The following is a 144,179-nucleotide window of genomic DNA, read 5'->3' as shown; positions in this document are numbered from 1 at the left end:
TGTTGCAGGTCCTGTACGGGCCTTTCTGTATACAGAAAATGTTCGACTGCTGCCCTGGCCAGCACATTCTCCAGATCCCTCACCAATTGAAAACGTCTGGTCAATGGTGGCCGAGCAACTGGCTCGTCACAATACGCCAGTCAGTACTCTTGATGAACTGTGGTATCGTGTTGAAGCTGCATGGGCAGCTGTACCTGTACACGCCATCCAAGCTTTGTTTGACTCGATGCCTAGGCATATCAAGTCCGTTATTATTTCCAGAGTTGGTTGTTCTGGGTACTGATTTCTCAGGATCTATGCACCCAAATTGCGTGATAATGTAATCACATGTCAGTTCTAGTATAATATATTTATCCAATGAATAGCCGTTTATCATCTGCATTTCTTCTTGATGTAGCAATTTTAATGGCCAGTAGTGTATAACACACGACAAAGAATTTTATTGTCATTTATTGTCTGACTATCTGTCTATCCGTCTGTGACTATCGATACCGGTAAGAGGCAAACATTTTCAAGATTCTCGATTTCCCGGATGGATGAACTATCTGTCCACACAACTAAAGTTGTACGGAACTTTTGGGCGTCAGTCCTCGCCGCACTTGGCCAATATCTTTTACGTATAACATCTTTGCCACATATTTTTTCCCATTTAATAAGCCATATGTGTACCAAGCTTGGTTGCAATTTCACGAAGTCCCCAGAGTTATGCTGTAACATACACACAACCAAACACACACACACACACACACACACACACACACACACACATCCTTAGTTTTATCTGCAGAAAATTTACGGGTCTCCTAACGACCCCTTGATTCATACGGGAAGCAAGCCCTGCCACAAAATTGAAATCGCTACTAATACGTCGATTTTGTGCGCATGATTTTAAGCGACATGGTTGGGGCTCTCATCGATGTTCCTTGTGATTATTACTTGTGAAGAGACAGTCATGATCGCAGAATATCGTTTATTTTAAATAAAATTACATTATATATTATATATTTTTGTGTGTAACTGAACTGTCTTCCTGAAGACGAACCCTTATGGGAAGAGTGCGCTTAGGGCGGTTGCAGGGGGAAGAGGAGTACATTCACTCGAGTCTCTGCAGTATCAATCAATTATCGAAGCACATCATCTGCTTTCGTTTATTATGGTAGAGTGCCCGTTCGACCGACTCGCCTGCATCTTACCAGCACAGCTTTTGTGCTAGCCTTTCTTAGCTGTCAGAACACTGACCTTGAGAAGGCCGTGATGAAAGCCTCTCCACCGATAATCCATCCTGAAGATAAAGGGACAGTTAACTGATAGTGGGAGCTCAAACTCAACGGCACACTGCATGTTACGACTGGCCTGGACACGCTTAAAAACTTGTTGTGGACTGTCCACCAGTTATCGCACAGTGCTGATCTTTCCCCGTACCCTCCGACTGCAATCTATAGGGTATGTGATTAAGTTCGTAGCGTTTTGCCTAAGTTTAATAGACACAACATGTACATATAAACGAGACTGTAGTCATAAATAAGATATATTCTCCATCACTTTTTACAACAGTCTGCCAACGCTGGGGTAACTTTTCGATTCCACAACTGCAGAAATCACGTAGTTTTGAGGCGAAGAACTCGTCGAGCCGTGTTGGGAGCGCATTTTTATCCGCAAAGGAAGTTCCTTGAAGTTTGTCCGATAGACAGCAGAAAATGTGAAAATCGGCGGGCGCGATGTCAGGCGAACAATGTGTGTGCGAAATAACTCCCCAACCCAACTCCTGCACAGTGCACTTTTGTCAGTGTAGCAGAATGCGGTGGGCGTTATCGTGAAGTAGCATCACTTCGCGCAATCTTTCTGGTCGTTGACACCCAAAGTCGCTGTTCCGCCAGATGCAGAACATTATCTTTCGTGAATGCGCGCAGGTCTTTTTACAGGGAGTTGCTGTTTTGTTTGGGATCAGCAATTCATTTCTTGTTGGATGTGAGGTTCGCCAGTTATACAGAACACCGTTTTTTCTCAGCACCCAAACATGTTTCGGCACCACTGTGCCATCATCGGTGGGTTTTCGTTCTTATTTGTTCTGCAATGTGAACATTTTTGTTAAATGATTATAAAATTATGTGCATCTTTATTTCAAACAACGGACTTGCAGCAGTGGATATACCGATTCCCGTGAGATCACCGAAGTTAAGCGCTGTCGGGCGTAGTCGGCACTTGGATGGGTGACCATCCAGGCCGGCATGCGCTGTTGCCACTTTTCGGGGTGCTCCAATTGAGGAGCTACTCGACCGAATAGCAGCGACTTCGTTCAAGAATACCATCATAACAACCAGGAGAGCGGTGTGCTGAGCACACGCCCCCCCCCCCCCCCCCCATATCCGCACCCTCCACTGAGGATGACACGGCGGTCGGATGGTCCCGGTAGGCCACTCGTGGCCTGAAGACGGAGTGCTTTATTTCAAACAACAGATCGTTTCTTTTTGTAAATACCTTTACATTTGGCGTGCATGAATTGTCTGGATCACTTGTGTGTTACTTAATACAGCTAGCTTGTCATCTGCAACCAAGCGATGTTGACGAGAAAGTTTTTTGCTGGGAGTTAACCTATCTTCCAGAATGTAATTTAGTTTGTCGCGATACATTCTAAAAGATAGGTTAACTCCCAGCAAAAGACTTTCTCATCAACATAGTTTGGTTGCAGATGACAAGCTAGCTGTATTAATTAACACACAAGTGATTCAGAAAATTCCTGCACGCCAAATGTATTTACAAAATGAAACGATCTGTTGTTTGAACTAAAGATGGACATAATTTTATAATCATTTAACAAAAATGTTCACATTGCTGAATAAATAAAAACGAAACCCCACTGATGACGGCACAGTGGTGCCGAAACATGTTTGGGTACTGAGAAAAAACGTTGTTTTGCATAACTGGCGGACCTTACATCCAACAATTTTAACTGCAAACACGACCAATACAAGGAGCCGCAAAACAAAATTAATTTCCTTTCCGTGCGTTAGCATAGTGGAATGGTTCAAATGGCTCTGAGCACTATGGGACTGAACTTCTGAGGTCATCAGTCCCCGCCGGTCGGGTTGGCCGAGCGGTTCTAGGCGCTACAGTCTGAAACCGTGAGACAGCTACGGTCGCAGGTTCGAATCCTGCCTCGGGCATGGTTAGTTAGGTTTAAGTAGTTCTAAGTTCTACGGGACTGATGACCTTAGAAATTAAGTCCCATAGTGCTCAGAGCCATTTTTTCATCAGTCCCCTAGGACTTAGAACTACTTAAACCTAACTAACCTAAGGACATCACACACACCCATGCCCGAGGCAGGATTCGACTCTGCGACCGTAGCGGTCTCGCAGTTCCAGACAGTAGCGCCTAGAACCGCTCGGCCACCCTGGCCGGCTAGCATAGTGGAATGATCACAGTTCATCACATTTGTCAATTCTCGAGTACATGGACATGGATCATTGTGAATAAATGCGGTCAAACGATTTTTATCAAACCCGGAAAGTCTTCTTCAACGTGGAGAGTCACAATTGTCAAAGCGATCCTCCTTAAAACGAAAAAAATCATTTTCTTGCTGTTCTCTGTCCAGTGGCATTATCCCCTTACACGGCGTAAATGTTTCTGGCTGCCTTCGCTGCCGTCACCCCTCTAACTCAAACTCAAGAATACGCAGGAAATGTTCCGATATCTCCACTTGGCACTCCATTTTTAGCGCACACAACTCTACCTGCTATCTCCAGATGACAAGATTACAATATGTAAACTGAAATAGCAACAGCGAATTACAAATAAAAAATAACAATCGATAAAAAAAACCATAGCAACCGGCATACCAACACGCAAAAGAAAAACGCTACGAACTTATGCACAAACCCGATACAAAAATTTCCGAATGCGTGGTGTTACACGAAGTACGTAGCTGCGCGTCATTCTCGTTAATTCCCATGCCCCTGCGCAACAGCACGCTCTCTGCATAGTGTGATATAAATGGCATGCCAGGTAGAAGAACTCGTGGTTAAGCATTCTGCTTTATCAGCCGCTTCCTGTGTCATGCGACGCACCGTCTCGCCGGCGGCAACAGGCGTACCGGCGCTGGACTTTGAGACCGGCCGGGGGTTGCCAGGATGGCTTCGTCGCACTACCAGGCTGTCACTCGTGCGTGAGTCACAAGAGAGGTGACGCATTCAAGCCACCACACTGCTGACACACGTACTCGCAGTCAACTAGCGTTTGACACTCGCTATCTGTCCATAAACTCATCACGCAACACTTAGGCACATAAACTTTTGCTAGGGTGTGGGACGGGCAACGGCCATGCCGCAGTGGATACACCGGTTCCCGTGAGCTCACCAATGTTAAGCGCTGTCGGGCGTGGTCAGCACTTGGATGGGTGACCATCCAGGCCGCCATGCGCTGTTGCCATTTTTCGGTGTGCACTCAGCCTCGTGATGCCAATTGAGGAGCTACTCGACCGAATAGTAGCGGCTTCGGTCAAGAATACCTTCATAACGACCGGGAGAGCAGTGTGCTGACGCCACGCCCCTCTTATCCGCATCCTCCTCTGAGGATGACACGGCGGTCGGATGGTCCCGGTAGGCCACTCGTGGGCTGAAGACGGAGTGCTTTTTTTAGGATGTGGGACGAATATTGTTGCTTCAGAAATAAATTAAAAATTGTGCCAGTATCCCGGTACTAAGGTTTTCGGTGGGTTTCTCTTGGTGGTATAGCAAATGACAGAACTGGAAATTCATCTCTCATTTCTTCTCACACGAGAACCACTTTGCCTCACTAGGAAGTCGCCTGTTACACTGCGCTGCCAGAGAACCAGATAGATAAAGTATTAACAACTCGCCGCCGGCCAGAGTGGCCGTGCGGTTCTAGGCGCTACTGTCTGGAACCGCGAGACCGCTACGGTCACAGGTTCGAATCCTTCGTCGCGCATGGATGTGTGTGTTGTCCTTAGGTTAATTAGGTTTAAATAGTTCTATGTTCTAGGGGACTGATGAGCTCAGAAGTTGAGTCCCATAGTGCTCAGAGCCATTTGAACAATTTTTATTAACAGCTCGGTTGAAATGAATGAAAGTGCGTGAGAACTTGCCAGAGATTTCCCAATCGTGCACAGGAAGGTGGACGTAATACGGAATGAGGACTGCTTGGCTGTAGCATCAAATGGGGCTGACCCTGCAACGTGAGTCAGTTGAAGGAATGGGACAAGGCAGTGTGCGTCAGTCAGCGAGGAGTTACAGTTCACTGAGGTAGTATAAGACAGGGTCGCAGTCTTTCGCCTCTACTGTTCAATCTATACATGGAAGAAACAAGGACGGAAATAAAAGAGAGGTTCAAGAGTGGGTTTAATATTCAGGGTGAAAAGGTGTCAATGATAAGATGCGCTAACGACATTCCTACCCTCAGTGAAAGTGAAGAAGAATTACAGGATCTGTTGAATGGAAAGAACTGTCAAATGAGTACAGAACATGGACTGAGAGTGAAAAAAAAGAAGAATGTAATGATAAGTAGCAGAAATGAGAACAGAGGCAAATTTAACATCATAATTGGTGATCAAAAAGTAGATGAAGTTAAGCAATTCTGCTATCTAGGCAGCAAAATAACCAACGATGGAAGGAATAAGGAGGGCAAAATGGTTCAAATGTCTCTAAGCATCTAAGCACCATGGAGCTTAACATCTGAGGTCGTCAGTCCCCTAGACTTAGGACTACTTAAACCTAACTAACCTAAGGACATCACACACATCCATGCCCGAGGCAGGATTCGAACCTGCGACCGTAGCAGCAGCACGGTTCGGGCTGAAAGGCCTAGAACCGCTCGGCCACAGCAATAAGGAGGACATAAAAAGCAAACTAGCACTGGGAAAAAGGACATTCTTGACCAAGAGAAGTTTGCTAGCATCATACATAGCCCTTAATTTGAGGAAGAAGCTTCTGAAATTGTACGTTTGGAGCACAGCATTCTATGGCAGTGAAACACGACTGTGGGAAAAACTGAACAGAAGAGAATCGAAGCATTTGAGATGTGGTGCTACAGACGAATGTTGAAAATAGGATGGACTGATAAGACAAGGAATGAGGAAGGCCTGTAGAGGAAACAGCTATAGAGGAAGGCAGAGATTGGAATACATGCAGCAGATCATTGAGGACGTAGGTGCTACTCTGAGTTGAAAAAGTAGGCACAGAAGAGGAATTAGTGGCTGGCCGCAACAAACCAGTCCCGAGACTTGTAAAAACAAAAGTGAGTGGCGTCCCGGAGACAAGATATGGAAGGCTTCACACGGGGAAGAAGGGTGTGACGAGTGTAGCATAGCAGTTTGATTCTGCTCATAGCATAATTTCACGTAGAACTTGGAGCGTTCCGAATCACAGGCACTGCTGCCCGAAGGACAGGATGAGGTCGATCACGGTCAGCTATAGTAGCAGACGGCCGCTACATTCTGCAACAGGCAAGAAGGGGCCCGCGTCATACAGCTTTTGGAGATCCAACCAGTTTAACAGGGCTGCAAGGCAAGCACTCTCACGCACTCCGCACTGTGACGGCAGATGCATGGGGGTGGTCTCTTCGCCCGACGACCAATATGTATACTTTGTGTTCCGTTGACAACCGCACATCCGTAGCACCGTTTGCGATAATGTCAAGAGCATACGAACTGGACTAATCAGGAGTGGGATCGCACGCATTTCTCACATGAGAGCAGATTCTGTCTGAGTAGCGATTCAGGAGGTACTCTCATGTGACAAGAGGTGCGAACACGTAATGCACGCAGGAACACTGTCGTTTTGGTGGGGCAACTGTCATGATGTGAGGAGGCATAACGTTGCATGATTGTTCAGACCTCCATATATCCGAAAACGGTACACTCACCAGTCAACGTTATTGTGGCACTGTACTCTTTTTCCACGTACGATTTTTCAGTCGTGCATTCGGCCGTGATTTCGTTATTATGGACGACAATGCGTCAACGCATCGAACAGCGCAAATCGAGGAGCTCTTGGAACGAAAGGATTCTTAGCAAATAGACTGGCCACCCGATGCCCCCTCCCCTGCCCCACTTAAGCCCCATCGAGCACGTGTGGGATGCGTTTGGGAGACGTACTGTGTAAGGTGGCTGTGATTTCGCACCTTACAAGCACTCATCCACATACTTTGCTCTGATCTACAACCACATTAGGTATTATTTGATAGGTAGTACATCGTAGATATGAATATTTAAAGCAGACTGACATTGCCACGTACACCTTGTAAATAATTGTTAATGCTTATTGCACGAAAGGTGACGGAGTGTCTTTATCATACTAGCAGAGGTAGGAATGACAGTGGAAATGAAACGGCAGGCGGAACTGAAGCCCTGGGTGGAAGGCCCACACAGGTGTGTTGGTCCTGCTTAAACACAGGAAGTAGCAAGACGGAAATCGTAGCACCTAAGTGCTGGAGCACAATAGAGTTGCGACCGGCCGGTTTGTAGCTGAACCAAAAGGATTATACTTCGAAAACTACGAAAATCTTGGACGCAGGTGAGAGAAACGAAGAAGCGGCACCTCGGAAACCACGCAGGCCGGGTTATTTCCAAAGATTTTTACTCAGAAGCGTACCATTGTACGAGTATATGTTTTTCCTCGCAAAATTTCCGCGCTGGACGACAAAAGACTAACATATGGTTGGTCGGCGTTCGGAAGTATTTGTAGAGAGGGAGAATATTCCGTGGTTTCTGGAATATGATTCGTTTTCGGAATTATGATGGTGGGGAGCCGAGACTTGCTGGGAAGCCAGCGCTGGAGAGATGTGGTCTTCCGTTGTGAGCGCTCGTGTGTGATGGTCGCTCGACATCGGCTTTTCTCAGTAGAGTTTATAGTTAGAACAGTTAGGCACTGTACTGTTGCGAACCTATACGATTCTGGACTTCACCTCTGGGTTGGTAGTCGTCGTTGAGTACGCAGTGTTCAGTAATTGAGATCACTTCCTCTGCCTATACTTACGTTGAGACGTTATCTGAACTCCGTCCTTGTGGTTGGGAGTTCGCATTTCTCGTCTGTAGAACACAGAGAGGAGAAGACAGTATTAGAGTATATTAGTCAGAAGACCGCCTTCTGCCGTCCTAGTGTTTGAAAGAGTTTAATTGTGGCTGGAGTCCTTCCATCGTCGCAGACGAGTACGAGAACCATCACTTCGATGCACCGTATGCAGTACATACGGTGATGTCGACAATTGCTTCGGCTCATTAGGGCTATAAAAGCCAAACAGCCGTGACCACGTTAGTTCATTTCCACTGGAGTTCCACATCACCATAGATCATCTCTGTAAGTAGTGTCTTCTAGGATTTGATATGTAGATGATGTCGCCGGCCGCTGTGGAAGAGCGGTTCTAGGCGCTTCAGTCTGGAACCGCGTGACCGCTACGGTCGCAGGTTCGAATCCTGCCTCGGGCATGGATGTGTGTAATGTCCTGAGGTTAGTTAGGTTTAAATAGTTCTAAGTTCTAGGGGACTGATGACCTCAGATGTTAAGTCCCATAGTGCTCAGAGCCATTTGAACCATTTTTGTAGATGATGTCAGTCATTGCGCGTTGTTGATATTAGACCGCGCCATCGGCAAATCTTGCCCATACTCATAATGTTTTCCGTGTGGCTACCTTACCGCGAAACAAGATCTGCCGTTGACCTTCCCAGCCTGAAGCTGTTCCACCATTCTCTTCTCAGGTCTGCCCTTTATTGTCTTCTCTATAATTTTCTGAAGTGAAGCTTCCTGGCAGATTAAAACTGTGCCTGGACCGAGACTGGAACTCCAGACCTTCGCGTTTCACGGGCAAGGACTCTACAGAGTGAGCTAACCAAGCACAACTCACGACCCGCCCACACAGCTTCAATTCTGCCAGTACCTCGTCTCCTACCTTCCTACCTGTACCTTGTTATGTTCGAGTTTAAGGGGTAGAGTTGGGCAATTGATTAGTAGTTTTACTTAGGAAATGTAAACTTTGTAATCTAATTTGTTTTAAAAATCTACAATAAATATATAAGCAGGAACAACGTTTATCATTTAGTAGGATTAGTTGCCTTCATTATTCATTTATGTTTAGATTGTATTTTACAAAATTAAGAGATCCTAAGATCTGCTTCAGGGGATAGTCAGACAGGGCCAGATCTTCATTTTAGCGTTTAATATTTTCCGTTGCGCACATTCATTTTACACCCGCCTGGAAAGGCATCTTGGAACAGCAGCACGTCCACATGCGCCAACGACGATCCAGCAGTTGTCGACCGTACTGTTGGAAGAATGGAACGCCCTACCGCGAGAACTCCTTACCGGCCTTGTGGTGATCACACACCCTATTAAGAACCGTGTCCCGCCTTTTGTAATGTTCAGGGGCTCCTCATAAATCGCGGCGACTTCAGTGTAACTAGTATTTTTGAAGGGAAGTGTCATTTCTGTTCGTCTCACTGCGTTTTTCTTTTAGTTACCTTCTCTACTACACTGCAGCACTTGTTTCTATGCGTGGTCCAAGTTTCATCGATCTGTGTTGCTTAGCAGTGATACATATCAGAAAATTACTATCTTCCTTAACTTTTGGACACCAGTGTATTTGGTTGAAAAGATTTTTAATGTGTGGCCTGTTTTTTATTTTGTTTTTGTACAATATATTGTTGTAATTATTGTAGAAATATTATTTCTCAGTTCTCTTTATCTGACAGGTTCTGATGATGGACAGATTCTGACGATGACTGTGGCCGAAACAAGTAAAAATGTGCAAAAAAAAAAAATTGAAGATATACTAGCGATCTAGACGTACAATTACATCGTCCTTATAACAGTCCGGGTCTCCAGCAATCCACGCTGATCCTTGGCTATTACTGTGATGCTTGAAACTGGTCCCGAGTTCGAGTCTCGATCCGGCACACAGTTTTAATTTGCCAGGAAGTTTCATATCAGCGCACACTCCGCTGCAGAGTGAAAATCTCATTCTGGAAACATCCCCTAGGCTGTGGCTAAGCCCTGTCTCCGCAATATCCTTCCTTTCACGAGTGCTAGTTCTGCAAGGTTTGCAGGAGAGCTTCTGGAAGGTAGGAGACGAGGTACTGGCAGAAGTAAAGCTGTCAGGACGGGCCATGAGTCGTGCTTGGGTAGCTCAGTTGGTAGAGTAGTTGCCCGCGAAAGGCAAAGGTCCCGAGTTCAAGTCTCGGTCTGGCACACACTTTAAATCTGCCAAGAAATTTCTTGACATTGATCACCTGTAAAATCGGAACACCAGGAATTACAACGAATGTCGAAACTCGATACTAAAATACTATAGCCGACCGCTGTGGCCGAGCGGTTCTAGGCGCTTCAGTCCGGAACCACGCGGCTGCTACGAACGCAGGTTCGAATCCTGTCTCGTGCATGGACGTGTGTGATGTCCTTAGGTTAGTTAGGTCAGTTCTAAGTCTACGGAACTGATGACCTCAGATGTTAAGTCCCGTAGTGCTTAGAGCCATTTGAAATACTATATTTGCGGGCCTGTATTGTTGTAACTACCTAGCAGCATCCTTCAGACATGACTAGCCACTGGGTTTCGTCGTTAATCATACGTCGCTTGACGTACGTGACTCACAACATACGTACGACAGTAGGACGTAGACGAAAGCGGTGGCATATTAGAGTTTAGGTCGGTCTGGTGAGCATGCTCGAGTGGCCGAGACGATCAAGGCGACCTCTCACGTCAAGTGAAAGATCCGAGCCGACCGGAGTGGCAGCGCGGTTCTAGGCGCTACAGTCAGGAACCGCGCGACCGCTACGGTCGCAGGTTCGAATCCTACCTCGGGCATGGATGCGTGTGATGTCCTTAGGTTAGTTAGGCTTACGTAGTTCTAAGTTCTAGGGGACTTATGACCTCAGCAGTTGAGTCCCATAGTGCTCAGAGCCATTTGAACCATTTTTTGAAAGATCCGTGTTCGAGTCTCGACCCGGCACAAATTACCATTGACACCAACGCCTGGTACCGCCGAAGTTTAGGCATATTCACAAATGCGAATATGATTCTCATATTTCATAAGGTTGTCGATCGCTGTTGTGCCTATTCCTTCAGGTATGCATGCATGTCTGAAGGACATTGTAAACTACACTGAGGTAACAGAAGGCGTGCGATACCTCCTAATACCGTATCGGACCTCCTTTTGTCTGACGTAGTGCAGCAGCTCGACGTGGCATGGACTAAACAAGTCGTTGGACGTACCCTGCAAAAATGCTCAGCGTTTCTGCCTATGTAGCCGTCCATAAATGTGTCCATAAGTATCGCCGGTACAGGCTGACCTCTCGATTATGCCCCATAAACGATCGATGCGATTCATGTCGGGCGATCTAGATGGCCAAATCATTCGCTCCCATTGTCCAGAATGTTTTCAAACCAATAGCAAACAGTTGTGGCCCGGAGGCATGGCGCATTGGCAACCATAAAAATTCCTTCGTCGTTTGTGAACATGAGGCCACGAAAGGTTGCAAATGGTCTGTGCCTTGTTGGCGATTTTGGTCCATGGGTTCTTGGGATCTTTGCCAATCTCGAACCCTACCATCAGCTCTTACGAACTGAAATCGGGACTCGTCAGATCAGGCCACAGTTTTCCAGTCGTCTAGGGTCTGGTAAGGTCACGAAGCAGGAGAGGCGCAGTAGGCGAGGTCTTGCTTATAACAAAAGCACTCACATTGGTCGTCTGGTGCCATCCCACTAACGCCAAATTTCGCTGCACTTTCCTGAAGTTACGTTCGTCGTACGTGCCACATTGGTTTCTGCAATTGTTTCATGCCGTTTTGCTTGTCTGGTACACTCACAATTCTACGCTATCCCCGCTGCTTCCTCTCTTTAAGCGAAGGCCGTAGGCCACTGCGTTGTCCGTTTTGAAATGTAATGTCTGAAATTTGGTATTCTCGGTATATTTTTGGCACTGTGAATCTCGGAATATTGATTTCCCTAACGATTTACCGAATGGAATATCCCAACCTGTAGGGCGGCGGGTAAAAGTTAATACTTAATTTGTTCGCCGTTTTTCTCAAGAGAGCCTGGCAACTAATTTTGTGGTCAGCCAGAAAGCGAAGGGAAACATACTGACCTTAGTTTCCAGTCTACACGGCCACATTCTGGTCCAGCCCACTGAAAGAAAAGTTGCTGTCCTCCTATTTCTTTGCGGGATCAGAACTATGATTTTAAATAAAAGTACACTACAGGCCATTGAAATTGATACACCACGAAGATGACGTGCTACAGACGCGAAATTTAACTGACAGGAAGAAGATACTGTGATATGCAAATGATTAGCTTTTCAGAGCATTCACACAAGGTTGACGCCGGTGGCGACACCTACAACGTGCTGACATGAGGAAAGTTTCCAACCGATTTCTCATACACAAACAGCAGTTGACCGGCGTTGGCTGGTGAAACGTTGTTGTGACGCCTCGTGTAAGGAGGAGAAATACGTACCATCACGTTTCCGACTTTGATAAAGGTCGGATTGTAGCCCATCTCGATTGCGGTTTATCGTATCGCGACATTGCTGCTCGCGCTGGTCGAGATCCAATGACTGTTAGCACAATATGGAATCGGTGGGTTCAGGAGGGTAATACGGAACGCCGTGCTGGATCCCAACGGCCTCGTATCACTAGTAGTCGAGATGACAGGCATCTTATCCGAATGGCTGTAACGGATCGTGCAGCCACGTCTCGATCCCTGAGTCAACAGATGTGGACGTTTCTGAGACAACAACCATCTGCACGAACAGTTCGACGACGTTTGCAGCAGCATGGACTATTACCCTTGACGATGCATCACAGACAGGAGCGCCTGCGATGGTGTACTCAACAACGAACCTGGGTGCACGAATGGCAAAACGTCATTTTTTCGGATGAATCCGGGTTCTGTTTACAGCATCATGATGGTCGCATCCGTGTTTGGCGACATCGCTGTGAACGCACATTGGAAGCGTGTATTCGTCATCGCCATACTGGCGTATCACCCGGCGTGATGGTATGGGGTGGCATTGGTTACACGCCTCGGTCACCTCTTGTTGCGCATTGACGGCACTTTGAACAGTGGACGTTACATTTCAGATGTGTTACGACCCGTGGCTCCACCCTTCATTCGATCCCTGTGAGACCCTACATTTCAGCAGGATAATGCACGACCGCATGTTGCAGGTCCTGTACGGGTCTTTCTGGATACAGAAAATGTTCGGCTGCTGCCCTGGCCAGCACATTCTCCATATCTCTCACCAATTGAAAACGTCTGGTCAATGGTGGCCAAGCAACTGGCTCGTCACAATACGCCAGTCACTATTCTTGATGAACTATGGTATCGTGTTGAAGCTACATGGGCAGTTGCACCTGTACACGCCATCCAAGCTCTGTTTGACTCAATGCCCAGGTGTATCAAGGCCGTTATTAAGGCCAGAGGTGGTACTAATTTCTCAGGATCTATGTACCCAAATTGCGTGAAAATGTAATCACATGTCAGTGCTAGTATATTTGTCCAATGATTACCCGTTTATCATCTGCATTTCTTCTTGGTGTAGCAGTTTTAATGGCCAGTATAAAGTTCCAATCAAAATTATATTGTATAAAGTTTCTCCCAATCTTCGAAATTCACTATTTTCAATTGAAGGCAAGTCTTTCTACTCTAACAGCACATTTAGCAGTTCAGAGGCGACCTCTACGGTACGTTCCTACCAGATTGTCTTTCGCCGTGACTAAAATTACTTAATGAAAGTTTGAAATAAATGTTCAAAATTAATGCTCGCCTTAAAAGTGGATAATAAGTTACCACTTGCCACGCGGAATTGGTAATTCACGCAGACGGCACAATAGCAGTTACTCTGGCGAATTTTAAGCGATCCAGGACGGTGTACAGTCGTCGCAAGTTCACTACCTGTTTTTATCGCAAAATATACGATTTGTCACAGTTCGGCTCTGACGTCATCCGAGGCACAGCGCTATCCGACGTTTGACAGACGTGGATCTTACAGTAGCTGAATGCGAAGTGAACCTCCCTACTGCCTCTCGGATTGCATTTATATAGGTGCCAGAGCGGACGGCCGAGGGAACTTCTGTTGTCTACGGCTATCTGCATACTGCAGCAGCCTCCGAACGACCGCTTTCTTGAGCACATAAACTTTAATAATATAGTTACAAATTACTTCAGAAACCTTTTAATTTTTACTTGTATACAGTTAAGCTGTTTGAAATCACAGAAAAAGTTTCAGCTCGCTAGACTGAAAACTTTGCCTTCTAGAATTTTTACGGTGCAACTAACGGTAGACCTATGAACCATACCTTTACTAACACTTATATCGACTGTTATTGATACTACAACTCTCAAATTTAGTATAGCCGTATCACTTGGTATGCTTTATCATCCACTTTAACCAAAATTCTCTATCATTAAAATCACAGATATTTAATCTACAACAATTGGGTACATTTTAGTTACAGAATTGGTTTTTATTTAATTACTGTAAGAGGTAGCTTAACGTGGTCTTTCAGTTATTATTTCTGGGGTGAACTGAAGCATAAAACAAATTTTCATGTTTCTAAGTCCATTATTTATGCCGCTGATTTTTCCTAAAACGTGGATTCCGGCGTTAATTTTTGTTATATGGTTTTGGAAACCTACACCACTTATTTATGACCTCTAACTGCGCCTTATGACCAAATTCTGGCTTTCTAGCTTCGTTATTTAGCGCCACTTATTTTTCTTTTAAAACGGCTTTTTACGTAAACTGTTGTCTAGAACATAGAGACTTGGTATTTGGAACATTATAACGTAAACTATATTTTAACAAAGTTTTAAACGTAGATTTTTATTTTTAATTTCATACTTAATTGTGGTGAAATACTTGCGCGCTACTCGCAGATGCGTGAAGGTGACGTGGCGCTTCTAGCAGTGAACTGGGGTAAGTCCCGGCACACTCGCTCGCCTCTGTATCTCAGCGCTTGGCTTGCTTCAACCCGTCTAGTTCCAACTACCATTTCGCATTCAAAGTCTTTAATTCCCGTCGTGCGGCCATAATCACGCCGGAGACCTTTTCACATGAATCACCTTAGTATAAATGACAGAAGTGGACATTAGAACAACACAGACATTGCAGTTTAGTATTGGTAATCCCGAAACTCATTGTGTGTATACAGTACAGTAGTAATAATAAACAACTAAATTTGTAGGTTATTTGGAGGCGTACAGGGTGCGATATTTAGTACAAAGAGCTGCCATCCTTGGCAGCAACAACGACTCTGAACCGGCTGGAAGTGGACTCGAACTTAGCGGGTTTGGCGAGCCATTCTACGCTGCTTCAACACCAAGCCAGGGCTCGCCAGCAGTAGTGACTAGCGAATGATGGCGTGCCAGTCTCGTGGCAATACACGGCCAGGTGTTTTCAGTGGCTGAGGCACATGGAAAACGTGCTGGCCAGGGCAAGAGTTGAACATTGTCTTACAGGCAACATAACATCTTGGTACACCAGATGTCGACGCAATGTGTCCGTGTCCCATAATGTATGTATCGTCGGAGCGATTGCTCACTTCACTTTTTCATTGCGTGAGGCACTTGGACTCCCAACTAGCATCATGTTATTAAAAATTATTGCCAAATACAGAAGCAACTCTGTCGTGCCCAGGAGAGACATTTATAAAACAAATTTAAAAAGACTGCCGATAGGGATCCATGAGTGACACTGTCTTTTGGGATATAGTGCTCGACAAGGTATTACGAAAACTATAAGAACAACCACTAGAAGCGGTGGCATATGTCGACGACATGATGGAAATGGAAATGAGCGTTTGGCGTCATTGGCCGGGAGGCCCCTCGCGGGGCAGGTCCGGCCGCCTTGGCGCAGGTCTTATTACATTCGGCGCCACATTGGGCGACCTGCACGCCGGATGGGGATGAAATGATGATGAACACAACACAACACCCAGTCCCTGAGCGGAGAAAATCTCCGACCCAGCCGGGAATCGAACCCGGGCCCGGAGGACGGCAATCCGTCACGCTGACCACTCAGCTACTGGGGCGGACGACGACATGATGATCGTTGTGAAGAGAAGCTCCGGAAGAAATCTGGGAAAATGATTTAACATGGTCTTTCAAGGAGTGCATTGATGGTCCTAGGAGATAAATTGCCTGTTGCATCTGAAAAGACCAAGTACATACGACTGAAAGGAAACCTTTTAAGGGACGAGGTCATGAAATTAGGTAACAGATCGATCAATAGGAAATCCTCCACCATGAAAGTTAACCTGTTTGGCGGCTATATAAAAAAAAATGAGAATGTATGCAAAATCTAGTTTACTGACAACATTTATTTTCCAAAAACAAAGACAGACATGATCTATGCTACACACATAACGATAGAATATCGTAAACAACTAACAGGTGGTTTAAGACCACAACGGGCAAGGATCCTGGGTGGCAGAAGTGAGTCAAGTACTCTGGACCTATAAATGTACATAACGCATGAATCAAACTGACGCTGAGCAGAGTTTGATCGATAATCTACAGAAGTTTATATTGTTGCAGTTGAGAGCAAGCGACGATTGGGATTTGTATGCCATGACAATATCGGAGCAGCAGTACGTTACCCTGTTTACTTCGTGCAGCGATGTATCTTGCAGCTGGCGAGATGTGTTGCGGCGGAGGCGAGGTGTGAGGCGGCACCTGTGAATCGAAAGAAATGCAAAATCTCACGATCTAGCGATCAGGCATACAGACTGCAATATACTCTCTACCAGACCCCTGAAATCATGGAAGATTTCAGTGTGTGACACACCTGTTCGCTGGTCGTACCAAGGACTAATCTGGCTCACTTATACGACAGAGGCACAAGGATACCAAACGGCAAGACTGGCAAACCAAAAACGAATAAGTGTGCCCTCAGCAAACGAGTAGTCCGAGACGTTTGAAGTCACACTGTCGGTACAGTAAGAACACCACAGGCTCCCCATCTAACTACTCACAAGTGAAGTCAGTCTTAGGACAGGTTCCAAGTACTAACCACACATACCAGAGCTTCGACCAGAAGTTGCTTCCAGACCGAAGTCCGGAGCCCGAGTGCCTCGCACCTCTCCCGGAGAAAATTCCGTTTTTCTGCACAGTGCACGAACAACACCGCCTTCACCCATCTTGAGCCAATCACAGGGCCTTAGAGGCGCTAAATCTCCCCTCCTACACGACAGCAAAAAACTCATGTCGAACCAGAGTTAAGAAACCTGCGGCACTGAAAAAAAAAAAGAAAAAGAAACCGCCAATTACTGGCCTCTTTAAGTTTTCGCGGAGGGAGAAGATGTTTTTCTCCGAAGTCGCATCGCTTCCCTTGGTACCAAATGAATAGATAAAATATTAAAGATCATTATCTAAATCGTCTGTGCCTTCGAGCATGTTAGTCCTAGCTATGAGGTGTAATAAAGGTACTATCACTAAATGTTTCTTACATGCCAGACTTTCTTATACAACCGAGGCAGCTGATGGAAGTGGGTGACAGGCCTATGGCTGACGCCAATGTAGATATAGCAGCAAGGTCCTGCTGGAGACCTGTCTCAACTATGGGGTGCTCTGTCTGCCCTGTACAGCCGTGAGTAATGGGGCTACCTTCGTTCTGCGCCACTCTGCATTTTTGTCAAATTTATTCAAGATGGCTGCGGTGACGTCATCCAAGATGGCGGTGTGTAGACTTGGCAGCAGGGCATGACGTCATTCAAGATGGCGGATTTTGGCAGGAAAATAGGTCAATTGGGGTATGTCCACTAACCTAACCCTCCAGAAAAAATTGGCGCCAAATTCAAATTCCAACAGGATAATGGCTGCAAAACCGTACTTGTCTTTATTATTATTCATTATCATTTATTATCAATTATTATCATTGTTATCATTCATTATCCTTTATTATCATTTATTATTATTTATATCATGCACATTTGTACGCAGTCCAACTGGCTTAGTTCATATCTCAGTCACCAGGGAGCGCCACCGTGATGTCATTCAAGATGGCGGATTTTGGTGGGAAGAAAGCCAATTGGGCCATATCCACTCAACTACCGTTACGATCTTAAATGCTCCTGCACATTTAGTCTTTGCTGAGCTGTCGTTGTCAAACCATCGCCATGTGTTCGATTATCAAGATGAATGTGGGTGATAGAGCAGCTTTCAATAGCTGCACTACATGTAGACATTCGAGGGAGGACTGTAGCCACAGTTCACTACACGAGGTATGGAAGCGTATGGTAATGGAGGAGTGTTGGAGGAATAAGTACAAGAATTCCGTTCTGCAGATTTCGGCAATGCAGAGGGATGGAGCCAGGATGCATCCCATAACCAGCATATGCTCAAGCGCATGCACAGACTGCAGAGATATTAAACATCAAGCAGTCACTCTCCCAAAGCACAAGAGATGTCCAGTTGATGTCAATTCGCTTCGGTCTAAACATATCCGTATACTCCGTATATACCATTGAAGACCATACTTTAGAATGTGTTCTATCGATGAGTTATTGGTGTTTGACCGCAATGAGTAAATAACAGCTGTGTAGTTTGCAAGCATACAGCCGAGGACTGCCCCCATAGCCTCCTACTTGTGGAATCCTACCTGCCCTGGTCCACACACGTGAAGACCTCGGACTTGTCCATGCAGGATCCTGTAGCACAGCTTCTCAGCATGCTGGAGTAGGACAGCGAGGTGTTAATGTCGGTGCCGGAGGCTATGCTTGACGGAGCTTCACAGTACTGGGCTCCTTCGTACACACCATGCATTGATCATCGCCCAAGAGACTTGCCGCTATCAGTGGTAAGAACAGCAGGCTAACTGCCCTGGTGGGGATGTTGTCGATTTGTTGATGAGAAGATACCGACCGCCAGTGCACCTCAGCCTTTACTATTCGCCTCGAGCTATGTGTTAACAGTTAGTGCTTCGTAACGTCTTCATGTAGGACTTGAAGTTTCACAATACAGTAGCCTGTCAACTGTTTTAGTGCTGGAAAATGTGCTCAAAAATATTAAAGAGAATTTTTCTGACTACGAGTGGCATGAACCGTGTCATGTAAAGACACAGATCAAGAAACATATGACTACCGAATATTATCCATAACAATCCTACCAGGACATGTACTGTGGCACTCTAACTGTGAGTATTCTACCAATGTATGATTATGCTACACTAAGAATTAAAAGTGCAGACGGTTATAGAATATTCATGCAGCACTCGACTGTTGATCACTTTTCCCACCAAAATTCGAACATCCCCATTTTTTGGGGGATTATCTTAGTGGACATACCCCAGTTGACCTATTTTCCCGCCAAAATCCACCATCTTGAATGACGTCATGCACTGTTGCCAAGTCTACACGTCGCCATCTTGGATGACGTGATCGCCGCCATCTTGAATAAATTTTGTAACAATGCAGAGTGGCGCAGAACGAAGGTAGTCCCACTACTGCCATGGGCCTGTCCGGCAGGATTTACTGAGGGATAAACTCGCTGCCACTTTCTTTCAACTTCCAACATGCCATTTCTATGAACTAAGAACCATAAAAATACCTCATGCTTTTACCGCCCTACCAGGCTTCATCAACGTCAGCTCTTTCCATTAACTTTCTATAGTCTCGCTCAAGTTGCGCAGCTTGTAAGAAAATCTTTATGAAAAATAGGTGAGAGAGTAACTCGTCCTCTCTCAACCAGATACCTTGGCGTCTTTTTCGATTACACTGTAAAGACAATACAGCAACTCGATGTGGAATGGACTCAACATGTCATTGTATGTGACCTGAGCCATGCTGTCTCCATATCCACCATAACTGCAAGGGTGTTGCTAGTGCAGGATTATATGCATGAACTGACCTATCAATTATGTCCCACAAATCTTCGATGGTTTGCATGTTTGGCGATCTCGGTAACCAATTCATTCGCTCGAATTGTGGTGCAGTAACATGGGGCATTGCCATCCATAAAAATACATCATTGTTTGGGAACATGAAGTCCACGAATGACTGCAAATGGCCTACAAGTAGCCGAACATAGCCATTTCTAGTCAATGATCGATTCAACTGAAGCAGAGGAACCAGTCTATTCTATACAAACACAGCCCACACCATTATGGAGCCAGCACCAGCTAGCACAGTGCCTTGTTGACAACATGGGATCATGGCTTCATGGGATCTGTGACAAACTCGAACCCTACCATCAGCTCTTATCAAATGAAATTGGGAATCGTGTGACCAGGTCATGGTTTTCCAGTCGTCTAGATTCCAACAGATATGGCCACGATGTCAGGAGTGTCACTGTAGGTGATGCCATGCTATTACCAAAGGCATTCGCGTCGGTCGTCTGCTGCCATATCCCATTAACGCCAAATTTCGCTGCATTGTCCTAATGGATGTGTTAGTCGTACGTTCCACATTGCGGTTATTTCACGCAGTGTTGCTTGTCTGTTTTCACTGACAGCTCTACAGAAACACTGCTGCGCTCGGTCATTAAGTGAAGGCTGCCAGCCACAGTGTTGTCTGTCATGAAAGATAATGCCTGAAATAAGGCATTCTTGGAAAATTCTTGACACTGAATTGTGATATTACAGCCATCTGTGTGTGTTCATAATGTTATCCCATGACTTTCACCACCTCAGTCTATATCTACCACTATTATTGTTATAGAATTTATTTGCCTCCTATTCGTCATTAGTAAGTGCTATAACTAATTCAGATAGACCATGACACAAGTTTTTCATCTACCACATTCCACATGGCACTCCACTGCTCCCCATTCGGTAGGCACACCCTTCCTCATCGTTGGGTACCGTGGAGGGTATTGTGATGTAATTCTCTTCTTCTGTTGTTTCGGCTTCCTTGTTGCAAGGGACGACTCCACTGCTCCGAGGGAGCATCGTTGTTGTGTTACCTCTCGGTCTTCTATCGCAACAACCCGGTAGCGCAACGGACGGTGGTTGATAGATACGGTGGCGCTCTACCTAGACATTCCCTGTAATCGCGCTGGGGATACTGTCTAGAACCTCACATTATCTCTCAACGCAGTATTCCTTGGCATCGAGTCTACCGTGCTGATACAGTTGCTGCCGATCAGTATCAGGATCATGGGCATATTGCGAACATCAGCAGACATGTTCCAGAGTTCCTCTTTCACCACAGGCAGATTCAGAGGTTTGTCTTCGCCCATTTAGATGTCAGAAGGTGGCGTAAGGTCCCTGCCCGTTCAAAAACTGTTTGAGGCCCCCTTGGGAGCTCCAGGTGCTTCATTCTCAGTCTCTGTTCTACGTCTGGGAGTAGGGGTGCGTCTCTCGGTTTAGGCATCGTCCCATTTTTCTGTCACAGGAGGAGGACCTGACTATGGATTTACTGCTAGGTTGTGATCCGTATTCCTATTAAAGTGTGCTCTTTTATCTGTAGTTAATACATCCCACCTTTTTTCCCGCATCCGGAAATTGAGTGGACAGCAGCGACCTGCAGCGTCTCAACTGACACAGTATCAAAAACTCCCGCCAATGGAAGAAGTGTTCCGCGTTGTACCCTGTTAGCTATCGAGCTGCTTTTATGGACAGAAGTCTGGCACCCAAGCACTCGCACAATACCCCATGATCACAGTTAGGATAGAGTTACGACACCACGTTATTGTTTGCATTGGTAGTTTATAACCGTAACTGCCTAGACTAATAGTTCTGTTCGTCATGTTCCTCGTCATCTTGCTCATTTCTTCAACATGTGAGCTATACACTGAAGTGACAAATCATGGGTTAGCGGCATGCACATACACAGATGGCTGCAGTATCGCGTACACAAAGCATAAAAGGGCAGTATATTGGCAGAGCTGCCATTTGTATTCAGGTGATTCACGTGAAAAGGTTTCCGACGTGGTTATGGCCGCACTAAGGAACTTTGAAAGCTAGAAGCATAGGACATTCTGTTTCGAAAATTGTTAGGGAACTCAATACCTCGAGAGCCATTTTTCTGTCACAGGAGGAGGACCTGACTATGGATTTACCGCTAGGTTGTGATCCGTATTCCTATTAAAGTGTGCTCTTTTATCTGTAGTTAATACATCCCACCTTTTTTCCCGTATCCAGAAATTGAGTGGACAGCAGCGACCTGCAGCGTCTCAACTGACACAGTATCAAAAACTGCCGAGAATACCAAATTTCAGGCATTCCTCTCACCAGGGGCACCGCAGTAGCCAAAGGCCTTCACTAAACGACCTAGAGCAGTGGCGTTACTGTAGGATTGTCAGTCGCATGGTAACACGAGTCCTAATTTCATTTGGTAAGAGCTGATGGTAGGGTTCGAGTGTGACGAAGGTTCCACGAAGCCTCGGTCCCTAGTTGTCAACAAGGCACTGTGCTAGCTGGTGCTGGCTCCATAATGGTCTGGGGTGTGTTTGCATTGAGTACACTGGGGTCCTCTACTCCAACTGAACCGATCATTGACTGGAAATGGCTATGTTCGGCTACTTGGAGACCATTTTCACCCATTCATAGACTTCATGTTCCAAACAATGATGGATTTTTATGGATGACAATGCGCCATGTCACTCGGTTGCAATTCGAGCGAATGATTTGGTCACCCAGATCGCCAGACATGAGTCCCATAGAACATTTGTGGGAAGTCAGTTCGTGCATAGAATCCTGCACTGCCAACACCTTTGCAATTATGGACTGATACGAAGACAGCCTGACTCACTATTTCTGTGGGTGACATTGAACGAATTGTTGAGTCTATGCCACGTCGAGTAGCTGTACTATGCTTGGCAAAAGTAGGTCCGACAGGATATTAGGAGGTAACCGGCAATTTTTTCACCTCAGTGTACAATGGTGTGCAAAGGATGAAAGTAACTTTTGCATGATGTGTCCTGACAAGTAATATAGCTCGATGGAACGTGAATTGTCATAGAAGGAACTGCCAAAGTATAGCACGGAAGGTACCTGAAAGAAATACGCGGTGAGACGAACATGACACATTTATCCAATAATCCTTATTATGACAAATGGCGTGACATGGCTCTTAGTATGGTGTGTAATGACCACAGACAACAATGCATGATCTGTCGCGTGCTCCCACGCTGGCCATTAAGTTAGTAAGGAGTCCGTGTGGCCTTTCATTGCTCCACCAGCGCCATTGACGATAGTTGGATGGTCGTGCTACAACAGCTACGTCTCCCCAACGCATCCCACATGTGCTCGGTGGGATTTAAGTCAGAAAACGGGCAAGCCAGTTCATTCGTCGTATGTCCTCTCGTTCCAAGGCTTCCTCCACATGCGCTGTTCGACGTGGTCGCGCATTGTCATCCAAAAAAGTGAAGTCGGGACCGAACGCACCCCTGGAAGGACAATATTAAACGGAGATGGGAACACGTAATGCACGCGGAAACGTTGTGCTCTTTTATCTGTAGTTAATACATCCCACCTTTTTTCCCTCCAAATCTTAGCACGTGGTACTCTCATCGGTCGTCGTTATTCTGACACTATACTCCTTTCCAGTTTGCTCTTTCAAGGGTGCATTCGGTCCTGACTTCATTTTAATGCATGACAGTGTGCGACAACATGGAAAAGCAGAGGTGGAGGAGCTCTTGGAAGGGGAGGATACTGGGCGAATGGAATGGCTGCTCGTTCCCTGACTTAAATTCTATCGAGCACCTGGGGGATGCCTTGGGGAGATGTCCCCATGCACCAACGACCACCCAGAAGGTGTGGTTAAATGGAACCCCACACCACAAGAACTTCTTACCAACTCTCTGATTAGCGTTTTTTTTTTTTTTGATAGGAGCAAGTAGCACAGCATGTGTTGCCGCCCATGGTGGTCACACGTCCTGTTAAGAAACATAGTCCGCCTCGTCCGTGGCCATCACGCATCATGGTGACTGCAGTGCAAGTATTGTCTTTGAAGCGAAGTGTCATTTCTGTTCTTCGGTCCAAGTTTCATCGAGATACGCTACTCGAGAGTGATTCATCATGCGAAAATTACTTATTTGCTTAAGTTTTGCGTACCACTGTAGTTAGGTATGGTAGTAGGTAGTAGGTACAGTCTCCATTAATAATAGAAAAAGTTCTGGTGACAGGGAGAAATATTGGGTTAGCTTTAACCAATAAAATTCCCAATCCTGGTTCTTTAAAGAATCGAAGATCCTTGTGTAAAAGGTCATATCTCCAGAACTAAGAGTCGTACAGAGATGAATTTGCAGATAAAGGTTGGAAGAAATATAAGTGCAGATATTTCTATCGGTAGCATCAGTATTTACGTCATTTGCAGACTAATTATTGTGGGTATTACAAGTCGTATGTTTTTAGGTGTGTTAATACCTCCAATACTTGTGGAAACAGCGAGCCATTAATGCTTATTTTCCCCTGGGCAATAGGTCAGGTATTGAAGTGTGGATGCATTGGAACAAAACGGCTAGTCTATATCTGACAGGCGTAGTCCACTTAGAGATGTAGTTACAGCCATGCAGAAAACATCAGGTGGGGAAGTTTGTGACGTGTTTGTGGGAAGACTGTTCGATACAGAGAGAAAACAGACAACATACAGATGTATCCACATGCTAAAGTACCATACATAAAAATATCTGCACTAATACCCGTTACACCCTGTATATTCAGTTTGCAAAATGTCTCGCAAACAGAGTTAGTAGCCAAAACGTAAAAAATAAATAAATAAATAAAACGTCATTGCTGATGCTGAAGTTTTAGTGCATGAACAGTGAAGACCGAAAATGTAGTAAGGGATATTCTTTCACTATTTTGTGGGGTTGTCTCAGTGAGAAAAGTTTCTAAAAGCTTTGAAATCACGTCAGGCTTGTTGGAAATCGTGAAGTTCTCTCATTGTCAACTACTAAATGAATATATTGTGGCTAATCTGCATGCCATGAATTATGCTGCCTCATGACTCCTGCGCAGTTGTAAGTTTAATACTCGTCTTATTAAACTACTGGCCATTAAAATTGCTACGCCATGAAAATGACGTGCTAGAGACGCGACATTTAACCGAAAGGAAGAAGATGCTGTGATATGCAAATGATTAGCTTTTCAGAGCATTCACACAAGGTTGGCGCAAAATATGGAATCGGTGGGCTCACGAGGGTAATACGGAACTCCATGCTCGACCCCAACGGCCTCGTATCACTAGCAGTCGAGATTACAGGCATCTTATCCGCATGGCTGTAACGGATCGTGCAGCCACGTCTCGATCCCTGAGTCAACAGATGGGGACGTTTGCAAGACAACAACCATCTGCACGAACAGGTAGACGACGTTTGCAGCAGCATGGACTAGCAGCTCGGAGACCATGGCTGCGGTTACCCTTGACGCTCCATCACAGACAGGAGCGCTTGCGATGGTGTACTCAACGACGAACCTGGGTGCACGAATGGCAAAACGTCATTTTCTCGGATGAATCCAGGTTCTGTTTACATCATCATGATGGTCGCATCCGTTTTTGGCGACATCGCGGTGAACGCACATTGGAAGCGTGTATTCGTCATCGCCATACTGGCATATCACCCGGCGTAATGGTATGGGGTGCTATTGGTTACACGTCTCGGTCACCTCTTGTTCGCATTGACGGCACTTTGAACAGTGAACGTTACATTTCAGATGTGTTAGACCCGTGGCTCTACCCATACATTTCAGCATGATAATGCACGACCGCCTGTTGCAGGTCCTGTACGGGCCTTGGGATACAGAAAATGTTCGATTGCTGCCCTGACCAACAGATTCTTCAGCTCTCTCACCAACTGAAAACGTCTGGTCAATGGTGGCCGAGCAACTGGCTCATCAAAATACGCCACGCCAGTCACTACTCTTGATGAACTGTGGTATCATGTTGAAGCTGCATGGGCAACTGTACCTGTAAATGCCATCCAAGCACTATTTGACTCAATGCCCAGGCATATCAGGGCCGTTATTACGGCCAGAGGTGGTTATTCTGGGTACTGATTTCTCAGGATTTATGAACCCAAATTGCGTGAAAATGTAATCACATATCAGTATAATATATTTGTCCAGTGAATACCCGTTTATCATCTGCATTTCTTCTTGGTGTAGCAATTTTAATGGCCAGCAGTGTATGTTAAGCCGTTAATGCGAGATGTATGTAAAATTTTTGAATTCCGTCAGTAATTATATGAAATACTGAAAATTTAATTTTTGTTGTCCTTGGAATCAGTTAAATAGGCAACGTGCAGCCGAGACTTGGTGACAGTTTTAGCAATTCAGTCACTTAGATATTGCAGTTTGCATCATTGGGCACTGTCGTATAGTGAGAAAATTGACTGTTGATAGTAAATATTTGAGCATGAATAAATACGGCCTGTGTTTAAATTATAGGCGACAGGTTGCAAAGCAACAAATAAATTAATAATGTGTGTGTGTGGCTACTCGCCTTGTTACAAACACGCATATTTCCTGACACAATGTTTGTGACGCGACTGTACAACCCTGCATGACAGAGCAGACAATATATCTGTCCTCTCTGAAGCTAGTCGCATGGGACCATTGAGGGTCTGCACCACGTTGAGTATGGCCCTCTTAAACCCATCGACTCCATATCCTAAAAATGGTTCAAATGGCTCTGAGTACTATGGGACTTAACATCTATAGTCATCAGTCCCCTAGAACTTAGAACTACTTAAACCTAACTTTCCTAAGGACATCACACAACACCCACTCATCACGAGGCAGAGAAAGACTCCATATCCTCATGACTGTTGTGAGTTGCCCTCCAATGCGAGCATCTTCTCACAAACAAACTTCATTAAAATGTGGTGTATGAAGAAATCCAGTGCGTAATGTTTCCATACACATGGTGAATCTTCTAAAACTTGCACCGCAAATATTGCGGAAATGGAAAGTGCTATTGATGTGTGGTTTTCACAGAATGGATTGGTAGTCAGGGGCTCATATTGTTAGCCAAGCACCAGATTGTAACAATAATTAGAAAGTGTATTTTTATGCAAACATACACTTTTTTAAATCACAATAAAGGATGACAGCCAAAAACAGTTGCAGGATAAAATTTATTAAAATTCTTGACCAAGGTTTCGGTACATATAAATATACCTTCATCAGAAGTAAAACTACCTGAACAGAGAGACACATTCATTAGAAAAGCCATATCAACGAAAGTGAGAAACAGAAGCTTAAGTAACAGTGAAATTACTACAGTAATGTAGGCACAAAATCATTAGTACTTACTAAAATTACATCATGTAATGGAGAATAATAAAAACAATTATGCCAAAGGCGTCGTCAATAATTAAAACATCATCTCCATTTGTACAACATGTGTAATGAGCACAGGGTCAAAGCGAACAGTATTAGCAGCTGTCATCCTTTATTGTGAAGAATTTTAACAGTTGCTGCCACAGCCATGTTTAAAATCATGAGACTTTTTTAAATGCCACAATGCCTATTGACATTAAAAAACTAAAAGTAGGGTAAGTTAGAATATCAGTGGTGTTTTTTGTAGGGTTCTAGAGCGAGTCTTTTTTGAGATATCATATTTTGAAAAGTTATCAGACCGACACTTGTTTGTGCCATTCAACGTGCGTAGTTGCTACGTACGATGTTATGTTCGCTTACGGTGCGCTTGTGTGTTCCTTGAGTGAACTGCGTCTTGCTTGTCAGTTAGTGTGTGACAGTCCGAGCAGTAAGTCGTGTAATTTACCAATGCAGAAAAAGCCGAAATGCTCATGATGTATGGCGAGTATAGGAAGAATGCTTTTCGTTCTTGTATCATGTATGCGGCAGGATATCCCAATGGATGTCAACCATCTCGGTAAGTATTTATCAACATCTTCAACCAGTTATGTGAAAATGGTAGTGTAACCCCTAGACAACGTAACAGACTTAAACAAGTGACGACAGAAGAGGGGGAAATTAATGTTCTTGCTGCTGTTGCAGTTCATCCGCACGTTAGCTCCCGCGCAACCGCACGAGGAAGCGGCACGAGTCGGGCAAGTGTTCTACGAATTCACCGTCGACATAGGTTTCATAGCTATCTCGTCTCTCTCCATCAGAAGCTGCAAGGAAACGATTATGAGAATCGTGTTAACTTCTGTACATGGGGATTACGACAGGTTACTCCAGATGTACCATATATCTTGTTCAGTGATGAAGTCACATTTATCAATCAAGTCCAGGTAAACTGCCGAAACATGTCGACAATCCCCGTTGGCTTCATCTGGTTGTCGGAACACAACGCGCGTAGATACAGGAGCATCCTAGCAGACCACCTTCACGGATGCTGGAAGACGTTCCTCTGCACACTAGGAGGAACCTGTGGTACCAACATGATAGCTGTCCAGCCCACATTGTACGAAATATTTGAGCATGTCTTCACGAATTGTTTCCAGATCGTTGGACTGGACGCGGAGGACCGCACCTTGTTAGGGCCGTTCCCCGGATTTGACGCCTGCAGACTTTTTTTCTGTGGGAAAAGCTTAAAGATGCTGTCTACATGAACATGCCAACTACATCCAATTATACGCAACGACCTGTACTGTACTGTAGACTGCTCGGACTTCTCTGCTGAAATGCTAGCACGTGTGCAGCAGTCGTTCCACACCAGAATGGAAGCATGTATCGTTTCTGCGGGTGGTCATTTTGAACACAACCTGTGATGGTCAATTGTCTCGTTACTGGTCAGAATACACATAACCAGTGAATGCACTTGTATTGTTCTTTAGAGTGTGCTACCACAGGTATTGTACAAGTGTCGGTGAGGAAACTTTTCAAAATACAATACCTCGTAAACGACTCGAACTACGAGATGCATTCAAGTTCTAAGGCCTCCGATTTTTTTTCTCCGGACTGGAAAGAGATAGAAACATGCGCATTGTTTTAAAATGGGCCGCGTTCATTGTCAATACGTCCCAGAGATGGCAGCACCATACGGCAGATGGAATTCTACCGCCAGCGGCGAGAATGAGAACTGTTTTAAATACTTAAAATGGCGACGTTTTCCTTACTTGAACAGCGCGCAATCATTCGTTTTCTGAATTTGCATGGTGTGAAACCAATTGAAATTCATCGACAGTTGAAGGAGACATGTGGTGATGGAGTTATGGATGTGTTGAAAGTGCGTTCGTGGGTGCGACAGTTTAATGAAGGCAGAGCATCGTGTGACAACAAACCGAAACAACCTCGGGCTCGCACAAGCCGGTCTGACGACATGATCGAGAAAGTGGAGAGAATTGTTTTGGGGGATCGCCGAATGACTGTTGAACAGATCGCCTCCAGAGTTGGCATTTCTGTGGGTTCTGTGCACACAATCCTGCATGACGATCTGAAAATGCGAAAAGTGTCATCCAGGTGGGTACCACGAATGCTGACGGACGACCACATGGCTGCCCGTGTGGCATGTTGCCGAGCAATGTTGCTGCGCAACGACAGCATGAATGGGACTTTCTTTTCGTCGGTTGTGACAATGGACGAGATGTGGGTGCCATTTTTCAAGCCAGAAACAAACCGCCAGTCAGCTCAATGGAAGCACACAGATTCACCGCCACCAAAAAAATTTCGGGTAACCGCCAGTGCTGAAAAAATGATGGTGTCCATGTTCTGGAACAGCGAGGGCGTAATCCTTACCCATTGCGTTCCAAAGGGCACTACGGTAACAGGTGCATCCTACGAAAATGTTTTGAAGAACAAATTCCTTCCTGCACTGCAACAAAAACGTCCGGGAAGGGCTGGGCGTGTGCTGTTTCACCAAGACAAGGCACCCGCACATCGCGCTAACGTTACACAACAGTTTCTTCGTGACAACAACTTTGAAGTGATTCCTCATGCTCCCTACTCACCTGACCTGGCTCCTAGTGACTTTTGGCTTTTTCCAACAATGAAACACACTCTCCGTGGCCGCACATTCACCAGCCGTGCTGCTATTGCCTCAGCGATTTTCCAGTGGTCGAAACAGACTCCTAAAGAAGCCTTCGCCGCTGCCATGGAATCATGGCGTCAGCGTTGTGAAAAATGTGTACGTCTGCAGGGTGATTACGTCGAGAAGTAACGCCAGTTTCATCGATTTCGGGTGAGTAGTTAATTAGAAAAAAAATCGGAGGCCTTAGAACTTGAATGCACCTCGTAGAACCCTGGAACAAAGACCATTGACTTTCTAATTTACCCTACTTTTAATTTGTTAATGTCAACAGGCATTGTTACATTTAAAAAGTGTTTGCCTGCACAAAAAACACACTTTCTAAGTATTGTTACAATCTGTTGATTGGCTAACAGTACGAGCCCCTGACTACCAATCCATTGCGTGAAAACCGCACATCAATAGCACTTTCCATTTCCGAAATCTTTGTGGTGCAAATTTTAGGTGATTCATCCAGTATACAGAATGTGGATCGTGTTAGACTTACAAACTATGCGGCGGTCCACTTAAATGCATGTCCATGCATGTAGTACACATCGTACCAGGTTGACAGTTGCTGCATGCCGCCTTCATAGTGTTGCAGCGTTAACCACGTATACAAAAAACAGGGCAAAACAACTCTATCCATGGCACGGCCTCCTAAAAATTGTTGTACGAGACGTCATTGAAAATTTCAGCGCATCATCGGAACGTCCTGTGGTGCGTATTGACAGAACATTAGTCAAATATTTCAAAATAAAGAAATATTACGGTTTACCATCACGTCGACTAGGACATCATTAGAGACGGAGGACATTTTGGGACAGTGTAGGGCAGGGAAGGAATTTGGCGTACGTTTTCAAAGGAACCAGCTCAGCAATCGCCTTAAGTGATGTAGTGAAACCAGGGTAAACGTCAAACAGGATTTGGACCCTCAGATCCCGTCATATTACTCATGATGAGACCTACAGTGTGGCCGTTTACTAATGTCTTTTCCTCAAATCTGAAATTTTGTTCTACAAGATGCTCATTCATCTCAACTAAACTATGGATCTTTTTTTAATATTCAGAAGTAGGAGCTGTGTACATGTTACGAATGACAGAAGGCTTATGCAGTAGATCTGTTATCAGCATTCAGACCTGAATTTTCGAGCGTTTCAGAGAAATATCGGTGTAATGGTTTGCAGTTACTGACACGCGGCGTCTGCCATCTGCTCTTTAACACCGCTGGAACGATTCCAACACGTGTCTGTAATCAAAGCAAAGCTCACTGTTTTCTGCTTCGGTGTAGACTAAATAGTTGTCGCGGCCAGTCGACTACATTATCGAGCATTTCCTGTGCAAATTATGAAAGCTGCTTCCGAATTACACAGAAGTACGATACCAATTTCTTGACGGACAATGCCTTACTGACATCGTAAATAGCTCATTAGCCACTCCACTCTGAGGAAGGGTGGTGAATCAACAGTTTTCTTAGCCAGTCATAGATGGCTGCCATTTTGTCACTGCGTTCTGGTACAGTGATGCTAGCCTAGACCTTGTAGTAGATCGACATTCATTCAACATAGCATGGTGATGGAGAATGATTGTTACCAGAACAAAACAGCAGTCGTAAACATCATTTTGCTCCTATATGCTGACTAAAGGAAAAAGCAGTGTGCTACAAACAACAATACTTAGTACAATCGTTACTGATTTGTCTCCTCAAAAGATACGGAGATACGAGGCGAATAAAGGACCCGCTTTCAGGAGGATGTTGGTTACGTTCACGCTCAGCCACCCAGAATCTGGTTTTCCGCCGTTTTTCTAAGTCATTTGTTGACTTTCTTACCCATCTTTCTTCCATCCGGGTTGGTGCAAGTCTACTTTTCTCCATCAAAAGACTGCTTGTTCCAAGTAGACGAATGATACATGTTATGGTAATATGCACGGACGGATGAAAAACAGAAAATGCCTAATCTGTACATATTACAAAAAATGATGTACGTATACATGTATGAATGTTATGTATGTTTCACGTCTCCTCTAAACCACTGGACCGACTTCAGTCAGACTCGGTGCACATACCATTTACTGTCTGAAGATCATTGCTGTTGGGGTAATCACAATTTACGTATTAAAAGGGGTGGAGGTGAGTGTGAAAAAGCAGTGTAGCCCACGAATATCCACACTTTTTCATCCAATTTGTGAGAATGAGAGCACGTAGTCACTTAAAACAAACTTTAGACATAATTTCAAACCTTTCCGAAACTTTTCTCCCTGACATGAAAGGGAAAAAGTATATAGCTTACTACATTTTAGCTGTTCATGCAGTAAAACTGCGCATGACAGATGACATTTTAATTTTTTTACGAATGCAACATACATTTTTCAGACACTATTCATATTTAGTACTGAATGCACCAGGGTAATTATATCATTGTACTGCACATAGTTCGGGAGATATCGAGTCGTAAAAACTAATATGGCTGAGAATCTGCCGCGTCATGCAAGACGTTTAAATTTATTAGTGGTTTCCTTCTTCTTCTGCGTCTTCTTTTGTTTTTCCTTTTAATCTTGCCAGGGTAAATAAATAAATATCGTCTTTAGCTTCATGTCCTAGCTGTACAAAATGCGGTTAAAATGGCGTGCAAAGGTTTTTTGGGTCATCGGTGTACTGACTGGTTTGATGTGGCCCACTACTAAGTCCTCTCCTGTGCCAAACTTCTTGCAACATTCGTCCTCAGTTATTTGCTGGATATACTCCAATTTCTGTCTTCCTCTACAGTTTTTACCCTCTACATCTCCCTACAGTACCATGCAATTTATTCCCGCATGTCTTAAGAGAAGTTATGTCATCCTGCTCAGTCTTCTTGTCAGCGTTTTCCATACATTCTTTTCCTTACCTTATCAGTCCACATAATTTTCAACATTCTTCTATAGCACTACATCTCAAATACTTCGATTCTCTTCCGTTTTTTTTTCACGTAGTCCATGTTTCACTACCATACAATGCTGTGCTCCAAACGTACATTCTCAGAAATTTCTTCCTCAAATTAAGGCCTATGTTTGATATTAGTAGACCGCTCCTGGCCAGGAATGCCTTGTCTGCCAGTGCTATTCTGCTTTTTATGTCCTCTTTGTTCCGTCCCTTATTTTGCTGTCTCGGTAGCAGAGCTGCTTAACTTCGTCTACTTTGTGATTCTCAATCGCCATGTTTTTCGCTGTTCTCATTTCTGCTACTCCTCATTACCTTCACCTTCCTTCGATTTACTCCTAATCCATATTCTGCACTCAGTACACTGTCCATCCCAATCAACAGGTCCTGTATGTCTTCTTCACTTTCACTGAGGATACAAATGTCAGCAGCAAACGTAATATTGATATTCTTTCACTTTGTGTTTTAGCCCCGCTCTTGAATCTTTCTTTTTTTTCCGCCGTTGTCTCTTTGATGTGGAGGCTGAGCAGTAGGAGCGAAAGATTACGTCCCTTTTTAAGTCGAGCACTTCGTTCTTGGTCTTCCAATCTTATTGTTCCATCTTGATATTGTGCATGTACTTTACCTTTTCTCAGAATTTTGAATTTCTCGCACCATTTGACATTGTCGAACACGCTTCTTGGCCTCAAATCCTACAAACGTGTCTTGATTTTTCTTCAGTCCTGCTTCCACTATCAGTCACGATGTCAGAATTGCCTTTACTTTTCCTGTAGCCAAACTGATCGTCATCTAACAGATCTTCAATTGTCTTTTCCACTCTTTTGCATATTATTGTTGTCAGCAGCTTGGGTGTATGAGCTGTGAAGCTGACTGTGCTACAATTCTCGCACTTGTCGGCTCTTGCTAGTAGCTCAATTCGCAACATTTTTCGCAGTCCATATCCACATATGCTGCTGAATGTATCTACAAAAATGTATAATTGTACGCCACGTCGTTCAAGAGGTATGACGTCTAGTACTGAGATGAGTGAAGAACAGCCGCATCATATATGTCGTTTTAACTTACTACTTCTGTGCTGCTAACTATACTCAAGGCACACTTGTAGGCAGTATTCACATATACCACTGGATGTACCTGCAAAATTACGTCATTGTACGCCACATAGTTCCGGAGATAAGATGTCATAAACATTAAGCTGTGAAAATGAAACTGCAAGGAGAAATTCGCTAGAGACACGGTGAAATATATGTACAAATATGTCTGAAATATGTTAAATATAGGTGAAGTACACTTGGCAAGTGCATAAGCGGCCATAGCCACGGGAAAAAAGCTCATCCTAAACCCCTGGAACAATTTCAACCTGTCGAACGTATTGCTTTGTCAAAAAAGTTCCAGGAGAGGTCTTTTTAAAAAATAGGAAATCGCACTTACGAAGTAATGATCCTAGCTCCTGTCAAAGTAGTCCCCTTGGCTATCTGTACACCGTTGCTAACGTTTCTGTAGGTCTTGGAAGCAAGCAGCGAAAATTTCAACTGCGGTACTTTCAAGCTCCTATGTCGGAGCATGTTGGACGTCTGCGATATCTTGATGAAACTTCCCTTTCAGTCACCTTTTCACTCGCGGGTACAAGAAAAAATCGGAAGGTGAGAGCCCGGACGAATATGGCTGATGTGGGATGGCAATAATAGAATGTCTGGCCAAATAATCAGAGCAGGTAAATCAGTATGGCGTCTTGCATTTCCATGCAGTAAGAACCAGTCCTGAGAATGGCACGTATCAGGACGGCGACGTCGAGTTGCTTGTCGCAGACGTTTCAAGACTTCGATGTAAAGAGCAAGGTTCACTGTTTAATCTGAAGGAACATGCTCATGGTGAACTAAACCTTTAATATCAAAGAATGCGATGAGCATTGCCTTTGTTCTCGAAGACTGTCGTTTGACTTTTTTCGAGGCTGATGATCCACGAATCCGCCGTTCAACAAAATGAAATGAAATGAGGGTCATATTGGTAGTGTTGTGGGTTGGCAGGAGACCAACACCGTAATATTAGAGGAAGCCGAAAGGCACGAGTTTTAGCTCACGTAGGCTGGCGTGAGGTCTGGAACAGGACAAGGAAATTAGACTTTAGCAAAAAAAGGACGTAGCTGTTGGAACACTTAACTTTAATCCGTAAATGGTGAACGTCGCTCTTGACGGTACATGTTTTACAGCATCAATAGTAACTGGTAATGGCGCCTTGCTAGGTCGTAGCAAATGACGTAGCTGAAGGCTATGCTAACTATCGTCTCGGCAAATAAGAGCGTATTTTGTCAGTGAACCATCGCTGGCAAAGTCGGTTACACAACTGGGGCGAGTGCTAGGAAGTCTCTCTAGACCTGCCGTGTGGCGGCGCTCGGTCTGCAATCACTGATAGTGGCGACACGCGGGTCCGACGTATACTACGGACCGCGGCCGATTTAAAGGCTACCACCTAGGAAGTGTGGTGTCTGGCAGTGACACCACAGGTAGCACCAACTTTCATGCCCAGCAAAAATCTTTGACAGAAATGTGGAATCACGTCTGGCTTTGTCAAGTACTTTAGCAGAAATTCTTCACCTTTCCTCTTTCTGTCCGTGTGTTAGTGTGTGAGAGACGATTTTTGCATGAAGTGTCGGTTTCCCTAAATGTTATGACACACATCACGTTTCGAATTAAGTTCTTCTGATATCACACGCAGTGTTACATCGTGGTCTTCTAGCAGTAACTCCCTAAACGCTTCACGTTTGCATCTCTTTGTGCTGTAGATGGGCAACGAGTTCTGGGTTCGTCTTGCACTGACTCTCTGCCTTCACAAAATATTTTGTGCCACCCGAAAACACAACTTCTTGAAAGTTCCTCGCCTGCATAGGCTTACTTAATCATCGTACACGTTTCAGTAGAAGTTTTCCCTTAGCTTAATGCAGATCTTAATGTTCACTCTTTGCTCATAGTCAGCATCCATTGTGTCACCGTGACTAATGCGCCAAGAACCCAAACAGTGTGTTGCTAAGCACAGCCCTGCCACCCAGTAGGTCTGTGCGGAAAGATGACCAAGGTCATTTCAAGGACGCACACATACCAGGTAATAGAAAAACAAAATTTTCTCCTTTTTGGTACTGCGAACTCAGAAATAAAAGGAACTGTCTGGATCTTTTCCAACAAAAGGAGTATATTAGCTGCAGTCTAGAAAGAAATACAGTGGAGGTAAGAACCACCAGCCCCTGTTTTGGTAAGCATGATAACGTGGAGCCAGAATGGGGGAGAAGGAGATGGACACAGGTAGGGAGGAGGAGGAGGAGGAGAGAGCGGGAAATGGACAGAGAAAGGAAAGAGGAAGAGATGGAGACGAAGAGATAGGCTGAGAGAAGTGGTATAAGGAGATGAACAAGGAGAGGGGGAAGAAGATGGACTGTAAGAAGAATGGAATAAATACATACCAGGGTAACAACAGGTACTCAGCAAGTAATATATGTAATCTATAGAATTCACGGTCTTTAGGTTATTTGAATGTACAACCAGTTTCAGCTTTATAGCCAGCATGAGATATATAAACAAAGGTATTCCAGGTCTACTGTCCGAAGGTCAGCGCGACTTCATTGCATAACAATAATTCAATGAAATCAATTTATAATGACATATATCGATTTCGAACTTAAGTGAGATAGGAAACTTCCTTGTGCAGAGCGTCTAGTTCTGTTAGTCATGAGAACACTCGTTGTGTATTACAGGATCAGGCGAAGTGTCACGCGTTAACTAATGATAACGTGTAATTTCACTAGGATGTTAAACACAGGGTGTACCCTGTGGTGTAGTAAAATATTCTGGATTATGCTGCTGTCTTAGGTCTATAGGCATCCATACATGTTATAAAAATGTATTATAAAAATGTATGTTTGTTCCACATCTCCTCCTAAACCACTGGATGGATTTCAACCAAACTCGGTACGCACATCACATACTGTTTGGAAAGAATCTCTGTGGGGTTAAGGACCATATACCTATAAAAGGTGTTGGGACTGAGAAAAAAATAAATGTAACTTGTGATGCGCGAATTCCTAGACTCCAAAAGTTTATTGCTTACTTCATTTTCGCTGTTCATGCAGTAAAACTGCCGCATCAACTATGACGTTTTAATTTATCACTTCTGTACTACTAACTCTACTCGCGACACATTTTTCAGGCGGTATTCAAGTGCACCACTGAATGTACCTGTCAAATTATATCATTGTATGACACATAGTACAGCAGATGCGAGGTTATAAACATTGAGCTGCGTTTAAAAGAAACTGCAAGGTGAAATTCGCTAGACATACCGACGTAATATGGATACAAAGATGTGTGAAATATGTTAAATACATGTGAAACATACGTGACAGGCGTGTACTCTGGCAAAGCCGTGGGTAAAAAGCTCCTCCTAAATCCTTGGATCGATTTCGCCAAACTTCGTGTACATATTACTTACTACCTGGAAAGAAATACTGTGTGGGCAAGACCCAACAACCTCCTGTTGAGTTGGGGGTGATAACGTGCAGAGAGAACGGGGGGAATAATCGATGGACTGACAGAGAAGGAAGGAGGAGATATACACAGATATGTGGGAGGAAAGGATGGTCAGAGAGAAGGGGAGGGTGAAATGGAAAAAAGGGAAGAGGAGAAGGGGGACAGGGAGAGGGGATAGGAGGAGTCTGACTAAGGCACGAGGAAGAAGGAGACAGACAGAGAGAAGGGGAAGGAGGAGATGGATTAACAGATGTTGGATTAAATACGCACCTGGACATCTCAGGGTACTCAGTTGTTTATGTACGAGGGGCGTATGAAAATCCTGTGAAAAAAAAAGAAAAAAAAACACTTAAGTGTCTGGGGTAAACCTCCTTTATTTTTCGACATAGTGTCCTTTTAGACTTATACACTTCATCCAACACTGTTCTACACTACTGGCCATTAAAATTGCTACACCACGAAGATGACGTGCTACAGACGTGAAATTTAGCCAACAGGAAGAAGATGCTGTGATATGCAAATGATTAGCTTTTCAGAGCATTCGCACAAGGTTGGCGCCGGTGGCAGCACCTACAACGTGCTGACATGAGGAAAGTTTCCAACCGATTTCTCATACACAAACAGCAGTTGACCAGCGTTGCCTGGTGAAACGTTGTTGTGATGCCTCGACTAAGGAGGAGAAATGCGTACCATCACTTTTCCGACTTTGATACAGTTCGGATTGTAGCCTATAGTAATTGCGGTTTATCGTATCGCGACATTGCTGCTCGCGTTGGTCGAGATCCAATAACTGTTAGCAGAATATGGAATCGGTGGGTTCAGGAGGGTAACACGGAACGCCGTGCTGGATCCCAACGGGCTCGTATCACTAGCAGTCAAGATGGCAGGCATCTTATCCGCATGGCTGTAACGGATCGTGCAGCCACGTCTCGATCCCTGAGTCAACAGATGGGGACGTTTGCAAGACAACAACCATCTGCACGAACAGTTAGACGACGTTTGCAGCAGCATGGACTATCAGCTCGGAGACCGTAGCTGTGGTTACCCTTGACGCTGCATCACAGACAGGAGCGCCTGCGATGGTGTACTCAACGACGAACTTGGGTGCACGAATGGCAAAACGTCATTTTTTCGGATGAATCCAGGTTCTGTTTTCAGCATTATGATGGTCGCATCCGTGTTTGCCGACATCGCGGTGAACGCACATTGGGAGCGTGTATTCGTCATCGCCATACTGGCGCATCACCCGGCGTGATGTTATGGGGTGCCATTGGCTACACGTCTCGGTCGCCTCTTGTTCGCACTGACGGCACTTTGAACAGTGGACGTTACATTTCAGATGTGTTACGACCCGTGGCTCTACCCATCATCGATCCCTGCGAAACGCTACATTTCAGCAGGATAATGCACGACCGCCTGTTGCAGGTCCTGTACGGGCCTTTCTGGATACAGAAAATGTTCGACTGCTGCCATTGCCAGCACATTCTCCACATCTCTCACCAATTGAAAACGTCTGGTCAATGGAGGCCGAGCAACTGACTCGTCACAATACGCTAGTCACTACTCTTTATGAACTGGGGTAACGTGTTAAAGCTGCATGGGCAGCTGTACCTGTACGCGCCATCCACGCTCTGTTTGACTCAATGCCCAGGCGTATCAAGGCCGTTATCACGACCAGAGGTGGTTGTTCTGGATACTGATTTCTCAGGATCTATGCACCCAAATTGGGTGAAAATGTAATCACATGTCAGTTCTAGTATAATATATTTGTCCAATGAATACCCGTTTATCATCTGCATTTCTTCTTGGTGTAGCAATTTTAATGGCCTGTGGTGTAATTTGTTAAGCCTCTCCGAAAATTGGATTTGTCCAAGTCTGCAAAATAGCTATTAGTTGCTGCAGTCAGCTTCTCGTTTGAATAAAGTATTCGTCCCACCAGCCATTTCTTCAAATTGGGGAACAAACAGTAGTCCGAGGGAGCCAAGTCTGGGGAATGGGGGGGGGGATGTGAAACGAGTTGGAATCTTATTTGCATTAATTTTGCGACCACAGCTGCTGAGGTGTGTGCTGGTGAATTGTCGTGATGGAAAAGGACTTCTTTGTGGTCCAACTGCGAGCGTTTTTCTTGCAGCTCAGTTTTAAGACGGTCCAATAACGATGAATAATATGCATCTGTAATAGGTTTCCCCTTTTCCCGATCGTCGATGAAGATTATCCCTTTCGAATCCCAAAAGACAGTTGCCGTAACCTTTCCGGCTGAAGAAATAGTCTTTACCTTTTTTGGTGCAGATTCTCCCTTGGTAACCCATTGTTTAGATTGTTGTTTGGTCTCAGAAGTATAGTAATGTATCCATGTTTCATCCACAGCGACGAAACGACGCTTAAAGTCCTGCGGATTCTTCCCGAGCAGCTGCCAACCATCCTTGCAACACTTCACACGATTCCGTTTTTTTGTCACAGGATGTACCCTGTGGTGTAGTAAAATATTCTGGATTATGCTGCTGTCTTAGGTCTATAGGCATCCATACATGTTATAAAAATGTATTATAAAAATGTATGTTTGTTCCACATCTCCTCCTAAACCACTGGATGGATTTCAACCAAACTCGGTACGCACATCACATACTGTTTGGAAAGAATCTCTGTGGGGTTAAGGACCATATACCTATAAAAGGTGTTGGGACTGAGAAAAAAATAAATGTAACTTGTGATGCGCGAATTCCTAGACTCCAAAAGTTTATTGCTTACTTCATTTTCGCTGTTCATGCAGTAAAACTGCCGCATCAACTATGACGTTTTAATTTATCACTTCTGTACTACTAACTCTACTCGCGACACATTTTTCAGGCGGTATTCAAGTGCACCACTGAATGTACCTGTCAAATTATATCATTGTATGACACATAGTACAGCAGATGCGAGGTTATAAACATTGAGCTGCGTTTAAAAGAAACTGCAAGGTGAAATTCGCTAGACATACCGACGTAATATGGATACAAAGATGTGTGAAATATGTTAAATACATGTGAAACATACGTGACAGGCGTGTACTCTGGCAAAGCCGTGGGTAAAAAGCTCCTCCTAAATCCTTGGATCGATTTCGCCAAACTTCGTGTACATATTACTTACTACCTGGAAAGAAATACTGTGTGGGCAAGACCCAACAACCTCCTGTTGAGTTGGGGGTGATAACGTGCAGAGAGAACGGGGGGAATAATCGATGGACTGACAGAGAAGGAAGGAGGAGATATACACAGATATGTGGGAGGAAAGGATGGTCAGAGAGAAGGGGAGGGTGAAATGGAAAAAAGGGAAGAGGAGAAGGGGGACAGGGAGAGGGGATAGGAGGAGTCTGACTAAGGCACGAGGAAGAAGGAGACAGACAGAGAGAAGGGGAAGGAGGAGATGGATTAACAGATGTTGGATTAAATACGCACCTGGACATCTCAGGGTACTCAGTTGTTTATGTACGAGGGGCGTATGAAAATCCTGTGAAAAAAAAAGAAAAAAAAACACTTAAGTGTCTGGGGTAAACCTCCTTTATTTTTCGACATAGTGTCCTTTTAGACTTATACACTTCATCCAACACTGTTCTACACTCCTGGCCATTAAAATTGCTACACCACGAAGATGACGTGCTACAGACGTGAAATTTAGCCAACAGGAAGAAGATGCTGTGATATGCAAATGATTAGCTTTTCAGAGCATTCGCACAAGGTTGGCGCCGGTGGCAGCACCTACAACGTGCTGACATGAGGAAAGTTTCCAACCGATTTCTCATACACAAACAGCAGTTGACCAGCGTTGCCTGGTGAAACGTTGTTGTGATGCCTCGACTAAGGAGGAGAAATGCGTACCATCACTTTTCCGACTTTGATACAGTTCGGATTGTAGCCTATAGTAATTGCGGTTTATCGTATTGCGACATTGCTGCTCGCGTTGGTCGAGATCCAATAACTGTTAGCAGAATATGGAATCGGTGGGTTCAGGAGGGTAACACGGAACGCCGTGCTGGATCCCAACGGGCTCGTATCACTAGCAGTCAAGATGGCAGGCATCTTATCCGCATGGCCGTAACGGATCGTGCAGCCACGTCTCGATCCCTGAGTCAACAGATTGGGACGTTTGCAAGACAACAACCATCTGCACGAACAGTTAGACGACGTTTGCAGCAGCATGGACTATCAGCTCGGAGACCGTAGCTGTGGTTACCCTTGACGCTGCATCACAGACAGGAGCGCCTGCGATGGTGTACTCAACGACGAACTTGGGTGCACGAATGGCAAAACGTCATTTTTTCGGATGAATCCAGGTTCTGTTTTCAGCATTATGATGGTCGCATCCGTGTTTGCCGACATCGCGGTGAACGCACATTGGGAGCGTGTATTCGTCATCGCCATACTGGCGCATCACCCGGCGTGATGTTATGGGGTGCCATTGGCTACACGTCTCGGTCGCCTCTTGTTCGCACTGACGGCACTTTGAACAGTGGACGTTACATTTCAGATGTGTTACGACCCGTGGCTCTACCCATCATCGATCCCTGCGAAACGCTACATTTCAGCAGGATAATGCACGACCGCCTGTTGCAGGTCCTGTACGGGCCTTTCTGGATACAGAAAATGTTCGACTGCTGCCATTGCCAGCACATTCTCCACATCTCTCACCAATTGAAAACGTCTGGTCAATGGAGGCCGAGCAACTGACTCGTCACAATACGCTAGTCACTACTCTTTATGAACTGGGGTAACGTGTTAAAGCTGCATGGGCAGCTGTACCTGTACGCGCCATCCACGCTCTGTTTGACTCAATGCCCAGGCGTATCAAGGCCGTTATCACGACCAGAGGTGGTTGTTCTGGATACTGATTTCTCAGGATCTATGCACCCAAATTGGGTGAAAATGTAATCACATGTCAGTTCTAGTATAATATATTTGTCCAATGAATACCCGTTTATCATCTGCATTTCTTCTTGGTGTAGCAATTTTAATGGCCTGTGGTGTAATTTGTTAAGCCTCTCCGAAAATTGGATTTGTCCAAGTCTGCAAAATAGCTATTAGTTGCTGCAGTCAGCTTCTCGTTTGAATAAAGTATTCGTCCCACCAGCCATTTCTTCAAATTGGGGAACAAACAGTAGTCCGAGGGAGCCAAGTCTGGGGAATGGGGGGGGGGGGATGTGAAACGAGTTGGAATCTTATTTGCATTAATTTTGCGACCACAGCTGCTGAGGTGTGTGCTGGTGAATTGTCGTGATGGAAAAGGACTTCTTTGTGGTCCAACTGCGAGCGTTTTTCTTGCAGCTCAGTTTTAAGACGGTCCAATAACGATGAATAATATGCATCTGTAATAGGTTTCCCCTTTTCCCGATCGTCGATGAAGATTATCCCTTTCGAATCCCAAAAGACAGTTGCCGTAACCTTTCCGGCTGAAGAAATAGTCTTTACCTTTTTTGGTGCAGATTCTCCCTTGGTAACCCATTGTTTAGATTGTTGTTTGGTCTCAGAAGTATAGTAATGTATCCATGTTTCATCCACAGCGACGAAACGACGCTTAAAGTCCTGCGGATTCTTCCCGAGCAGCTGCCAACCATCCTTGCAACACTTCACACGATTCCGTTTTTTTGTCCCCGTCATGTTTATCTAGCTTCTCTTTAGTCTCTTGACGCGTTTTGCCTTTCATAAAGTATTGTTTAATCACCACACGAAATTCTTTTTCGTTCATTTTTTGACAATGACTCGACATCCTTGATTCACACGAATGCCAAACGCAAAGAAATAGACCAATATGGCTGAAACGTGGTGTCCGTTCTTTCCAAAGAACTTACTAACGAAACATGACCTCAATACGCGCCAGTGGTGCCATCTCTTGGACTTTGTACGGACTCTTGAAACGCCCCTCGTATGTCCACACATGAAAAACTATAATCATAAACGTTCACACTTATTCTCCTTCAGTCACTTTTTGTGTCTAATAAGAGTTCGGTACGACACAGCGGCAGCACACTATCTTTGTAAGTTCATAAACACCGATGAGCCCAAAAATACGGGGAGCGTAGTGCAACATATTTTTTTTGGTCAATTTCGGTTGAAAAAAATGCTGAATTTGCTATGGGACATCGTGGAACATTCCCGATTCAGCTCCTGTAGTTTCATGAAGTTCCGATAGGTGACGGCACTATACGTAGCCTTCAAAGCGTCTTCTGTAATGGAGGTGCGTTCCAAGAAGAGACCTGTCATTGAGTTTCTTCTGAAGTAAAACCAGGGCATCACAGATATTCATAAACGCTTGCAGAATGTCTTTGGAGACGAGGCAGCGAGAAAAAGCATGGTCAGACGTTGGGCGAGGCGTATATCTCCGCACAAGGTCGTGCAAACCAGTCCGATCTGCCGCGTGCCGGCCGCATACAGCAGTGACTCCTGCAATGTTAGAATGTCACAACGTGCGGACACTCTCTTTCGAGATGATCAAAGGATCACAATCAACGAACTTCTCTTTCTCTATGCCAGTTCAAGGCGTCAAACAAGTCTACGCACACGAGAGGATCTCACTGAACTGTTCTTCTTCATCCTCCCTACAGCGAGAATTCGCACCTCCCGGCTTCCATCAGTTTGTCCCAATGAAGGATGCACTCCGCGTTAAGCGGTACGTGGATGATGCAGAGGTTATTGATGCAGCAAAACATGGCTCCGAGGTCGATCAGTAGAGTGGTACCATGCGGGCATACAGGACATCCCAGCAATGCGGCGTAAGGCCGTCGCATTGAACGGAGATTATGTTGAAAAACAGGGTTTTGTACCCAGAAGAGTGGGGAATAACATGGCGTATTGGAATCCTCAATAAAACCAACCTGTTTTCAGAAAAAAATATGTTGAACGTTCCTAGTATTTTGACCACTGCCGTCCGCGACATGGAATGCCGCCTAGAGGCGATGCGAAAACGCGACGCTGCAAGAAAAGTGCATAAGCGGAACAGAAAGGAGTGGGGAATCATTCAAAGGACGATACGGGCCGCAGATTCTAAAAGTGGTGAAAGTACGGTGAAACCGTAGCTTTCGAAGGTTCAAAGTACTATGGGACTTAACATTTGAGGTCATTAGTCTCCTAGACTTAAAACTACGTAAACCTAACTAACCTAAGGACATCACACACAGCCATGCCCGAGGCAGGATTCGAACCTACGACCGTAGCAGCAGATCAGTTCCGGACTAAAGCGCCTAGAACCGCTCGGCCACAACGGCCGGCTACCTTTCGAAGGCTCCTCCACTCTACAGAGCACAGTAGTCGGCGATCTGTCACAAATATGACGACAGAGTACAATGCTTATGAAAGTACAAGTGTTTCGGAACACACCATTTAACGCACAGTCTTGAACGTGGAGTTCTGCAGCAGACGACTACTACGTGTTCCAATATTGACTCAATGACAGCGCAGGTTAGATCTGTAGTGGGCACAGGATCACAGAGATTCGACCGTGGAACAACGAAAACGTGTCGCCTGGTCGGAAGAAATTCGTTACTTGTTACACCAGATCGATGGTTTTTCTGGATACGTCCTCAAGCAGGCGAACGCGTGCTCGAAATATACAGTACCACGGATGCAGGACGGTAGGGGCGCTATCATCCTACGAGGGATCATTCACTTGGGTTTCCGCGGGACCTATAGTTCTAGCTGAAGGCAGTATGACAGCTGTGGACTACTTGAACATAACTGTTGACCATCTGCATCCATTACAGTTTGATGTCTTCCAGGACATCAGTGGCTTCTTCCAGCAGGATAATTGTCCATGTCGCAAGGTCAGATTCACGCTACATTCATCTGGGGAGGGGGATATAAACTCAGGTTGATGTTTTGGCCACCAGATTCAGGTGATTTTAACGCGATGGGACGCTATCGGAAGCCATTTCTGCTACGGTCGCAGGTTCGAATCCTGCCTCGGGCATGGATGTGTGTGATGTCCTTAGGTTAGTTAGGTTTAAGTGCTTCTAAGTCTAGGGGACTGATGACCTCAGATGTTAAGTCCCATAGCGCTTAGAGCCATTTGAATCATTTTTTGAAGCCATTTCTGCGCCTACAAACCGCACATCACTAATTTATAAGAATTGCCTGACCTATGCTTAAACAAGTGGTGTCACATCTCTTCAAAAACTTACCAAACTGTCACGCAGAACCGCTGCTGTATTGGATTGCAGAGGCGTACCATGATTAAGTAGGTGTTTACTCCGTGTAATATACATTCCTTTCAGATGCAGTTTTTTTTTTTTGCTGGGTGCGACAGTTGTGTTAGGTGGCGGAATATAGCCTCTGATCAGAAAAAAATAATACTAACTTATTTGTATCATGTTATAGTTTGTATGATTTATACGCTAAAAGAGAAGAACTAAAACCTGTGGATTGCAGGAGTTTGTAATCCATTTCGCGAACTAACACAAAACAACAAACAAGAACGACGCTTTACGCTTAGTCTTTACACAAGGGTTTACAATGAAGTGCCTGAAACTGGTTAGAGATTGGACTTTTAATACACTATATTATGAGCATAGACATTACATTAAGTAAACATTCATGTTATATGCAAAATAACGTGATATATGCGGCCGAAACGCGTCGAATCAACATGCTATTTGAAATAAAAAGTCGTGCACGACGCTGAATTGCCTGCAATGCGCATTCCGATCATATCATAGACACATAAAATAGTATCGTCTGCATCTACATTCATACTCTGCTATCCACTGTGAAGTACATTGCAGAGGGTACTTCCTGATGTTCCAGTTATTTGGCTGTAGCATGCTGACAATGTATTCGAGTGATAGGCTCATTTCGTATCACGCAGATCACTTCGACTCCGCTATCGGGTGCAGCATGATAGACCACAAAAAGTGAAACTCAGCAGTTGCACCAGTATAAGGTAGACAAAAATGTCCGAGGACGTCTCCAGATATGAAAACCTCTGCCGTGTTCGGCACTAGAGCACATGTGAGAGAACAAAATATAATTTCAGTCACAGTTTGCGTGTTCATGATGTTTACCCACCCAATGTCTTTATGCACAACGGTATTGTGTAGTTACAAACACAAGATGGTAACCACAAATAAAACAACGAAATGCAGCTGAATCAAATTAAAAAACCTTCGCAAAGTCGCCAATTTACAAAGTCCGTCACTAGTAAAAAACGATGAACATAATTAACTTTGAGGGTTGATATAGAAGTAACAAATAAGTGCTAGAATTAAGATAAATAACATTAACTGTGTGGAAAGTAACCCATACACCAGTAATTTGAAGCCATATTGACTATTAATCGACCGTGAGTGTTTCAAAAATATGAAAAGATTTTCAAATGCCGCTACCAGTCACAAAACTTGTTGACAACTAAATTATTTATTTAGCGACATGTTTCAAGATGACCATCGGAAGTTCACTGAGGCTTTTTGCGGATAATGCTGTGGAATATCGAGAGGTTGTAACAATGGAAAATTGTACTGAAATGCAGGAGGATCTGCAACGAATTGACGCATGGTGCAGGGAATGGCAATTCAATCTCAATGTAGACAAGTGTAATGTGCTGCGAATACATAGAAAGAAAGATCATTTATCATTTAGCTACAATATAGCAGGTCAGCAACTGGAAGCAGTTAATTCCATAAATTATCTTGGAGTAGGCATTAGGAGTGATTTAAAATGGAATGATCATATAAAGTTGATCGTCGGTAAAGCAGATGCCATACTGAGATTCATTGGAAGAATCCTAAGGAAATGCAATCCGAAAACAAAGGAAGTAGGTTACAGTACACTTGTTCGGCCACTGCTTGAATATTGCTCACCAGTATGGGATCCGTACCAGATAGGGTTGATAGAAGAGATAGAGAAGATCCAACGGAGAGCAGCGCGCTTCGTTACAGGATCATTTAGTAATCGCGAAAGCGTTACGGAGATGATAGATAAACTCCAGTGGAAGACTCTGCAGGTGAGACGCTCAATAGCTAGGTACGGGCTTTTGTTGAAGTTTCGAGAACATACCTTCACCGAGGAATCAAGCAGTATATTGCTCCCTCCTACGTATATCTCGCGAAGAGACCATGAGGATAAAATCAGAGAAATTAGAGCCCACACAGAGGCATACCGACAATCTTTCTTTCCACAATCTATACGAGACTGGAATAGAAGGGAGAACCGATAGAGATACTCAAAGTACCCTCCGCAACACACTGTCAGGTGGCTTGCGGTGTTTGGATGTAGATGTAGATACCTCGTCATCAGGCTGTATTGGCATTACGAAAACGTTTCACACAGGTTTATACAGATATTAAAGCTTCTTTATATGGCTGCGTGATCATCATTCTGTGGGGAGAGAGAAGAATAACCTAGTAAGAGGCGATATCACTTTGTGTATTGGTCTCCTATTCACAGGATGATCACAGCAGTCCCATAAAGAAGCTTAAATATCAGTATAAACATGTGTTAAATGTTTTTGTAATGGCAATACAGCCTGATGATGAGGTATCGCCGGCCGGAGTGGCCGAGCGGTTCTAGGCGCTACAGTCTGGAACCGCACGACCGCTACGGACGCAGGTTCGAATCCTGCTTCGGGCATGGATGTGTGTGATGTCTTTAGGTTAGTTAGGTTTAAGTAGTTCTAAGTTCTAGGGGACTGATGACCTCAGAAATTAAGTCCCATAGTGCCCATGAACCATGGACCATGCCGTTGGTGGGGAGGCTTGCGTGCCTCAGCGATACAGATGGCCGTACCGTAGGTACAACAACAACGGAGGGGTATCTGTTGAGAGGCCAGACAAACATGTGGTTCCTGAAGAGGGGCAGCAGCCTTTTCAGTAGTTGCAAGGGCAACAGTCTGGATGATTGACTGATCTGGCCTTGTAACAATAACCAAAACGGCCTTGCTGTGCTGGTACTGCGAACGGCTGAAAGCAAGGGGAAACTACGGCCGTAATTTTTCCCGAGGGCATGCAGCTTTACTGTATGATTAAATGATGATGGCGTCCTCTTGGGTAAAATATTCCGGAGGTAAAACAGTCCCCCATTCGGATCTCCGGGCGGGGACTACTCAAGAGGATGTCGTTATCAGGAGAAAGAAAACTGGCGTCCTACGGATCGGAGCGTGGAATGTCAGATCCCTTAATCGGGCAGGTAGGTTAGAAAATTTAAAAAGGGAAATGGATAGGTTAAAGTTAGATATAGTGGGAATTAGTGAAGTTCGGTGGCAGGAGGAACAAGACTTCTGGTCAGGTGACTACAGGGTTATAAACACAAAGTCAAATAGGGGTAATACAGGAGTAGGTTTAATAATGAATAGGAAAATAGGAATGCGGGTAAGCTACTACAAGCAGCATAGTGAACGCATTATTGTGGCCAAGATAGATACGAAGCCCACACCTACTACAGTAGTACAAGTTTATATGCCAACTAGCTCTGCAGATGACGAAGAAATTGAAGAAATGTATGATGAAATAAAAGAAATTATTCAGATAGTGAAGGGAGACGAAAATTTAATAGTCATGGGTGACTGGAATTCGAGTGTAGGAAAAGGGAGAGAAGGAGACGTAGTAGGTGAATATGGATTGGGGCTAAGAAATGAAAGAGGAAGCCGCCTGGTAGAATTTTGCACAGAGCACAACTTAATTATAGCTAACACTTGGTTTAAGAATCGTGATAGAAGGTTGTATACATGGAAGAACCCTGGAGATACTAAAAGGTATCAGATAGATTATATAATGGTAAGACAGAGATTTAGGAACCAGGTTTTAAATTGTAAGACATTTCCAGGGGCAGATGTGGACTCTGATCACAATCTATTGGTTATGACCTGTAGATTAAAACTGAAGAAACTGCAAAAAGGTGGGAATTTAAGGAGATGGGACCTGGATAAACTGAAAGAACCAGAGGTTGTGCAGAGTTTTAGGGAGAGCATAAGGGAACAATTGACAGGAATGGGGGAAAGAAATACAGTAGAAGAAGAATGGGTAGCTTTGAGGGATGAAGTAGTGAAGGCAGCAGAGGATCAAGTAGGTAAAAAGACGAGGGCTAGTAGAAATCCCTGGGTAACAGAAGAAATATTGAATTTAATTGATGAAAGGAGAAAATATAAAAATGCAGTAAATGAAGCAGGCAAAAAGGAATACAAACGTCTCAAAAATGAGATCGACAGGAAGTGCAAAATGGCTAAGCAGGGATGGTTAGAGGACAAATGTAAGGATATAGAGGCTTATCTCACAATGGGTAAGATAGATACTGCCTACAGGAAAATTAAAGAGACCTTTGGATATAAGAGAACCACTTCTATGAACATCAAGAGCTCAGATGGAAACCCAGTTCTAAGCAAGGAAGGGAAAGCAGAAAGGTGGAAGGAGTATATAGAGGGTCTATACAAGGGCGATGTACTTGAGGACAATATTATGGAAATGGAAGAGGATGTAGATGAAGATGAAATGGGAGATACGATACTGCGTGAAGAGTTTGACAGAGCACTGAAAAACCTGAGTCGAAACAAGGCCCCCGGAGTAGACAACATTCCATTGGAACTACTGACGGCCTTGGAAGAGCCAGTCCTGACAAAACTCTACCATCTGGTGAGCAAGATGTATGAAACAGGCGAAATACCCTCAGACTTCAAGAAGAATATAATAATTCCAATCCCAAAGAAAGCAGGTGTTGCCAGATGTGAAAATTACCGAACTATCAGTTTAATAAGCCACAGCTGCAAAATACTATAACGAATTCTTTACAGACGAATGGAAAAACTAGTAGAAGCCGACCTCGGGGAAGATCAGTTTGGATTCCGTAGAAATACTGGAACACGTGAGGCAATACTGACCTTACGACTTATCTTAGAAGAAAGATTAAGGAAAGGCAAACCTACGTTTCTAGCATTTGTAGACTTACAGAAAGCTTTTGACAATGTTGACTGGAATACTCTCTTTCAAATTCTGAAGGTGGCAGGGGTAAAATACAGGGAGCGAAAGAATATTTACAATTTGTACAGAAACCAAATGGCAGTTATAAGAGTCGAGGGACATGAAAGGGAAGCAGTGGTTGGGAAGGGAGTAAGACAGGGTTGTAGCCTCTCCCCGATGTTATTCAATCTGTATATTGAGCAAGCAGTAAAGGAAACAAAAGAAAAATTCGGAGTAGGTATTAAAATCCATGGAGAAGAAATAAAAACCTTGAGGTTTGCCGATGACATTGTAATTCTGTCAGAGACAGCAAAGGACCTGGAAGAGCAGTTGAACGGAATGGACAGTGTCTTGAAAGGAGGATATAAGATGAACACCAACAAAAGCAAAACGAGGATAATGGAATGTAGTCGAATTAAGTCGGGTGATGCCGAGGGAATTAGATTAGGAAATGAGACATTTAAAGTAGTAAAGGAGTTTTGCTATTTGGGGAGCAAAATAACTGATGACGGTCGAAGTAGAGAGGATATAAAATGTAGACTGGCAATGGCAAGGAAAGCGTTTCTGAAGAAGAGAAATTTGTTAACATCGAGTATAGATTTAAGTGTCAGGAAGTCATTTCTGAAAGTATTTGTATGGAGTGTAGCCATGTATGGAAGTGAAACATGGACGGTAAATAGTTTGGACAAGAAGAGAATAGAAGCTTTCGAAATGTGGTGCTACAGAAGAATGCTGAAGATTAGATGGGTAGATCACATAACTAATGAGGAAGTATTGAATAGGATTGGGGAGAAGAGAAGTTTGTGGCACAACTTGACCAGAAGAAGGGATCGGTTGGTAGGACATGTTCTGAGGCATCAAGGGATCACCAATTTAGTATTGGAGGGCAGCGTGGAGGGTAAAAATCGTAGAGGGAGACCAAGAGATGAATACACTAAGCAGATTCAGAAGGATGTAGGTTGCAGTAGGTACTGGGAGATGAAGAAGCTTGCATTGGATAGAGTAGCATGGAGAGCTGCATCAAACCAGTCTCAGGACTGAAGACCAGAACAACAACAACAGTGCTCAGAGCCATTTGAAACATTTTTTGATGAGGTATCACCTCGAGACAGGTCGCTAAATAAATGATTTAGTTGTCAGCAAATTTTGTCACTGTTGTTGTTGTTGTGGTCTTCAGTCCAGAGACGTTTGATGCAGCTCTTTATGCTACTCTATCCTGTGCAAGCTTCTTCATCTCCCAGTACCTACTGCAACCTACATCCTTCTGAATCTGTTTAGTGTATTCATCTCTTGGTCTCTCTCTACGATTTTTACCCTCCGCGTTGCCCTCCAATACTAAATCGGTGATCCCTTGATGCCTCAGAATATGTCCTACCAATCGATCCCTTCTTCTAGTCAAGTTGTGCCACAAATTTCTCTTCTCCCCAATTCTACTCAGTACATCCTCATTAGTTATGTGATCTACCCATCTAATCTTCACCATCCTTCTGTAGCACCACATTTCGAAAGCTTCTATTCTCTTTTTGCCTAAATTATTTATCGTCCACGTTTCACTTCCATACATGGCTACGCTCAATACAAATACTTTCAGAAAAGACTTTCTGACTCTCAAATCTATACTGGATGTTAATAAATTTCTCTTCTTCAGAAACGCTTTCCTTGCCATTGCTAGTCTACATTTTATATCCTCTCTACTTCGACCATCATCAGTTATTTTGCTCCCCAAATAGCAAAACTCATTTACTACTTTCAGCGTCTCATTTCCTAATCTAATACCCTCAGCATCACCCGACTTAATTCGACTACATTCCATTATCCTCGTTTTGCTTTTGTTGATGTTCATCTTATATCCTCCTTTCAAGACACTGTCCGTTCCGTTCAGATGCTCTTTCAGCTCCTTTGCTGTCTCTGACAGAATTACAATGTCATCGACGAACCTCAAGGTTTTAATTTCTTCTCCATGGATTTTAATTCCTACTGCGAATTTTTCTTTTGTTTCCTTTACTGCTTGCTCAATATACAGATTGAATGACATCGGTGATTGGCTACAACCCTGTCTCACTCCCTTCCCAACCACTGCTTCCCTTTCATGCCCCTCAACTCTTATAACTGCCATCTGGTTTCTGTACATATTGTAAATGGCCTTTCGCTCCCTGTATTTTACCCCTGCCACCTTCAGAATTTGAAAGAGAGTATTCCAGTCAACAATTTCAAAAGCTTCCTCTAAGTCTACAAATGCTAGAAACGTAGGTCTGCCTCTCTTTAATCTATTTTCTAAGATAAGTCGTAGTGTCAGTATGTTCCAATATTTCTAGGGAATCCAAACTGATCTTCCCCGAGGTAGGCTTCTACCAGTTTTTCCATTCGTCTGTAAATAATTCGCGTTAGTATTTTGCAGCTGTGGCTTATTAAACTGATAGTTCGGTAATTTTCACATCTGTCAACCCCTGCTTTCTTTGGGATTGGAATTATTATATTTTTCTTGAAGTCTGAGGGTATTTTGCTTGTCTCATACATCTTGCTCACCAGATAGTAGAGTTTTGTCAGGACTGGCTCCCCCAAGGCTATCAGTAGCTCTAATGATATGTAGACTACTCGCGGGGCCTTGTTTCGACTTAGGTCTTGCAGTGCTGTGTTAAACTCTTCACGCAGTATCATATCTCCCTTTTCATCTTTATCTACATCCTCTTCCATTTCCATAATATTGTCCTCAAGAACATCGCCCTTGTATAGCCCCTCTATACAGGGTGTTACAAAAAGGTACGGCCCAACTTTCAGGAAACATTCCTCACACACAAATAAAAAAAAGATGTTATGTGGACACGTGTACGGAAATGCTTAATTTCCATGTTAGAGCTCATTTTAGTTTCGTCAGTATGTACTGTACTTCCTTGATTCACCGCCAGTTGTCCCAATTGAAGGAAAGTAATGTTGACTTCGGTGCTTGTGTTGACATGCGACTCATTGCTCTACAGTACTAGCATCAAGCACATCAGTACGTAGCATCAACAGGTTAGTGTTCATCACGAACGTGGTTTTTCAGTCAGTGCAATGTTCACAAATGCGGAGTTGGCAGATGCCCATTTGATGTATGAATTAGCGCGGGGCAATAGCCGTGGCGCGGTACGTTTGTATGGAGACAGATTTCCAGAACGAAGGTGTCCCGACAGGAAGACGTTCGAAGCAATTGATCGGCGTCTTAGGGAGCACGGAACATTCCAGCCTATGACTCGCGACTGGGGAAGATCTAGAACGACGAGGACACCTGCAATGGACGAGGCAATTCTTCGTGCAGTTGACGATAACCCTAATGTCAGCGTCAGAGAAGTTGCTGCTGTACAAGGTAACGTTGACCAAGTCACTGTATGGAGAGTGCTACTTGAGAACCAGTTGTTTCCGTACCATATACAGCGTGTGCAGGCACTATCAGCAGCTGATTGGCCTCCACTGGTACACTTATGCGAATGGTTCATCCAACAATGTGTCAATCCTCATTTCAGTGCAAATGTTCTCTTTACGGATGAGGCTTCATTCCAACGTGATCAAATTGTAAATTTTCACAATGAGCATGTGTGGGCTGACGAGAATCCGCACGCAATTGTGCAATCACGTCGTCAACACAGATTTTCTGTGGACGTTTGGGCAGGCATTGTTAGTGATGTCTTGATTGGGCCCCATGTTCTTCCACCTACGCTCAATGGAGCACGTTATCATGATTTCAAACGGGATACTCTACCTGTGCTGCTAGAACATGTGCCTTTACAAGTACGACACAACATGTGGTTCATGCACGATGGAGCTCCTGCACATTTCAGTCGAAGTGTTCGTACGCTTCTCAACAACAGATTCGGTGACCGATGGATTAGTAGAGGCGGACCAATTCCATGGCCTCCACGCTCTCCTGACCTCAACCCTCTTGATTTTCGTTTATGGGGGCATTTGAAAGCTCTTGTCTACGCAACCCCCGTACCAAATGTAGAGACTGTTCGTGTTCGTATTGTGGACGGCTGTGATAGAAAACGCCATTCTCCAGGGCTGCATCAGCGCATCAGGGATTCCATGCGACGGAGGGTGGATGCATGTATCCTCGCTAACGGAGGAGATTTTGAACATTTCCTGTAACAAAGTGTTTGAAGTCACGCTGGTACGTTCTGTTGCTGTGTGTTTCCTTTCCATGATTAATGTGATTTGAAGAGAAGTAATAAAATGAGCTCTAACATGGAAAGTAAGCGTTTCCGGACATATGTCCACATAACATATTTTCTTTATTTGTGTGTGAGGAATGTTTCCTGAAAGTTTGGCCGTACCTTTTTGTAACACCTTGTATACTCCTTGCACCTTTCTGCTTTCCCTTCTTTGCTTAGAACTGGGTTTCCATCTGAGCTCTTGCTATTCATGCAGGTGGTTCTCTTTTCTCCGGAGGTCTCTTTAATTTTCCTGTAGGCAGTATCTATCTTACTCCTAGTGATATACGCCTCTACAGCCTTACATTTGTCCTCTAGCCATCCCTGCTTAGCCATTTTGCACTTCCTGTCAATCTCATTTTTGAGACGTTTGTATTCCTTTTTGCCTACTTCATTTACTGCATTTTTGTGTTTTCTCCTTTTATCAATTAAATTCAGTATCTTTTCTGTTACCCAAGGACTTCTACTACTTTTTACCTACTTGATCCTCTGCTGCCTTCACTATTTCATCTCTCACAGCTACCCATTCATCTTCTAGTGTATTTCTTACCCCCCTTCTTGTCAATAGTTCCCTAATGTTCTCCCTGAAACTCTCTAAAATCTCTGGTTCTGTCACGAGTAGCGGTATTTCAAAAACCTCTTCACATACCAGTAGTTTCATATTAAGACTAAATTACAAAATTACTGAGTCTTTAGTGGCCATTTGTTGATGTGTTGGCTACTGGCTTCTATCTCTGGATCTGCGGGTGTCGTTTGACTAGCGGGTTTGCTGAAGTTTCACCTACGCAAGTGGCTGGGATTGTGAAAGCTTCACCTTCCATTTCTGGTAGCGGACGAGAGTCGAGCCCGCAGTCGGAGATTATACGCGCCTGTCGCACCAAAGTCTGAGTGGGTTCCCGTGGTCATTACCGCTGTGTTTCTCCCGGCTACCTGGGCTTTCACACCAGAGCCTCCCCCTTTGCTGATTTATGCCAGTCGTCCACCAGCACGGATGTGTTGACACCGTCCGTCAGGCAGTGCCCTCGTCGACAGCCTGCACTTCCGTCTAGTTTCGTATGCCTGAACTGCTTGAATACTGTACGCTGTGAGCAATGGAAATACACTACTGGCAATTAAAATTGCTACACTACAAAGAAATGCAGATCATAAACGGGTATTCATTGGACAAATATATTATACTAGAACTGACATGTGATTACATTTTCACGCAATTTGGGTGCATAGATCCTGAGAAATCAGTACCCAGAACTACCACCTCTGGCCGTAATAACGGCCTTGATACGCCTGGGCATTGAGTCAAACAGAGCTTGGATGGCTTGTACAGGTACAGCTGCCCATGCAGCTTCAACACGATACCACAGTTCATCAAGAGTAGTGACTGGCGTATTGTGACGAGCCAGTTGCTCGGCCACCATTGACCAGACGTTTTCAGTTGCTGAGAGATCTGGAGAATGTGCTGGCCAGGGCAGCAGTCGAACATCTTCTGTATACAGAATGGCCCGTACAGGACCTGCAACATGCGGTCGTTTATTATCCTGCTGAAATGTAGTGTTTCGCAGGGATCGAATGAAAGGTAGAGCCACGGGTCGTAACACATCTGAAATGTAACTTCCACTGTTCAAAGTGCCGTCAATGCGAATAAGAGGTGACCGAGACGTGTAGCCAATGGCACCCCATACCATCACGCCGGGTGATACGCCAGTATGGCGATGACGAATACACGCTTCCGATGTGCGTTCACCGCGATGTCGCCAAACACGGATGCGATCATCATGATGCTGTAAACAGAACGATTCATCGGAAAAAATGACGTTTAGCCACTCGTGCACCCAGGTTCGTCGTTGAGTACACCATCGCAGACGCTCCTGTCTGTGATGCATCGTCAAGGCTGATAGTCCATGCTACTGTAAAGGTCGTCGAACTGTTCGTGCAGATGGTTGTTGTCTTGCAAACGTCCCCATCTGTTGACTCTCGGATCGAGACGTGGCTGCACGATCCGTTACAGCCATGCGGATAAGATGCCTGTCATCTCGACTGCTAGTGATACGACGCCGTTGGGATCCAGCACGGCGTTCCGTATTACCCTCCTGAACCAACCGATTCCATATTCTGGTAACAGTCATTGGATCTCGACCAACGCGAGCAGCAATGTCGCGATTCAATAAACCGCAATCGCGATAGGCTACAATCCGACCTTTATCAAAGTCGGAAACGTAATGGTACGCATTTCTGCTCCTTACACGAGGCATCACAACAACGTTTCACCAGGCAACGGCGGTCACCTGCTGTTTGTGTATGAGAAATCGGTTGGAAACTTTCCTCGTGTCAGCACGTTGCAGGTGTCGCCACTGGCGCCAGCCTTGTGTGAATGCTCTGAAAAGGTAATCATTTGCATATCATAGCATCTTCTTGCTGTCGGTTAAATTTCGCGTCTGTAGCACGTCATCTTCGTGGTGTAGCAATTTTAATGGCCAGTAGTGTAATTACAATAACGAAAGGGAAGCCTTTGTTCTCAAGTATGGTCGTCACTACCGGGTATGCTGAAAATGTGAGTAGTATTCGAACAGGTTGTGTGTGAATTCCTGACGGAGAAAGTGCCGAAGCCATTTCAAAATTGCAAATGGCAGAATCATGGCCTGAACAACATTCTCCTTCATCTGATGAAACAGATGTGTAGATTAAGAAAGGAATGCATAACTGCAGGAAAACAGTCCACGTGGAAAAGACAGTTGCTCTTTTAAAATTTTTAATGAAGAATTTCACTATTTGAGAGATAAAGATTTAGATTACTCCTAAAATATGTCAAATTATGGGACGCGAAGACTACAGTGTGTGAAGCGAGAAAAGAAGCTACTGGGACGACCCGGAATCCAGGCACTCGTTCGGAGATTCAACTAAATTAAGACTTTTGAAATTAACTAAATATATTGGCTTTTTGAAAATTGAAGATCGGTCTGTTTCTGACAAAAGAATGCAGGTGCTCAGTTCTGAAGAACTGAAAAAAATCTTGGGTGCAAATGAACTGTTCTTATGGACGGGATTTTTTACAGTTGTTAGAAACATTTCAAATAGCTGTACACCATACACGTTGACACAAGAAAATGGTTCAAATGGCTCTGAGCACTATGAGACTTAACATCTGAGGTCATCAGTCCCCTAGAACTTAGAACTACTTAAACCTAACTAACCTAAGGACATCACACACATCCATGCCCGAGACAGGATTGGAACCTGCGACCGTAGCAGTCGCGCGGTGACGCACTGAAGTGCGTAGAACCGCTCGGCGACCATTTTTCTTACAGTATTGTTTCTATAACGTTTATATGCTTTGTGTGTGTATTCAGGTTATTGTTATAAATTCTTATTTCGATCGTAATTGACATATGGATGTTCAAGCCGGCCACACTTTTCCGTATCCTACGAAATACTCATGCTTACCAAAAGATAAAGAAACAGATTATCAGATATTCCTCATCTTGAGCTCCAGTAAAGATAGTGCGCTACCTGGAATGGACGGCGTTGTACATACAGTAGACGAGAGCGATACGCAAGAGATAACTAAATTACTGGCTTCCGCCCAACAACCCCGTCCCACTCCGGCCCCTTTCGATTCCAGGAAGAATAGAAATTCCATGTCTATTGGCAAGAATTGATTCTACCGAGCTAACGGCAATGTAGGCAGTAATAACGGGTAGGATACATAATGCGAAAAATGAGTAGGCGGTTTTCATTTACCGACACCTCCAATGATTGCTAGACTGCTTTTACAACAAGAAAACGTCTGCCCGTGAAACTTTCCTGTAAATTTTATCAAGAAGAATTTCATCACTATACACCAAGTGAAGAAATCGAGATCAGAGAATTCCGCTTCCAAGATTGCCTAGAGAATGTCTGAATCTGCTTGACTTCTTCAGTCGACCTTACGAGATAACAGACGCGCGCCGTCCGTTATTCGAAATTGCTTTGCACAGAAGCCGCCCAGTGTGGCCGAGCGGTTCTAGGGGCTTAAGTCTGGAACAGCGCGACCGCTACGGTCGCAGGTTCGAATCCTGCCTCGGGCATGGACGTGTGTGATGTCCTTAGGTTAGTTAGGTTTAAGTAGTTCTAAGTTCTAGGGGACTGATGACCTCAGATGTTAAGTCCCATAGTGCTCAGAGCCATTTGAACCATTTTTTTTTTTTTGCTTTGCACAGATCTGTTGTAATTGAACACTCTTTAAGAAAGCTATACTGTACCTCAAAGTTCTGCTGGCAGTACGTACGACTTAGTTTTCCTGTTGACATAGCGGAAAATTTCAGAAATACAGGTACGTAAATGCTTCAGATGTGCCCTCAGGTTCTAGGTGCTAGGTGCTAGGTGCTTCAGTCCGGAACCGCGTGACTGCTACGGTCGCAGGTTCGAATCCTGCCTCGGACATGGATGTGTGTGCCTTGCCTTGGCAGCAGCGTCAGCAGCCTCGTTTCCTGGCAGACCGACATGACCAACAACCCACAGAAGCATTATACCGGCTCCACCAAGAGTAAGCAAGTGATGGTTTTCCTGAACCCGCTGCACCAAGGGATGGGCAAGGTACAGCATACATAGACTTTGAAGGGCGCTGAATGAGGACACAATTGAAAACGCTGTGTCGCAAAATGTACTCCGTGGCCTGACACAGGGCGCAGTGTTCGGCTGTAAGTACCGAGCAGTTTGCCGGAAGCCGATATCGAAAGATACGGGTGCCAACAACGAAGGCACACCCGACCCCACGGTCAGCCCGAGAGCCATCAGTGTGTAAAAAGGTACTACTGTACCGCGAAGTTCCATGCGAAGGTCGTGAAACTTAGGCGATGGACCGAGGCTGGAGTAGTGTCCTTAGGAAGCCAAATTAACACGGGCCACTTCACGAAGCCAAAGTGATGAAAGGGCTCACACCCACCGGGAAAGTTGCAGGTAGTGTGAAGTTAAGCCGCAATAGCAAGTGCCGGAAGTTGACCCCAGGAGGTAACAGAGAAGAGGGACGCGCCCCATACTGGCGATCAAAGCAGTCATCGAAGAAGCAGGCTTAGGATGGGTGGCCAAGCATGGCAGACAAACGGCATACGTATCTGCTGAGGAGGAAGACACGGCGGTAGGACAGTGGTAGTTCCGCAGGTTCAGCATACAGACTCTCAACTGGGCTAGTGTAAAAGGCGCCCATGGCCAAACGGATGCCACTATGGTGGATAGTGTTGAGACGACGTAAGAGGGATGGACGTGCAGAAACATAAACAAAGCACCCATAGTCTAGTTTCGAACAGACAAGGGACCGGTACAAACGGAGGAGAGTGGTTCGATCAGCAACCCAGGAAGTACCATTGAGGACACGTAGGACTCTGAGGAACCGAGTACAGCGGGCTGTCAGGTAAGACACACAGGCGGACCAAGAGAGTTTCCTATCGAGCATGAACCCCAGGAATTTCATAGTTTCAACGAACGGAAGGGCAACTGGCCCAAGACGTAAAAATGGTGGGAGAAACCATTTGCGCCGCCAGAAATTCATACTAACGGTTTTGTCAGTGGAAAAGCGGAAGCTTTTGTCGATGCTCCAGGAATAAAGACAGTTAAGACATCGCTGAAGACGCCGCTCAAGGAGACAGGTCCGTGTAGAACTGCAATAGATGGCAAAATCATCAACACAAAGGGAGCTGGAGATGCCCGGCAGGAGACGGGCCATTATGGGGTTAATGGCGATAGCAGAGAGGACGACGCTCAGAACGGAACCCTGAGGCACACCGTTTTCCTGGATAAAGGTGTCCGACAAGGCAGAACCCATATGCACCTTGAAAACTCGGTCTTTTAAAATTGCCTGAAGGAAACAGGGAAGGCGCCCAGGGAAGCCCTACGTTTAAAGAGTACGGAGGATACCAGTTCTCTAGCAGGTCAGGTTGGCTGGCTGGCTCTGAGCACTATGGGACTTAACATCTATGGTCATCAGTCCCCTAGAACTTAGAACTACTTAAATCTAACTAACCTATGGACAGCACACAACACCCAGCCATCACGAGGCAGAGAAAATACCTGACCCCGCCGGGAATCGAACCCGGGAACCCGGGCGTGGGAAGCGAGAACGCTACCGCACGACCACGAGATGCGGGCGCAGGTCAGGTGTCGTAGGCTTTCCCCAAATCGAAAAATACGGCCACAGTCTGGGATTTCCGCAGAAAACCATTCATAACATGGGTGGACAAAGTAATGAGATGGTCAAATACAGAACGCTGCGCTGGAAATCCACGCTGTGCACTCGTCAGTAAATTGCGAAACTCGAGCCACCATAACAGCCGGGCATGAATCGTACCTTCCATCACCTTGCAAACGCAGCTGGTGAGACAGATGGGGCAGTAGCTAGAAGGAAGGTTTTTGTCCTTACCGGGCTTAGGTATGGGTATGACGGTGGCTTCACGCCAGCGTCCAGGAACTGTGCCCTCTGACCAGAGGTGGTTGTACGTGTTAAGCAGAAAGTTCTTGTCCGCAAGAGAAAGGTGCTGCAACATCTGAATGTGGACGGCGTGTGGTCCTGATCAGGATGAACTGAGAGCATTATCTAGCTCCCTCTTAGTAAAGGCGGCATTATAGCACTCACGATTAGGAGAAGGGTATCGCCCGAGACTCCTCTGCTCGTTTCCGATGGAGAAAGGCAGGGTGATAGTGGGAAGAGCTCTAAATTACCGCAAAATGGCGGCCCAAGGTGTTGGAGATAGCAATAGTGTGCACGCTGACATCGTCAGCTACTGTCAGGCCGGAAATTGAGTAATGGATCTTGGTCGCAGAGGGCCGTCGGAGGTTAACCCACACGACAGGGGGAGGAGTGAAACTGGTATTAGAACTAGTGAATGAAATGCAGCTAGCTTGTTTGCTATCCCGAAGAACGCGACGACACTTTGCACGCATCTGTTTATAATGAATGCAGTTCGCCATCGTAGGAAGGCGGTTAAAAATGCGGATAGCACGTTTCCATGCGCGAATTGCATCGCGGCATGCCTCAATCCACCAAGGGACTGCGACAAGGCGTGGTAAAGAAGAAGTGCGGGGAATGGAACGTTCTGCAGCAGTAAGGATAACGTCTGTGAGATTTTCTACCTGGTCGTCACAAGTGGGGAAATCTTGTTCTTCGAAGGTCACCAGGAAGGAGTAAAGCCGCCAGTCAGCCTTAGGAAGCTGCCATTTGGGCGTGCACGCGGATGGGGTAGGAGTCAGCAAACGGATAGCACACGGGAAATAGTCGCTCGAGTAGGTGTCAGAAGGAAGGGACAACTCAATATGAGGGGCAAGCTGGCAGTGCAGGTCCAAATGGATGTGCGAAGAGTCGGAAAGGGAAGTGGGTGCTCCGGTGTTAAGGCAATAATATACGCTTCCTTTTCCGGAATGTCATACCTTTGTAAAATATCATTCTATCCTAGCTTCTTCGACACTCATGTACTTTATAAACACTCTGTTTTCGCATTTTGTAAGTCAAAAGACGTGGTTTGCATTGTAAATTCGTTTTGTGTCCAGGCGAAAGTGTATAATAACGCAGATCTACTCGTGTGTGGTTGTGAAATACAACCAACATTACGAATACGATTTTTTGGAGGAAAAGCTTGAAAACAAATGTTTCAACTCAATATTTTACGTAAGTTACATTCTAACATAAGTCTGTAGGACAAGCGTATTTATTGCACGTTAGTAAGTGTGAATTATTGATTATCATAAGTCAGTTCACTAGTAGACTAACGCATCATATGTTTGGCGTCCGCATGAAAGCCGTCTGATGATAAATTGTTAAAATATGGCGTTTCAGTCTTCGATAGCTATTCTTTATTTTCAGTTACCGGTTTCGGGCTAGCTGCCCATCTTCAGATCTGTTAGACAAAGTTAAAAATGTAATTAATAAGAGAGATACAGTTAGTGATAGAAATATCTTAGTTTACAAAAATAAATTTTGCAACGTGTTAAATGCCAACATACCATATGATGTAGTTATAGAGTAACTTGTCCGTACAGAACACACGGTTCGCTGTCATAAGTAGAGTAAATTTCAATCTGTTAAAACATTATATCGCAGTTTTTAAGAGTAACCTGATTGGTAACAGTAATAAGTACCCTCTATCTATAACAATTGTGCATCTGTTATTATTTCACCGTATATATTAATGGCGAATATTCTTTTTCATGAAACAATTTTTAAGGTAATAACATATGAATAAACCTTTTTGAGTGGACAATGAAACTAAAAATTTACATTAATTTAAAATTTCTTTACAAAGAAACGTAAAATATAATTAAAATGTAGATATTCTTCCGAAAATGTGCGTTTCCTCTTCTTTGTTTTGATTGGTGGTGGAGTGGATTTCCCTACGTCAGAACGTATACAACGCCACGCCGAGTCCAATTCCGCCGCGCCCAATTCACCTCGCCGCCAGTACGCTGAGGGCCGTTCCGCTGCAGCTGGTTCTTACTGGGGCGTGCTGTTGCATTCAACAGTAAGCCTAAAACAGGTCTTTAAAAATCTCATAATTCCTGTGCATAAAATCACTTTGCTCATAAAGTAGTAGGCCTGGGGTTTTTCTTTGATGTGCGTGTATTTCAATCTCTTCGAGCACGTTGAGATAGACTTTTTGGAGCTTTATGTAGCACCTCCGTTTGTTCATTTATATTACTCACTTCATGTCTACTCCCTTTTACATGTGTTCCAAATACTGTTCGATTGCTATGACTGCAATGTTCCCTGTATCGAATTTCAAAATTCCGCCCTGTTTGTCCTATATAATAACTGTCACATTCTGCACATTTAATCTTATATACTCCGGAATTATTGTATTTCATTTGTTTTGTCGTTGCTGGTGTATGTCTTAGTCTATGTGCCATTTGCCCTTCATTCTGAAATGCCACTGCGATATTTTTTGGAAAGCATTTAGCAATTCTTTCCGACACACGCCCTTTGTATGTCAGGGTGACAAACTTCTTCTTAACTTTAATTTTCCTAGAATCGCTACTGATGCCTGCGGATTTGTTTTTGATCTTGTTAAACATACGTGTAACATCTTGTGTCCTCTATCCGTTAGCTGCTGCTACTTGCTTAATAATACCTAGTTCTTTCTGCAACTCATCTTCCTTTAGTGGCAATCTGAGGGCTCTGTTGCACATTGCATGAAAGTACGCTCTTTTATGCTGTGCCTGGTGGTGCGACGTCGCTACTATGATGTTGTCGGAGCAAGTGTCTTTTCTATAGACGCCGAAAACGTGCCTGTCTCCCTCCTTTCTAACGGTCAAATCTTTCTTATAATTTGCAAAGTTTCCGGTATTGGTATATAACTGTAGAGGTTCACGACGTCCAATGAGGCTAGGACTGCATCCTCTGGGATTGCAATGTCCTTCACTTCGCTCGCGAAACACAACTATTTTTTACGTTGTAAACTTGCTCGTATTTATACGCAGATTTTAACTTACGGTACAAAGCGCTATTCAAGAGTTCATTAACGGATTCCTTCCCATTGCAAATAACACACATTGGTTTGTTCTCCTTGTGCAATTTTATTTGCGCTCTTGCTTCTGTTGTTCTTGGATTCATCTTTACTAATCTAGCTTTTTCGTTTGGAGTGAATAAAAATTGTATTGCTTCTATCCTTGCCTTTAAATCTGTCTGAAACTTCTTCGTTAAATCTTTTTTGACTACTTTAATTCCATTTTCCTGAAAAAACCGCATTGTCTTATCTATATATTCCTCTTCGTAAATGACAACTGAGGTACTGCCCTTATCTGACTTAATCACGATTGCGTTGTTAGAATCTAGTTTTAATTTAATTTCTTTCACTAACCTCATCTCACTATATTTACCGTTATGTAAAGTTTTCTGGCATTCAATTGCCTGTTTGGCTTTGATGGCGATACATGTCTCCTGGAATTTAGTTAATTCGGCGTCCCTACATGCTATCTTAACTTCTGCGATCATTCTCTTGACGTCTCGATCTTGCAAGTTCGTTCGCGGATTATGCTTAAGCCCCTTATCCAAAAGCTTCTGCTCTTCATTAGAAAAGACAATATCTGTTAGGTTAACGGTTCTGTCATAAAACATATGTACATACTGTATTTTATCTGTTTCCCTCTCTGCCTTTGCTATTGCTCTACACAGATTAGTAATTTTCTTATTGTGTCTTTTTATGATTTCGTCCCTATGTACCTGGATTCTTGCTTCAATCTCATACTCAATTTGTCTGAACTGCAGTGGCTGCAATAGGTTACCTAACTTCATATGTAAATCGTACGCAAGCTTATTGAGTTTGTCTTTCTCAATGTATCTTGATTTGATCTCCTGTCTTATCCATGACTGTTCTGCTCTCTTCTTAACTTTTGTGGCTGAGATACTGCTGTTATTTATCTTTACCCTTGCGTACTTCGGTACAACACCTAATTGCAAACAGTTCTTATTGAAATGTATTTTTAAATTAGCTTTCACTATATTAAGCTTAGCATTAAAAAATGTTTTCACATCTCCCACAGCCTGACTAGGTACAAGTTTATCAAAACTAGACATGATTGTCTCAATGGGAATTCCGCGATCGTTCATTAATTAAAATATGGCGTTTCAGTCTTCGATAGCTATTCTTTATTTTCAATTACCGGTTTCGGGCTAGCTGCCCATCTTCAGCTCTGTTAGACAAAGTTAAAAATGTAATTAATAAGAGAGATACAGTTAGTGATAGAAATATCTTAGTTTACAAATTGAAATTTTGGAACGTATTAAATGCCAACATACCATATGTTGTAGTTACAGAGTAACTTTTCCGTACAGAACACACGGTTCGCTGTCATAAGTAAAGTAAATTTCAATCTGTTAAAACATTATATCGCAGTTTTTAAGAGTAACCTGATTGGTAGCAGTAAAAAGTACCCTCTACCTATAACAATTGTGCATCTGTTATTATTTCACCGTATATATTAATGGCGAATATTCTTTTTAATGAAACAATTATTAAGGTAATAACATATGAATAAACTTTTTTGAGTGGACCATGAAACTAAAAATTTACATTACAGGTCTTTAAGAATCTCATAATAATTAATAATCCCTCCATATTAATAATCCCTCCATATTTAATTAATAATAATTTCATATGGCTCAACGACCTGGTGTAATTGACTGATGTGTGCTTGCGGATTATTCAGAAGCTCAGAAGCTTCCCGCGCCCGGGTTCCCGGGTTCGATTCCCGGCGGGGTCAGGGATTTTCTCTGCCTCGTGATGACTGGGTGTTGTGTGATGTCCTTAGATTAGTTAGGTTTAAGTAGTTCTAAGTTATAGGGGACTGATGACCATAGATGTTAAGTCCCATAGTGCTCAGAGCCATTTGAACCATTTTTGAAGAAGCTCGGAAACAATTTTGCGTGTGTTATAGGGAAATTAGACTAGGCTATAACAAAGCGTGGCAATACGGAAGTGTCGGATTTTGCCCATCTGCTTTGATTTGACGTCATCAAGATGGCGGACACCCCTATTTCCAGCACATACCCTTTGGTGACATTAGTGACATTAAATCCCTGGGAATCAAGATATAAACGAGCAAAATATTTCACTTTAGCAATGAAATTAATCTAACGGAATAGCTATAGGAGGTAGGGGATTTAGGGCGGGGTCAAGCTAGACATACAATAATAAGAATAACGTCAACAAACAAAACTGGAAAAATATCGCGAAACCCTAGAGAATAAACCGAATAAAGAAATACAAAAAGCACACACCTGGAATCGATTATTTGAAGGGGCGAGAATGATATAGCCCAAAGCCACACTTTTCTCAAAATGTTTTTTGTGTTAGTTCAACTTCTACTCAACAGAGGAAGCTACTGCGTAAATATTTTAACTTTCCCTCAATATGTGGCAGAGCAGTTCACACTTGTTGTTCTCATACTGTGAGGAAGCAGTCTTTTTCGCGTCTGAAACAACCCAAAGCCACAGTACAATGGCGCTTCCAAAGAAAAGGCTTCTTCCATGCACAAGCGAAAAAGAAGATTCAGATGCAGAAATGGCTAGTTCTGAAGACGATTTTTCGTCCAGTGGCAGCAGTTATTGTCCCTCTGATGAATTTTCATCTGAAAATGACATGGTAAGTCTAAAATACTTACTTTTTTAAACATTTAAAACATTGAGGCTTAGGTCTGTATCACAGTGAAATATTATTGCGTAATTATAACTGTTAAATATTCTCTAATTAAAATAGGTACAATGTGAATCATGAACAAATTTTACTTTTTCTATTAATTACTGCATTATTGGTAATAATTTAAATATTATAAGCCTATTTGTATAATATATTAACGTTTGGTATATGTGTTACAGTGGCTTTGGTCTTTCTCATTCTGAATACTTTATTTGGCTTAGGATGCTGATGAATGTGAAAGGTCTCCTGCAGTATCACCTGCTAAAGAACCTAAAGGCAGAGAAAATGGGAGAAACATGAACAATTTAACAAGGGAAAAATGTAAACGTCGTAGAAATTATGGGAGAGAGTACATATCTGATAAAACAGGACAAATTGTTGGTGCTAAAATTCTTGGTCCTGGATGTAAATGTAAAAACAAGTGTTGGAGCAAAATTTATGAATGTGTAGAGCAGATATTCAATTGTTTTTGGGATATGAGTGATTTCAATTGCCAAAATAATTACTTTCTAAGCAATATTAAGATGCAACACTTGCGAAGGAGGTAACTATGATTAATGATGATTTGAAATTGATTTTTATATCATGTACTTTTTATAAATAAAATATTATTATTTTGGTTAATATATTTCACTTTTTAAGGTATCCAAAGAAAAGGAAAAGCACCATTTCACGGCGAATGGACACTTTTTCGTACCAGGTTAAGTTTAATGGCTGTAATATTTTGGTATGCAGAGAAGCATGGGCTTCAGGACATCACTACAGCTGCCGTACAGGATGACTAAGAAACAACTTCCCCTCTAGTAGTGTAGAAGAGTGTGCAGAGAGTTACATGGATTCTGTCCATATGCGTTTCTTACGTTAGTAATTATTAGTAACTAATATCCGTATTTTACGTAGTGTTAACGTACTTTGTGGAAATGAAACATTTGCCCCTTCCCCGTCGGCCGCTGTGGCCTAGCGGTTTTAGGCGCTTCAGTCCAGAACCGCGCTGCTGCTACGGTATTAGTTTCGAGTCCTGCTTCCGGCATGGATGTGTGTGTTGTCCTTAGGTTAGCTAGGTTTAAGTAATTCTAAGTCTAGGGGACTGATGACCTCAGATGGTAAGTTCCATAGTGCTCAGAGCCATTTGAACCATTTTTTTGAAACGTCTCCTCCCACCTCGGGCATGTCTGGGCATAAGGCTCGGTGAAGAGGGTCGGTATAATTTTGTGAAACATCCTGTAACTGCTTCTTGTAACATAGAGGGGTCACAGAGCAAAATATCTATGCTCTGTGAGTGGGGTAGACAGAGTGGGGAATCAGCCGCTCGCCCTTCAGATGCAGATCTACGAAGGAGAGAAGCGAATGACCACAATTCGGCGACTACCTCCGCTCGTGCTTCATCTCACCACAACAACCAATTTCCCCCCCCCCCCCCACTTACGCAAATCTGTTGCATTCCCAGAACACAATATATCCCTTAATATGGCTCTACTGCACTTGTACCTGGTACACACATTTAATATTTGTTATTAATCCACTCCATTCAACAATAAACTTTAATTTTATACCAATTAAATACTGTTTTTAATAACCTACCATTTTTCCATCCCCTACAACGCGGGCACTATTAGTCCTAGAGAAAATATGAACATAACCTTTTTTTTTGTAGGATATTTAATGTAGTTTCATTTTGTTGCGGGAAATATTTTCACTAGACCCCGCGGTTTTCAATTTATTCAAGAAAAACAAAAAAATGTAGCCTACTTTTAAAAGCCCCTCCACAGGTCGGAATTTTTAGCTTGTTTTTCATGGCACATCCTCCTACTAATCTACAAAAATTTGCAACTACTCGAATTTTTCCCCTACTTTATCTTCCTCGAGGGGACTGTCTAAGGAAGAAAGTTGTTTGCTAAGGACGAGAGAGCTGCCAACATAGCTGTGACGCACTGAAGGTCGCTAGCTGATACCGACATGCAGAATGCAGTCAAAGCAGCAACCAGGGGTCAAGTACATATCAAGCGAGCCACGGACAAACTCGACGATGTAATGCTCAGACCATGTGACATCTAGGGTAGCTGAGTAAATTTAACTGAGGTGCTTGTAAGATTTATGCGTATTAATATTGCGATGTCCTTTTAACATTTTCGGCGGAAACATTCTGTATGTTGGCATTTGAGTTCACAATGTTTCATGTGTTGCTGTATTCGTGGATAACAAGAGAAATATTAGAGTGCACCCAAGTTGCAAGTTAAATAAACAAGAGCTGGAGAAAGATAATGGAACAGTTCCTTTACAAAAAACCTTGCACAGTGTGAGAATTTTTTACACTTTATTGCCGGTTTGGCTGTGAGAAAACTTCCGATATGTGTAGAGGAAGTGTACCGCAACGTATTACAGCTGGTAGTAGGCATTATCGTCACCATGAAGCGTGACAGTTGGTCCGTTTCATACAGGCTGATGAAGCTTCTGCTGCGTGCTCTTCTCCGGTGAGAGCGATTCCGTCTGGACGTACCCTCGTATAGCGAGAGATGGGGACACATAAAGCACCTGGAAAGATTGTCGAACATGATAGTTTTGGTGGTTCAGGTGCTATGGCGTGGGAAGGCATAACTTTGAAAGTGTTTACTGAACTAATCATTTAACAGGCTTCACTCAACGGTCAACGTTCTTGTGAGATTGTACTCCTTCTCCATGTGCGTCTTTTCAGGGGTGCATTGGGCCCCAACTTCATTTTCAAGCATGACATTGAATCGAACAGCACATGTAGAGGATCTCTTGGAATTCTATATTGTGATTACTGAAATATCATGATATACACTCTCAACGCATGAGATTTCATTTCCTTTCCTCCTCCCTGCCTGGCTGCTTCACTTTTTTTTTTTTTTTTCGTGGAGTATACCGGCTGCCTCTAACTAAACTGATAGCATTCTGAGTATTGCAGTGTGGGCTGTATACATCACAGGATGCTGAAACATCGTAGGTATGTTCATTATTCGGTGCATCTGTATGCTGAAAAAAATAGTTCCACTCTCTGCCATCATCTGCATCTTCATCTACATCTACGTGATTACTCTGCTATTCACAATAAAGTGCCTGGCAGATGGTTCAATGAACCACCTTCGTGCTGTCTCTCTACCGTTCCACTCTCGAACGGCACGCGGGATAAACGAGCACTTAAATTTTTCCGTGCGAGCCCTGATTTCTCTTATTTTATCGTGATGATCATTTCTCCCTATGTAGGTGGGTGCCAACAGAATGTTTTCACAATCGGAGGAGAAAACTGGTGATATAAATTTCATGAGAAGATCCCGTCGCAACGAAAAACGCCTTTGTTTTAATGATTGCCACTCCAATTCATTATCATGTCGGTGACGCTATCTCCCCTATTTCGCGATAATACAAAACGAGCTGCCCTTCTTTGTATTTTTTCGATGTCATCCGTCAGTCCCACCTGATGCGGATCCCACGCCTCACAGCAGTACTCCAGAACAGGGCGGACACTCGTCGTGTAAGCAGTCTCTTTAACAGACCTGTTGCACCTTCTAAGTGTTCTGCCAAAGAATAGTAGTCTTCGGTTGGCTCTACCCACAACATTATCTAAGTGATCGTTCCAATTTAGGTTATTTGTAATTGTAATCCCTATGTATTTAGTTGAATCTACAGCTCTCAGATTTGTGTGATTTATCGTGTAATCGAAATTTAGCTGATTTCTTTTAGTACTCATGTGAATAACTTCTTCGCACTTTTCTTTATTCAGGGACAATTGACACTTTTCGCACCATACAGATATCTAAATCATTTTGTAAGTCGTTTTGATCATCTGATGACTTTGCAAGACGGTAAATGACAGCATCATCTGCAAACAATCTTAAGACAGCTACTCAGATTGTCTCCTGTGCCTTTTTTTTTTTTCTACTCAGATTGTCTCCTGTGCCTTTTTTTTTTTTTTTTTTTTTTTTTTTTTTTTTTTTTTTTTTTTGGGGCCCCTCCACGCCCGCACAAACGTGGTGACCAAACCAAAAGTTCTACTGTCACCTCCGTAAACATGTTAGTTGTCTAGTAGGTGGATCACAGGATGCTGGGCTGTGATGTTGTCCGTGCGTCTGGGTAAGGCTACGCATTAACACGGTCCATCAGGTGATAGATAGTGGACGAAACGCGAGTGAGGGTAGCGATTTGAAGAGCAGAGGGAAAAAAGTGCCATGGCTCGTGCCGTGGGAAAAAAACCTCTGCGACAGTGGGATGGGTAGTAAGGGCAGTAGTGGCTTACTAGCTGCGATAGCTCATGCAAGGTTGGATTTGTTAGTATAGGTATCATGCATCATTACCGTGACAGGCGATGGCGATGTGTCCCAGTTGCTGCGGCTGCTACTTTCCTGGAACAATCAAGATCGTTATACGGTAGTGGGAGATCGGCCATAGATCATCTCACTGTGTGGGGGATGTGTGGAGCTTGTTTGCATGCAGTGTACGGTACGGCTTCTCTGTGTGGTGCCAGTTATTCGGCAGTGTATTTCAGCTGGATATCCAGTAAATGCGTCTGATTAACAGGGGCTCGCCTGTGCCGTTATGTTTGCGAATGCTTGGCCATAGATGTTATGTCCTTGCAAGTATGTCTTTTGGTCTTTTATGTTTCCATCTATGGTTGTGGTCGTAGTTCCCCAGATTCAGAATAAACAGGTTCTGCGAATGTCTGGAGTTTCTGTCTTGCGGTGAGTTTATGGATTACCTCCGTGAGAGTCTCAAGTCGGTATTTCCGGTGGAGGTCCGCGATGCGTGTGTATCGTGGAGCATTGCTTATGATTTTGAGTACCTTGTTTCGTATGAGCTGCAGACGGCGCAGGCGTGTAGGCGCAGCGTATCCCCAGACGGGAGCTGCGTATGTCATCAGGGGTCGGATAAGTGTCATGTACATGGACCTCGACACCCTTCTGTTCAGTGTGCTACGCCTGTTGAGCATAGGATAGAGCTGTTTGAGCCTGGCGCTAGCTCGATTGGTCATGTGTTGTATGTGGTCCCCCCCCCCCAGAGTAATTTCCGGTCCAGCCAGACACCGAGGTATTTGACTTTCTCGCGGAAACGTATTGGACGTGCATGTAGAGTGATTGGTCTGCAGTAGCGGTGTTTGCGCAGTTGCTTCGGTCTTTTAGTGAACAGAACGGCTTCGCACTTGTCGACGTTTACTCTAACACGCCATTTCTCCAACCAAGGCTCGGCCACTCTGAGTGCAGTCTGTAGGCGTGACGTAATGTTTGATGGTTTCCAGTCTTGCGCAAGGATGGCTGTGTCATCCGCGTAGATTGCCATCATTGTGTTGTGTGTGGTTGGGAGATCGTTTATGTAGAGGTTAAATATTAGGGGCCCTAGGATGCTTCCCTGGGGTACTCCCGCGTGTATACCGTGTCGTGTTGACTGTTTTCCCTGCACGTCAGTGTTGAAACTCCTGTCTGTGAGGTATGAGTGTATTACACGCAGCAGACCGTCGGGGAATCCCGCGTCGCTGATTTTGCGGATGAGGCCGTTGTGCCATAGACGGTCGAAAGCCTTTTCGATGTCCAGGAACACTGCCCCTGTAGCTTTGTTTATGTTGAAGCCATGTGTTATGTGTTCAACGACCCGTAGGAGTTGTTGTGTTGTGGAGTGGTGATTTCTGAAGCCGAATTGCTCCGGTCTCAGGATGTCATTTGTTATGCAGTGCCTAGTGATGCGTTTGAGAATCACCTTCTCAACAATCTTACTGAGCGAGCTCAGAAGGCTGATGGGTCGGTAATTTTGTGGGAGGCTGTGGTCTTTCCCCGGCTTCCTGAACATCAGGACCTTGGCCGTCTTCCAAAAGGCGGGGAAGTGTTGGTGTTTTAGTATGGCATTCGTTATGTGTGTTAGGTACTCAGTTGCTTTATCCGTGAACTCCTGGAGGACACGGTTTTGAATGCCATCATGACCAGGGGCTTTCCTAGGAGCGGAATGCATTATAGCCCAGGAGACTTCGGCTGTGCTAGCATGTCGAATGTCGTCGCGCGATGGTTGGGCTAGAATGCGTGTAACCTCTTGGTCAGTAGCAAGTGTGAACGCTGGATCTGATGGTACCAGGTTCGGTGTGAATGACGCTGCGAGTGTTCGGGCCATTAGTTCTGCTTTCTCTTCCGCTGAGTATGCAGGTCCGTCGGGCCCTTGAAGCGTTGGGATGTATATTTTCTCCCTGGTGAAGTGTCGGGCTAGTTGCCACACGCCAGGTCAATATAGATCAGGAACAATAAAGGGCCTATAACACTTCCTTGGGGAACGCCGCATATTACTTCTGTTTTACTCGATGACTTTCCGTCTATTACTACGAACTGTGACCTTTTTGCCAGGAAATCACGAATCCAGTCGCACAACTGAGTCGATACTCAGTAGACACGCAGTTTGATTAGAATACGCTTGTGAGGAACGGTGTCGAAAGCCTTCTGGAAATTTAAAAATATGGAATCAATTTGACATCCCCTGTCGACAGCACTTATTACTTCATGAGTATAGAGAGGTAGAACTGCAGTTATAGCGCTGTAAGCAGTCAGAATGTGGTGTGCATGCAGGATAAGAAGACCAACGGTTAAACACATGATAATGGTGGTTTTGGCACGTTTATTAGGATATGGTCACAAGTTATATGTGTTCAATATGGCTTTCCAACTCAGCAACATGCTACATGCGTAACATGTCATGGTCGACCGTTGCTCGAAGCATATCCTGTGTAGGAAGAGTGATAAGTCGTCATATGGTAGCCTTCAGATCAGAAAGAGTCCAGGTACATCCCTGATAGACACGATCTTTCAGATATCCTCCCAACCAGAAGTCGTATGGATTTAGGGCAGGGGCTCCGGAAGGCCACCCATTTTGAAATTGCCTATAGATGGTGTGGTCGTTGCCGAAGATTTCTCGAAATAAATCTATCACCTGGTAATCCCCATGTTGTGTCACCCCACCTTGCACGAAAATAGTCGTGTGAACACAGTTGCATTATTGCAAAACTGGAATCACGTGTTACACAAAGAGGTCCTTATTGTTACATCTCACATGGGGAGATGCCTGATAAATAAGAAGACACAGATAAACAAAAACAATGGTTTATTACGACCACAGTAAAGATATTTAATAACAAAGGAAAACTCTTCTCAATAAAAAATAATAGAACTTCTCAGACACTAAATGGCCTACATCTGGAACACACAGTGAATACACACAGGAGGAAGTGAAAACTATGCCACTGATAGTCCCTAAGACGGAGGTTGAGCGTCCGGCGTAGTTGGCCAACAGGTACGTCTCGGATTATCGCTGGAAAGTCATAGATCTCGCTGCGGTGGCTTCCGACCGGTCTATGACACGGGCTGCTGAGAGCCGGCGCCTGAATTGGCCCAGAGCTCCGGTGGAGCAAACTGCCGACGTGTTGGTTTGCGCCGCCCTGTAAGGCCGTATTCGGAATTCGTGCCGATCCAGTTTCGCTCAGTAACACGGCGAAGGAAATAGGTTCCTGGCGTAGAGGAGCTGTGGTGGCGCTTGTCCTCCCGTTTGTCGTCCTTGTTGTGATCGAGGCAACGCGTTGTGCAAATGTAAACCTGTGATGCTTCAGTGGGTCAGGGGTTGCAGATCCCTTTAGGCATACGTCAGGTACATGACACTCATAACCTGCAGATATCAGAGTATACCTAACTGGTCCACAAGGTGCCATTTCCTCAAAGAAACAACCGAGAATAAAGGAGCTTGTGGAACTACACCACACGGATACACCAGCTGAGTGCAGTGGATGTCCTGCACAACATGTGGCGGTTTAGAAAGCAATATGTGACAGTTCTGTGCATTCAATGCACCATGCAGAGTAAAACGTGCCTCGTCCATCCAAAGAATATTTCACAGCCACATGTCATCTATTTCTATGCGAATCAAGAACGAAGGGCAAAGTCACGGCTTTGTAGCCCATTTTAGGGCTTCATTCAATGCACATTCTGAATCTTGTAGGAGTATCGGTGTAAAATGCGCAGCAAATTTTTTTAATTGACCAGAGGAGAGTCAATGCTGCTCCCTCTCCCTGATGCGCCACCTAGTTCACCTATTTCTTCAAATTTCTTGATGATATTCTTTAGCCTATTTACTGACATGGGGCCTCTTCGCAGCCGTTTCTGCCAGCGCAGTGCAGCGCTGCTATTGCTGCCGTTCTGATGAAACAACTTATCCAGCAGTGGACGGCGTTTCTTCTCAATAGCCATTGCGTTTCGTACGGAAAACTTGAATTTTACACTGTCACTTCACAAAAGAAAGCAAGAAACGTCGCCGAGCGACGAACAGCATACTGACGTCGAAACAGGGAACATTGCACATGCTGATCGCTTACAGCGCAATACCGCAATATTTTCTCCTCATGGCATAAAGTGGAAGTATTATTTTTTCTGCATAATCCGTGTGCGTACCAGTTAATGAGCATACCTACGATATTTCAGTCTCCTGCGATGTACACAGCCCACTCAGCAACACTCGGAACACGTCATTTTTATTGTAACCATCCGGTATGTCTCCCTGCAATGGCAGACGCATGGAACGCTACAGCGTTGACCACGTTGACAAAGGCGGAACAAGAAGAACAGAAGGTCAATCGGACTCCAGCAAATGCCGCCTACAAGAGGCGTAAAGTCAGTCATGGCTCTGACGGGGTGGCAGGGAAGTGAACCTCGAGTGGTGACTACTTTATCTTTCCGCTCTCTTACATATCCTGATTAATAAACATGACATGTCCTCATCAAGCAATGCAACTGTAAAACTAAATTTTGTTTGTTTGGTATTTACTTCTTCTATCCTTGATAATTTTTTTTTGTTCACCCGATTTTAACGTATTTCATATTATTCATTCAGCAGTTGAATCAGTCTTTTTTTAAAGGACTTACGTCAAGAAAACCAACTTATGGGAATTTAAAAAAAACTGTTTTATAAGAAAAACACCAGGAAATAAGAAAGTCCGCTCTTATGAACTAGTAGCAAAACACTCCTTTATAGGTGTACACATTAATTCTCACATGAATACAAATATATACCATGTTATGGACATTTAAAATGTCAAAACATCCACCCTTTTTTAAAAAAAATTACTCTCATAGGATGAAAACACAGAACAAAATGTTGATATTTGGCCACATTAGTGAACTAAATGTTACAAAGACGATTCTAAGCGACAAAAAATGAACATAATCCTAAATTTTCACAAGAGACATGTATACATATTGGAAAAACTACGTCAAACTCAAGCCTTGTCACTTGTGATGAACTATTTCTCACCCGCCTCTCGTGGTCGTGCGGTAGCGTTCTCGCTTCCCACGCCCGGGTTCCCGGGTTCGATTCCCGGCGGGGTCAGGGATTTTCTCTGCCTCGTGATGGCTGGGTGTTGTGTGCTGTCCTTAGGTTAGTTAGGTTTAAGTAGTTCTAAGTTCTAGGGGACTGATGACCATAGATGTTAAGTCCCATAGTGCTCAGAGCCATTTGAACCATTTGAGCTATTTCTCAGTCATCGCCATGTGCTGTACTAATGTCAGTAGTCCTGCTCAAAAGTTCCTCTTAGAATTCCATATGCTCACATGGAATGTACTGCTGCATCTTTTCTACGTCTTGAATTTTTTGCACTTTAATTGGTACCCATCCTACTGGGTAGGTAGGGTTTGTAGGCGGAGGAACAGGTTCTCGCTGATGTGCCATGAAGGATGTGTGACTCGTTAAACCACTGATGCACGTCGAACCTTTGATGAACCCATCTCTGGCACTCGAATACACTAAGTGAAAGAAACTGCTGATTGCAAAGTTATATCAGTCGCATCTTGGCTTGCTCCTTGTTTCTTCAGAAATTGCTGTCTTCTAATACGATTTTGTCCACCAGCATTTAAAATCCAGAATGTCAGATGTTTCAACTTCTGTAAGTATATATTTTCCAGGTTTTGTTCTGTTTTGTAGAATGTGCTGTGTTATTTGGATGAAAACTGAATATCCTGTCATTCCGTCGACGCTTCTTTGAAACGCCACGGTAGTACCCTGTGTCCTCACACTGGGAAATATTGTTGAATAAATCTGATACGTCCAGTATCTGTCAGTGAAAGTAGGAATATAGAGAGCGTTGGTTTCTTGTTCTGTTCCGTGCAATTATCACAGAATAGGTGAAGCTCTCTGATATTTTCGGGGATAGACTTCAGATAATCAAATAAAAAGGCGCAAACTTCACTGGCACCCTTTCCTTCATGATAAACACACAAACTGCTTGACCCCCTTTTTATGTCCTGAATGTCTGAACTCGACGCACTGTTGTAAACTTTTCAGTTTTAAAAGGCCACATGTCAGTGACTTACGCCCATTCAAAAGAAACTGTGATTTTCAATTCCATGTTACGAGGCAACTGAACGTGTTACAGACGCCCTTTTAAACACAAATGATAGGTCTGTCCTCATAATATATGAACCACTATAAAACACGACGCAGCCAAAGTAGTGACTTAGACCCTTTAAAAAAAGACCGATTCAGTTGTTGGTGCCACATATCACATTTTTAAAATATACACTCCTGGAAATGGAAAAAAGAACACATTGACACCGGTGTGTCAGACCCACCATACTTGCTCCGGACACTGCGAGAGGGCTGTACAAGCAATGATCACATGCACGGCACAGCGGACACACCAGGAACCGCGGTGTTGGGCGTCGAATGGCGCTAGCTGCACAGCATTTGTGCACCGCCGCCGTCAGTGTCAGCCAGTTTGCCGTGGCATACGGAGCTCCATCGCAGTCTTTAACACTGGTAGCATGCCGCGACAGCGTGGACGTGAACCGTATGTGCAGTTGACGGACTTTGAGCGAGGGCGTATAGTGGGCATGCGGGAGGCCGGGTGGACGTACCGCCGAATTGCTCAACACGTGGGGCGTGAGGTCTCCACAGTACATCGATGTTGTCGCCAGTGGTCGGCGGAAGGTGCACGTGCCCGTCAACCTGGGACCGGACCGCAGCGACGCACGGATGCACGCCAAGACCGTAGGATCCTACGCAGTGCCGTAGGGGACCGCACCGCCACTTCCCAGCAAATTAGGGACATTGTTGCTCCTGGGGTATCGGCGAGGACCATTCGCAACCGCCTCCATGAAGCTGGGCTACGGTCCCGCACACCGTTAGGCCGTCTTCCGCTCACGCCCCAACATCGTGCAGCCCGCCTCCAGTGGTGTCGCGACAGGCGTGAATGGAGGGACGAATGGAGACGTGTCGTCTTCAGCGATGAGAGTCGCTTCTGCCTTGGTGCCAATGATGGTCGTATGCGTGTTTGGCGCCGTGCAGGTGAGCGCCACAATCAGGACTGCATACGACCGAGGCACACAGGGCCAACACCCGGCATCATGGTGTGGGGAGCAATCTCCTACACTGGCCGTACACCACTGGTGATCGTCGAGGGGACACTGAATAGTGCACGGTACATCCAAACCGTCATCGAACCCATCGTTCTACCATTCCTAGACCGGCAAGGGAACTTGCTGTTCCAACAGGACAATGCACGTCCGCATGTATCCCGTGCCACCCAACGTGCTCTAGAAGATGTAAGTCAACTACCCTGGCCAGCAAGATCTCCGGATCTGTCCCCCATTGAGCATGTTTGGGACTGGATGAAGCGTCGTCTCACGCGGTCTGCACGTCCAGCACGAACGCTGGTCCAACTGAGGCGCCAGGTGGAAATGGCATGGCAAGCCGTTCCACAGGACTACATCCAGCATCTCTACGATCGTCTCCATGGGAGAATAGCAGCCTGCATTGCTGCGAAAGGTGGATATACACTGTACTAGTGCCGACATTGTGCATGCTCTGTTGCCTGTGTGTATGTGCCTGTGGTTCTGTCAGTGTGATCATGTGATGTATCTGACCCCAGGAATGTGTCAATAAAGTTTCCCCTTCCTGGGACAATGAATTCACGGTGTTCTTATTTCAATTTCCAGGAGTGTATTATGCAACAAGTACTAAAAATCTTCTGAAAACAATCTTTAGGTCTACAGGTAGCAGTAAATAAAGCTATCCCTAAATCGACGGAGACAAATGCTTTTACGGGAAACACGACCCACTTCCTTCCCCATCTGTCTCCAGTTTGCGCTTTGCTCCTTTTCTAATGACCTCGTCGCAAACACAACCATCTTTGCTCTTATTTAATTTACCAGTGGTCACTTGGCGAAAAAAAACGTTTCCTCAGCCGAGTATCGACTACAGTCAACCAGTGCCTTCCTACTGGACTCTTGATGTATAGTGGTAGCTGTTGGCTTCTAGAACCCAACTTAGGTATTACATTCAGTGAAGGTCAAATGTAAAAAGTCCGTTGCGCCAAGCATATTTTTTTCTGTACTTCGCTGCTGATAAGTAGTTTCTTCATTTTGATTATGTGCTTTATAAAAACTGTGATTTGTTGGACGTTAATGTAACCATATATTTCGTATCATCTTTACGTTACCGAAGTCGTAGCTATGGGAAACATTTTGTAGTAAACACAAAAATCACATGCTTGTGGCTTCCGACTAGACTCGCTGGCAACTGCTATACATTCCTCACCCAATCCATGATGGGAAGTGCGTGTTACGGTCTGACCAGATACATGCAGTATCAGTCGTTCGGTGGGCCACCAATTGGTCAAGGATAGGCACTATCTGGCAATGACAAGTAAGCCAGTCAGGAAATCCAGAAGATACTCACCTTCAGATCCAGCTGCCAAATTCTATCTTTAAGACAAAAATGTAATTCCAGGCACGGAGATAAGAACTTCAAAATAATAAAAATGCCGGCCAGAGTGGCCGAGCGGTTCTAGGCCCTACAGTCTGGAACCGCGCGATCACTACGGTCGCAGGTTCGAATCCTGCCTCGGGCATGGATGTGTGTGATGTCCTTAGGTTAGTTAGGTTTAAGTAGTTCTGAGTTCTAGGGGACTGATGACCTCAGCAGTTAAGTCCCATAGTGCTCAGAGCCATTTGAACCATTTTTTGAATAATAAAAATGGAGAACTTCACTTTCATTATCGGTATTAGATCAATATTGTGGCACTTCTTTATTTTGATATTTATCTCATCTACGTACAATATGTTTCAAAATAAAACTGTCTTATCTTCAGGTACGTATTAGACATGCTTCACGAATCGAATGCTGTAAGTACCGTAACTACAGTTCCATTGAGAGAGGCGCCTATATTGCGTCTTACACAAAGTCTGATAGTTCGTATCGGACACCCTCTCTACTCTCTTCCTCGAAACGAAAACAGGGAGAGAGAAAGATAGAGAGAAAGAGAAAAGAAAAGAAAACTTGAATCCTGTGTCGTTTATGTTGCATCGAACTTGGTCACACTGAATTTTCTACCGCATGTATTACACTACAGTACAATAATAATTAAACCTTGATGATAAAACGTATCGCGCTTTGTACTCAATTTAACGAGTAGGTGTTCCACAAAACTGCACACCGCTAGTTACCGCAAATACTGCTTCTTCACATCCGTGGCTATATCTCTCACCTCTCTTATTTTCTCCTGTTCAAACATGATTTAACATTATAACAAAATCATTTCTTGACCACAGAACACACGCCTCGTTCCCGGTTACGTAGCGTTTCATGAACTTAATAAAATAATGAATTTTCGTCAGTAGCATTGCGTGGAACTGCCAACTTTGACCGTATCTTTCCCTATCGAGTATCGTACGTCTGTTAGAGAAAATGGAAGTGTGTCGCCTCACCCTTACCAGGGGGACACAAAAACTGGACTCACTCAGTTTGATTGCTCAGGAGGAAGAAAGAGCTGATTTGGGATTGTGTTCGTGAATTCGACGAGATTTTAAGTCGTTTACAGCAAACCAAGCGTGTAGTGCGTTGGAGCATGATGACGAAATCAAAATTAACCTCATTCTATTCAGATTGATGTAGAAGTACGAAATCCTGCGTTTTAGGCCAGTCCAGTTAGTAATTTCCGAATAATTCAACTGTTTTCGAATTTCCGAAGTATGCTGGAAACTGCGGCTACAAACTTTAAATTTGCGTTTTAGGTGTAATTAAGTATACGAGCATGCTCGCCCGGTTAGCCGAGCGATCAGTTCGGCGCTAGCGGCCGTGCGAAGCGGAGGTCCGATACTTCCGCCTGTGCGGCGTGTGCGAGTGTTTGTTTACTTGTGGACTTAGTCTGCGCGCGGGCTAGTAACAACGATCATGGCGAACAAGTACAGGAAAACTACATTATGATTCAATTTCTGCAAAGACTACGAACGACCAAAGGCTTTAGCAGTGGAACGATTCATTCGAGAGGACATCAAGATACCGCCAAACGATATTGTCGGAATTCATATGTCCATCGTTAGTCCCACGGTGTATGTAAAGATGGTAAATGACGCGGCGTGTGAGAGAATTCTACAGGCGACAAAAGCAGGTCTCCGATTTTGCCATAGTGACGGGAATGTCGGCACGGTAACTGTAGAACATGCTGGTTGTTTTTGAGCTGCCATTTGAGCTCCCGGCTGACGAAGTTATCGAGGCTTTTAAGCCATACGGCACGGTACATGGTCACACAGCAGAACGCTGGACACAATTCGCCACGTACCCAGTTCTTAACGGAGTGCGACAGATCACTATTGATCTTCAGAAGCATGTACCGTCCTATCTGACAATTGGTGGTTGTCGCGCGGTGGTGATTTACGATGGTCAACCACGTACATGTTCTGGCTGTGGCCAGGAGGGACACCTCAGGTCGAACTGTATGCAACGGCGGATTACGCAACTGCCTTCAGATGTGCGGGAGCCGTCGCCGGCGATGGCAGTACTACCGATCACCTATGCCAAAGCCCTCACTGCGTCCGCTGATGACCGAAAAGACACAGCCCTGGTGGAAGATCAAGATGGCACTCTCCGAAACCTTGTAGCAGACGTCGGGATGACAGAGGATGCTGCTCCATCGAGCATACAATCTACGGCGACAACATCAGATGAGACCGAGCTCCCACCAAGCACAACGATAGTACACGAAGCAGTTCCAGCCACTACGGATGCTGTTCCGTCTGGAACGCACTCTGTGACGACAACATCAGTTTCGACCGAACTCCCGCTAAGTACAACGATGGGACTCGAAACACTTCCTGTTCCTACGGATGCTTTTCTGTCGGGCAGCCGTGATTCCCTACAATCTGAGGACACGGAAGGAAGATCACGCAAACAACGTTCCCCGAAAAGGAGGAAACGGCGGCGTCGCACGACATCTCCTAGGGATGACTCCCCTTGCCCCGACGACGATGTGCCTGTGGACCAAGACGACACAACAGCTTCTACGAAGCAGGATGAGGCAATGGAAACTATTCGGTCAGACCCGCAGCGGTCTGTCACATTGACGGTACCGGGACGTGGTGATGCTGAAGAGGAATCACAACCAGTTGGCTCTCCAGACGCAGAAGCTGTGGCAATGGACACGAATATATCACTGCCTGCAAAGATGTGGTATGACGATATTGAGGAGGCGCCGGACGTCATACAGAGGCAGCCGGCACTCACGAAGACGGCCTAATAATTGCTGAAGGTGAAGGGAGAGGGGCGAGAGAACGTCTTCTAACTCAGCCCCCAGCGCCGGTGCAGGGAGATGGTGTTGCGCATCGACAGAGTGGGATTCAACGCCATGCGAACCGTATTGCGACATTAAATATAAATGACGTGCGTTCACCGGCCAAAATACACCTACTGAAGGAAACGATTCGGGCATCTGATGTGGATATTGCTTTGCTGCAGGAAGTCCACATAGCTGCACTCCCATACATCGCAGGTTACCAATCCTATTCGTCACATGGAGATCACAATGGGAGTGCGGTGGCAGTTTACGTGCGAGATGGCTTCCCAGTGGAAAACGTGTGTTACCTTCCGTCGGCCAGGGGAATGGCTTTCACGACGTTTGGGACACGCATCATCAATCTTTATGCACCGTCGGGAAACAATCGGCGGCGGGAAAGGGCGCGATTTTATGCAGAAGACATTGCCCCACTTTTCCATGGACGTTATGAATGTGTAATAATTGGTGGAGATTTCAACTGTGTTCTCAGCCAGAAAGACCAATGGCCGCAAGCAAACATCAGCCAAGAGTTGCGAATCGTTGTCAACGACCTTGTACTTAGTGACACGTGGGATTTACGACATGGAGATGCACCGGGATACACCTATGTGACAAGTCATTCGGCGAGCAGGTTAGATCGCATTTATATCTCACGCGCTCATGCAAATGATGTCCAGGACGCGGAACGCTGGCCATTGGCATTTTCCGATCACAGCGCTTACATCTGTACGGTGCTTCTTCCCCGTAGAGAAGTTTGGAACAGTAAGGCCCCGTGGAAATTAAACATTCAACATCTACATGATCCTGAATGTCGTCATTCTGTCGGGCAGCCGTGATTCCCTACAATCTGAGGACACGGAAGGAAGATCACGCAAACAACGTTCCCCGAAAAGGAGGAAACGGCGGCGTCGCACGACATCTCCTCGGGATGACTCCCCTTGCCCCGACGACGATGTGCCTGTGGACCAAGACGACTCAACAACCTCTACGATACAGGATGAGGCAATGGAAACTGTTCGATCAGACCCGCAGCGGTCTGTCACATTGTCGGTACCGGGACGTGGTGATGCTGAAGAGGAATCACAACCAGTTGGCTCTCCAGACGCAGATGCTGTGGCAATGGACATGAATATATCAATGCCTGCAAAGATGTGGTATGACGATATTGAGGAGGCGCCGGACGTCATACAGAGGCAGCCGGCACTCACGAAGACAGCCTAATAATTGCTGAAGGTGAAGGGAGAGGGGCGAGAGAACGCCTTCTAACTCAGCCCCCAGCGCCGATGCAGGGAGATGTTGTTGCGCATCGACAGAGTGGGATTCACCGCCATGCGAACCGTATTGCGACATTAAATATAAATGACGTGCGTTCACCGGCCAAAATACACCTACTGAAGGAAACGATTCGGGCATCTGATGTGGATATTGCTTTGCTGCAGGAAGTCCACATAGCTGCACTCCCATACATCGCAGGTTACCAATCCTATTCGTCACATGGAGATCACAATGGGAGTGCGGTGGCAGTTTACGTGCGAGATGGCTTCCCAGTGGAAAACGTGTGTTACCTTCCGTCGGCCAGGGGAATGGCTTTCACGACGTTTGGGACACGCATCATCAATCTTTATGCACCGTCGGGAAACAATCGGCGGCGGGAAAGGGCGCGATTTTATGCAGAAGACATTGCCCCACTTTTCCATGGACGTTATGAATGTGTAATAATTGGTGGAGATTTCAACTGTGTTCTCAGCCAGAAAGACCAATGGCCGCAAGCAAACATCAGCCAAGAGTTGCGAATCGTTGTCAACGACCTTGTACTTAGTGACACGTGGGATTTACGACATGGAGATGCACCGGGATACACCTATGTGACAAGTCATTCGGCGAGCAGGTTAGATCGCATTTATATCTCACGCGCTCATGCAAATGATGTCCAGGACGCGGAACGCTGGCCATTGGCATTTTCCGATCACAGCGCTTACATCTGTACGGTGCTTCTTCCCCGTAGAGAAGTGTGGAACAGTAAGGCCCCGTGGAAATTAAACATTCAACATCTACATGATCCTGAATGTCGTCACCGGATCCTTGAGACATGGACGATGTGCGAGCGAAGGGTTGGAAGGTATGCGACGAAGCTTGATTGGTGGCTGACTTGTGCTAAACCGGCGCTTCGCCGTACGTTCATCTCATATAGCAGGGAGATGGCAGAATGGCGCCGCCGTACGACCGACTTTTATTTTTCAGCGCTTCGCGACCTGGACGATGGTCCGCCAGGACAGGACGTCTGGATCGAACGCAAAAGGATGAAAGCTAAACTAGTGGCTTTAGCTCGGAAACATCTTCAGGGAACCATGGTGCGCGCCAGATGTCACGATACGATACTGCACGAGATTCCTTCCATGCACCACGTCGTGAATGAACGAAAGCACCGACGACGCGTTTTGTTACGGGAATTAATTACCCGCGAAGACCGAAGAGTGACGCGTCAAGCGGACATTGTCTCTGCATTCGTCGACCATTACCAACACATCTATCGGGAAGAAGCAGCCCCTGTCGATGACCTCGAACGTATAGCCACGTACGTCTCCCGTACACTGAACAGTGGAAGCTGCGGGAACCTTACTGGAAGCCATTAGCTGTGAGGAAGTACATGATGCGATCGCAAAGGGTGCGTTGAATCGGTCCCCAGGCATTGATGGACTTCCAGCTGAATTTTATCGAGAATTTCGCAACGAAATGGCACCGCGATGGACGGAAATGTACAACGAGATGTTAAATTCCGATGCGCCTATTCCACCGGCTTTTATGGAAGGCCTCTTGGTGCCAGTACATAAACCGAAGCCAGGAATTACGGTCACACATTATCGACCCATCACCCTGCTTAATGCCGACTATAAGATCTTTGCACGGTTGCTAGCGTCCTGATGTCGCATGTTAATTCGTAGCGTTCTCTCTCCAGAACAAACGACACCGGGTGGATCGGTGAATGTGCAAACAGCTACTGGCGAATGCCGTGATGTGATAGCGCTGGCAGAGGAGTGCCGGCTTAAAGCGGCGATGGTGGCGGTTGATTTTGGCAGTGCTTTTGATAAGGTGCGCCACAACTATCTGTACGCTGTACTGGAACAAATGGGATTTCCAGACCGTTTTACTGGTCTCATTAGAAGGATTTATGGGGGCGCACAATCCTTGGTACAGGTTAATGGGCGTATAGCAGGGCCCATTCAAATTCGACGATCCATTCGCCAGGGCTGCCCTCTTTCGATGCTGCTGTTCGCGATAGCGTTGGAACCATTAATTGGGAGGCTCACAAATTCTCTTTCTGGGATGGAATTGCGGGGCTACACCTTCAAATGTCGTGCCTATGCGGACGACCTCCTGCTGCTCGTTCGTTCTGAAGAAGAGGTGAAGACGGTCCTTGAACTGTTGTTGGACCACAGTGTGACGGCGGGTAGTGCAGTGAACATGAACAAATCGGCAGCAATGCCTGTTGGAAGGGGCCTTACGCCGGAAGAAATCAGTCCGTTTCCTTATGTGCAACGATTCCGCTATCTCGGCATAGACTTTACCTCATCTGTAAAACATACTGCGGCAGTTAACTACCGACGTATTTTACAGACAACACGTACCATGGTCCGACAACATCTCCTACGGCGCCTTGATCCTTTGCAGCGAGTCGAATATCTGAACACTTATGTGGTTTCTCGAATGGTGCATATTTCGCAGATCCTGCCCCTACCACTCACGCTCGGGCGTCGACTTCAATCAGCATTAGGCTATTTTGTGATGATTGGATCGCCCCTCAAGGTGCGATACACAACGCTCACGCTCCCTACGGACAAGGGGGGACTCGGACTTACGAATGTTCACTGCCGAGCGACGGCGCTCCTTCTAGCCACGATGTACAAGCAATGGCGTAGCGGGCGTGATTCCCTTACATCCCGCCTACTGGATCTCCTAGTTCCAGCGTCCCTCACACCTCCGGTAGCGGTGGGCAACATTACGCCACATTTTGCTCATGTATCAACATTTATCGTGGAACTTAGTTATATCAGAGACGAGCTTCCGCGCACGAGACCACCATGCGCGAAGGATTTTTATGTTTGGCTGCAACGACGGATAAGTCGTAATGTCATTGAACTCAAACACCCCAAATTACATTGGCCGAAGATTTGGAGACATGTGCACCAAAAATTCCTTCCTACCTTCGTTCGGGCACTGTGGTTCTCTGTCACCTGTGGCAAGTTCAACACCAACCAACGACTCTATGCAATTGGACTAGTGGACACTCCGCTATGCCCGAAATGTCGCCAAGTGGATGACGACCGTCATCGCTTAACTTGTATCGCGGTGGAGGACGTATGGCTCCTAGGAAGACAGATGGTGGCTTGCTACCTCCGTGTGACCCCGCAACATATTACACCTGCTTCCTTCTTACATCCGGAGAGTGACTACTTTCCGGCGACTAAATCACACTCGATCATCTGGGTCAAAGGTTGGACGATCGCGTACCTCTATGGGGACGCTGCCAAGTCGCAACTCGACTTTTGTTATTTCTTGCAGCAAGCCCACAATGAGGTTCATAGATGGTCACACTATCGGAAAACCTTTGCCAGCTATCTTCAGGCAGTCTTCCTCGACCCCCCACGCAGTTGGGATGTGCCGGGTGCAGTCGGTGTGCACATTTGACAGCTGATAATGAACCTCACGCCTCTCTCACCGCTCCATATATAATGCTCATACTATACCATGAAATGAACTACATGTTCCTATTAACAGAGTGATCTTTATGGAAAATAAATAAATAAATAAGTAAAAACGACATCCCTGTATCCCTGTTCCTTTACATTTGTGATTTGTTGTACAATGATTTTTTTTTTGTTTTTGCAGAGGATGCATTAAAAAAAAAAAGAAAAAGCGGTCTAACGCATGGCTTTCCGGAGTGGGAAGGAGCGCCTGGTCCCCGGCACGAATCCGCCCGGCGGACTTGTGTCGAGGTCCGGTAAGCCGGCCAGTCTGTGGATCGTTTTTAGGCGGTTTTCCGTCTGCCTCGGCGAATGCGGGCTGGTTCCCCTTATTCCGCCTCAGTTACACTATGTCGGCGATTGCTGCGCAAACAAATTCTCCAGGTACACGTACGCCACCATTACTCTACCACGCAAACATAGGGGTTACACTCGTCTGGTGTGAGACGTTCCCTGGGGGGTCCACCGGGGGCCGAACCGCACAATAACCCTGAGTTCGGTGTGGGGCGGCGGAGAGGTGAAGTGAACTGCGGTAGTCGTCGTGGGGTTGTAGACCACTGTGGCTGCGACTGGGACGGAGCCTCTCCGTCGTTTCTAGGTCCCCAGTTAACATACAACATACAACAAGTATATGAGCAATATCCTAAAACTCATTTCAAAGTGTATTTATTATTTTAAAAACTACTCTGGTCTGCAGAACTTAAGGACGAAAGTAACTATCGCATGATGTTTCACTACCAAGTAACATGGCTTGATGGACCACACATGGAAACAACTGCCAAAGTAGAGCACAAAAAGCAATTACAATTTGGTAATTACAACATAGAGTCAAATTTACAAAGAACTTGGCTGTATGAGCCCAGATATCAGTGTGACACTGAACCCCTCCCTGACCTGGACGCATGCACAGATTAAGATGCGAATGGTTTCATAAGGTCGTTCTGTCCTCTCCTGAGGGAAGGTGGCCCACAATTGTTGTAACTGGTCCTTGATGTCCTGGATAGTGGTACAGGGACGAAACTGATACCTGGGAAAACCCTGTTGAAAAATGACACCACGATACTGTCTCATGAAAGGTAGCGCGTGAGGGCGCAAGAGTCTGTGATGTACCACTGCGCTATCAGAGTTTCCTCTGTCACAAGCTACTAGCCATGTCCTGAAGTCTTAGTCGATGCCTCTCCCTCCATGACGTCACGTGTAGAATCCGAGCAGAATACCGTGGCCAGTAGATGCGCAGATGGGAGGGCATGCGTGGAGAGAGTGGCTGAGGTCAGGCGCTGTAGGGGAAACGCCGAGTGCTGGAGGGAAGTGCCGTCCTAGACTGAGGCCTACATTCACATTTTTTGTAAATATAGGGTGTTCAAAAAGTCTCTCCGCAATGCCATATGATTGTTAGCCGCGCGTGACGTATGCCGCAATGAATATACCGAAATGAAACTCAATGAAATACAATTTATTAATTTATTGAATATTCATTTTTTCTTACAAATTATCACTATAAATGTTTAAAGCGTCACCCCTGTTCTTAAATACACAATTCAGTTCGTCTAATCATGTTTCCAAACATAAGCTGTAAATTTCTTCTGTAACAGAAGTAGTGAAAGAGGATATTGCAGTTTTCAATTCATCGATGGAATTTGGACGGTTTTTATAGACAGTTGCTTTCGCTGCACCCCAGAAGAAAAAAATCAGGTGGTGTTAGGTCAGGCGATCGTGGAGGCCAAAGTCCCTGTGAAATTATGCGATCACCAAAAAACATCAGCAAGCAATAACATTGAAACGCGAGCTGCATGCGCGGTTGCACTATCTTACTGAAAATAACCGTTCAGTATTTCACATAACCAAGTTCTCCTATGAATGGGTACAGAATATCACTGCAGTATCGTTGTGCGTTTATTGTTTCGTTGAAAAATATTGGTCCCATAATCCGACGTTTAGAAACTGCAATCCAAACTCCTATTTTCACAGAATGAAGTGGTTCCTCATCAATACACAACGGATTTGCAGTGCTCCACATACGAGAATTTTGCGAGTTCATGTACCCGGATAAGTGAAACCACGCCTCATCAGTGAAAAACGTTTCATTAATAATATCCCTTCCATTTTGTTGAACGAAATTTTTGAACCGTTGACAATAATGCAATCTTATGCCATGATCAGTATTTTTCAGTTCTAGCACGACTGTCACTTTGTATGGGGTAAGTTCTAATTTTTTCCTTAGAGCTGTGAGGCCCATTCCGACACTAACATCGATTTACTGGGCAAGTTATCTTACTGACTTGTTGGTCTCATGGACATCTTATCGGAAATATCGAGTAGTTTATCCTCAGACAAAACATTATGAAACGTCCCCTTAGAAAAATTTATACAAGACTGTGCTTAAACTGTCATACAATATTTTTAGCGCAACGAAATCTGACTTTCAAAAATCCCTACCACTACTGCCAGCTAAATAAAAGATTCAAACTACTGAAGGCACTAACTACTGATAGGCATAGTTAGCAAATGAAAGATTTTAATAGAGAACAAACAATGTATTTACCTTAATAGTCATAATATATATAGCAGTTCATGACATCCAGTCTAACAAATATGCTGTTTCTGATGGACACACGTCCAGATTATCCATTCTCAAAAATCCGCCATCTCACTTTCCCACATCCACCACTGCTAGCGGCTCGCCTCCAACTGCGCAACGCTACGCGCTGTCCACATCCAGCTGCCGCTGCCCAACACTACAATGGCAGACAACAATGCAAACTAGCCACAGACTGCACACGGCACAGCCAGTGATTTTCATACCGAGCGCTACGTAACGTTGCCGATAAGAAAACATAAACAGCCTACTTACAACTAGGACGACCACTTCTCGGTGCATCTGTCGCCGAACCCACACTTCGTAATTTGTTAGTCAATCTCGCAGAGTATCGCGATGTGGGAGTGTTGTCTCCGGGAAAACTGAATTAAGTGTTTGACGAACTGAAACTGTGTATTTACCGCCAGCTTTGAACACTTGTTCGACTAAGAACACACGTTCTTCGCCGGTCGCGGTGGTCTAGCGGTTCTAGGCGCTCAGTCCGGAGCCGACTGCTACGGTCGCAGGTTCGAATCCTGCCTCGGGCATGGATGTGTGTGATCTCCTTAGGTTAGCTAGGTTTAAGTAGTTCTAAGTTCTAGGGGACTGATGACCATAGATGTTAAATCCCATAGTGCTCAGAGCCATTTGAACCATTTGAACCACACGTTCTTCAATGGTTAGCATTTTAACACACACCAACCATACTACTGACGCTGGCTGAGATAAACGAAACAGTGGAATGTTGAGAGAGTCCACTTGAAGGCGAACAATCATACGACACGCACGGCTAACAATCATACGGCACTTTCGAGAGACTTTTTGAACACCCCGAATTAAGCGGGGCCCCTCCACGCCCACTCTAGGATGGTGACCACTCAAAATGATCTGCTTTGGTTAGTATCTAAAAAGAATTCCGCCGAAAATGCAGCGATTTATTTTCGCCTGTCTTGTTAACCATTTGTAACTTTTAAAGATGTGTCAGGAGTGGCGAATTTTGAGTAAAGCATGACATTTCTCTTGTTATTAAGTTAAAATTTGCTTCTTTTGTCAAAAAAACAGCAGAGTTTACACAGTCTCAACTCACTAACAGGTTGTGCAGACGCAGTTGCTAGATATTTCTGAAACAGTGGTTTATTAAGCTTATAAGTGACGAACTGAGGAAAGGTAAGGTGAGCATCTTATGAAAAAGCTCATCCACGGTACGAAAACAGGTAATGTTTTCAGGCGCGCGGTTTGAGGCGCCATGTCACGGATTGCGCGGCTTCTCCCGCCGGAGGTTCGAGTCCTCCCTCGGGCATGGGTGTGTGTGTTGTTCTTAGCATAAGTTAGTTAAAGCAGTGTGTAAGGCTAGGGACCGATGATGTCAGCAGTTTGGTGCCTTAGGAATTCACACACATTCTGTACTGTCTTCATTTATGTTGTTCCAAAACCCATAGCATTTATCGCCTCGCCAGCTATCGATGGCCCCTAAAAATTACATTCTTTCATCGGAAAAGTCTGTAGTTAGTGGAATAGCACGGTAGATAATGAAGCTTAGCGTAATAACCATATGGCATAATACTCTCCTCTTTGTGTGCTATCATTTGCCAAAATCTCATTCCCATATCTCAAACCGTCTATGAAATATGAGGAATGTTGTGAATATTTCACTGTGGCTTGATCGCTGGCGCGGCACGATCGCAAATGAGCGCGACACATCAGATCAATTTTCTCGAAATTGGTGACAGAGAGGGACCTCCACCCAAGCCTAAAGAAGAATTCTATATGTTAGCTAAATTTCATATGCAGCAACATATTATGGAATATGCACCAAACGCAAAATTATAGCGATCCATATTTTTCATTGTAAACATTTTCTAATTCCGCGCAGTGTCTTACTTCCATTTAAACACCACAATAACTATGACCATTAACGAAGTGATGGCCACATCATAATGAACCTGACATGTAAAACTGAAAGTAACGCGAAAATGAAATTTTTTGTCTAATTGTTTTTGTAAAACCGTTTGAGAAAGATTGCAGGGCGTGCGTCTCGTTTCTGTCATCACCGACCGGCCGAAAGGTGGCAGACAGTGTTGGCCTCGCCTTCCGAACGAATTAATGGACTCGCCCAGCATTTTGGGAAAAACTGTTCACTGTGCATCGGTCACCGTATCTTGTGGGGACCGCTGCGCCTCTCCAGAATATTGGAAGAATGGGACGTCTCGCCAGATCGCCTCCTTGCATGCCGAAGATGGTAATCTGCGGCAGTGGAGAAGCAGGTACTCATTGTTGAACACAATACGAAGCCATATATCAACAGTACTCATGTCCCGATCACGTGACCAATCCAGTCTCAGCCGTATGCGTTGGGGTGTTAACACTTTGCCGTCCGCACGTCTCGCACAAATGTATTCGTTTGGCGCCGGCAGCGCTAATTCGGATTACTTGGCTTGACATTATCGGGAGATTATAATATCTCATCGTTAGTTCTCATAAGTTCACAACCCTGTTTCCCTACTTCCATAAAATTTCGAAGATTTACCTATGTAAATAAATACAAAATTAGTTTGTTTCATATATTTGTTTACTTACATTGTCTTTGGTACTTAGTATTTGTCTTTCGTATGAAGTGCAGCAAAACTGTCTCCAAGATGTAACGCAACTCCACAAGACTTGCACATTAAGTTTGTTGTTCTCCTTTTTTTGTTTTTGGAACAAACATGGCAGTTCCTTCGTTTCGTTTATTTCTTTCGGAAACAAGTATTAGACGGTGCTGCTTTATGTGACCGGAAAGTCTGTCGACCGGATCATGAGACGTGCGCGACGAAGTGGCAACCCGCAAGTTTTGCTCAGTATTGAAATATTGCCATGTACGGAACGCATTAAATAATACGCAATTAAAGAGGTACATGCAAACCTTTTTTGACCATTTTTTAGTTTTTCTGTGTATAGGGTAATAAATATTGGTCTGTCCGATTCACTCCTTTCATGTATTTGTTGTAGTCTAATAAACTTTCAGTTTTTTTATTGTGTAGTTGGTTTTTCTACATTTTCTTTCAGTGTCAGTCAAAGTGGCATTATGCATTGTAGAGATCATTCGCATCGTTTTAGTTTTCGAAGCTCTCCATAAAAAAAAAAGTGGTTCAAATGGCTCTGAGCACTATGGGACTTAACATCTATAGTCATCAGTCCCCTGGAACTTAGAACTACTTAAACCTAACTAACCTAAGGACATCACACAACACCCAGCCATCACGAGGCAGAGAAAATCCCTGACCTCGCCGGGAATCGAACCCGGGAACCCGGGCGTGGGAAGCGAGAACGCTACCGCACGACCACGAGATGCGGGCAAGCTTTCCATAGCTCTGCGAGTACTTCACCTTTTCGTTGATGACAAGCTTCAAATACATTGACTTTTGCGAGCTTTAATTTTTCCTGAAATGCTCTATTTTGCCGTATCGTTCCACAAACTCGAATTTTCTTTTCAAGTAACTTCTGTGCAAGTTCTACACTGTCATAATAATTATCCATGCAGAGGTGATGCCACTTTCCATAAGAAGATGTCAATAGTTCCATCACTGTTTCTTCTAAAGGATTTCCAGCGCCGGAATATATCTCGAATGAGGTAATGTATCCCATACTTGAATCACACAGCATCCGAATGAGTATGCCATATCTTGTGATTTTTGACGGATTGTAAACGGTATCATTCCTTCATCAAATGAGATGTTTTGACTTGGATTAAAGGTTTCTTTAAACTTTTTGGAAAAATAATCAATTACGAATTGCAGTTTGAAAAGCCGGTCGGTATTATCTGGTTAACTGTTGTTGTCGGAAAAATGTAAACATGATAATATTTGTCTGAATCGGTTGCGGGACATCGTTTTGCGAAATATCGGTGTGTCTATCAACGGATTCGTTGACCAGTAATCATCGATCCTTCCTTTTTTTACAATTCCCATAAGGATAGCAAGCCCAAACAATTTTCTAAGTTCGGGTCCCGTAACGTCGACAAATTTGGCATTTTTTTAAAAATCCACTTTCCTTCTATTGCAATTTTGACTGTAGTACTTGTTGGTTTCGTTGGTAATATATTCTAATAGGTCGTTCCCAATATATAATTCTATAATATCCTCGATGCTCTGTGTATCTTTGGGAAATGTGTTTGGACCCGGGGATCATTCAAATTTATTACTGGTTCTCGGTAAATTAAAGACTGACCACTGTTCTCTGGCTTCTTCTTCTGATTCATCCGTATCAGCTGGCAACCGCAGCGTTCGCCGAATTCTTCTTGGACGTATTTCACTATCTTCCGATAATTCTGCTTCACTTTCATTTTTTTTATCTCCAAAGTCTACTTCCCAGTCGGCCAAGTCGTCCGGAAGGTGAGACAAGACGTCCACGCATTCATCGTAAATAATCGTATCATCTCTTTCGTCTGCCATGCTGAAAGGGCACAAGTCCTAATAAAAACAAAAACAAAAAACTTGTTGACGTGTGTAACTTATTGTTACCTAAATACAAAACCAACAGAGCGCAAAAGATACTAAGTGCTGTCGCCGGCCACTGCGCGATGCCATGCTAGCGACGCCACCATACAGTCGCCGGCCACTGAGCGAAACTATGCATACGACACCACTGTGGTGTCCCCGGCCGTTGACCGCTATTTCGCGCACGTCACCATTGTGCCTTCGCTTGGGCCGATAATTTCGTAGTCTGACAGTTGCCTATCTCCGACGAATGGTGTGGAATGATACGTAAGTTGTAGGGAGTCCATCACTCATTCTCGGATAGCTGGCGCACATGTGAAGAGGTTGAGTTTGCTTCGTGTACAACAGGGTGATTCTCCCTTGTAGTGATCAGACGTGATCGAGCAGAATTTTGACGACGATTACATTTGCCCTCAAAATCCTATGCTGTCCAACGTAGGGCCACTGAAGCATCCGGTTGCCCCACAATTGCACAAGTCGACCAGCCGCCCTAACAGAAATCACAAGCAGGCCCCTTTCAAACTCGTTCGGATGCTGATAGAGTTCTCCCACTCGAGTACTCGGCGTCTGCGTGTCCTTCACAGTTCTCACCCAACACCTGACGCTGCTCACGCTTCTTTTATATCCTACCAGCCCTGGTAGCAACAGTGAACAACAAAAACACTTATGCTCTCTGGCGACCGTCCAACCAGTCACAGATGACTGCAGCTGTTATCATCACATACCCGCCGATGGCGTGTACGAAGTAACAACAATATAATTTTTGTTCTAGTTGATTCATAGTTTCTGTAGTGCATCTTCATTCGCTTAACGACGACTTTGTGCACGTATTTCGGAATTTCAGAAAAGTAGAAAATGAAATTTATAAATTTCGCTAAATATCAACGTGGTATTAAAGTTCATAGTCTGATGTTACAGATTATTGCAATTTAAATTATCTAAATAAGCAACGTATTTTTCGAAATTATAACGTGTAAATAGTTTGATGGAAACCTCGTTTCCCAACAAAGCTGTCTGTTCCTTACTAATACTAACTTTTAATTATGTAAGCCTTGGCTTACAAGGCTTATAAGGTGCTTGTTCGGCCAATTCTTAAGTTTTGTTAATCAGTCTGGGATCCTTACCAGTTAGGACTGCTAGAGGAGATTGAGAAGATCCAACAAAGAGCGGCCCGTTTATTCAAGGGATCATTTAGTCGGCGTGAGAGCGTTGCTCAGATGCTCAACAAAATCCAAGGGCAGGCGTTACAAGAGAGGCGTTGCGCACCACGGAGGAATTTGCTATTGAAATTTCGAGAGAGTACTTTCCGGGGAGCCGGCAGGTGTGGCCGAGCGGTTCTAGGCGCTACAGTCTGGAACCGCGCGAACGCTACGGTCGCAGGTTCGAATCCTGCTTCGGGTATGGATGTGTGTGATGTCCTTAGGTCAGTTAGGTTTAAGTAGTTCTAAGTTCTAGGGGACTGATGACCTCAGAAGTTAAGTCCCATAGTGCTCAGAGCCATTTGAACCATTTGAACTTTCCGGGGAGAGTCGGACAACACATTACTTCCTCCTACTTACGGGGTCGGAACTTTAATAGTGGCAACTATTTATTTACAGCTCGTACAAAATAGATACGTGTTTCAAAGTTTTACTGAACTTCAAAGTAGTCACCAGCACTGTGTATAACCCGTTGCCAGCGATGTGGAGGTCGTAGGACACCCTTAGCAGTGCCAGTTGTGTTGACAGTTCGAGCTGCGCGGTCTATTGCCCGACCAGTTTGTAGCAGTTCTGAGGCGAGTGCCGTGAAGTTTTTCCTTCAGTTTAGAAATCGAGTTGATCTCACGAGGGCTTAAGTCAGGGGAGTGCAGTAGTCGGTATTGCACTTAGCAGCCCTATCAATCAAACAAATCAGTAACAGCTTTCACTGTTCATGCTTGAGCATTGTCCTGCAAAATGATGGTCAGGTCCTGCAGAAAGTGTCATTACTTCTGTCTCTAAGCTGGTCGTAGGTTGTGTTCCAAAACTGAACTGCATAGAGAAAGACGTGATGGCACTTTCTGCAGGACCTGACCATCAGTTTGCAGGACAGTGCTGAAGCACGTACAGTGCACGCTGTTACTGATTTGTTTGACTGATGGGGCTGCTAAGTGCTACACCACCTACTGCGCTCCCCTGACTGAGGCCCTCGTAAGTTCAACTCAATTTCTAAACTGAAGGGAACGCTTCACGGCATTCGTTTCAGAACTGCTACAAATTCGTCGGGCAATAGACGGCGCCGCTCTAACTATCAACACAAGTGGCACTGCTAAGGGTGTCCTACGACTTCCACATCGCTGGCAACGGGTTATACACAATGCTGGTGACTACTTTGAAGGTCAGTTAAACTTTGAAACACGTATCTATTTTGTACGAGCTGCAAATAAATAGTTGCCACTATTAAACTTCCAGCCCTCGTACATATAGCGAGATGACCACGATGAAAAAATTCGAGAAATGAGAGCTAATAGAGAGGCTTGCCGAGAATATTTCATCCCACGCGCTATTCACGAATGGTACAGAGAAAGGGGGTGGGGATCTGTTAGAGGTACCAGAAGTACCCTCCGCCATGCACCTCGAGTGGCGTGTGGAGTATTGATGCAAATGTAGATATTTGTGTTACCACCCACATAACTTGTTATTACATTACGTTTTTTCTACATCTAATTTCACAGTACTTATTAGTAAAGGTGAAAGAATTATTCTTAATGCTTTTCAGTGAAATATTTATCGTAATTGTATCACTGACTTATAAGGCTGTAAGCTGTGTTTTAACGTCAGTTTAATGGAGAACACAGATTCCGTTCCGTTCGTTGAAATTTTAATTATTGTTTATTAATTCACTATTAAAGTTGGAAGAAGCATAGGCTACAGTAAAGTTTTTGATTATCTTTATGCAGATCAGTAGTTACTTAAGACATCAATAACTAGTTAAGACTACCACTGTGATCGTGCTGCACAGGATGGGGAGGATTTGGTGCTGAATGTCAAATCAAACATTTTTCAGCCTTCTAAACTTCCAAGTTGTTATTTTATGATAATAATGATGTTTGAAGTGATCGCTGTCTCAATAATCTACGGATACCAGTCTTTCAATGCTGGCCCCTATTCTGACTGGATCAACGTTGGGAATCTTCTTACACGTCGGTCAGGGGGCCTGAAGATGGCGTAATATATCGCCTAAGTTGGTAGTCCAGTAAATAAGAATTTGGAAATTTAGACGACTGAAAGGTGTTCTGATCCGACATTCTGTACTGAACAGCCGAGGTCCGGTAACCATCTGTGAAAAGCTGGCAGATACAGAGAATTCGGTACCGTGTTGTAACATACAGTTGTCTTTCACATCGGAAGGAAGACGTTGGCGACTTTGTCGATTATTGTTCACCATGCACCCGGAGACCTAAATGAGGATGGGTGGACGGAGAGTTTGACCGCAGTCCAAATGATGACAGTGCAGGGTTTTCAAACTCTGCTGTGTGGTAACCAGGGTCTGAAGCCTACGCATTCCTCGGTAAGGTGTTGGGGACAGGATAATTCATGCGCAGCAGAGCGGGAGCGGCGGGCAGGGGTTTTTTGCTGCCGCGGCTATCGCTGGCCTGGGCGCGGATCGGAGAGCGGGACGCATCCCACGCAGCTGCGGCCGCAGATAAGCCGGCCTCACAGGGCGGCCGCGCTCCTTCACCGCTGTCCGCCAACACGCGCCGCCGGAAGCGCGCCAGACTTTTGCGTTTTCTTCCTTAGTCGATCCCTCGTGTCTCCGCTCATCTCGTGGCAGCCTTCTCTTCCTTAACTGGGCCAGTATTGCGTAATGCGAAATGCCAGATCATAGGTGTCCAGCGTAGAGGATGTGGCAGGGAGCTTCATCATTCTCATCCTTAACATTTAGTCCACATACGTCAATAGGCTTCCTGAAGTTTGGCCTTTCACTCTGCACTGATACGTACTGGTTCAGCTGACAAAAGCAGCGTTGAAGAAAAATCGACTTCATACCTACACTACTGGCCATTAAAATTGCTACACCCCGAAGATGAAGTGCTACAGACGCGAAATTTAACCGACAGCAAGAAGATGCTGTGATATGCAAATAATTAGCTTTACAGAGCATTCACACAAGGTTGGCGCCGGTGGCGGCACCTACAAACGTGCTGATATGAGAAAAGTTTCCAACCGATTTCTCATACACAAACAGCAGTTGACGGGCGTTGCCTGGTGAAACGTTGTGATGCCTCGTGTAAGGTGGAGAAATGCGTACCATCACGTTTCCGACTTTGATAAAGGTCGGATTGTAGACAATCGCGATTGCGGTTTATCGTATCGCGATATTGCTGCTCGCGTTGGTCGAGATCCAATGACTGTTAGCAGAATATGGAATCGGTGGATTCAGGAAGGTAATACGGAACGCCGTGCTGGATCCCAACGGCCTTGTATCACTAGCAGTCGAGATGACAGGTATCTTATCCGAATGGCTGTAACGGATCGTGCAGCCACGTCTCGGTCCCAGAGTCAACAGATGGGGACGTTTGCAAGACAACAACCATCTGCACGAACAGTTCGACGACCTTTGCAGCAAAATGGACTATCAGCTCGGAGACCGTGGCTGCGGTTACCCTTGACGGTGCATCACAGACAGGAGCACCTGCGATAGTGTACTCAACGACGAACCTGGGTGCACGAATGGCAAAACGTCATTTTTTCGGATGAATCGACGTTCTGTTTACTGCATCATGATGGTCGCATCCGTGTTTGGCGACATCGCGGTGAACGCACAATGGAAGCGCGTATTCTTCATCACCATACTGATGTATCACCCGGCGTGATGGTATGGGGTCCCATTGGTTACTAGAGATGGGGGATCCGCTCTTGAACTAATTCATAGAGTTCAATCTTTCAAAGGAGTGAACAATCAGTGATTCAGAAAAAAAGAACGGTAGCTCCAAACGTTTCCCACGGCAGAGAGAGAGAGAGAGAGAGAGAGAGAGAGAGAGACGGAGCATATCAGCAGCGCCTCTGCTGGTCACAGCACAGTGCACGCCACACAACACAGCCAGCGCCGGCCTCTGCCCTGCTTCTACCTTGGCTGCCTGCATTGTGCAGTGCCCCATTGGATTTTGTGTTTCACATATGCCGTGGCGTCTCTGTGCGTCGTCTGCCGCGCAGTGTCTGGCGCAGCGTAACTTCGCATCGCACTCTGTCGCACGTCCTGCCCTCTGGGCAGTTGATGCGAGCAACAGGACAGAGAGCCACCTAGCGGATAACATAGGAACTACTTGCAAAAACCCGCTCGCAAGGGAACGAACTATTTGTCTCGGAGCGGGTAAGTTCACCGCTACCCCCTCCCTCGGAACTCGCCCGCTCAACGCTCGCCCCACCGTCTCGACTCTAGCCAGAGCGTCGAGCAAAGCGACTCAGGTGTCACTGTGGTCTCTGCGGTCTCAGCTCACGCAGTAATACAGCTCGCGGCTCGACCTGCTCGACTCAGCGCCTCTGCATCGGAGTTCGTCCCCACTGGATATTGTTCTTCGTAGTAATGCCGCTATGTATATTACATTATTATGTTATGTATACATCAATTGTTTTTATTTTATTTTTATTTGTTTAAACTGATTAGATTAGGTTCCTGATGACTCCTCTTACTATAGGATTTTTATTATAGACACTCGAATTTACGCTTTAATTACGAGCGAACCGATAAACGTATCGCAAAATGTGATACACCAATATTTTCCTTGTTTTATTCTGCGTAAGGCTATATGCAGCACTTTCGTTTTACAGTCAAATTTATATTTTTTTTCCTTATTCTGGTACGGATTTTGCGATTTTAGGCGTCTTCGAAAGGAAACGTTCACTTTAAAAATATATGGCTTGCGATGTATTTGTATGAGGTTAATGAAATTTTAATACGTTATAGCCAAATATATTGTTAATGTAAATCTCAAGTTACAACATTTTCCGATCACCCAAAAAACCACGATAGTGCAAAATAAATCAATAATCAAAAACTTTGTCATATCGTGGAAATTTCAATAAACAATACAAAATTCTTACTCATTATCTGTGTTACTTCAAAATAGGATCAAATAAGATCAAAATACAGGTATAGTACTGGAATAAACCAAGTTTAAAGGGCAATGTGCCTTCCATTTATTTTATATTGTAAATGAGTGGTGAGTCATGAAAAAGAGCTAATTCATTTCAGGGAGTGAACAGTTCTGATCCAATCTCTGAAAAGAACAGTTTTGCCCATCTCTATTGGTTACACGTCTCAGTCACCTCTTGTTCGCATTGACGGCACTTTGAACAGTGGACGTTACATTTCAGATGTGTTACGACCCGTGGCTCTACCCTTCATTCGATCCCTGCGAAACCCTACATTTCAGCAGGATAATGCACGACCGCATGTTGCATCTACATCTACATCTACATCTATACTCCGCGAGCCACCTTACGGTGTGTGGCGGAGGGTACTTATTGTACCACTATCTGATCCCCCCTTCCCTGTTCCATTCACGAATTGTGCGTGGGAAGAACGACTGCTTGTAAGTCTCCATATTTGCTCTAATTTCTCGGATCTTTTCGTTGTGATCATTACGCGAGATATATGTGGGCGGTAGTAATATGTTGCCCATCTCTTCCCGGAATGTGCTCTCTCGTAATTTCGATAATAAACCTCTCCGTATTGCGTAACGCCTTTCTTGAAGTGTCCGCCACTGGAGCTTGTTCAGCATCTCCGTAACGCTCTCGCGCTGACTAAATGTCCCCATGACGAATCGCGCTGCTTTTCGCTGGATCATGTCTATCTCTTCTATTAATCCAACCTGGTAAGGGTCCCATACTGATGAGCAATACTCAAGAATCGGACGAACAAGCGTTTTGTAAGCTACTTCTTTCGTCGATGAGTCACATTTTCTTAGAATTCTTCCTATGAATCTCAACCTGGCGCCTGCTTTTCCCACTATTTGTTTTATGTGATCATTCCACTTCAGATCGCTCCGGATAGTAACTCCTAAGTATTTTACGGTCGTTACCGCTTCCAATGATTTACCACCTATGGCATAATCGTACTGGAATGGATTTCTGCCCCTATGTATGCGCATTATATTACATTTATCTACGTTTAGGGAAAGCTGCCAGCTGTCGCACCATGCATTAATCCTCTGCAGGTCTTCCTGGAGTACGTACGAGTCTTCCGATGTTGCTACTTTCTTGTAGACAACCGTGTCATCTGTAAATAGCCTCACGGAGCTACCGATGTTGTCAACTAAGTCATTTATGTATATTGTAAACAATAAAGGTCCTATCACGCTTCCTTGCGGTACTCCCGAAATTACCTCTACATCTGCAGATTTTGAACCGTTAAGAATGACATGTTGTGTTCTTTCTTCTAGGAAATCCTGAATCCAATCACAAACCTGGTCCGATATTCCGTAAGCTCGTATTTTTTTCATTAAACGTAAGTGCGGAACCGTATCAAATGCCTTCCTGAAGTCCAGGAATACGGCATCAATCTGCTCGCCAGTGTCTACGGCACTGTGAATTTCTTGGGCAAATAGGGCGAGCTGAGTTTCACATGATCTCTGTTTGCGGAATCCATGTTGGTTATGATGAAGGAGATTTGTATTATCTAAGAACGTCATAATACGAGAACACAAAACATGTTCCATTATTCTACAACAGATTGACGTAAGCGAAATAGGCCTATAATTATTCGCATCTGATTTATGACCCTTCTTGAAAATGGGAACGACCTGCGCTTTCTTCCAGTCGCTAGGTACTTTACGTTCTTCCAGCGATCTACGATAAATTGCTGATAGAAAGGGGGCAAGTTCTTTAGCATAATCACTGTAGAATCTTAAGGGTATCTCGTCTGGTCCGGATGCTTTTCCGCTACTAAGTGATAGCAGTTGTTTTTCAATTCCGATATCGTTTATTTCAATATTTTCCATTTTGGCGTCCTTGCGACGGCTGAAGTCAGGGACCGTGTTACGATTTTCCGCAGTGAAACAGTTTCGGAACACTGAATTCAGTATTTCTGCCTTTCTTCGGTCGTCCTCTGTTTCGGTGCCATCGTGGTCAACGAGTGACTGAATAGGGGATTTAGATCCGCTTACCGATTTTACATATGACCAAAACTTTTTAGGGTTCTTGTTTAGATTGTTTGCCAATGTTTTATGTTCGAATTCGTTGAATGCTTCTCTCATTGCTCTCTTTACGCTCTTTTTCGCTTCGTTCAGCTTTTCCTTATCAGCTATGATTCGACTACTCTTAAACCTATGATGAAGCTTTCTTTGTTTCCGTAGTACCTTTCGTACATGATTGTTATACCACGGTGGATCTTTCCCCTCGCTTTGGACCTTAGTCGGTACGAACTTATCTAAGGCGTACTGGACGATGTTTCTGAATTTTTTCCATTTTTGTTCCACATCCTCTTCCTCAGAAATGAACGTTTGATGGTGGTCACTCAGATATTCTGCGATTTGTGCCCTATCACTCTTGTTAAGCAAATATATTTTCCTTCCTTTCTTGGCATTTCTTATTACACTTGTAGTCATTGATGCAACCACTGACTTATGATCACTGATACCCTCTTCTACATTCACGGAGTCGAAAAGTTCCGGTCTATTTGTTGCTATGAGGTCTAAAACGTTAGCTTCACGAGTTGGTTCTCTAACTATCTGCTCGAAGTAATTCTCGGACAAGGCAGTCAGGATAATGTCACAAGAGTCTCTGTCCCTGGCTCCAGTTCTGATTGTGTGACTATCCCATTCTATACCTGGTAGATTGAAGTCTCCCCCTATTACAATAGTATGATCACGAAACTTCTTCACGACGTTCTGCAGGTTCTCTCTGAGGCGCTCAACTACTACGGTTGCTGATGCAGGTGGTCTATAGAAGCATCCGACTATCATATCTGACCCACCTTTGATACTTAGCTTAACCCAGATTATTTCACATTCGCATTCGCTAATAACTTCACTGGATATTATTGAATTCTTTACTGCTATAAATACTCCTCCACCATTGGCGTTTATCCTATCCTTGCGGTATATATTCCATTCTGTGTCTAGGATTTCGTTACTGTTCACTTCCGGTTTTAACCAACTTTCCGTTCCTAATACTATATGCGCACTATTTCCTTCAATAAGAGATACTAATTCAGGAACCTTGCCCTGGATACTCCTGCAGTTTACCAATATTACGTTAACTTTTCCTGTTTTTGGTCTCTGAGGACGGACGTTCTTTATCAACGATGATAATGTCCTCTCTGGTAAGCCGTCAGGTATTTTATCGTTTCGCCCAGGTCCTGTACGGGCCTTTCTGGATACAGAAAATGTTCGGCTGCTGCCATGGCCAGCCATTCTCAAGATCTCTCACCAATTGAAAACGTTTGGTCAAGGTGGCCGAGCAACTGGCTATTCACAATACGCCAGTCACTACTCTTGATGAACTGTGGTATCGTGTTGAACCTGCATGGGCAGCTGTACCTGTACACGCCATCCAAGCTCTGTTTGACTCAATGCCCAGGCGTATCAAGGCCGTTATTACGGCCAGAGGTGGTTGTTCTGGGTACTTATTTCTCAGGATCTTGTTGTTGTGGTCTTCAGTCCCGAGACTGGTTGGATGCAGCTCTCCATGCTACTCTATCCTGTGCAAGCTTCTTCATCTCCCAGTACCAACTGCAACCTACATCCTTCTGAATCTCCTTGGTGTATTCATCTCTTGGTCTCCCTCTACGATTTTTTCCCTCCACGCTGCCCTCCAATGCTAAATTGGTGATCCCTTCATGCCTCAGAACGTGTCCTACCAATCGATCCCTTCTTCTAGTCAAGTTGTGCCACAAACTTCTCCTCTCCCCAATCCTATTCAATACTTCCTCATTAGTTACGTGATCTACCCATCTAATCTTCAGCATTCTTCTGTAGCACCACATTTCGAAAGCTTCTATTCTCTTCTTCTCCAAACTATTTATCGTCCATGTTTCACTTCCATGCATGGCTACACTCCATACAAATACTTTCAAAAATGACTTCCTGACACTTAAATCTATACTCGATGTTAACAAATTTCTCTTCTTCAGAAACGCTTTCCTTGCCATTTCCACTCTACATTTTATATCCTCTCTACTTCGACCATCATCAGTTATTTTGCTCCCCTAATAGCAAAACACCTTTACTACTTTAAGCGTCTCATTTCCTAATCTAATACTCTCAACATCACCCGACTTAATTCGACTACATTCCATTATCCTCGTTTTGCTTTTGTTGATGTTCATCTTATATCCTCCCTTCAAGACACCATCCATTCCGTTCAACTGCTCTTCCAAGTCCTTTGCTGTGTCTGACAGAATTACATTGTCATCGGCGAACCTAAAAGTTTTTATTTCTTCTCCATGGATTTTAATTCCTACTCCGAACATTTCTTTCGTTTCCTATATTGCTTGCTCAATATACAAATTAAATAACATCGGGGAGAGGGTACAACCCTGCCTCACTCCCTTCCCAACCGCTGCTTCCCTTTCATGTCCCTCGACTCTTATAACTGCCATCTGGTTTCTGTACATATTGTAAATGGCCTTTCGCTCCCTGTATTTTACCCCTGCCACATTCAGAATTTGAAAGAGAGTATTCCAGTCAACATTGTCAAAAGCTTTCTCTAAATCTACAAATGCTAGAAACGTAGGTTTGCCTTACCTTAATCTAGCTTCCAAGATAAGTCGTAGGGTCAGTATTGCCTCACGTGTTCCAATATTTCTACGGAATCCAAACTGATCTTCCCCGAGGTTGGCTTCTACTAGTTTTTCCATTCGTCTTTAAAGAATTCGCGTTGGTATTTTGCAGCCATGACGTATTAAACTGATAGTTCGGTAACTTTCACATCTGTCAACACCTGCTTTCTTTGGGATTGGAATTATTATATTCTTCTTGAAGTCTGAGGGTATTTCGCCTGTCTCATACATTTTGCTCACCAGATGGTAGAATTTTGTCAGAACTGGCTCTCCCAAGGCCGTCAGTAGTTCTAATGGAATGTTATCTACTCCCGGGGCCTTGTTTCGACTCAGGTCTTTCAGTGCTCTGTCAAACTCTTCACGCAGTATCGTATCTCCCATTTCATCTTCATTTACATCCTCTTCCATTTCCATAATATTGTCCTCAAGTACATCACCCTTGTACAGACCCTCTATATACTCCTTCCACCTTTCTGCTTTCCCTTCTTTGCTTAGAACTGGATTTCCATCTGAGCTCTTGATATTCATAGAAGTGGTTCTCTTTTCTCCAAAGGTCTCTTTAATTTTCCTGTAGGCAGTATCTATCTTACCCCTAGTGAGTTAAGCCACTATATCCTTACATTTGTCCTCTAGCCATCCCTGCTTAGCCATTTTGCACTTCCTGTCGATCTCATTTTTGAGACGTTTGTATTCCTTTTTGCCTGCTTCATTTACTGCATTTTTATATTTTCTCCTTTCATCAATTAAATTCAATATTTCCTCTGTCACCCAAGGATTTCTATTAGCCCTCGTCTTTTTACCTACTTGATCCTCTGCTGCCTTCACTACTTCATCCCTCAAAGCTACCCATTCTTCTTCTATTGTATTTCTTTCCCCCATTCTTTTCAATTGTTCCCTTATGCTCTCCCTGAAACTCTGTGCAACCTCTGGTTTAGTCAGTTTATCCAGGTCCCATCTCCTTAAATTCCCACCTTTTTGCAGTTTCTTCAGTTTTAATCTACAGTTCATAACCAATAGATTGTGGTCAGAGTCCACATCTGCCCCTGGAAATGTCTTACAATTTAAAACCTGGTTCGTAAATCTCTGTCTTACCATTATATAATCTATCTGATACCTTCTAGTATCTCCAGGAGTCTTCCATGTAGACAACCTTCTTTTATGATTCTTGAACCAAGTGTTAGCTATAATTAAGTTGTGCTCTGTGCAAAATTCTACCAGGCGGCTTCCTCTTTCATTTCTTACCCCCAATCCATGTTCACCTACTACGTTTCCCTCTCTCCCTTTTCCTACTACCGAATTCCAGTCACCCATGACTATTAAATTTTCGTCTCCCTTCACTATCTGAATAATTTCTTTTATTTCATCATACATTTCTTCAATTTCTTTGTCATCTGCAGAGCTAGTTGGCATATAAACTTGTCCTACTGTAGTAGGCGTGGGCTTCGTGTCTATCTTGGCCACAATAATGCGTTCACTATGCTGTTTGTAGTAGCTTACCCGCACTCCTATTTTTTATTCATTATTAAACCTACTCCTACGTTACCCCTATTTGACTTTGTATTTACAACCCTGTATTCGCCTGCCCAAAAGTCTTGTACCTCCTGCCACCGAATTTCACTAATTCCCACTATATCTAAGTTTAACCTATCCATTTCCCTTTTTAAATTTTCTAACCTACCTGCCCGATTAAGGGATCTGACATTCCACGCTCCAATCCGTAGAACGCCAGTGTTCTTTCTCCTGATAACGACGTCCTCTTGAGTAGTCACCGCCCGGAGATCCGAATGGGGGACTATTTTACCTCCGGAATATTGTACCCAAGAGGAGGCCATCATCATTAACCATACAGTAGAGCTGCATGCCCCCGGGAAAAATTACGGCTGTAGTTTCCCCTTGCTTTCAACCGTTCGCAGTACCAGCACAGCAAGGCCGTTTTGGTTAGTGTTGCAAGGCCAGATCAGTCTATCATCCAGACTGTTGCCCCTGCAACTACTGAAAAGGCTGCTGCCCCTGTTCAGGAACCACACGTTTGTGTGGCTTCTCAACACACACCCCTCCGTTGTGGTTGCACCTACGGTACGGCTATGTGTATCCCTGAGGCACGCAAGCCTCCCCACCAACGGCAAGGTCTATGGTTCATTGCGTGAAAATGTAATCACGTCAGTTCTAGTATAATATATTTGTCCAATGAATGCCCGTTTATCATCTGCATTTCTTCTTGGTGTAGCAATTTTAATGGCTAGTAGTGTACAAAGCAAAGAACGCATAGCTCTCAAGTTTTAACACAGAATTTGAAAATTCGTAAAATTTCGGCCGCTCAGGATTCTAAAGAACTTGTTTGAAAATGTTAAGTTGGTAAAAACGTGTGAATGCCACCATCAGAAGTTTATTTTTAGTGAGTAGACCTAGTGCGGTACTTTTATTCAGCGAAACACATACACAGGAAGATCAGAAATAGTCTGAAGCGCTTGAAAGAGCGTTACAGGATATGTTATGTTGGAAAATAGCTGTTAATAAAAAAATTCGATACCTTGCGCCGCTTTCGAGTTAATCAGCATTGAAGTTATCCAATCAGACAGTTGTGCGCACAAATTCAACAGGTCAGCCAGAGACGTTGTCTCCAAACGTGCCATTCGTTTGGTTTCTTAAGACACAACAAGAGAGCGATACAAAAGTTAGGCACGGGACGGTAGTCGGGATAGAACCCGAGCCAAAGGCTGAGCAATCTCGTGCGCTGTCATCTACGCTATGAGAACAATTGACACTAATTGTATCTGGCGGGCAGCTTGAACTCGTGCGCGTGACGGCCTGATTGGCCTGATTGACTTCAATTCTAATTAACTCGGAAATGGCGCAACATATCGAATTTCTTCCTGAACAATCATTCCCCAGCACAACTTACACTGCAACATACTTACAAGCTTTTCAGACTCTTTCTGACAACCCTGTACAAAATGTAACGGTTACAAGTTTAAAAAAACCAAAGAGTCCAGTATCTCCCTCATGATGACTGGGTGTTGTGTGATGTCCTTAGGTTAGTTAGGTCTAAGTAGTTCTAAGTTCTAGGGGACTGATGACCATATTTGTTAAGTCCCATAGTGCTCAGAGCCATTTGAGCCATCCAGTATCTCAAGATAGAAATTGATTGAGCTTCAGGTATATTCACAAGAAATTTTGCCGGGTTTGAAGTTAGATCAGTCACCATCAGTGTTGTAAGAGCGGCTAGTGAATTCAGTGTAGCGGTAGACAATGTGTTGGAAGAAGCCCACGACGAAGAGGAAAATTTCAACGTCTCCTTTTCGGTTACGTCCAGCTGCTCATCCAAAAGTGACAGGATTTTGTGTTTACAGCTCTTCTACACCTGTCACTAATTGGTTTAATTTCCAGCCAGTCGCCAAATGCTTCCTCGGCATCACTATTTTTGGTTTCCGTTTCTTTTTTTGGGGGGGGGGGGAGGTCGTGAGTGGCGGTGGGGAGGAGGGGGGTGGCGGAAGTGGTTGCACTACCACGTCACATTCAACGACATCAGTTGTTTGTTCTGACGTTGGGCATCTTTCCATTTCTGAGGGTCTACGGCAGACAGCATTGCATCGATATTGCCATACTGTTTTTATTTTCCTTACATGGAGGGACATGCCCAGAAAAGGGAGACCTCTTCATGCACCGGCAAAAAAGTAGTAGGTGGGGGGCCAAATAATGTGGTTTCTTGACTGTTGATAAATTTTTTTCGAAGGTGCATGTTTAACTGTACTGAAACTGGGGCTTGTTCAATTTGTATACCAGCAATTAATATTTTCAGAATCTTTAAATACGGGCTCGTCCATTTCAGTTTCAAACGAAGTAATTTTTGAGTACTACTAACATTTTACAACGGCAGACCAAAACAGTGGGTCTTTTCTCAATAAAGACCTGCAACAACGAAGATAACAAGTTCAAAACGTGAAAGGTGGCTACACTGAGCCACAGCGCCAGAAATCGCGCCAGAGAGTATTGTTCCGCCGCCTCCACTGGCAGTGATTATTGAGACGTAGCGGCAAGCAGTGCTTGCCGAGAAGTTGTGGTGGACACTGCTTGTCTTGAAGTCAGAGTGAGATGTGGTAGTGGAGAGTGTTGTTCCATGTTTTATGCAGTGGTTTGATGGGAGAGATAGCAGATGTTGTTCTAATGGAGATATTGTAATGGTCAGAGTGCATTTCGTCAATATATATGGAGGTATTTTCTTTTATTCTTTCAGTGACCTGAATAATGTGTCATTACAGGTTCAGTCAACAAAGCATCTGGCGTGTGTTCTTGTATTAGAGTGTAAATTTGGTTTTCTTGCACAATTATAGTATTTGTAATTTTCTTTTATCACGTCAGTATAATTGGTATTTAAAAATTCTTGTGTTGTTGAAGAAGAACCGTGCCAGATGTGCGTTGAGTCATACTACCACATACAGAACAGCTACACTTGTGCTTTGTTGGTTTCGTAGGTTTTATAGTTGCTGGGGACTTAATTATTTAACTGTGTTAACGAAAATTTTCTTACATTCTTTGTTGTCATTCTAAGCAGTCAGATTGCGTACTAATACTAGTCAGGGCCAGCCGTTTACGAGACTTGCGTAATCGGACATACAGCTACTAAAAAATATTTGCATTTTTTTTATATTTAAAAAAAAGCCCCCATGCACGTGGCGACCGCTGCCTCGGATCGTCCCTTGGAATCTTCTGATTGCAAAAATAGTAGACAGTAGTATTGTTGTAGTAATTTGTAGTTTAGTAACTGTAGTCTATATTGCATGTGTAGAGTTGGTAATTGGCATTCTTCTAACGATATTTTTCAAAATTTTTTTTTTTTGTGTGTTGTCTTGTCTACGGGTTTGACAATTTAGTGCAATTATTTCAATTGTTCGATTAATCGTGTTTGAAGGAAGCATTTCGTGTGAATGGTATTGTTGGAAATAAGTGTCATTGTGTACATTTTCGTACAGTGACGAATTTTTTATGTTTTGTAAATGATTACGCGGTCAATGAAACAGGCAAAAATGATGAATAATCAGAATAACGAAATTGTTAACATGGCGAACTCGCCAACAGAGGAAAACAGTGTCATAAATAATGTAGTGGAAAACAATTTAATAAGTAGGGAAAATAGTCCGGAAACAGTTCAAAATTTTTCACAATCAAAAAAGTCTCAGGTTGCGTGGTTAACGACAGAAGAAATGGAGCAGTTAATGAGTGCAATATTAAATTTGGGATCACGGATAGAAGCAATGACAACACAGTTATGCTCAAAAATAGGAACAATGGAAACTCGGCTAGGATCTGAATTTAAAACAGAAATAGGAACAATTAAAACCGAGATGAAAGCAGTGGGATCACAGTTACGATCTGAATTAGAAACTGATATGGGAACAATGGAAACACAGTTAGGCTCACGACTAAGGACATGTTTCAAAAACTTGAATGAGGAATCAAAGAAAGAAATTAGAGAATAAGTACAACCGATTTTGAATTCTCACAATAATAGATTAATTGCAGTAGAGATTAGACAAAGGGAACAGGATAGAGAACAGGAAGAAAGAGATCGCGTGATAGTACAGAAATTTTCAGAGTTAAATTTACAACGTGCAAAAGATAAGGAAGAAATATTTGAGAGAATCGAGGAATCCGTACCAAATGACAGATTAAATAACCTAACACAACAGTATGAACAGTTAACTACTAAATGCGTTAATACTGAAACGCGAGTCACGACACTTACGGAAGACGTAAATAAACAGAAAGAACAAATTGGTGACTTATCGGAAAGAGTGGAGGAGATTTCAGATAAATTGACAAATCTTAGTTTAAATGGGGACAGAGATTCAGATGACACAGCTCCATTGCCATTTTCAGAAACCGAAGAGTACCAGAGCATAAATAAACAAGTTGAAAATCAGGGAAAATTTAATGAACGCGTGAAAAGGGAATTTGAGGCATTAAAAAAGCAAGTCAAACAAATTGAAGGCGAAATCGTAGGAAAAGACGGCAAAAGAAATTTAGAATCACAGATACCAGAGGGGTTTGAAGAAAATAATTTGTTTCATTTACAGGATGCAACAAGAGAGCGCCAGGTGCGCGAACTTGACAATAATCGACATTGGGACTGGGACAGACGCGGTAGGTCTTTGTCGCCACGAGGCGAAAACTTTGACTATAAACACTTTTTGACTGTTCGGAAATTTAAGATCTTCCGCAAATCTAAGAATGACATACATCCATGTTCATAATCAAAATATCCACGGGTGTGCTGCCGGTCTATAGTGTCCAACGGGCACTTTTTTTTTTTATTGGACACTATAGACCGGCAGCACACCCGTGGATATTTTGATTATCAAATACGCCGGGAGAAACTCAAGAATCACATCCATGTTCATGGTTAGATCAATTTACGTACGCACTTCCACCAAATTTGCCACTAAGTCACAAACTGAATTTATGTGCGGCTATTAAAGTCCTCAGGGGATTCACTACTCTAAGTGAATATGTGCCGTAGCGAGCATAGGGCCCCGAGCTGTAGTGGTGCTATTTCTCTTTTAGTTTTCTGTACTGCTGCCTACTCTTTTACTATTCTTTGCATCTATCAAAACAACTCTTCTACTATCAATCTATCTAGACAGTAGTAAACAATAACCTGATATGACTAGTTTACCTAAAAGTGATTTCGTAAATTACCGTTTGGACTTACTATATTTTCTGCAGCATTCATTTGTAGTTTAAACGAAATTTTACCTGTTCATCTTCATGACAATATTACTTCATATGTTGACGATATTCTTATTGCTAAACGTTCTTGGAGTGAGCACAACAAAATTTAGGATTCATTATTACGTATCTTTGCAAGAGTTGGCATTACAGTGAACTTAGAAAAATCTGAATTTGGTCGTTCTCAGGTGAAATTTCTCGGTCACATTATTTCTACAGAAGGTATTCTTCCTGATCCAGAAAAATTAGACGCTATTCGTAATTATGCTGTTCCTACCACAAAACGTGATGTTCGTAGTTTCCTTGGTGTCTGTAATTTTCTTAGACGCTTTGTTAGATTGGACAATTTGGTCACACCTCGTTTTTGCGATCTATCTGGAAAGTTCTTTTCAAACGAAAATCGGTCGACAACTCTGTTTGGTTAGTTTGTATTCCTGATGAGTGGGTTAATAAGCTGATTTGGTATACGCATTTCAGTTATGCACACTTTGGTCCCAGAAAATGCTTTCATAAATTACGAGAAAATTGCTACTTCAATAATATGGAAAAACGTATTCGATTTGTTCTTGCCAAATGCAAATTTTGTCAAAAGGCTAAGCCGCCAACAGTTTCTCACAGAGCACCGTTGTTTCCTATCATTCCAGCGAAATTAAAGGACATGGCTGCAGTTGATTTGTTCGGTCCAGTGGTTCGATCTACTAATGGTTTTGCGTACATTTTCGTAGCAGTGGAGTTGATGTCAAAATATGTGTGTTTTACACCGTTACGCAAAGCAACAGCTCGTTCAGTATCTAATGCTTTCATTAACCATTTTCTTAAAGAAGTTGGTCATGTTGATAAGGTTATATCAGATAAAGGATCACAGTTTCGTTCTAAAATTTGGCTTCGTACTCTACGGCGTCGTAAAATTAAACCAATCTTCATTTCACTTTTTCACCCTCAATCTAACGCTTCAGAGAGATGGATGAAGGAAATCAATAAATTGTGTCGTCTTTATTGTCATCAGAATCACAGAACTTGGGATCAGTATCTTCATATTTTTCAAAACATTCTGAATGAACTTCCTAATGACTCAACTTCTTTACCACCTATACTGATATTAAAAAATAAAGCACCGACAAATCGCATTTGTGAAATCGTTCCTTTTCCGCCTTCACGGAAACTGCGGCATTCTGAAGTTGTGAATCTGGCTCTACAAAATATTGCATCTGCGGCTGCTAGAAGAGAGAAATCAGCTAAGCGTCCTGGTCGTTTAAAAATCTTGTCAGTTGGTCAGAAAGTGTTAATTAAGTCTCATCGTTTGTCTCACAAAGGAAAAGGCTTGTGTCGCAAATTTTTTCTGCTTTATAACGGCCCATATAGAATTCGCAAAATTATTCATGATAACACTGTCGAAGTAGAAACTCTTAAATCACGACGCTCTAAGGGAATACATCATATATCTAACGTTAAAATTTTTGTGGAATGATATACTTTTGAAAAATTTTTGTAGAACGACATACTTGTGAGAAACTAACAGCTACATGTAAACATGCGGAGAGTACAAGGATACCGCGCTGTGTTTTGGCGGCGGCATATACTCAAAGCAACAGTCAAGTCTGCGCGCCGCACAGGGCAGTCGTTGACCGCAAACAATCACTTCCTACGTCACGCGCCTACAGCTGATCGAGCGCTCAGTGCGAATGCACTGACAGCCGTAAATAAATACACAGTCTAATTTCTCCGATTAAATTCAGTATAAAGCTATAATGACTTGATGAATTATGTTATTAACATTCAGTATTTTTCAGGATACGGTTCTATAAAATATTTAAGAACTTCAGGTAAATTCTGTGCGTGTCTTGCTATCGAGAAATTTTCAGGAAGAATGTAATTTCCAAGAAGAAACTAATAAACTAAAAAAGGTAACTATTAATTGAGTTTATTTTTCAGGTAACATATTTCCACTTAGGTATGTACTTTAGACATAATTTGCTGCTCGCGATTACGTGATTCATACTTTGTACTAATTTCATGTTCTATGAATTTACTTGTGAAGCGACGTGCTTGCGTACGTTAACTGATTTTGACAATGATTATTAATGAACTGAGTTGTAACTTGTGTATTATGCAGCGCTTGACTGCACTGCTTTTTCACTGATGTCATATTTTTTTTATTATGTGCATGCTGTGCTTATTTATTTAAATTATAATTGTCACCTGATTAATTGTGCTGATGTGGTTAGGTATGTAAGTTATACTTTGTGATTTATCTGCTTGCGCCTTCATGTTTATTTATTAAGATTACATATTAACATTTATTTGCTTACGATGATATGATGCTACTGACCTGTTTATTACGTAAGATATATGTTTACTGCTATGCGTATGAATTGCATATTTATACATTTCTGTTTGTTGTCACAACCACTCTTTAATTTGGTATATAGCAATGCTGATGTACAGTGTACGAACATAGAGTTTAGGTTACACTATGGTATTAGTTACAGATTGTTTGCTTGGCAGAGCCTCGTTGTAAGAATTGTGCTGCATCCACTTGTTGACATTCTGTTCTCTACTGGTATATTTACTCGCTATTGCTTGTTTTGCTTAGGCTCAGTGCCTTATATTTTTAAGATAGGAAAATGAACTGCTATAATTCGACGAACGACATTAGTACAAGAAACTTCATAGAAGTCACATGAGCTGAGGTTTTATGGAATCTGTATAAATTTGTGCTAATAGAAAGGAAGCTAATGACATGAGAAACCAACACAGTTATTACACCGCATTTTTGGTGAGCAACTGAAATAGGAAGTGACACTTGACACAAGAAATACTCCACATGTTTGCTTCTGTTTGCCATAATTCTTGAAGTGGTGTCCACACTGTGAAAAATGTGGATCATTCACACTCCGTAATCGTACTTAATTACTGAGAGTTATTCGAACTAAGTCTGTTAGAGGTCATGTATGCATTCTTTGTTTATAATTAATAATGAGTAGAAGATTTTGGTCAGATGGATTACACAGAGGTTGTGTGTTGACAGTGTGTCTTCGGATTGTATGGGAAGATGAGGTTTGCATTAGGATTTTATCTGTACTTATTCGAGGAGACTGACTAGAGGAAAGAGTTGTTATGGAAGTGAAATGATACTGGCAATAAGGTTTATATGTATCGACGTATTGAAGAGGTATTATTGAGGTATTGAGATTATATGAAGTTGATTGGAGTTTTGGTGTATAAGAGGTAAAGTAAGTGAGGTGCATATTTTTTTTTTTTTTTTTTTTTTTTTGTTGGTCTATATGGAACAAGGAGGATGAAGATAGCAGACTAGAACACTAAAATGGAAGGAAGATTGTCTACACACACTTTGTTAAATCACTAAGCAACCGTACATTTTGATCTGGCTTGGCAAACATTGGTCTTGACATGATGACTATGACGTTGACTTAACTATTATTGACTGTTATACATTGCTGCCACTATTACTTGATACACATGATGAACATGAAATTTTGACAGAAGTGCATGTAGACAGTTAACACTATTCAATTACACAGTAGTACTTAATGTGGATGAAAGATGAGTGAGTGTGTTTTGTGTGTTTTCCTTTCCTAATCCTACCCACCTATCTCCTAAATACACTCCTGGAAATGAAAAAAAGAACACATTGACACCGGTGTGTCAGACCCACCATACTTGCTCCGGACACTGCGAGAGGGCTGTACAAGCAATGATCACACGCACGGCACAGCGGACACACCAGGAACCGCGGTGTTGGCCGTCGAATGGCGCTAGCTGCGCAGCATTTGTGCACCGCCGCCGTCAGTGTCAGCCAGTTTGCCGTGGCATGCGGAGCTCCATCGCAGTCTTTAACATTGGTAGCATGCCGCGACAGCGTGGACGTGAACCGTATGTGCAGTTGACGGACTTTGAGCGAGGGCGTATAGTGGGCATGCGGGAGGCCGGGTGGACGTACCGCCGAATTGCTCAACATGTGGGGCGTGAGGTCTCCACAGTACATCGATGTTGTCGCCAGTGGTCGGCGGAAGGTGCACGTGCCCGTCGACCTGGGACCGGACCGCAGCGACGCACGGATGCACGCCAAGACCGTAGGATCCTACGCAGTGCCGTAGGGGACCGCACCGCCACTTCCCAGCAAATTAGGGACACTGTTGCTCCTGGGGTATCGGCGAGGACCATTCGCAACCGTCTCCATGAAGCTGGGCTACGGTCCCGCACACCCCAACATCGTGCAGCCCGCCTCCAGTGGTGTCGCGACAGGCGTGAATGGAGGGACGAATGGAGACGTGTCGTCTTCAGCGATGAGAGTCGCTTCTGCCTTGGTGCCAATGATGGTCGTATGCGTGTTTGGCGCCGTGCAGGTGAGCGCCACAATCAGGACTGCATACGACCGAGGCACACAGGGCCAACACCCGGCATCATGGTGTGGGGAGCGATCTCCTACACTGGCCGTACACCACTGGTGATCGTCGAGGGGACACTGAATAGTGCACGGTACATCCAAACCGTCATCGAACCCATCGTTCTACCATTCCTAGACCGGCAAGGGAACTTGCTGTTCCAACAGGACAATGCACGTCCGCATGTATCCCGTGCCACCCAACGTGCTCTAGAAGGTGTAAGTCAACTACCCTGGCCAGCAAGATCTCCGGATCTGTCCCCCATTGAGCATGTTTGGGACTGGATGAAGCGTCGTCTCACGCGGTCTGCACGTCCAGCACGAACGCTGGTCCAACTGAGGCGCCAGGTGGGAATGGCATGGCAAGCCGTTCCACAGGACTACATCCAGCATCTCTACGATCGTCTCCATGGGAGAGTATCAGCCTGCATTGCTGCGAAAGGTGGATATACACTGTACTAGTGCCGACATTGCGCATGCTCTGTTGCCTGTGTCTATGTGCCTGTGGTTCTGTCAGTGTGATCATGTGATGTATCTGACCCCAGGAATGTGTCAATAAAGTTTCCCCTTCCTGGGACAATGAATTCACGGTGTTCTTATTTCAATTTCCAGGAGTGTATTATTTTATTTGTTTGTAGTGGCTTGCACTGACACCCATAAATATTATAGGTTTACTGATGTTTGTGATAGTTAATATGACAATTACCTGACATCATTTGTGTGTTTATTAGAATTTGTATGTTTAGTGTAAGAGCATTGTAAAAGCATTTGTATGTGTATTCAAACTATTGTTCATGCTTAAACTGTCTGAGTAGTGATGGTGAATATTATGAACTGTTACCTGCACTTTTCAACATGATGTGTGACACTTAGAGATGTTTAATTTCTGCTGATGAACTGTGTGATCAGTGATAGTAAATATTATGGACTGTTACTTGTACTTTTTCTAGATGATTGGTGCCACTAGGACATGTTCAATTTCTGCTGATGAACTGTGTGACCAGTGATAGTAAATATTATGGACTGTTACTTGTACTTTTTCTACATGATTGGTGCCACTAGGACATGTTTAATTTCTGCTGATGAACTGTGTGATCAGTGATAGTAAATATTATGGACTGTTACTTGTACTTTTTCTACATGATTGGTGCCACTAGGACATGTTTAATTTCTGCTGATGAACTGTGTGATCAGTGATAGTGAATATTATGGACTGCTGTCTGCACCTACTCAACATTGCTGGGTGCCACTGATGGACTGCTTCTACTGAAATTATGTCACCTGATGGAGTCTGCACCTGTTCCACAATGCTGGGTGCCACTGATGAACTGCTTCTACTGAAATGATGTCACCTGATGGTGTCTGCACCTACTCAACATTGCTGGGTGCCACTGATGGACTGCTTCTACTGAAATGATGTCACCTGATGGAGTCTGCACCTGTTCCACAATGCTGGGTGCCACTGATGGACTGCTTCTACTGAAATGATGTCACCTGTTGGAGTCTGCACCTGTTCCACAATGCTGGGTGCCACTGATGGACTGCTTCTACTGAAATGATGTCACCTGTTGGAGTCTGCACCTACTCAACATTGCTGGGTGCCACTGATGGACTGCTTCTACTGAAATGATGTCACCTGTTGGAGTCTGCACCTGTTCCACAATGCTGGGTGCCACTGATGGACTGCTTCTACTGAAATGATGTCACCTGTTGGAGTCTGCACCTACTCAACATTGCTGGGTGCCACTGATGGACTGCTTCTACTGAAATGATGTCACCTGTTGGAGTCTACACCTGTTCCACAATGCTGGGTGCCACTGATGGACTGCTTCTACTGAAATGATGTCACCTGTTGGAGTCTGCACCTGTTCCACAATGCTGGGTGCCACTGATGGACTGCTTCTACTGAAATGATGTCACCTGATGGTGTCTGCACCTACTCAACATTGCTGGGTGCTACTGCTGGAACTGTCAACCACTTGTTGTGAAAACATTTTATGTGAATATTTGTATAAACTGATTTTTTGTGTATTACTGTTTGTGAAAAGTTATGAGACTCTTACCTGTACATATTCGTCATTGCTGACGCTATTGATTGAACTGTTTAACCACATAATACTTGTGTAAACTATTATGTAAAGTCACATGTATGAAAGAATTTGTATTGCTTAGTGTATTTTATATATTAGGCTATTGAAAGGTCAGTGCAAAGCCAAAATTTTATCTAGTTATGTGATATTTACGTATTAATATTATCTTTTATTTTTGTCTGTATTTTTTTGACGAATTTGGTGGTATTTTCACCACCAATGCTGGCAAAAATACCATCAAATTCTAGCCCGTGGAGGAAGGGCATATGAAAGGTGGCTGCACTTAGCCACAGCGCCAGAAATCGCGCCAGAGAGTATTGTTCCGCCGCCTCCACTGGCAGTGATTATTGAGACGTAGCGGCAAGCAGTGCTTGCCGAGAAGTTGTGGTGGACACTGCTTGTCGTGAAGTCAGAGTGAGATGTGGTAGTGGAGAGTGTTGTTCCATGTTTTATGCAGTGGTTTGATGGGAGAGATAGCAGATGTTGTTCTAATGGAGATATTGTAATGGTCAGAGTGCATTTCGTCAATATATATGGAGGTATTTTCTTTTATTCTTTCAGTGACCTGAATAATGTGTCATTACAGGTTCAGTCAACAAAGCATCTGGCGTGTGTTCTTGTATTAGAGTGTAAATTTGGTTTTCTTGCACAATTATAGTATTTGTAATTTTCTTTTATCACGTCAGTATAATTGGTATTTAAAAATTCTTGTCTTGTTGACGAAGAACCGTGCCAGATGTGCGTTGAGTCATACTACCACATACAGAACAGCTACACTTGTGCTTTGTTGGTTTCGTAGGTTTTATAGTTGCTGGGGACTTAATCAATTAACTGTGTTAACGAAAATTTTCTTACATTCTTTGTTGTCATTCTAAGCAGTCAGATTGCGTACTAATACTAGTCAGGGCCAGCCGTTTACGAGACTTGCGTAATCGGACATACAGCTACTAAAAAATATTTGCATTTTTTTATATTTAAAAAAAAGCCCCCATGCAAACGTTGGTACAGATTGCGCAGAATGTTCTTACCTTTATTCCTTTCTGTTCCTCTCCTCCTTCATGCCGCACTGGTCAGATCTGCTTTCGAATAAAATTTCATTGTGTTATCCCATAGATTAGGTCTTTTTCCAACAGGCTGGACGAAAAATATCATCTTCGAACAGTTCTCCTATGTAAGCGACATGTTGACTATACACACATCACAGAAATAACTGCATAGGCCGTGACGTTCTTTGAACTTGAAAGCAGGGGAAGGAATGAGTGGGAATTCGTGACTTTCAGCTGCATAGGACATGTGGTAATGCAATGGCAAAAGCTGAAAATTTGTGTCGGACTCGAACACTGATTCATGGCTTCTCATGAGCGTTTGTCTTGACTGCTTCGATCATCAGGACACGGTCCCTGACCAATTCAAATTTCCAACTAACGGCACGCTGCAATGCAGCGTCCCTCATTCATTAACCTCCTACTCGCAAACAATTGATTCACGTAGAGGTTCGGAAGATATTATTGCATACGTATTAAAACAAATGTCAAAAAGGCGTTGCGCTCTTACAGAAATGATGGGTATATTTGAGTCGGACATGTCCGACAGTACACTTCTCTCTCTCTCTCTCTCTCTCAAGTGTCTGTTCCGTCGGACATGTCTCTAAAGGAAAAGAGAGAGAGAGAGAGAGCTCGCGCGCGACTTCTGAAACAGCGCGACGGCTCCTTGACGTTTATTTCAGTGCGGAAACACTAATATCGTCCGAAATCCTACGGCAATAAATAATAATTTGCGAGTAGGAGATTAATGGGCGAGGGACGCTGCCTTGTAGCGTGCGGTAAGTTGGAAATTTGACGTGATCATTGAGCGTGTCCGGATGTCCGAAGCGTTTAAGCAAACGTTCATGAGAACCGGCAGGTCCGGGTTCGAGTAGCGAACACAAATTTTCAACTGTTGCCATTGCATTACCACAATGCCCTGTGCTGCTGGACGACCATACATCACTTCCCTTTCTTTCGCCATTCTCTGTTTCATATAAATGTATGCTCTAGCCTCATGGACACAACTCAAATATACAGTGCGGAGAAAAATTGTGTCACGAAATTTTAACCCTGGATAGCTGATGCTTCGGAGCACACACACGTCACCTGCGATTTAGTCATACAGTAAGTATGGCGGCACAGTATTCGTTTGGAGAACAGTGAGATATGGTTTTTGTTTATGGACTAGCCGACGGTAATGCGCATGAAGCTCGACGGTTGTATGAGGAGTGGTACCCAGCAAGACGCCACCCACACCCGCAAACGTTTACAGCAATTCACTGGCGACTTGGCGAAACGGGCTCGTTAGCAGGATATCGTGGTGACGCTGGAAGACCTCGAACAAGACGGGATGCTGAATTTGAAGAGACTGTTCTAGAGCTCTTCGAGGAAGCACCCACGACAAGTACTCGAACTGTTGGACACGACATGGGGGTCACTCCTCGGTTTGTCTGGGAGGTTTTGAGGGATGAAAGCCAGCATTAATTTAGTTTTCACCCTGTCCAAGATCTAAATCCTGTGGCGGACTATGAACACAGGCTAGGGTTTTGCTGGTAGTTTCTGCGAGGTTTTGCACGACATCTCGACATCCCCGCCATTGTATTGTTTACCGACGAGTGCACCTTCCATCGGGATGGCCTTTAAAACACTCAAAACGTTCGTTACTGAGCAAGGATAAATCCTCACGATACTTACGTCCATGGACACCAGGAACTTTTTCTCTCAATATTTGGCAGGCATTGTGGGTGACCATCTGATTGGGCCGGTCCGTCTACCTTGACGACTTTGGGCAAATTATCTTCACTTTTTGCAAGAAACTCTACCCAGCCTCGCGGAAGGTGTTCCCCTGGACGTACGGCTACGCATGTGGTTACAGCATGATGGGGCGCCCGCACATAACAGTCGTGCTGTACGCGGGTATTTAAATGACCTCTTCGGCAACCGGGTAATTGGCGGAGGTTCTCGTAGAACACGGCCCCCGCGATCACCAGACCTTACGCCACCAGACATTTTCCTGTGAGGATTCTCCAAGGCTCTAATTCACCCACTCGGACGCGAACCACCTAGAAATGACGAGGAATTAATGGATCGCATTCAACATGCCGCCAATCATATCAGGGCAGTGCCAGGAATCTTTGAACGAGTTCGGGAAACACCGTTCGACGTTACCAAGCTTGTGTCGCGTCAGAGGGTCGCCAGTTCGAGCACCTGCTTTAAGTAAACAATGTCCTAGCTACAAAAAAGGCCCTTTTCAGGGCCGACACAATTTATAAAAGACTGTCTGTATGCGAACTAACAGCCGTAGACGGGTTTGTTCCCGGTGTGTCTTATCATGAAACTACAGTGGATGGGTCAGGACCCCGGCGGATTCGCCCCCAGGCCCCCAGAGTGGAAGGCTGGCGCGCTACCACCGAGCGTGCGGGCTGACGTGGATACATCGCGATCTCCGGCAGGCAAAGCATTCGCGGTCGTGCCTTGTCCAGACCATCCGGCAACAGGGCAATCCCGCGAGCCAATCGGAGCGTGTGGCGCCAAGTTTCCGTAGTTTAAATATTCTGCGTTGTCTCCCTACAGAACATTAGTAGTTTTGGTTCCTACTGGCATCAGCTATCCAGGATTAAAGTTTCTTGACACAATTTTTCTCCACCGTGTATACACGTGGCAGTGCCGCGTAGTGTGGTGCATGGCAATTGCGTTGAGTGTGGCGGTCGTAGCTCGTCGCAAGCAAACGTCAAAATGTGTCACGTCACACTGGAAGTGTTAAAAACGATTTATATACACTCCTGGAAATTGAAATAAGAACACCGTGAATTCATTGTCCCAGGAAGGGGAAACTTTATTGACACATTTCTGGGGTCAGATACATCACATGATCACACTGACAGAACCACAGGCACATAGACACAGGCAACAGAGCATGCACAATGTCGGCACTAGTACAGTGTATATCCACCTTTCGCAGCAATGCAGGCTGCTATTCTCCCATGGAGACGATCGTAGAGATGCTGGATGTAGTCCTGTGGAACGGCTTGCCATGCCATTCCCACCTGGCGCCTCAGTTGGACCAGCGTTCGTGCTGGACGTGCAGACCGCGTGAGACGACGCTTCATCCAGTCCCAAACATGCTCAATGGGGGACAGATCCGGAGATCTTGCTGGCCAGGGTAGTTGACTTACACCTTCTAGAGCACGTTGGGTGGCACGGGATACATGCGGACGTGCATTGTCCTGTTGGAACAGCAAGTTCCCTTGCCGGTCTAGGAATGGTAGAACGATGGGTTCGATGACGGTTTGGATGTACCGTGCACTATTCAGTGTCCCCTCGACGATCACCAGTGGTATACGGCCAGTGTAGGAGATCGCTCCCCACACCATGATGCCGGGTGTTGGCCCTGTGTGCCTTGGTCGTATGCAGTCCTGATTGTGGCGCTCACCTGCACGGCGCCAAACACGCATACGACCATCATTGGCACCAAGGCAGAAGCGACTCTCATCGCTGAAGACGACACGTCTCCATTCGTCCCTCCATTCACGCCTGTCGCGACACCACTGGAGGCGGGATGCACGATGTTGGGGCGTGAGCGGAAGACGGCCTAACGGTGTGCGGGACCGTAGCCCAGCTTCATGGAGACGGTTGCGAATGGTCCTCGCCGATACCCCAGGAGCAACAGTGTCCCTAATTTGCTGGGAAGTGGCGGTGCGGTCCCCTACGGCACTGCGTAGGATCCTACGGACTTGGCGTGCATCCGTGCGTCGCTGCGGTCCGGTCCCAGGTCGACGGGCACGTGCACCTTCCGCCGACCACTGGCGACAACATCGATGTACTGTGGAGACCTCACGCCCCACGTGTTGAGCAATTCGGCGGTACGTCCACCCGGCCTCCCGCATGCCCACTATACGCCCTCGCTCAAAGTCCGTCAACTGCACATACGGTTCACGTCCACGCTGTCGCGGCATGCTACCAGTGTTAAAGACTGCGATGGAGCTCCGTATGCCACGGCAAACTGGCTGACAGTGACGGCGGCGGTGCACAAATGCTGCGCAGCTAGCGCCATTCGACGGCCAACACCGCGGTTCCTGGTGTGTCCGCTGTGCCGTGCGTGTGATCATTGCTTGTACAGCCCTCTCGCAGTGTCCGGAGCAAGTATGGTGGGTCTGACACACCGGTGTCAATGTGTTCTTTTTTCCATTTCCAGGAGTGTATGTTAGCTACATTTATTATTCATCAATATATGCCCTAAAATACCACAAATGTAAATTGGCCAGCGATTAAATTTTCCCTGCAATTTTTCAAACTATGCACGATGTTTTAGCTTACTTTGAAGTTTAGCAATAACTATGGGCAATAACAAAAAGAAAACCAGTTCATTATTAAGTTACGCAAGGTGCGATAGCAGAGTATAAGATGTGATAAGACGAGAAAAATTGAAATTTTTTACCGGGTGGTTTCCCCCCAAATCGTTTGATAAAAGATTGCATTGTGGAGTACACGCAGGAGACCCAAAATACTTGTTTTTAATTTTTACACGAAAAGTTAAAGTGTTACTGGGAAACTAACTACAGAGACGGTTGTAGCTTTGCTTCATCTACATAAAACTAATTTTTTGAGACATAGGTTGACCTAAGATTCCCCCCTCCCCCTCTCCTCCCGTGTATCGTGTGCGACGCGATCAGGTCGGAGCAACCAGCATTCCGTGTTGCGCCGGGCAATGCATTCGAGATACGCGTCGGCGTTGTATCGTTGTCGTCTCAGTGTGAAACTATCAGTCGATTCCAGTATGTTTCTGTGCTCTCCACAGATGCAGGTTGCTTCTGCATCATACTGCGTGTCGCGCTGTGTATCGTACTGCATATCGCCACGGTGTGAACCGCGGCTAACAGTTGCAGAATACTATACGTTTATTAATTTGTAACCGTTAATTATACACTGACGGGAAAAAATCGCAACATCAAAAGATTTATAATACAGAGTACTGAAATTTGGAGAATACATTTGTCTAGATAATACATTTAAGTGATTAACATGACAGGTTAGTGCAAGGGCGAGATAAGCAAGAAATGTGAAATGCTGGTACATTAATAACCAGCGTAACCGTCAGACTCTTGAATCCAAGCATGTAAACGTGTATGAATTGTGTTTTACAGGTGCCGGATGTCAGTTTGTGGGATGGTGTTCCATGCTTGTTTCACTTGGTCAGTCGAGGCAGGGACGGTTAATGCTGTTTACAGATGACGTGGGAGTCGTTGTCCGGTATATCTCGTATGTGCTCGACTGGAGACAGATGTGGTCGAGCAGACCAAGGCAAAGTGTTGACACAATGTACAGCAGCACGTCGGTTGCAGCAGCGGTATGTGGGCGAGCGTTATCCTGTTGTAAAACGCCCCTGGAATGGCAGCACGACAGGTCGAATCACAAGATCGGCGCACAAATTCGAAATCAGGGTGCGTGGCATTACCACGAGAGTGGTCATGCTGTCGTAGTTCCTGGTGTAGGTCCGGTTTGTGTACTATGCACGCAGTTTCGTTGCAGGTTCTCAACTGGCTTCCTTCTAACCAACACAGGCTATCAGTGGCTCCGAGGTAGAGCCAATTTCGTTAGCAAACACAGCAGGTCTCCACCCTTCCCTCTAGTGAGGTTTGCCGGCCGGGGTGGCCGAGCGTTTCTAGGCGCTACAGTCTGGAACCGCGCGACCGCTGCGGTCGCAGGTTCGAATCCTGCCTCGGGCATGGATGTGTGTGATGTCCTTAGGTTAGTTAGGTTTAAGTAGTTCTAAGTTCTAGGGGACTGATGACCTCAGAAGTTAAGTCCCATAGTGCTCAGAGCCAATCTAGTGAGGTTGCGTTCGACACCAGTGAAGTCGCAAATGGTGGTAGTCTGAGGTCGGTGGAATGCACGCTACAGGGCGCAGCACGTGTAGCTAGGACTATTAGTGAAGTGTCAGTGTCGTGCTAACAGCCGACGCAGTATGATGCACGAAAGCCATACGCCAAACAAGGTGGACTTCCGTGTAGGCAGTGCCACGTGGCTGTCTGGAGCCCGGTTCATTCCCACGACCACTGCTGCCAGCAGTTATTTACAGTGGCTACATTCCTGCCAATACTTTCTTTCTGCAGAATCGCAGATGGAACATCCAGCTTCTCGTAACCCTGTTACATGACCTTGTTCAAACTCAGAGAGGTGATGATAATAGCGTCTTTGTCATCTTAAAGTCGTTCTTGACTAACGTCAACTCACGACGTCCAACCTCAAACATAACTAACACTCACGACCGTTACAGAGTGTACTTAAAGCAAACTTGATTTGCATCCTCATAGTGGTGCTATTAGCGCCGCTGTTATGCGACTGGTGCGGTATTTGAACAGACATCATCTTTCAGAGACAGAAACATGCCTACCAACTTTCATTAATGTTGCACAACTCCTTACTGGTGTTGCGATTTTTTTCCATCAGTGTATATATACCACACTGAATAATGTACTATACAAGGTTGTCTTACTAAATATGAACTTTCCATGGTAGCGTTTTTAATCTCATTCATACACACTCACCACTTTACCTTACTGTACTGAGTAGTATCTATGCAGGAGAAACAGCAATTCTAAAATGTGTTACCCGCTTTGCCAGAGTTGCTGATACAAGTTGCTCCAAGAAGTGGAAACTATCTTCTCTCATTGTGTAGAATTCGTGGAATTTTTCATGTTGAGAGACCTCGCTAGAAATCACAGCCCTGACTATATTTGATACTTGTGGCACTGTTCAGGTGCGCCCAGTACATCCTTTTCCTTTTCATTTTTTGTTGGGCATTAAATAATGAGCCGCAATAACTCCGGTTCAGAAGAGCTCATGATTGTATCTGAACCTGAATCTGAAACAGAAACGTGGTTCATGCTCTCTCGTTTTTAAACGAGAGAGCATGACGTATCATAGCTTGGTTGGTTGGTTTGGAGTGAAATGGATTATAAACTGCAGGTCATCAGTCCCTTCATCACTTAAATGGCAAACCATGAGTAGTGGTCAAAGGAAGGAGACAAAAGGCAAATCTTGGAAAGCCTAAGTGATAGTTACACAACAAAAAACACAGATAAAGCCCAGAAAAAAAGACAGTACGGATAAGTCGTTAAAATAACAGTTTAGACAATACATTAAAACCAACAAATGGAAAAGAGTAAAGACAATAAAAAGGGGAAAAATTTTTGAAATTTGCGGTAGGATACTGTGGGATCAAACTGCTGAGGTCATCGGTCCCTAGTCTTACATACTGCTTAATCTAACTTAAACTAACTTACGCTAAGGACAACACACGCACCCATGCCCGAGGGAGGACTCGAACCTCCGACGGTAGGAGAAGTGCGAACCATGACAAGGCGCCCTAGACCGCACGGCAATAAAAAGGGGACTGGGCCACACGGCAAGGGCCACCAAGTGATTCCTGGTGGGGACGAGAATGGTGAGGGGTGCCCCCCATAGGCAGTCAATGTCGCCAGAAAGCCGTATCTTACAGGGATGAATTGAAACCACATTCACGGGAAAAATGTAGCACCAGGACAGCCGAGTTCGCATCGTCTGTTAGTACCAGAGGGAGCGTGTCAGGAAGATAAAAATGCTGCCTCAAAGCAACCAAATTAGGGCAGTCTATGAGTACCATAAATGAGCCACCATCAGATGGGCTTCGCATAAGCAGTGACAGGGATCGACATATCTGAGAATGTGGTCAGGGTCAGCCAAGTGCGTCCAATATAGAGTTAACAGAGGAGTGTTGATTCCTTATGAGAAGCACACAGGGAAGACTGGCACATAGTCATGGTCTCACCAATTGTCTTCAGTTTGTTTGGGGAGATCGGGACAGACCATTCTAACTTCCAGACTTCCGGCAATCAATGGCGTATAAACAACCAAAGGTCCAATTCTGGGACCCCCATTTCCAGAATCAGCATCCTGATGGCCAGCTTGGCCAACTAGTCAGCTCGTTCATTCCCCAAAATCCCAACATGACTGGGATCCAAACGAAAACGATTGGCTGCCCAACTTGACGGAGGTCTGAGAAGAAATCCTGGATTTTCTGGATAGCTGTTACCAATGGGTGACGAGAGTAGCACAGGTCAATAGCCTGAAAGCTGCTAAGAGAGTCACTACAGTCCAAGAACGAACATGGCTAAGGGGTAATATAATGGCCATGCCATCAGTTCAGCAATGAAGACACTGCAGCCATTTGGCAGAGTGGAGTTCACTAAATTGTGCAGGTGTGTATGGAAAGCCTGTACGTCCATCGATTGTTGAGCCATTAATGAATACCACTTTGGAACTGGGATCCTTCTCAAGGACAGCCTAGAACAGGTGGTGAAAAATCGTGGGGTCATCAGAATCCTTTGGACCAGGTGCTAAGCAAGATGTTTGGCGGCAGGGTCTGTATCAGTATAAATGGCAACATCTAAGGATATTATATTAGAACAAATAAGCCCTCGGTCACAAATATTGAGTCAAAATTGACCGGGTTTCGGCGCTACTATGAGCGTCGTCTTCAGAATTAAACTAACTGTTCTGAAACATATTAGGTATATAATACATTAATAAAATTAAAGTTTGTACTCACTGGAAAGAGATACAGTACTTACAAGTCACATTTTAAAAAATCTAAGCCGGAAAGGCGACGTCATGAATAGTTGTAAATAAGATGGCGAGCCGCTAAGGGCTGCTCGTACTTGAGTGAACAAGGGTTGCAAAAAGACTGAGGTGCCCACGTTAGAAAGTGTGGGCAAGTAAACATGGTGTTGCTACGAGCGCCATCCAGTAGCCGCAGAAACTAGGCTACTGTACATTCAAAATTATACACATGAAATTGTGATGAAGCTGATTCAGGCATAACGTAAGCACTAACGATAATAGGATCTGCTTTAAACAGAGATACATTTTGTAACGTAAAAAAACGTCAATTATGACATACAGGAAAACATTTCGGCAAACTGCATGAGGAAATCTGAATCAAAGATCAAGCAATGGCTTTATACAGTCGAAAAAGTTTTTATTTCGCAGCTGCAGCTGTTCGTTGAGAATGAGGCCATCATGACGAGAGAGATGTTTGAAAATCTCCAATTCCTGTAAAACATCTAACCTACGCCCCTTCTTTTCGGTATGCAGAATATTGCTATCGCCTATGGCTTTAGGCAAGTGTCCAGTAATTAAGAGATGATCGGCAAAGAATGAATTTAGGGGACTGGTGCCGTTCTTTCTCAAAAGATGTTCTTTATATCTGATGGTGAAAGCACGTCCAGTTTGCCCTATATAATAAGAGGAGCAGGTATCACAGATGATCTTATAAACGCCAGAACTTTCTGTAGGGGAGCGAATGGATTTCAAATTATGAATGAAGTTTCTCTTCAGATTATTATTACTAGAGAAGGCAACACTGCAGTTGTATTTGTTGCGAAGCATGCGCTGAATCTGAAAGGAAATGGGTCCTACGAAAGGAATAGAAATCGTTTTTTTTGGGTTAATTTCTGTGCATGAGGTGTTGAGCGTGGTAGTTCTTGCAGTTTTCCTTTCTAGGATATCGTCCACTATGTTAGGCATATATTCATTATTGACTGCTATGGTTTTAAGTAAATTAATCTCCTCATTAAACATTTCTGTTGAAAGTGGTATAGAGGTGGCTCGGTGGACGACAGAGTGAAAAAAGGCCATTTTTTGAGACTGTGGATGAAAAGGGGAAGCAGGCGCGATTTGGTCAGTATCCGTTTCTTTTCGAAAAATATTGAAAGTGATGTTATTGTCTTCTATTGTAAGCGTCAAGTCCAAATAATGTTATTGGCGGTTTTCGTTTTCGAGATCAATTTTGACTCAATATTTGTGACCAAGGGCTTATTTGTTCTAATATAATTCTGACTCGGTCAGTGAACCTTATCAGCTATGTTCAACTTTTTACGTTTTTTACCTGCCCAGGTATCTAAGGCTGCTTCGAAATATAAAGAATTAAAAAAGAATATTTTAAATACATGTATGGCTATCTATTTTAATAGGCAGTCTGAAAAAAGGGGACTTGTCCCGACTTATACAAAAGCCTACATCAATTTTTCTGTGTGTAAGAAAAATCCAAAATCCTTTAGACCTATCATTAAGAATATTATTTGTAATAGGATAAAAGAGCTGTTCGCTAAAAAAGACCGTCTGAACGAAGAAGCATACCATTTTTACTTAAATATCACAAACACTTATTGTGTTAACTATAATTTTAATATTGACGACATGTAGACGCAAATTAACGAACATCTATAGATTTGTAAAATTGGTATAATGCAGAAACACGAGAAGAAGCTCAGCAATCTTTTTTGTCTGCTTTCTAATGAAAAATGCCCTCAGAATACATTCCAAAAAAGCAGTCACGTCTTTCATGAAAGAATTTTAAATAAAACTAACATCGTCTTTACTCAGAATGAAAAAGTCCTGTTAGGAAAAGGACCAAAATACAATGTCAGGCCTAACCTGTCAGACAGAAATGTGAGACAAAATATGCTTGTTGATTTAAAAATTGGTCTCGATTATAATAAGATAGATAATACTTCTCAAGCCAAAATTGCGTATGATGTCACCCGCATGCTAGAGAAAAATACAGCTACTTTGCCTAATGCTACGCATAACAACGGAATTTTAGTAACTTCCATTAAAATAAACTTAAAACAGCAAATACTTTAATAACTGAATCCGATAAAGGTTGTTGTTTAGTCATTGCTTATATTTCTGAGTATATTTCTAAAACTGAAAATTTCTTCAGTGAAAACAACATATCGGAGCTGCATGATGATCCGACTCCTAAATTACAGAAAGAAGTGAGGTCAGCCATGAACAATGCAAAATTTCTTATAAAACTTTTCCAAAAGAAACTACTCATCAATATGAACCCTCATCCCCCTAAACTTCGGCCCCAGTTCAAAATTCATAAACCTAATCATCCAATACGTCCAATCTCCAATAGCATGAATAGCGCATATCACGATTTGGCCCGATTTCTACACGAAACTTTGAAAAAAATCTTTCGTTTTTGAAAATAATTATTCCGTTCCTAACAGCAACGTTTTGGTCCAAAATATTAAAAACTTAGTATGCAGTTCAGACACCAAGCACTTTTCCTTAGATATTAAAAATCTTCATACCAATGTCCCGGTACATGAGACGCTCATCATTGTAGAAGAAAATTTACGTCAATTAGAAAAAGATCTATTAGATGAACAATTACCGATTTTATGAATCTCATTAATGTCGCTGTCAAGTACAACTACTTTGAATTCAACGGACAACTGTACCAGCAATCTGATGGGCTCGTTATGGGCAACCCTTTAACCGGCATCCTTGCCGACATCTTTATCAATTCCTTGGGAAAAAAAATGCTGTTTAACCGTGTCTCAGCCGCTTCACTAGGTATCCTTTCTTACACAACATACGTTGATGATATTCTAGTCATCTATAACGGACCCGCAGATAGAATTGATCATATATTTAAACTTTTTAACGACCTCCATGAAAAAATTTTTCAGTATTGAGCCCAAAAACGATAATAGCCAATTACATTATTTAGACTTGATGCTTACAATAGAAGACAATAACATCAATTTCAATATTTTTCGAAAAGAAACGTATACTGACCAAATCGTGCCTGCTTCCTCTTTTCATCCACAGCTTCAAAAAATGGCCTTTTTTCACTCTGCCGTCCACCGAGCCACCTCTATAACACTTTCAATAGAAATGTTTAATGAGTAGATTAATTTACTTAAAACCATAGCAGTCAATAATGAATATACGCCTAACATAGTGGACGATATCCTAAAAAGGAAAACTGCAAGAACTACCACGCTCAACACCTCGGCATCCTTTGCCGATCATCTCTTAATTACTGGACACGTGCCTAAAGCCATAGGCAATAGCAGTATTCTGCATACCGAAAAGAAGGGGCGTAGGTTAGATGTTTTACAGGAATTGGAGATTTTCAAACATCTCTCTCGTCATGATGGCCTCATTCTCAACGAACAGCTGCAGCTGCGAAATAAAAACTTTTTCGACTGTATAAAGCCATTGCTTGATCTTTGATTCAGATTTCCTCATGCAGTTTGCCGAAATGTTGTTTTCCTGTTACATCTTTGCTGTTTTCTTGTATGTCATAACTGACGTTTTTTTACGTTACAAAATGTATCTCTGTTTAAAGCAGATAAATATGTAACTTCATCCTATTATTATTAGTGCTTACGTTATGCCTGAATCAGCTTCATCACACTTTCACGTGTCTCATTTTGAATGTACAGTAGCCTAGTTGTTTCTGCGGCTACTCGATGGCGCTCGTAGCAAAACCATGTTTACTTGCCCACACTTTCTAACGTGGGCACCTCAGTCTTGTTGCAACCCTTGTTCACTCAAGTACGAGCAACCCATAGCGGCTCGCCATCTTATTTACAACTATTCATGACGTCGCCTGTCCGGCTTAGATTTTTAAAATGTGACTTGTAAGTACTGTATCTCTTTCCAGTGAGTACAAACTTTAATTTTATTAATGTATTATATACTTAATATGTTTTAGAACAGTTAGTTTAATTCTGAAGACGATGCTCATAGTAGCGTCGAAACCTGGTCAATTTTGACTCAATATTTGTGACCGAGGGCTTATTTGTTCTAATATAATTCTGACACGGTCACTGAACCTTATCAGCTATGATCAAAGTTTTATCTAAGGATATATTTGGTACAACTGCAGGAAACTCGAAGCTGTAGAGTAGACTGATTTTTGCCCATGCCTGTGATGAAGAGGTACGTGACCCAACAGTGGAAACACACCGTTTCCAGGGCTCTTGCTTTCGTCATTTTATGAGGTAGCGAACATGGGTACAGAGCCATGTAAAGGCAATGAGGTGCTCCAGTGAAGGGTGCCACTTATGGCGTCGGGGAGCCCGCCTACAATCTTTAATGACCACACCAATCTCTGGGGTCGATCAGGTTACTGTCTTCTGATGGGGGATACCGAGGAAGAGGGGATGGCTTGGTTGACTTCCAAAAGAATGGCTGCCGTTGTATGCTGAGCAGCTGCATCGATACCTTCTTGTGATAGGGAGCTAAGGACGACAGCAAAGGTGAACCACTCGCAGCCAGCATTCTGGAGAACTCATCTGGATGGGCATCCAGGGGAGCAATGTTGAGGGAGGGTCAGGAAGTTTGGGAAGTGTTCACTAACACACTATCACACAGGTAATCATGGACTCTCCAGTGGATAGATGTTAGACCAGGACTGCAAAAGGAGAGATTAATGGCCGAATAAGTCCCGTGTGCCACAATGAAGTGCGTGGGGGCACCAGAGTTCAAGAGGCAAAGAACGAGTTATGCCATTAAAGTTTCGATGTCTTTACCATGACAAGTGATTATTGGTCCACCTCACAAAAGGTTATGGGCGTTGAAGTCTCCTAAGACTAGGAATGGTGGGGGAAGCTGAGAGAGTAATGCAGTCAGTAAATCCTGGGGCATGACATCATCAGGAGGGAGAGAAACATTACAGACGGTAAATTCCCAGTGTGCCATTACCTGAACAGCCACAACCTGCAATGGATTACCAAGAGGCACCAGGTCACTGTATATAGAGTCGAGCACATATGTACAAACTCCACCTCCTACCCTGTCGTAGTCAGTAAGATTCTTAAAATAACCTTGGAAGCCATGAAGGGCAAGAGTCCGAACTGCTGGAAACAGTGTTTCTTGGATAGCAAGACAGAATGCCGGGTATGTGTTCATAAACTGATGTAGCTCATCCAGTTGGTGGAGAAACCCTTTACAATTCCACTGGAGGATAAGACTGTCTGAATACTGTGGTGGCATGAAGCAACCAGACCCTCACACTTTCTTCTGATCTCTTGATATGTGAGCTTGTCCAGGGTCTTATACTTTTGGATTTCCTTCTCTCGCTTGAAAAGGAGCAATTTGGTGAGCAGGGGGAGTGAAGCTCGCTGCAGTTTACACAGATGAGCGGAGAGGCACAAGAAACGTTCATGTGCAGCGGATGTCCACCATCCCCACTGGCAGGGGCAGCAGTGCAATGGGAAGACATACGTCCAAACTTCATACACCTGAAACATCTCACAGGAGGAGGAAGGTAGGATTTCACGTCACTGGTTGGGCATCACCTAGACCTTCTCAGGCAACATATCTCCCTCAGAAGCCAAGAGGAAGGCTCTGGTAGCCACTCTGTTTCTCCTTGGTCCCCTATGGACCACGTCACTCTAAGTTGGCCCGCATCTCATCATCACATTGCAGAAGAAGATCATGGTGAAATATGACGCCCTGGACCATATTGAGGCTCTTGTGGGTAGTGATAGTCACAGGAAAGTCACCCAACGTTTCACAAGAGACTAGCGCCTTTGATGGGGCAGGAGATGACGTTTAATGAGGAGGGAACCGTTCTTCATCTTAGAGATGGCTGCAAATTCCCCGCATTTGTCCTCAATGTTTCCCACAAAAAACAAAGGCTCTGTGGCCAAAAAGGTCCGTCAGTCCTTGTACAGACCAGGTATTGGTGGGAGGATTTTGCTCCTTGTCGTTCAGTCCTGCATTCCTCCCATGACGTGGCAAGGGAAGAGATCTCGTTGGGATCGTACTTTGTTGCATTGTTCCAAGCCTTTCCATTTGAAGAGACTGCTGAGGCCATGTGACCATCAGTGGGAGAAAGTTTAAGTCGCTTCATGTGCGAACTACCTGCCATGGTGCCACCCCCTCTGAATGGAGGCTCTTCCCATGGGCGCCACCCGACCACAGCGATAGCTACCTGGCCAGTAATCCGTTGCCAGGAGTTCAAATGTTCAAATGTGTGTGAAATGTTATGGGACTTAACTGCTAAGGTCATCAGTCCCTAAGCTTACGCACTACTTAACCTAAATTATCCTAAGGACAAAGAGACACACCCATGCCCGAGAGAGGACTCGAACCTCCGCCGGGACCAGCCACACAATCGATGACTGCAGCGCCTAAGACCGCTCGGCTAATCCTGCGCGTTGCCAGGAGTCCCTGTGCCCCAGTCATGATGGGCACATAGTCCTTGGCACACATGGGGAGTGAGTCACCGTAATGTTTATCAAGCTTCTCTTCAGTCTCATGAGGCGTTTGCCTTTCATAAAGTAATGTTTAATCACCATACGAAATTCTTTTTCGTCCATTTTTTGACAATCACTCGACTTTTTTGATTCACACAAATGCCAAACACAAAGAAATAGATCAATATGGCTGAAACTTGGTGTGCATTCTTTCCAAAGATGCTACTAACTAAACACGGACTTTTGAAACGCCCCTCGTATTCCACTCCCGACCAGCGTGCGGAAAAAACTGACACCTACATCTTTCCGTGCGAGCTCTGATTTAACTTCTTTTGATTTGATGGTCGTTTATCTCTATGAAGGTCGCTGTCAACAAAATATTTTCCCATTTGCACGAGAAAGTTGGTGATTGAAATTTCGTGAGATCGTCCCGCCGCAACGAGAAACGCCTTTTTTTAATGAAGTCCACCCAAAATACTGAAACATGTCCGTGGCACTCTCTCTGCTACTTCTCGATAATACTAAACGTGCTGCTCTTATTTGAACTTTCTCGATGTACTCTGTCAATACGGTCTGGTAAGGATCCCAGACCACACAACAGTACTTCAAAAGAGGGCGGACAAGGATAGAGTGTAGGCAGGCTCTTTAGTAGATCTACTGCATTTTCTTCGTGTTCTGCCAATAAATCCCAGTCTTTAGTTTTCCTTACCCACAACATTTTTATGTGTTCTTTCGAAATTAAGTTTTCGTAATTGTAATTCCTAGATATTTCGCTAAATGTATGGCCTTTAGTTTTGACTTATTTATCGTGTGACCGATGATCACGGATTCCTTTTAGCACTAGTGTAGATGACCTCACACTTTTTGTTATTTAGGGTCAACTGCCAATTTTCGCACCATACAGACATATTTTCTAAATCATTTAGAAATTTGTTTTGATCTTCTGATGATTTTACTGTACTATAAACAACAGCATCATCTACAAGCAACCTAAGACAGCTGCTCAGATTATCTCCTAAATCGTTTATATAGATAAGGAACAGCAGAGGGCCTATAACACTAACTTGGGGAACGCCTGTGGAGGTTTTGTCAGTGTTATTCTGGCTCACCCTGTATGCATTGCATAGACGAGATGGTCAGAAGCAGTCTGAAAGTCATGTAAGGGTGCCGCAGGGCAGGTCGTGCTGAGAAATAATTGTTAAGAAAAAGATTCGATACGTTGCGCCGCTTCCGAGTTAATTAGTATTATAGCTAGCTAATCAAGCCGTTGCGCGAGCAGATTTAAGTGGCCCGCCAGATACAATTAGTGTCGGTTTTTCCCATAGCGTTGATAACACCGTACGATACTACTCAGCTTTTGGATCAGGTTCGATCCTTACTACCGTCCCATGTTAAATTCATAAATCGCTCTTTTGTTCGGTTTCGGGAAACCAAAAGGAGAACACGTTTCTCTGGCGGGTCGCTTAAATTTGTTTGCGGAATGGACTGATTGCCCAACTTCAATGCTAACCAACTCAGAAGCATCGCAACGTATCGAATTTTTCTTAGCAATTATTTCTGATCGCAACCTACCCTGCAACGCTTGCAAGCTTTTCAGGCTGTTTCTGACCACCCTGCATATCCAGAGAAAGACGTCTAGAGTTCAACTCCACCGCTCCCTTGCTTCCAGTTTCTCACTTTATCCCTCCAGAAGACCCTCCATAATAATGGTTTTAAGTTTTTTTTTTGGTAGTATGACCGTGTGACTAGGGCCTCCCGTCGGGTAGCCCGGTTGCCGGGTGCAAGTCTTTCGTTTTGACGTCACTTCGGCGACTTGCGCGTCGATGGGGATGAAATGATGATGATTAGGACAACACATCACCCAGTCCCTGAGAGCAGAAAATCTCCGTCCCAGCCGGAAATATAACCCCCGGCCCATAGGATTGACATTCTGTCGCGCTGACCACTCAGCTACCGGGGGCAGACATGGTTTTAAGTGGAATTTGATAATGGCAGGTAAAATTTCTCAAAAAATTCTGGATGGCATTAACAGAGATATTACAACATTTCTTGCCAATCCCAAACAATCTACATAGCTTACAGTCAGCTTGCGATTCGTTGTACAAACAGAAATGGTTACAGTGTTGCAGATAAGTTGTTTTGTTATTACGTAATTATTGATTAGTTTCTAAAGGGCGAAGCAATAATTGATGAAATCTAAGCAAAGTTCCTGTACTAACCGAGTAAGAAATAAGCTAAACAGGCTTGAATTGCAAATGAAAAATAAAAGTCTTATCTCAGGACAATGCAGCTTGCCACAAGGATACCTTGGCAATAAGAAAACAAAGGGATTTAAAGTACCAACTATTGCAATAATCACCCAGTTCCCCAGGTTTGACTCCCTCTAATCCAAGTCCCTTGCCTTCGTATCAGCAGAATTCCACATGCTTGTAGCACTAGTTAATATACGCCACGCTGAAAACTGAGCAGAAATAAGCCAGTGGCAACAATTGGATTACCTGTGTTGAAGGAATCATCCATTGCTCTGTTTCAGTTTGGGTTCGAATGAATACTGAATTTATCCTGCTACCACTCCTGAAGAAAAATGTGGTTGGATAACATTTTGGAGTCCAATGAATTACCGTTCGTTGGTAAATTGCTTACCGAAATGGGTACAGTTCTAAAGAAAAATGAATATCCTGTAGTCTATAATATCACACAGGTTGTAGGTAAGAATTTGTTTATCACAAAGGCAAACAGTCTCCAGTGAACAAATGTGGAGTCTCTAAGTTTTCAAAAGGTGTCTTTCATATTACAAGGAAAAAAAGGTATATAAGTGTGAACCAGCCTTAAGTAACACCACAGAAGCTGAAAGCTGCAGAAAATAGACCCAGCTTTTGTGCAGAGTTCTCTGGAAATCAGGCACAGTTATCTATTAGATTAATACTCCTGTCATACTAGACAGACATTGTCTCTGATTGCACAAGAACTATGAACATTACTGGTTCACATAATCTATTTGATGAAGAGAACGATTGTTTTGCGTGCATCTTAATTTGAAACTATGATGACCATGTAATCCGATCACTTACGAGGGTTGCCAGGAAATTAATGCACCGTATTTTTTTCTTCAACAATTCTTTTTTGAACATAATGAGATTTACACAAGCAGACGAACACACCCTATTTTTCCACGTAATCTCCATCCCGTTCTATGACCTCCTTCAGCGCGTAACAAGGGCATGTATGGCAACACTTCCTTTGCTGATTGACAGATGCAGCGCCAACTGCCGAGTCATAATGCGTCTGCCCTCGCGAATGACAATATCAGCTGGCTGCAACATGTCAGGTGTGACAGCCGTGGATGGTCTCCCCGACCGCTACAAATCGTGGAGCTCCGCCGAACCGCCTTCCGATAACCTCACCCTCCGTGCCAAGCGACTAACTGTACTTCTGTCGAAAGCAGATGCCTCATAGACATTGCACAAACGTTTGTGAATATTCCCCACAGTTTCTTTCTCTGCAGTGATAAATTCAATGACGGCACGTTGCTTGTAACTTACATTACCCACAAACGCCATTTCGAAACTGTCCTGCAGCTACGCTATCTGTCGGGAGTGACGGAAACTGGCGCGCTCACTCAGGAGACTTCAAATAATAGATACATAACGTTTCGCATTCGTAGCATTGTTTTCGGGTAACCCTCGTACAGTGCCTAGTACAAGTACTCTACAAATGTACCTTCAGGTTGACGACGGCTTTGCCTCTCCTAACTTGCCCAAGAGAGCTTTTCACCGATTCTGAGATCTACATGCTTACGATATTTTTCATTGTGCGTTATGCGTGGCTCATAAACTTCGCCTTTAAGCATAAAAGAGGAGACATTTTTGTATAACTCTGACATTTGACTGTCGAAAACAGTGGGTAAAAATAAATGGGTAGACAGAGTGGGGAATGATAAAGTGTTCGAAAGAGTAAAGGAATCAAGAGGAGAAAAAAAAAAAAAAAACAGATTTACAAGAAGATATACTCGAGAGGGACATAGACCTTCCGCGAACTGAAAAAACCAAGGGACAGGACATCGTGGAGTACAAAATTTGACTGAAACTTGTCTTTTGACAGATTTCAGTTATGATGACTTTGCAGTGTGGGAATCTCGGGACCCCAAGCGAAATTGTTGAATGGAACTTACATTATACTACAAGTACTGCTGTGATGTCCTTTTATCAGAAAGACAAAGTTGTGAAGACGTGTCATATCAGATAATAATTGCTGCTAACGGATGTTTCCGTGGTTGGCCTTGCAGCATATTTTTGCTAGCCGGCAGCTGACTCAAGAAAGGACGCCGGTGACTTATGCATAGCAAGTCGCCTTTGTCAAGCTGTGCTACTTTTTTGTTCCACAGCAGGCTTCGTGACGCTGATCCCAGCTTGTAAAAGCTCTTAAAAATTGAACTGTCGGCAGACAGCACCAAGAACCATGTGTTATCCTGAGAGCAGCCATTTTGATGTATCTAAACCTTCGAAAAGATTATTGTTCAATATAGGCCCAGTTTCTGGTAACGTGAATAAGTTCACATGGCACAGCTGACCAGTTTTATGACTCAGTGGTGAACTTTGTATAAGACAGAAAGCATCATGTTATCCTGGACGGAAAATCATGACGTAGAAATAATTTTAGGCACGAATCAGGAAGATTTTATAGAACAACTACTATTCATGCTATAAATAATGACTTATAATATTAGTCACAGTCTTAGACATTTCAGTAATGACACTGCTATCTAAGAGGAAATGTTCTCCGATAAAACAGGTGCTAATATCCAGTCCTGGAGATTAGCAACTAGCACCATACGCGCAGAAATGTCACTTTATTCCCTTCACGTGAGGTAAAGCGACTTTTTTTAGTTTATTTGTTTATTTTATTTATTTGTTTGTCTGTTTTCCATATAGCAATCAGTTTTCGGACATTGTCAAAGATTTTTATTCACATGTACAAAGGTTTAGTTAACATACATACATAAGTGCACACATTGACATAAATAGTGATCATCAAAAATTATGGTTTTGTTGTTACAAAAACAAACTTATGCTATATACCCTATTTTACAAAAGGAGATTACAGCTTGAAATCTTCTACTGAATAACAACAGCTTTTCTCTATTAATAAATGCTTAAGTTTATTCTTTAATGTGTGTAAATTATCTGTCTTGAGGCCAAATGGAAGTCTTGTTATAAGAGATGGTTCCTGTTGTTTGTGGACTAGGGTCTGTGGCCTTTTCTTTTACTTGCAATTCTGTGAAAATTTTCCGTTCACCATGTATTGTAGCTATGTACATTACCGTTTGTTACATTATAGCCTGGATTCTGTTTCACAAACATTATTACATGCGGGATGTTTATAGAGTAGATGGTTACGTAGTATTTTATATTTTCTGAAGATTTCTCTTCAAGGCTCTTTCCTGTTTACCTTGGCTACCGCTGTTACTGCCTTGTTTTGTAGTCTGAAGAGCCTGTTTGTATGTGCCCCACTCCGTACCTCAGTACCGTACTGAAAATATGAATGTATCATCCCAAAGTATGTTTGTCTCAAGCTATCATGGTCCAGGAAGGTGCATACCCTTCGTACTGATTTTCTGATAAATATGTTCTATAAGTTGTTTCAATGGCAGGTGTTCGTCAACACTTATATTCAAAAGTCTGTGTTTGTTTGTGTACATAAGGACCAATGGAGGTGTAGATAAAGCTCTATTTATGTTCTGACTGTAGGGAAGCATTAATTGAATTGCCACTGTCTTCTCTTTATTTACGACTAGCTTATTTGCAGTAAGATAACTTGACAGAGAATTAGATTTAACTACTGTTTGTAGTAGTCTGCATATCACGGCCCCAGCTGACAAAAGTTGTGTCATCAGCATAGCTTACAGCCTTGCAGTTTTGGGGTTTAATTAGTCTTCTGACTGGCTTGATGCGGCCCGCCATTAATTCCTCTCCTGGCCAACCTTTTCATCTCAGAGTAGCAATTGCTCCCCATGTCCTCAATTATTTGTATTCCAATCTCTGTCTTCAAAAATGGCTCCGAGCACTATGGGACTCAACTGCTGTGGTCATCAGTCCCCTAGAACTTAGAACTACTTAAACCTAACTAACCTAAGGACATCACATACACCCATGCCCGAGTCAGGATTCGAACCTGCGACCGTAGCAACAGCGCGGCTCCGGACTGGAGCGCCTAGAACCGCACGGCCACCGCGGCCGGCAATCTCTATCTTCCTCTACAGTTTTTACCCTCTACAGCTCCCTATAGTGTCACGGATATTACCCACTGGTGCCTTAATAGGTGTCTTATCATCCTGTCTCTTCTTCTTGTCAATGTTTTCCATAAGTTCTTTTAGTCACCGATTCTGCGGAGAACCTCCGCATTCCTTATCAGTCCACCTAATTTTCAACATTATTTTGTTGCACCACATCTGAAAGGCTTCGATTCTCTTCTGTTCCATGTCTCACTACCATACAATGCTATGCTTCAAATGTACATTCTCAGGAATTTTTCCTTAACTACGTTTGATACTATCAGACTTCTCTTAGCCAGGAATGCCTTTTTCGTCAGTGCTAGTCTGCTTTTTATGTCCTTGCTCTGTCCGTCATACGTTATTTTTCTGACTAGGTAGCAGAATTCCCTAACTTCGTCTATTTCGTGATTCTCAATTATGATGTTAAGTTTGTAGCTTTTCTCATTTCTGCTACCTCTCATTACCTTGGTCTTTCTTCGTTTTACTCTCATTCCATATTCTGTATCATCAGACTGTTCAATTCATTCAACACATCTCGCAATTCTACTTCACTTTCAAGTAGGATAGCAGTGTCATCACCGAATCTTATCACTTATATTCTTTCACACTGAATTTCAGTCCCACTCTTGCACCTTTCTTTTATTTCCCTTATGGCTTTTTCGATATGTACACTCCTGGAAATGGAAAAAAGAACACATTGACACCGGTGTGTCAGACCCACCATACTTGCTCCGGACACTGCGAGAGGGCTGTACAAGCAATGATCACACGCACGGCACAGCGGACACACCAGGAACCGCGGTGTTGGCCGTCGAATGGCGCTAGCTGCGCAGCATTTGTGCACCGCCGCCGTCAGTGTCAGCCAGTTTGCCGTGGCATACGGAGCTCCATCGCAGTCTTTAACACTGGTAGCATGCCGCGACAGCGTGGACGTGAACCGTATGTGCAGTTGACGGACTTTGAGCGAGGGCGTATAGTGGACATGCGGGAGGCCGGGTGGACGTACCGCCGAATTGCTCAACACGTGGGGCGTGAGGTCTCCACAGTACATCGATGTTGTCGCCAGTGGTCGGCGGAAGGTGCACGTGCCCGTCGACCTGGGACCGGACCGCAGCGACGCACGGATGCACGCCAAGACCGTAGGATCCTACGCAGTGCCGTAGGGGACCGCACCGCCACTTCCCAGCAAATTAGGGACACTGTTGCTCCTGGGGTATCGGCGAGGACCATTCGCAACCGTCTCCATGGAGCTGGGCTACGGTCCCGCACACCGTTAGGCCGTCTTCCGCTCACGCCCCAACATCGTGCAGCCCGCCTCCAGTGGTGTCGCGACAGGCGTGAATGGAGGGACGAATGGAGACGTGTCGTCTTCAGCGATGAGAGTCGCTTCTGCCTTGGTGCCAATGATGGTCGTATGCGTGTTTGGCGCCGTGCAGGTGAGCGCCACAATCAGGACTGCATACGACCGAGGCACACAGGGCCAACACCCGGCATCATGGTGTGGGGAGCGATCTCCTACACTGGCCGTACACCACTGGTGATCGTCGAGGGGACACTGAATACTGCACGGTACATCCAAACCGTCATCGAACCCATCGTTCTACCATTCCTAGACCGGCAAGGGAACTTGCTGTTCCAACAGGACAATGCACGTCCGCATGTATCCCGTGCCACCCAACGTGCTCTAGAAGGTGTAAGTCAACTACCCTGGCCAGCAAGATCTCCGGATCTGTCCCCCATTGAGCATGTTTGGGACTGGATGAAGCGTCGTCTCACGCGGTCTGCACGTCCAGCACGAACGCTGGTCCAACTGAGGCGCCAGGTGGAAATGGCATGGCAAGCCGTTCCACAGGACTACATCCAGCATCTCTACGATCGTCTCCATGGGAGAATAGCAGCCTGCATTGCTGCGAAAGGTGGATATACACTGTACTAGTGCCGACATTGTGCATGCTCTGTTGCCTGTGTCTATGTGCCTGTGGTTCTGTCAGTGTGATCATGTGATGTATCTGACCCCAGGAATGTGTCAATAAAGTTTCCCCTTCCTGGAACAATGAATTCACGGTGTTCTTATTTCAATTTCCAGGAGTGTAGATTGATCAGTAGGGGCGAAATACTGCATCCCTCTCTTACACCCTCTTTAATTCGAGCACTTCGTTCTCGGTCTTCCATTCATACTGGTCGGTTTTGATTCTTGTATACATACTGTATAATACCCGCCTTTCCCTACGGCTATGCTTCTGAATTTCGAACATCTTGAACCATTTTACATTGTCGAACGCTTTTTCCAGGTCGACAAATCCATGAACGTATCTTGATTTTTCTTCTGTCCTGTTTCTATTATCAACAACAACGTCAGACTTCCTCTCTGTTGCCTTTACCTTTCCTAACATAGTCTCAATTTTCTCTTTCATTCTTCTGTATATTATCATTGTCAGTAATTCGGACGAATGAGCTTCTAAGCTGATAGTGCGATAATTCTCGCACTTGTCGGCTCTTGCTGTACTCTTATCACACATTAATTGAACACATCTGGAGGCCGGCAAGACATACTAATATTTTCTAAAGGAATCTGGTTCCTTTCTTACCCTCGTTATCCTGTTAGCTCTGTCTGTGCTCTTCCAGCATCACTGTCAACAACATTCCCTGAACAATGAGTCCTCCAACCACAACGACTCTTGCCTTTTACCAGTGGAAAGCCACAATCATGCGGAATTAATTAATATATGCCACGCCGAAAACTGCTCAGGAACATACCTCTCAGCATTAACATAAATGCAGTTTTGGACATTTTTAGCGATATCTGTGAAGCATCTTTAAACTGTTTCTTTACTCTCAACAGACGATTTCTTGGTCTGTTTTTCACTAAACACGCTCAGATGAAGAACGTCAGGCGGCATGTTGCGTGTTATTCTGCTTTATGCATTTACGATTGGAAGGCTCTTTCTAACAAACATATATATTATTCAGGAAAATAAAAAATTGAAAAAACAGTCAATTTTTTGTGACTTGTCTAAAAGATAGAAATGAAATAGATTGGAAAAACACTTGCCACGCCTTTGAATGACGCTCGAAGTAAGGTAGAGCAAATTAAGCGCGCCAAATGTTTCTCCGATCTATTTAGTTTCTTATTTTAGATGAGTCATTTCACAAAACATTTGACAGGTTTTGTAAAAATTCTTCAAATTTTGAGATTTTGTTTAGAAAGCATGAAATACAATACATTTAAATATCGAGATTCTATCATTATTAAGCTTATATAGATCAAGAGAAAGCAGAGGAGTTTCATTTTAGGCTGTATTTTGATATTTGGTATTTTTTGCAACACGAAAGTAGTAAGTCCACAATTTCTACACTAATGTAACTTTTCGTGTGCAAATTAACTATGCCTTGAACAGACGAACTTCTTAGCATTCTATGTACATACCTAGCAGAAGCTGTTCGTGAAGTATTTCACTTTTCTCTCAAATCATTAAGTTTTTGTTAATTACCCTGATTACTTCCAAGCCATTAAATCTTTTTTGCAAAATTAGTTCTCAGGTTGGTCACTTTGATGCTTTATTTTTCAATATCCCACGCTTCATTTTGCTACGAAAATCCATTGTGTGATTTCCCCTCAAATAAGCGTGTTCACTTTCAAGCAATTCAATATTTTTCTGCAAAACGAGACCTCACGCTGGTCAGTTTGTCTGTTTCTCATCCTTTTACTATGAAAATTCGGACAAAAGTCCACTGTGTAATTTACAGAGAGTGTTGTTTTCACTCTATTTGAACATTTGACCAAAAGTAAAACGTAACTACATTTCAGTATATTAAGATGAAATCTACAATTACGAAGTCAATGAAATTGATGCATGTGACACTGTATTAGCTATTTTCTCCTTATGTCGTTTGTATTCCTTATAAAATCATAAAAGTGCCCCGTAACTTGTAATTATACTCATTTGTGCTGATCGGAATGCATTTT

General features: G+C 44.1%; 1 pseudogene; it reads left to right on the top strand.

Annotated features, from left to right (window-relative positions):
* The first annotated feature begins 4,308 nt into the window (after window positions 1–4,308).
* Window positions 4,309–4,426, top strand: LOC126163517 (5S ribosomal RNA; annotated as a pseudogene).
* Window positions 4,427–144,179: the final 139,753 nt, after the last annotated feature.

The sequence above is a fragment of the Schistocerca cancellata genome, chromosome 2 (assembly GCF_023864275.1).
Source record: "Schistocerca cancellata isolate TAMUIC-IGC-003103 chromosome 2, iqSchCanc2.1, whole genome shotgun sequence".
Lineage (NCBI taxonomy): Eukaryota > Metazoa > Arthropoda > Insecta > Orthoptera > Acrididae > Schistocerca > Schistocerca cancellata.
Note: the sequence above shows the minus strand (reverse complement) of the source record. Positions and strands in the feature narration are given on the sequence as shown.